Source organism: Aegilops tauschii, chromosome 5 (assembly GCF_002575655.3).
Source record: "Aegilops tauschii subsp. strangulata cultivar AL8/78 chromosome 5, Aet v6.0, whole genome shotgun sequence".
Taxonomy (NCBI): Eukaryota; Viridiplantae; Streptophyta; class Magnoliopsida; order Poales; family Poaceae; genus Aegilops; species Aegilops tauschii.
The window spans coordinates 559,995,656-560,139,834 of record NC_053039.3 but is presented as its reverse complement, the minus strand read 5'-3'; the positions used below and the strand labels follow the sequence as shown (position 1 = coordinate 560,139,834).

General features: G+C 47.0%; 5 protein-coding genes and 1 pseudogene across 6 annotated transcripts; 2 read left to right on the top strand and 4 right to left on the bottom strand.

Moving 5' to 3' along the window:
* The first annotated feature begins 62,767 nt into the window (after window positions 1–62,767).
* LOC109745742 (aspartyl protease family protein 2-like) lies at window positions 62,768–64,237 on the top strand. Its single transcript, XM_020304857.4, has one exon. It carries the CDS (start codon window positions 62,815–62,817, stop codon window positions 64,159–64,161), a length of 1,347 nt encoding a protein of 448 aa, XP_020160446.1. The 5' UTR covers window positions 62,768–62,814; the 3' UTR covers window positions 64,162–64,237.
* A 7,686-nt stretch (window positions 64,238–71,923) lies between these two features.
* LOC109745751 (uncharacterized) lies at window positions 71,924–74,523 on the top strand. The gene is made up of 3 exons (XM_020304867.4): window positions 71,924–73,204; window positions 73,309–73,455; window positions 73,988–74,523. The coding sequence occupies exons 1-3, from the start codon at window positions 72,296–72,298 to the stop codon at window positions 74,315–74,317; spliced, it is 1,386 nt and encodes a 461-aa protein (XP_020160456.1). The 5' UTR covers window positions 71,924–72,295; the 3' UTR covers window positions 74,318–74,523.
* Window positions 74,524–87,643: 13,120 nt separating this feature from the next.
* LOC109745756 (uncharacterized) lies at window positions 87,644–90,800 on the bottom strand. 2 transcript variants are annotated; one of them, XM_020304872.4, is made up of 5 exons: window positions 90,677–90,779; window positions 90,385–90,587; window positions 89,079–90,291; window positions 88,770–88,869; window positions 87,644–88,260 (listed from the first exon to the last, which is right to left on the bottom strand). In XM_020304872.4, exons 1-4 carry the CDS (start codon window positions 90,717–90,719, stop codon window positions 88,817–88,819), a joined length of 1,512 nt encoding a protein of 503 aa, XP_020160461.1. In that variant the 5' UTR covers window positions 90,720–90,779; the 3' UTR covers window positions 87,644–88,260; window positions 88,770–88,816. The 2 variants fall into 2 exon arrangements, with proteins under 2 accessions (XP_020160461.1, XP_020160460.1); XM_020304871.4 differs by having other exon boundaries at window positions 87,646–88,260; window positions 90,385–90,590; window positions 90,677–90,800.
* A 9,724-nt stretch (window positions 90,801–100,524) lies between these two features.
* LOC109745735 (ATP-dependent zinc metalloprotease FTSH 5, mitochondrial-like) lies at window positions 100,525–103,164 on the bottom strand (annotated as a pseudogene).
* Window positions 103,165–103,877: 713 nt separating this feature from the next.
* On the bottom strand, window positions 103,878–105,576 carry LOC109745759 (scopoletin glucosyltransferase-like). Its single transcript, XM_020304875.4, has one exon. The coding sequence runs from the start codon at window positions 105,487–105,489 to the stop codon at window positions 104,026–104,028; it is 1,464 nt and encodes a 487-aa protein (XP_020160464.1). The 5' UTR covers window positions 105,490–105,576; the 3' UTR covers window positions 103,878–104,025.
* Window positions 105,577–139,141: 33,565 nt separating this feature from the next.
* Window positions 139,142–140,532, bottom strand: LOC109745734 (uncharacterized). Its single transcript, XM_020304851.1, has 3 exons — window positions 140,019–140,532; window positions 139,436–139,909; window positions 139,142–139,194 (listed from the first exon to the last, which is right to left on the bottom strand). Exons 1-3 carry the CDS (start codon window positions 140,530–140,532, stop codon window positions 139,142–139,144), a joined length of 1,041 nt encoding a protein of 346 aa, XP_020160440.1.
* Between the last annotated feature and the right edge of the window lie 3,647 nt (window positions 140,533–144,179).

The window sequence follows — 144,179 nt, the reverse complement described above, 5'->3', positions numbered from 1 at the left end:
ACAGAACAACAATTGTTCTCTAACTTAAATGAATAACCGTATTGCAATAAACATGATCAAATCATATTCATGCTCAACGCAAACACCAAATAACACTTATTTAGTTTCAACACTAATCCCGAAAGTATAGGGAGTGTGCGATGATGATCATATCAATCTTGGAATTACTTCCAACACACATCGTCACCTCGCCTTTTACTAGTCTCTGTTTATTCTGCAACTCCCGTTTTCGAGTTACTACTCTTTAGCAACTGAACCAGTATCAATTACCGAGGGGTTGCTATAAACACTAGTAAAGTACACATCAATAATCTGTATATGCAATATACCTTTGTTCACTTTTACTAGGCGAGCAACGGACTTATTGGAAATAATACATACTGATGTATGCGGTCCGATTAGTGTTGATGCTCGCGGCGGGTAGTGCTATTTTCTGACCTTCACAGATGATTTGAGCAGATATGGGTATATCTACTTGATGAAACATAAGTCTAAAACATTTGAAAAGTTCAAAGAATTTCGGAGTGAAGTGGAAAAATCATCGTAACAAGAAAATAAAGTTTCTACGATCTAATCGTGGAGCTGAATATTTGAGTTATGAGTTTGGTCTTCATTTGAAACAATGCAAAATAGTTTCGCAACTCACGCCACCTGGAACACCACAGCGTAATGGTGTGTCCGAATGTCGTAACCGCACTATATTAGATATGGTGCGATCTATGATGTCTCTTACTGATTTACCGCCATCGTTTTGGGGTTATGCTTTAGAGACGGCCACATTCATGTTAAATAGGGCACCATCTAAATCCATTGAGACGACGCCGTATGAACTGTGGTTTGGCAAGAAACCCAAGTTGTCGTTTCTTAAAGTTTGGGGCTGCGATGCTTATGTGAAAAAGCTACAACCTGATAAGCTTGAACCCAAATCGGAGAAATGTGTCTATGTCATAGGATACCCAAAAGAAACTGTTGGGTACACGTTCTATCACAGATCCGAATGCAAGATATTCGTTGCTAAGAATGGATCCTTTCTAGAGAAGGAGTTTCTCTCGAAAGAAGTGAGTGGGAGGAAAGTAGAACTTGATGAGGTAATTGTACCTTCTCTTGAATTGGAAAGTAGTTCATCACAGGAATCAGTTCCAGTGATTCCTACACCAATTAGTGAGGAAGCTAATGATGATGATCATGAAACTTCTGATCAAGTTACTACTAAACCTCGTAGGTCAGCCAGAGTAAGATCCGCACTAGAGTGGTACGGTAATCCTGTTCTGGAGGTCATGTTACTTGACCATGACGAACCTACGAACTATGAGGAAGCGATGATGAGCCCAGATTCCACAAAACGGCTTGAGGCCATGAAATATGAGATGGGACCCATGTATGAGAACAAAGTGTGGACTTTGGTTGACTTGCCCGATGATCGGCAAGCCATAGAGAATAAATGGATCTTCAAGAAGAAGACTGACGCTGACGGTAATGTTACTGTCTACAAAGCTCGACTTGTTACGAGAGGTTATCGACAAGTTCAAGGAGTTGACTACGATGAGAACTTCTCACCTGTAGCGATGCTTAAGTCCGTTCGAATCATGTTAGCAATTGCCTCATTTTATGATTATGAAATTTGGCAAATGGATGTCAAAAGTGCATTCCTTAATGGATATCTTAAAGAAGAGTTGTATATGATGCAACCAGAAGGTTTTCTCGATCCAAAAGGTGCTAACAAATTGTGCAAGTTCCAGCGATCCATTTATGGACTGGTGCAAGCATCTCGGAGTTGGATTATACGCTTTGATAGTGTGATCAAAGCATATGGTTTTATACAGAATTTTGGAGAAGCCTGTATTTACAAGAAAGTGAGTGGGAGCTCTGTAGCATTTCTGATATTATATGTGGATGACATATTGTTGATCGGAAATGATACTGAATTTCTTGATAGCATAAAAGGCTACTTGAATAAGAATTTTTCAATGAAAGACCTCGGTGAAGCTGCTTATATATTGGGCATCAAGATCTATAGAGATAGATCAAGACGCTTAATTGGACTTTCACAAAGCACATACCTTGATAAAGTTTTGAAGAAGTTCAAAATGGATCAAGCAAAGAAAGGGTTCTTGCCTGTGTTACAAGGTGTGAAGTTGAGTCAGACTCAATGCCCGACCACTGCAGAAGATAGAAAGAAAATGAAAGTCATTCCCTATGCCTCAGCCATAGGTTCTATCATGTATGCAATTCTGTGTACCAGACCTGATGTGTCCCTTGCTATTAGTTTAGCAGGAGTGGATCACTGACAGCGGTCAAGAACATCCTGAAATACCTGAAAAGGACTAGGGATATGTTTCTCGTTTGTGGAGGTGACAAGGAGCTCGTCGTAAACGGTTACGTATTTATATTGAATGGTGGAGCTGTAAGTCAAAAACCGGATACGTATTTATATTGAATGGTGGAGCTGTAAGTTGGTGCAGTTCCAATTAGAGCGTCGTGGCGGGATCTACGTGTGAAGCGGAGTACATAGCTGCTTTGGAAGCAGCAAATGAAGGAGTCTGGATGAAGGAGTTCATATCCGATCTAGGTGTCATACCTAGTGCATCGGGTCCAATGAAAATCTTTTGTGACAATACTGGTGCAATTGCCTTGGCAAAGGAATCCAGATTTCACAAAAGAACCAAGCACATCAAGAGACGCTTCAATTTCATCCGCGATCAAGTCAAGGAGGGAGACATAGAGATTTGCAAGATACATACGGATCTGAATGTTGCAGACCCGTTGACTAAGCCTCTCTCACGAGAAAAACATGATCAACACCAAGACTCCATGGGTGTTACAATCATTACTGTGTAATCTAGATTATTGACTCTAGTGCAAGTGGGAGACTGAAGGAAATATGCCTTAGAGGCAATAATAAAGTTGTTATTTATATTTCCTTATATCATGATAAATGTTTATTATTCCTGCTAGAATTGTATTAACTGGAAACTTAGTACATGTGTGAATACATAGACAAACATAGTGTCACTACAGGAATTAGCTACTTTGCCGTCTGCCACGGCAGACGGCAAAGGCCTTTGCCGTCTGCCGCGGACGGCAAAAGGCTCCGGCAGAGTAGGCATCGGTAAAGAGCTTCTTTGCCGTCTGCTTTTTGAAGCGGACGGCAAAGGGGCCTTTGCTATCAGCGGCTGACGGCAAATAAGCTGACGGCAATAAATGCGCTGTTAGTCCGTTAGGCGGCTAACGGTAGCCTTTGCCGTCTGCCGCTGACGGCAAAGAGCATCCGGCCTTTGCCGTCCGCCGAATGACGTTAGCTGGACGTCACTGCGGGACAAGCCTTTGCCGTCTGTTGATGTAGGCAAATGTGGGCATTCTTTGCCGTCTGCCACTGTTGGCAAAGCCTTTGCCGTCCGCCGCTGTAGGCAAACTGACCAAATGGGTCAGCTCCCAGGGAGCACAGGTGGCCGCCGCGTGGCTTCTTTGCCGTCCGCGGCAGACGGCAAAGGAGCCTTTGCCATCAGCGGCTGACGGCAAAGGTGCCTCTCTTTTTTCTGTTTTTTTAATCTAGCAATTTTCACAGCAAATATATGACATATATATATATATATATTTCACATGGCTATTTAACAGCAAACATATGACATATCCAGCACATAAGTTTCATCGTGTATACATATATAGTTCCATCCATTCATACATAGCAAGTTGCACATACACATTGTTCCATCCATACAAAGTTTCATCAAGATAGCAAGTTCCATCATAGCAAGCTAGCTTCCGTGAAGTGAATGAAATCTGCAAAATGGCAAATAAGAAAGTTAGAAAAAGGTGACTAGAAGAAGAAGTATATGCCATTTATGAGCTAACTTAGGTGAAATGGATCATTTATGAGCTAACTTAGTTGAAATGGATCGTTTATGAGCTAACCTAGGTGAAATAGATCGTTTATGAGCTAACTTAGGTATAATGCATCATTTTAGAGCTAACCTAGGTAAGATGGGTCATTTTGGAGCTAACCTAGGTGAAATGGATCGTTTTTGAGCTAAGTTAGGTGAAATGGATCGTTTATGAGCTAACCTAGGTGAAATAGATCGTTTATGCGCTAACTTAGGTAAAATGCATCATTTTAGAGCTAACCTGGGTGTGATGGGTCATTTTGGAGCTAAACTAGGTAAAATGGATCGTTTGTGAGCTAACCTAGGTAAGATGGGTCATTTTAGAGCTAACTTGGGTAAATGCATCATTTTGGAGCTAACCTAGGTAAGATGGGTCATTTTGGAGCTAACCTAGGTAAAATGGGTCATTTTAGAGATAACATAGGTAAAATGGATCATTTTGGAGCTAGTCTAGGTAAAATGGGTCATTTTAGAGCTAACTTGGGTAAAATGGATCATTTATGAGCTAACTAAGGTAGAATGGGTCATTTTAGAGCTAACTTAGGTAAAATGGATTGTTTATGAGCTAACTAAGCTAATTATGCCATTTTTGACATAAGTAAGCTAAGTACATGTCATTATTGAGCAAACCTAGTTAACTAAGCATATTAGAGCTAACTTAGGTCATTTTGGAGGAAACATAGCTAAGTATAGATCGTTTTAGAGCTAACTTAGGTAAAATGGATGGTTTTGGAGGTCAGTAAGCTTATTAGGTCATTTTGGAGGAAAAGAAGCTAACTCTAGGTCATTGTGGTAAGCATATTGGAGGAAATAAGGCTAAGTCTAGGTCTTTATGCATTTGTTAAGCAAAACACTAGAGAAACTTACCATGATCATGGAGGTGTAGGAGCGGGCTGGCTCTTGCCGGTAGCTGGAGAAGGATCGTGCGATGCTTGTCTGGAGTTACGCTGCACCAAAGATCGTTTCCAATGTCTCGTTAGCATGATGACACTCGAATGTTAAGACTAGCAAGTAATGTCCATTAAAATTAAACTCACCGTGGTCCCAGGAGCAATCACTGGCATCGGTGGAGCAGTCTGACCGGTCTTCTCGCACACAGACTGCACATTTGGTTTTGACGACTCAGTCATACTAGTTAGTAATGAGACAAATACTACATGAATGTTTTGGCTAATCTACAGAAGAAACTTACCACAAGGAGCTCGTACATGGCCCTTGCCTACATGTCATTTCGTGCCCTCTCCTCCTCCAACATCGTTGTCGTCCTCTCCTCCAACTCCCGCTGCCTCTCCGCCGCCTCCGCCAGAAGTTTCTCCGTTCTATCTCTCTCACTCTGTATAGCAGCCTGCAACACCACTCCTCGTTACCATTTGTAATCATTGATGGAAGCACAAACAATGTAATGGAGAAAGATAGCTGAGTACGTATAACTAACCTTGATGGCGAGTTGGACTGGCCGTTCACGAGGCCTTATCTCAGGAGCGGAGCTCGACTGGCGCGCCTTGATCTCCGGGAGAGTGCTAGGACAACGGATAAGTCCATCTCCAATGGCTATGGAGCCATGGGACCTCCCGCCACCAGATATCATCACCAGCTCTGGATCAATGGGACCCTGGCTCGGGTTAAAGTCCTCCCCTTTCCTCGCCTTCCCCTCATCTCTATATTTCACAAGCTTGTCGTGGGAGGAGATGTTGGTGAAGTTGTTTGCATCATCGAGGTCAGACGGAGAGAATGCCTTGACTTTCTTGAAAGAGGCAGTGTGGGCCATGGCATACAGGTCGTACACCTCTGGCACCTTATCCGCCTTATTGTAGCGTGCCTGAAAGAGAGAAACAAAGTAAATTAGTAATTAAAGGGCTCAAGCTAGCATGATGAATGAATTGCATGAATCATGAAGCAAACCACATACCCAGTTCCGCCCGAACTGATATAAGTTGGAGCTGCCTTGATGGTGTGGCACACCTTCCATTTGGGCACGTTTGTCCTTGGCCGCGTTGTGGACGGCTAGCCATTCTTTTGAGCACCACTCATTGACCAACACCTCCCAACAATCCATCCGATCCGCACACCATCTCGAAGGCGCCTAAGTTAGCAAATAGAAACTTGAGCGCTACGGCTATGAATTACTAAATGAAGGAAGTAAGTACAAGGCCTTAAGAATTACCTTCATGTACTGCTCCTTACTCAGGAACTTATCGCGGCACGCCGGCTTGGGCTTCTTGATACCACGCAAGGCATAGTAGTCTCGAACAGTCTGCACCCGAGCCTCGTGCCGTAAGTTCTGTAGTAGGCGCTTGCAGACGTTCTCCATAACATTTGCCGCCTCCTCCTCGTATCCCTCCTCACACCTGTACAATGTCTGCAATCAAATGAGACAATATTGATTAGTACAATTAATAACCAGCTAGTTGAAGATTTTAAATGTGTAACGGAGAAATTACCCAGAACTTTCACGTCTGCCCTCGTGTCACACAAGACATCGTCGATAATCTCACCCGGCGGGGCCGGGGCAGCCAAGTAGTGCTCCCAGCTCAATCCAAGCTCTGGAAGCCGACCATCACCAGGCAACGTGACAAACCCCGGGAAGTTTTGCCGACAAAGAACTCCATGGATGGAGTTGGGCCGGCGAACACTATGATGGTGGTCCCAACCCCTACAGCATGACAATGCCAACGCATTAGATATTTGAAGAAACGTGAATGCAGAAGGTACAAAAAGATTAAATGCACTTACCTCTCCCCATCAGGGAAAATCAACCACCTCTGCTCGCGGGTCGCCGCCACGGACGGGAGCCGTGTACAACCACGCTGGTAGACGGTGCCCCCTCCTCCTCAATATCAGTCGGCTCCCCGCCATCATCAGCATGGCCACTCGGCCCCTCAGACTCATCCGGCCAGGTACCCCATCCAGACGTGTGCTCCTCCGGGGTCTCGTGGGCCGAAGGCCCATCGACCCGAGGCTCGTGGACCGGAGTCCGTGTAGCCTCCTCCTCGGACGAGTCCACCCTAGCAGGCACGTGCTCGGGTGAAACAGCTGGGGGTGGCGGCAAGGAAGGCGCATCCTTTCTCACATGCATGTATCTTCTCATAGGGCATCTTCAGTGCACGGAGGATTTTGTCAGACTGGTACAGGTTTGCAGGCATTACATGGCCTTTGGGTAGAAAGCGTCCAAATACTGACATCATTGCGTTGTAGCATTCTCTGCCCAAGTTGAACTGAGCCTTCAGAGCCATTACTTGTGAGATGGCATCCAACTGACAAAGCACAGTGTGCTCGTGGAGCGGACGTTTTGAAGACTCCAACATTTCATTGAAGGCCTTTGCAGATTCCTCCATCTCCTCGTCCGAATCCCGAGCATCATCGTAGTCTTGCACCATGTTTTCCATCCCGGTACCATGCTCGTCGATGCGACGACGATCCACCTCAGCTCGGTCACGTTGGGCAGACTCACCATGATATGTCCACACCGTATAATCGGGCGTAAAACCACTCTTCTGCTGGTGTTTGCCCATTTCAGCCTCTGTCCTCTTTTCCCAATTGCCGCACCGTAAACAGGGGCACCAGGTTTTCCTCTGGCCATTTGCAAATGCGGCTTGCACAAACCCCTTGGTTTTTGTGAACCATTCAGTGCTCCATTTGTTCTGACCAGTGTGACCGGTGTACATCCACGCACGATCACTCATCTTGACTTTCAGAGTTACTGGACACACAACAAATATATATATATATATATAATTCACCATGTATATATTCATCAGTTGATCTACTTTGTCAATTTTATTACGTCCATGCAACCTACACTCTAATAGGTAATGATAGGTCCTAATCCCACCCGAGTATGTGTAGATTGGGTTCATTTTCCCATGCTATGCTCCGGATCCGACGCAAAATTTCGGCAGCACCTCCCCGCTGTTCTCCTGATACACGTCTCTGCAATAAACAGAGAGGATGTGTACCCGGAGAACAACAGGGGAGGCACTGACGAAATTTATGCATCGGATCCGGAGCAAAGCCTATGGGAAAACGAACCCAATCTACACATACTCGGGATGTCCATGGATAGCGTTGGACAATTCGAAAGAATCACGGTTATAAATATGCAAATGCATGCATATTTATAACTACAACGCTTTCGAACAGGAGACACATATTGGTTACGCATACTGATGATTCAAGACAGATATATAGCTAGCTATCAAGTTTCATCGGCACGAACGCCGAAACAGAGCAAATAATTAAGGGGGGAGGAGGACATGTCATTTGTGCTCACCCACGAATGAAGGGGCAGAGCTCGTCAAACGCACGGGGAGGTCGTCGAACACCAAAACTCGCAGCGATGAAACAACTGCACATTTAAATCTACTCGATCAACACAATTATATATGATGTTTTTTATAACAAAATCGAAAAATATATGACCTAACTCATAATTCACAAATATATGACCCCGTCGGCCTCTGGAAGGCCAAAGAGCACCTTTTCGGGAGGTGTCGGGGGTCAGGGTCTCGTGTCGGTGTCGGGGTGCCGTGTCGGGGTCGGGGTGCAGTTTCGGGGTCGGGGTGTGGTGTCGGGGTCGGGGTGTGGTGTCGGGGTCGGGGTGTCGGGGTCAGGGTGTCAGGGGGTCGGGGTGTCAGGGTGTGGTGTCGGGGTCAGGGTGTCGGGGTCAGGGTGTCGGGGTCAGGGGGTCGGGGTGCTGTTTTGGGGTCGGGGTGTCGTGTCGGGGTCGGGGTGTCGGGGTGTGGTGTCGGGGTCGGGGTCAGGGGGTCCGCGGGTCGGGGTGTCGGGGTGTGGTGTCGGGGTCAGGGGGTCGGGGTGTCGGGGTGTCGTGTCGGGGTCGGGGTGTTGGGGTCAGGGGTCGGGGTGTTTCCTTCTATCCTTCTTCTTCTTTCCTTTCTTCTTCTTCTTCTTCTTCTTCTTTCCTTCTCTTCTTCTTCCCCTTCTACATATTCTTCTTTTCTTCTTCTTTTTTCATCTATTTTCTACTTCTTTTAATAATATAACTAATTATCTAAAACCCATGCACTAAATCTAACAATAACACATATCTAGCACTAAATCTAACACTAACACTAACACATATCTAGACCTAAATCTAACACAAACAATTAAACAACAAAAAAAGAAAAAACAGAAAAAAAATAACTCACCGGAGCTCGGGGTGTGGCGGTGGCGACGGGGGCGGCGGGCGGCAGGGTGGCGGTGGCGACGGGGGTGGCAGGGCTCCGGGGCAGTGGAGCTCAGGGGGAGCCGGCAGGGAGGCGGGGCCGATGGGGCCGCGGTGGCGCCGGGGTGGTGGGCGGGTGGTGGGGACGGCGGGGCGCCTGGGCAGTGGGACGGTCGGGCGGCGACGTGGTGGGGCGCCGAGGCGGCGGGATGGTGGGGCGACGGGGCGTCGGCGGGTGGGGGGCGGCGGGGTGGCGGGGCGACGGGGCAGGCTGCGGCGGGTGGCGGGGGCGGCGGCGGGTGCTGGGGGCGGCGGCGGGTGGGGGGGGGCGGCGCCGGGCGGCGGGGGGGGCGGCGGGGGGGGGGGTCGATCTGGTCGTGGAGAGAAACAGAGAGGAAGGGGGTGGGGGGCTCGGCCGTTAGTTAGGTTAGTGAAGTTACGTCTTTGCCATCCCCCGTGCTTTGTCGTCCGCTATTTTTCTCTCTTTGCCGTCCGCTAGCGGACGGCAAAGAGGGGAGCCGTTAAGTTTTATCTAATCAGCTCGTAAGTGGGGCCACCTCTCTCTTTGCCGTCAGCCAGCTGATGGCAAAATCCTTCTTTGCCATCAGCCAGTTCTTTGCCATCCGTTTTTCGTAAGCGGACGGCAAAGACCTTCTTTGCCGTCAGCTAGCAGACGGCAAAGAACTGGCAGACGGCAAATAACCTAATTCCAGTAGTGTGTCCCTAGTATGCCTCTACTAGACTAGCTCGTTAATCAAAGATGGTTAAGTTTTCTAGCCATAGACATGTGTTGTCATTTCATGAACGGGATCACATCATTAGAGAATGATGTGATGGACAAGACCCATCCGTTAGCTTAGCACTATGATCGTTTAGTTTATTGCTATTGCTTTCTTCATGACTTATACATGTTCCTATGACTATGAGATTATGCAACTCCTGAATACCGGAGGAACACTTACTGTGCTATCAAACGTCACAACATAACTGGTTGATTATAAAGATGCTCTAGAGGTGTCTCCGATGGTGTTTGTTGAGTTGGCATAGATCGAGAATAGGATTTGTCACTCCGATTGTCGGAGAGGTATCTCTGGGCCCTCTCGGTAATGCTCATCACTATAAGCCTTGCAAGCAATGTGACTAATGGTTTAGTTGCGGGATGATGCATTACGGAACGAGTAAAGAGACTTGGCGGTAACGATATTGAACTAGGTATGATGATACCGACGATCGAATCTCGGGCAAGTAAAATACCGATGACAAAGGGAACAATGTATGTTGTTATGCGGTTTGACTGACAAAGATCTTCGTAGAATATGTGGGAGCCAATATGAGCATCCAGGTTCCGCTATTGGTTATTGACCGGAGATGTGTCTCGGTCATGTCTACATAGTTCTCGAACCCGTAGGGTCCGCACGCTTAACGTTCGATGACGATTTGTATTATGAGTTATGTGATTTGATGTACCGAAGTTTGTTCGGAGTCTCGGATGAGATCACGGACATGACGAGGAGTCTCGAAATGGTCGAGAAATAAAGATTCATATATTGGAAGGTTACATTCGGACACCGGAATGGTTCGGGTCGTTTCGGATGAGTTTCGGAGTACCGGGGGGCACCCCAAAGGCACACAAAAGTTTCTCTTAGCCGTGTGCGGTGCCCCCTCCACAGAAACACAGCTCGGTCATATCGTTGTAGTGCTTAGGCGAAGCCCTGCGCCGGTAACTTCATCATCACCGTCACCACGCCGTCGTGCTGACGGAACTCTCCCTCGGCCTCAACTGGATCAAGAGTACGAGGGACGTCATCGAGCTGAACGTGTGCTGAACACGGAGGTGCCGTACGTTCGGTGCTAAGATCGGTCGAATTGTGAAGACGTACGACTACATCAACCGCATTGATAAACGCTTCCGCTTTCGGTCTACGACGGTACGTGCACACACTCTCCCCGCTCGTTGCTATGCTTCTCCTAGATAGATCTTGCGTGATCGTAGGAACTTTTTTAAAATACTACGTTCCCGAACAGTCAGAGCCCTGATGATAGACGAAGAGCGAGGTGTCCGAGCGGGTAGAGCGGAACCCAAGCTGGTGGAGAAACGTCGTGATGCGCTGGTACCAGGCGCGCGGAGCCTGCTTGAGTCCGTACAAGGACCGCGAAAGCAGGCACACGTGGTCGGGAAGCGCCGGGTCAATAAACCCGGTGGGCTACTAGCAGAAGACCTGCTCCTCAAGGTGACCATGGAGGAAGGCGTTGGAGACGTCCATCTGGTGCACCGGCCAACCCCGAGAGACTACTATTGGGGATCGTAGCAGAATTTTAAAATTTCCTACGTATCACCAAGATCCATCTATGGAGTATACTAGCAACGCGGGGAAAGGAGTGCATCTACATACCCTTGTAGATCGCGAGCGGAAGCGTTCAAGTGAACGGGGTTGATGGAGTCGTACTCGCCGTGATCCAAATCACCGATGACCGAGTGCCGAACGGACGGCACCTCCGCATTCAACACACGTACGGAGCAGCGACGTCTCCTCCTTCTTGATCCAGCAAGGGGGAAGGAGAGGTTGATGGAGATCCAGTAGGCCGACGGCGTGGTGGTGGAAGTAGCGGGGATCTCGGCAGGGCTTCGCCAAGCTTCTGCGAGAGGGAGAGGTGTTGCAGGGGGAGAGGGAGGCGCCAGGGGCTGTGGTCTTGCTGCCCTTCCTCCCCCCACTATATATAGCCCCCCTGGGAGGGGGGCGCCGGCCCTGGATCCCATCTACAAGGGGGGCGGCGGCCAGGGGGAAGCTTGCCCCCCAAGGCAAGTGGGGCGCCACCCACCCCTAGGGTTTCCAACCCTAGGCGCAGGGGGAGGCCCAAGGGGGGCGCCCCAGCCCACTAAGGGCTGGTTCCCTTCCCACTTCAGCCCATGGGGCCCTCCGGGATAGGTGGCCCCACCCGGTGGACCCCCGGGACCCTTCCAGTGGTCCCGGTACAATACCGAAAAATCCCGAACATTTTCCGGTGGCCAAAATAGGACTTCCCATATATAAATCTTTACCTCCGGACCATTCCGGAACTCCTCGTGACGTCCGGGATCTCATCCGGGACTCCGAACAACTTTCGGTTAACCGCATACTGATATCTCTACAACTCTAGCGTCACCGAACCTTAAGTGTTTAGACCCGACAGGTTCGGGAGACATGCAGACATGACCGAGACGCCTCTCCGGTCAATAACCAACAGCGGGATCTGGATACCCATGTTGGCTCCCACATGTTCCACGATGATCTCATCGGATGAACCACGATGTCGAGGATTCAATCAATCCCGTATACAATTCCCTTTGTCAATCGGTATATTACTTGCCCGAGATTCGATCGTCGGTATCCCAATACCTTGTTCACTCTCGTTAGCGGCAAGTCTCTTTACTCGTACCGTAATGCATGATCCCGTGGCTAACTCCTTAGTCACATTGAGCTCATTATGATGATGCATTACCGAGTGGGCCCAGAGATACCTCTCCGTCATACGGAGTGACAAATCCCAGTTTCGATCCGTGACAACCCAACAGATACTTTCGGAGATACCCGTAGTGCACCTTTATAGTCACCCAGTTACGTTGTGACGTTTGGCACACCCAAAGCACTCCTACGGCATCCGGGAGTTACACGATCTCATGGTCTAAGGAAAAGATACTTGACATTGGAAAAGCTCTAGCAAACGAACTACACGATCTTTTGTGCTATGCTTAGGTTTGGGTCTTGTCCATCACATCATTCTCCTAATGATGTGATCCCGTTATCAATGACATCCAATGTCCATAGTCAGGAAACCATGACTATTTGTTGATCAATGAGCTAGTCAACTAGAGGCTTACTAGTAGGGACACGTTGTGGTCTATGTATTCACACATGTATTACGACTTCCGGATAACACACTTATAGCATGAACAATAGACAATTATCATGAACAAAGAAATATAATAATAACCATTTTTTATTGCCTCTAGGGCATATTTCCAACAGTCTCCCACTTGCACTAGAGTCAATAATCTAGTTACATTGTGATGAATCGAACACCCATAGCGTTCTGGTGTTGATCATGTTTTGCTCTAGGGAGAGGTTTAGTCAACGGATCTGCTACATTCAGGTCCGTATGTACTTTACAAATATCTATGTCTCCATTCTGAACACTTTCACGAATGGAGTTGAAGCGACACTTGATATGCCTGGTCTTCCTGTGAAACCTGGGCTCCTTGGCAAGGGCAATAGCTCCAGTGTTGTCACAGAAGAGAGTCATCGGGCCCGACGCATTGGGAATCACCCCTAGGTCGGTAATGAACTCCTTTATCCAGACTGCTTCCTTTTGCTGCCTCCGAGGCTGCCATGTACTCCGCTTAACATGTAGATCCCGCGACGACGCTTTGCTTGCAACTGCACCAGCTTACTGCCCCTCCATTCAAAATATACACGTATCTGGTTTGTGACTTCGAGTCATCCAGATCTGTGTCGAAGCTAGCGTCGACGTAACCCTTTACGACGAGCTCTTCGTCACCTCCATAAACGAGAAACATACCCTTAGTCCTCTTCAGGTACTTCAGGATATTCTTGACCACTGTCCAGTGTTCCATGCCGGGATTACTTTGGTACCTTCGTACCAAACTTACGGCAAGGTTTACATCAGGTCTGGTACACAGCATGGCATACATAATAGACCCTATGGCCGAGGCATAGGGGATGACGCTCATCTTTTCTCTATCTTCTACCGTGGTCGGGCATTGAGCCGTGCTCAATTGCACACCTTGCAATATAGGCAAGAACCCCTTCTTGGACTGATCCATATTGAACTTCTTCAATATCTTGTCAAGGTACGTACTCTGTGAAAGACCAATGAGGCGTCTTGATCTATCTCTATAGATCTTGATGCCTAATATATAAGCAGCTTCTCCAAGGTCCTTCATTGAAAAACACTTATTCAAATAGGCCTTTATACTTTCCAAGAATTCTATATCATTTCCCATCAATAGTATGTCATCCACATATAATATGAGAAATGCTACAGAGCTCCCACTCACTTTCTTGTAAACACAGGCTTCTCCATAAGTCTGTGTAAACCCAAACGCTTTGATCATCTCATCAAAGCGAATGTTCCAACTCCGAGATGCTTGCACCAGCCCATAGATTGAGCGCTGGAGCTTGCATACTTTGTTAGCATTCTTAGGATCGACAAAACCTTCCGGCTGCATCATATACAATTCTTCCTTAAGGAAGCCGTTAAGGAATGCCGTTTTGACGTCCATTTGCCATATCTCATAATCATAGAATGCGGCAATTGCTAACATGATTCAGACGGACTTCAGCTTCGCTACGGGTGAGAAAGTCTCATCGTAGTCAACCCCTTGAACTTGTCGATAACCCTTAGCGACAAGTCGAGCCTTATAGATGGTCACATTACCATCCACGTCTGTCTTCTTCTTAAAGATCCATTTATTTTCTATGGCTCGCCGATCATCAGGCAAGTCAGTCAAAGTCCATACTTCGTTTTCATACATGGATCCTATCTCGGATTTCATGGCTTCTAGCCATTTGTCGGAATCCGGGCCCGCCATCGCTTCTTCATAGTTCGAAGGTTCACCGTTGTCTAACAACATGATTTCCAGGACAGGGTTGCCGTACCACTCTGGTGCGGAACGTGTCCTTGTGGACCTTCGAAGTTCAGCACTAACTTGATCCGAAGCTTCATGATCATCATCATTAACTTCCTCCCCAGTCGGTGTAGGCACCACAGGAATATCTTCCCGCGCTGCGCTACTTTCCGGTTCGGAAGGGGTGACTATCACCTCATCAAGTTCCACTTTCCTCCCACTTACTTCCTTCGAGAGAAACTCTTTCTCCAGAAAGGACCCGTTCTTGGCAACGAAGATCTTGCCTTCGGATCTGAGGTAGAAGGTATACCCAATAGTTTCCTTTGGGTATCCTATGAAGACGCATTTCTCCGACTTGGGTTCGAGCTTTTCAGGTTGAAGTTTCTTGACATAAGCATCGCATCCCCAAACTTTTAGAAACGACAGCTTAGGTTTCTTCCCAAACCATAATTCATACGGTGTCGTCTCAATGGATTTCGACGGAGCCCTATTTAAAGTGAATGCGGCAGTCTCTAAAGCATAGCCCCAAAATGAGAGCGGTAGATCGGTAAGAGACATCATAGATCGCACCATATCCAATAGAGTGCGATTACGACGTTCGGACACACAATTTCGCTGAGGTGTTCCAGGCGGCGTGAGTTGTGAAACGATTCCACATATCTTTAAGTGCGTACCAAATTCGTGACTTAAATATTCTCCACCATGATCTGATCGTAAGAACTTTATTTTCCTGTCACGTTGATTCTCAACCTCACTCTGAAATTCCTTGAACTTTTCAAAGGTTTCAGACTTGTGTTTCATTAGGTAGACATACCCATATCTACTTAAGTCATCAGTGAGAGTGAGAACATAACGATATCCTCCGCGAGCCTCAACACTCATTGGACCGCACACATCGGTATGTATGATTTCCAATAAATTGGTTGCTCGCTCCATTGTTCCGGAGAACGGAGTCTTGGTCATCTTACCCATGAGGCATGGTTCGCACGTGTCAAATGATTCGTAATCAAGAGACTCCAAAAGTCCATCTGCATGGAGCTTCTTCATGCGCTTGACACCAATGTGACCAAGGCGGCAGTGCCACAAGTATGTGGGACTATCGTTATCAACTTTACATCTTTTGGTATTCACACTATGAATATGTGTAACATCACGTTCGAGATTCATCAAGAATAAACCATTGACCAGCGGGGCATGACCATAAAACATATCTCTCAGATAAATAGAACAACCATTATTCTCGGATTTAAATGAGTAGCCATCTCGAATTAAACGAGATCCAGATACAATGTTCATGCTCAAAGCTGGCACTAAATAACAATTATTGAGGTTTAAAACTAATCCCGTAGGTAAATGCAGAGGCAGCGTGCCGACGGCGATCACATCGACCTTGGAACCATTCCCGACGCGCATCGTCACCTCGTCCTTCGCCAGTCTTCGCTTATTCCGCAGCTCCTGTTTTGAGTTACAAATATGAGCAACCGCACCGGTATCAAATACCCAGGAGCTACTACGAGTACTAGTAAGGTACACATCAATTACATGTATATCACATATACCTTTGGTGTTGCCGGCCTTCTTGTCCGCTAAGTATTTGGGGCAGTTCCGCTTCCAGTGACCACTTCCCTTGCAATAAAAGCACTCAGTCTCAGGCTTGGGTCCATTCTTGGACTTCTTCCCGGCAACTGGCTTACCGGGCGCGGCAACTCCCTTGCCGTCCTTCTTGAAGTTCTTCTTACCCTTGCCCTTCTTGAACTTAGTGGTTTTATTCACCATCAACACTTGATGTTCCTTTCTGATCTCCACCTCCGCTGATTTCAGCATTGAATATACCTCAGGAATGGTCTTTTCCATCCCTTGCATATTGAAGTTCATCACAAAGCTCTTGTAGCTCGCTGGAAGCGACTGAAGGATTCTGTCAATGACCGCGTCATCCGGGAGATTAACTCCTAGCTGAGACAAGCGGTTGTGTAACCCAGACATTCTCAGTATGTGCTCACTAACAGAACTATTTTCCTCCATTTTACAGCTGAAGAACTTGTCGGAGACTTCATATCTCTCGACCCGGGCATGAGCTTGGAAAACCATTTTCAGCTCTTCGAACATCTCATATGCTCCATGTTTCTCAAAACGCTTTTGGAGCCCCGGTTTTAAGCTGTAAAGCATGCCGCACTGAACGAGGGAGTAATCATCAGCACGTGATTGCCAAGCGTTCATAACGTCTTGTTTTCTGGGATGGGTGCTTCACCTAGCGGTGCTTCTAGGACATAATCTTTCTTGGCTGCTATGAGGATGATCCTCAGGTTCCGGACCCAGTCCGTATAGTTGCTGCCATCATCTTTCAGCTTGGTTTTCTCTAGGAACGCGTTGAAGTTGAGGACAACGTGGGCCATTTGATCTACAAGACATACTGTAAAGATTTTAGACTAAGTTCATGATAATTAAGTTCATCTAATCAAATTATTCAATGAACTCCCACCCAGATAGACATCCCTCTAGTCATCTAAGTGAAACATGATCCGAGTTAACTAGGCCGTGTCCGATCATCACGTGAGACGGACTAGTCAAGATCGGTGAACATCTCCATGTTGATCGTATCTTCTATACGACTCATGCTCGACCTTTCGGTCTTCCGTGTTCCGAGGCCATGTCTGTACATGCTAGGCTCGTCAAGTCAACCTAAGTGTATTGCGTGTGTTCCGAGGCCATGTCTGTACATGCTAGGCTCGTCAACACCCGTTGTATGCGAACGTTAGAATCTATCACACCCGATCATCACGTGGTGCTTCGAAACAACGAACCTTCGCAACGGTGCACAGTTAGGGGGAACACTTTCTTGAAATTATTATAAGGGATCATCTTACTTACTACCGTCGTTCTAAGCAAATAAGATGCAAAACATGATAAACATCACATGCAATCAAATAGTGACATGATATGGCCAATATCATTTTGCTCCTTTGATCTCCATCTTCGGGGCGCCATGATCATCTTCGTCACCGGCATGACACCATGATCTCCATCATCATGATCTCCATCATCGTGTCTTCATGAAGTTGTCACGCCAACGATTACTTCTACTTCTATGGCTAACGCGTTTAGCAATAAAGTAAAGTAATTTACATGGCGTTATTCAATGACACGCAGGTCATACAAAATAATAAAGACAACTCCTATGGCTCCAGCCGGTTGTCATACTCATCGACATGCAAGTCGTGATTCCTATTACAAGAATATGATCAATCTCATACATCACATATATCATTCATCACATCTTCTGGCCATATCACATCACAAGGCACATGCTGCAAAAACAAGTTAGACGTCCTCTAATTGTTGTTGCAAGTTTTTACGTGGCTTCTATAGGTTTCTAGCAAGAACGTTTCTTACCTACGTAAAACGACAACGTGATATGCCAATTTCTATTTACCCTCCATAAGGACCCTTTTCATCGAATCCGTTCCGACTAAAGTGGGAGAGACAGACACCCGCTAGCCACCTTATGCAACTAGTGCATGTCAGTCGGTGGAACCTGTCTCACGTAAGCGTACGTGTAAGGTCGGTCCGGGCCGCTTCATCCCACAATACCGCCGAAACAAGATAAGACTAGTAGTGGCAAGAAAAATTGACAACATCTACGCCCACAACTGCTTTGTGTTCTACTCGTGCATAGTAACTACGCATAGGCCTGGCTCATGATGCCACTGTTGGGGATCGTAGCAGAATTTTAAAATTTCCTACGTATCACCAAGATCCATCTATGGAGTATACTAGCAACGAGGGGAAAGGAGTGCATCTACATACCCTTGTAGATCGCGAGCGGAAGCGTTCAAGTGAACGGGGTTGATGGAGTCGTACTCGCCGTGATCCAAATCACCGATGACCGATTGCCGAACGGACGGCACCTCCGCGTTCAACACACGTACGGAGCAGCGACGTCTCCTCCTTCTTGATCCAGCAAGGGGGAAGGAGAGGTTGATGGAGATCCAGCAGGCCGACGGTGTGGTGGTGGAAGTAGCGGGGATCTCGGCAGGGCTTCGCCAAGCTTCTGCGAGAGGGAGAGGTGTTGCAGGGGGAGAGGGAGGCGCCAGGGGCTGTGGTCTTGCTGCCCTCCCTCCCCCCCACTATATATAGGCCCCCTGGGAGGGGGGCGCCGGCCCTGGATCCCATCTACAAGGGGGGGGGGGGCGGCGGCCAGGGGGGAAGCTTGCCCCCCAAGGCAAGTCGGCGCCACCCACCCCTAGGGTTTCCAACCCTAGGCGCAGGGGGAGGCCCAAGGGGGGCGCCCCAGCCCACTAAGGGCTGGTTCCCTTCCCACTTCAGCCCATGGGGCCCTCCGGGATAGGTGGCCCCACCCGGTGGACCCCCGGGACCCTTCCAGTGGTCCCGGTACAATACCGAAAAATCCCGAACATTTTCCGGTGGCCAAAATAGGACTTCCCATATATAAATCTTTACCTCCGGACCATTCCGGAACTCCTCGTGACGTCCGGGATCTCATCCGGGACTCCGAACAACTTTCGGTTAACCGCATACTGATATCTCTACAACTCTAGCGTCACCGAACCTTAAGTGTGTAGACCCTACGGGTTCGGGAGACATGCAGACATGACCGAGACGCCTCTCCGGTCAATAACCAACAGCGGGATCTGGATACCCATGTTGGCTCCCACATGTTCCACGATGATCTCATCGGATGAACCACATGTCGAGGATTCAATCAATCCCGTATACAATTCCCTTTGTCAATCGGTATGTTACTTGCCCGAGATTCGATCGTCGGTATCCCAATACCTTGTTCAATCTCGTTAGCGGCAAGTCTCTTTACTCGTACCGTAATGCATGATCCCGTGGCTAACTCCTTAGTCACATTGAGCTCATTATGATGATGCATTACCGAGTGGGCCCAGAGATACCTCTCCGTCATACGGAGTGACAAATCCCAGTCTCGATCCGTGCCAACCCAACAGATACTTTCGGAGATACCCGTAGTGCACCTTTATAGTCACCCAGTTACGTTGTGACGTTTGGCACACCCAAAGCACTCCTACGGTATCCGGGAGTTACACGATCTCATGGTCTAAGGAAAAGATACTTGACATTGGAAAAGCTCTAGCAAACGAACTACACGATCTTTTATGCTATGCTTAGGTTTGGGTCTTGTCCATCACATCATTCTCCTAATGATGTGATCCCGTTATCAATGACATCCAATGTCCATAGTCAGGAAACCATGACTATCTGTTGATCAACGAGCTAGTCAACTAGAGGCTTACTAGGGACACGTTGTGGTCTATGTATTCACACATGTATTACGATTTCCGGATAACACACTTATAGCATGAACAATAGACAATTATCATGAACAAAGAAATATAATAATAACCATTTATTATTGCCTCTAGGGCGTATTTCCAACAACTACAAGGTGGAGAACCGTGCGTATCGTGCCGGGCTTGACGACCGGAGCGAAGGTGCCGGTGAAGTCGATGCCAGCACGCTGTCGGAAGCCATGAACGACCCAGCGCTCTTTATAGCGATCAAGGGTACCATCGGGACGGAGCTTGTGTTTGAAGACCCACTTGCCGGTAATCACGTTGGCGTGCCGGGGACGGGGAACAACCTGCCACGTCCGATTGCGCAACATGGCGTCAAACTCCTCTTGCATCGCAGCCATCCAGAGCGGGTCACGAAGAGCGGCTCGAACGGGGGACGGCAACAGCGATGGCTCAGAGGTGGACGCCGCATGGATGTAGTCATTCGCGGCGTAGCGCGAGCTCGGGCGAAAAACGCCCGTACGGGCGCGGGTGACGGGGGGGGGGGGGGGGGGGGCGGGGACCGCGGGCGCCAACGTCGGGGGTGACGGGGGCGCCAGCGTCGCGGCTTTAGGAGGAGCCGCATGCGGGGGCACGCCTCAAAGCCAGGGCGGGCCAAGAGAGGCGCACGAGTGCCCTGGAAGAGGCGTTGAGGAGCCCCGTTCACCGGTGGCGGGAGGAACAGCCGGGGGTACCTGCTGAAACGGAAACACATGCTCATCAAAGTAAACGTGCCAGGAAGTGAAACACACGGTGGGAGACGGGATCGTAGCACCGATATCCCTTGGAGTTAGAGGGGTAGCCGATGAAGATGCAAGCGAAAGAATGAGGTGCGAGTTTGTGAGGATAGCAAAGGCACCCGAAAATACGCAAGCCATCATAATATGGGGGCGTACCGAACAGAAGATTGTGAGGTGCATAGTTCCACCGTGGGCGGCAGGGGCGAAGGTTAAGGAGAAGTGAAGCAGTAGCGAGTGCGTCCGGCTAGAAATGAGGTGGCACATTAGCATGGAACAGGAGCGTGCGAACGCAGTCGTTCAGAGTGCGAAGGACGCGTTCGGCTCGACCGTTCTGCTGTGAAGTATACGGGCATGTGAGACGAAAAACTATGCCAGGGTGCAACAGAAAAGTGCGGAAACGAAGGTTGTCGAACTCTTTTTCATTGTCAGTCTGAATAGCAAGGATGGGACGCCCAAACTACGTGCTGACATAGGAGTAAAAGGCCGTCAAAGTGGAGAGTGCATCCGACTTTCGTTGTAAAGGAAACGTCCACACATAGTGATAATAATCATCAAGGATAACTAGATAATGTAAATAGCCCAAATTACTAGGAACCGGAGAGGTCCGCACATCGCTATGAATCAACTGAAAAAGGAAAGAAGCTATGGTGGTGGAGTTATTAAACGGGAGGCGAACATGTTTGCGGACATGAGGCATGATAGGTGTGATCCTCTATCTTATTACAACTGAAACTGAAACTCCTAAGCATATCACGAAGTGTGACGGGGTTGGGATGACCCAAACGAGCGTGCCAGAGATCGACGCTAGCGGAGAGAGCAACCGGTGCGGTGGTGGAGCTGGACGGTGGATGCACCGGATAAAGCTCGTCGAGGCTGTCACAGCGGTGAAGTACCATCCTGGTTCGAGCGTCCTTGACACAAAAACCAAGCTCTTCAAATTCAACAGTAACATGATTCTCACGAGTTAAACAACGAACGGAAACAAGGTTCTTAATAAGATGAGGTGACACAAGTATGTTAGACAAAGTAATAGGCATGGAAGTCGAAGGAAAAGAAGTGTGCCCGACATGTGTAATAGGAAGCGTGGAACCGTCGCCGACAATGATGCGGCAGTCAGTGGTGACGGGATTGAAGGAGGCAAGATTACCAGGATGAGCAAACATGTGAGTCGTAGCCCCGGTGTCCACGTACCAATCACCGCCTCCAGTGTAGTTATTCGGCGTAGGCGCGATGTGCAGCGCGGCGAGGAGCGCCGGATCCCAAGGTGGCGGCAGCAGGGATGGCGGGGGTTGCGGCGGGGCCGCAGGGAGACTGTGGGTACCGCTCAGCTGCGGCGGTGGGTATCCTCCGTGCGGCTGCGGAGCCGCGTAGTACGCCTGGTGCGCCGGCGGGTGTGGCATGGGAAGGGTCGGTGCAGGAGCCCGTGGAACTGGCATGGTGTAGGCATGAACAACACCAGTCCACGGGTTATAGCCGGAGGCCCACGGAGGGGGCACCTGGAACTGCTGCTGCTGACGGGGTGGGCCGGTGCCCTGCGACTGTTGCTGCTGACCGCCGCGGCGGCCCCCACCGCACCGGCCCCCACGACGCCATTCGGCGGGAGGGGCGGGCGGCCCATAGGGCAGCGGAAGCAGCCCCGGCTGCTGGGGCGCCGGGTGGCGCGGCCGGAGCAGCGGGAGGCACCGAGGGCCCACCGCGGGTGGTGCCGGCGGCGAGAGTGGTGTGGATAGCCCGCGGCTTTACCTGCTTTATCTGCCGCTCCTCCAAGCGGAGGTACACAACGAACTTGGCGAAGGACGGATGGGGGATGAGGTCGAGGTTCGCTGCGGCGTTGCCAAAGTCCACGTTGAGCCCAGCGGTGAGCGTGCTGGGGAAGAGGCCATCATCGATCTTTGCGCCAATATCGTGGAGCTCGTCAGCGAGAGTCTTCAGGCGGCGACAATAGTCGTCAACGAAGGTGTTGTCCTCGTGACACCCAAAGAAGTCTTGCTGTAAGAAAACGCGACGCTGGAGCTGGTTGTCGGTGAAGAGCCCGTTCAGCTTGGTCCACACGGCGCAGGCATCGTCACCGTCCTGCACGACTGTCTGGAAGAGGTCCGGCGAGATGGTGAGGTAGAAACAGCGGATGATCGTGGTGTCGATGGTGGACCAGTCATGGAACTCGGGGACGAGGTTGGAGTCGACGGTGCCGTCCACGTGGTCGATGAGATGATGCTCCCCAAACACGAGGGAAAAATACGTCTTCCACGTGTAGTAGGAGGAGTCCGCCTGTGAGAGACGAACCGGTACCTGCTCGAAGATGTTGAGGTTGCGGATTTCGTTGACGTCGGGAGGGTTGGCGTCGGCGAACGGGTTGGAGTTGGTGGACGTGGAGGAGGTGACGGACGACATGGCGGGAACGGGACGGCGCGGGCGGCTCAGACGGCTGGGGTGGAGCGGCGGCAGCAGGCGACTCGGTGGGATCGCATGGCAGCAGTCGGCAGCAGGCGACTCGGTGGGCGGCGGAAGATGCGGCGCGGCAGGCTGGATCGGGCGAAGCGGGTGAGTAGGCGGCTGGATCAGGCGCGTCACGTGGCGGCTGGCGGCTGGAGTCAACGCGGCGGGCGAGGCGGGTAAGCAGGAGGCAGCGATCGACCGGGTTGGGAGCGAGCGGGCGGGTTGGTTGGGAGCGAGCGGGCGGGATCGCTGGCGTACATCATATATACGTGCATATGCACAAAAGCAATACATCGTGCAACTATACAAAGAACTAGGAGACGAACCCGATATACAATATGCACATAACACATATAATCCACAGATTGGGCAGGGACAAGGCCAGGGCGCATGCGGTAGGCGCCGTATGCATCGAGCCATCGATGTACGGGGACAGGGTTGCTTCTCCTGCCTGCTGGCCGTGCGTACCAGACGTACGCACGCACATAGGGAGACAAGACGGGCAAAGCACACGCACGCAGAATGCCGTAACCAAAGCTAGCGTTGTTTCCTATGCAACCAGCATCGACCAAACCTGTAGCAAATGGCCGGATCGTCTCCTCTGCCGTTTCTCGACGCTCGTGAGAGCTGTACGTCGAGCTACAGCCCTAACCTGTCAAGTCATTAGTTATACGACCTTGGCCTTTCTTCCCGGCATGTGGGTCAGGTCCATGAACAGGCTCGATCCTTCGTGGCGAAGGTAGATGGGCAGATACGCACACTGGTGCATGCCCTCTTTTGCACGGTGGATCGTCGCATGATCACGTACTGCAGTCACTGTTCATTCCAGTAACTTTGCTGCGTCCACTGTACTGTGTTTTGCCCTACATCATCGCGTCGTCTACGATGGGGCTCAGAAAAGATAAGAAAAAAAAAGTCGTCTAGCTGGAGCTCATTTTGACCTCGTATGATCGGACTGTCCTCAAATCCTTGTATTCATACGAAATATGTGGAAGACATGGGATATCCGGCATGTCCGGACAGCCCTCCAAATAGGATGTGACTCGTTTCTTTATTTCCCAGGAAGAAAGAACGGGGCGTTCTCGCGGCAGTTGCTAGGGATCGAAATTACATGGTATTTTCAAGCATAAGCCAAACAACGTCAGCGTATGAACAGAATATGTGGAAATACAGTCATTCTACCAAAATCTTTACACCTCGCAAGGGGTTTTTGATATGAGTGAGCTGTTGGAACATGTCCCTGAGAAGGTGACACCGGAGATGAATCAGCTGTTCGACCGGCCATTCGAAGCAAAGGAGGTGCAGGAAGCGCTTTTCCAAATGGCTCCATCCAAGGCGCCCGGAGTTGATGGATACAAAGCGGGATTCTTTCAAAGGCACTGGCAGCTTCTGAAGAATGATGTGATAGCTGCAGTGCTTGGTTTCTTAAATGGTGGGGATCTTCTTCTGGGTTTAAATGACACGTCTATTACTCTTATACCAAAGGTACGACACCCACAGATGATATCTCAATTTCGTCCTATTGCATTATGCCCGGTGCTGTATAATTAGCGGCTAAGGCGATTGCTAACCGCTTAAGATGCTATATGGACGATATTATCAGCGAGGAACAAAGCGCCTTTGTTCCTGGCCGCTTGATCACCGATAATGTTTTGGTTGCTTTTGAAAGTGTCCACACTTTGTGAAGAAGGAAGAAGGGAGGGAATACTGCATGTGCACTAAAGCTGGACATGATGAAAGCTTACGATCGCGTAGAGTGGCACTACCTCGAGGCCATTCTTCTTAGGCTCGGTTTCAGCAATGCACTTTTCAGGTTGATCATGAAATGTGTTACGTCGGTGCGCTTCTCGGTTCGAGTAAACGGAGAGCTCCAACCATATTTCACTCCATCGAGAGGCCTCAGGCAAGGATGTCCAGTTTCACCATTCTTATTTCTATTGTGTGCTGAAGGTTTTTCCTCTCTCCTGAAATATTATGGTGGTAACATTGACAGAGGCGTCAGAGTAAGCTTTCGATCGCCATGGGTCAGCCATCTTCTTTTTGCAGATGATTGCTTGATTTTTCTCAGTGCAGATGCAACCAGTGCACAGCGACTGAATCACATATTGCGGATATATGGGGATGCATCCGGACAGTGCGTGAATCGTGACAAAAGTGCCATCTACTTCAGCCCGAATACTCCACATACTATCAGGCAAGTTCTAAAAAACATTCTGGGGGTGAACGTTGAAGCTTTCAGCGAGATATACCTCGGCCTTCCCACTGCCGTGGGCAGAATCACTAGCAGGACCTTTGATCACATAGGTGATCGATCAAGAGGCAAGATGCAAGGCTGGTCTGAAAGGCTCTTTGCGTGCGCGGGGAGAGAAACACTCCTGAAATCCATAGTACAAGCAATCCCACGTTTAGTATGAGCTGTTTCCTTCTTACAAAGAAAGTGTGCAAAAGCTTGACTTCCAGTATGGCTAAATACTGGTGGAGTAGCTCGATTGATAGAAGATCCCTTCATTGGATATCATGGAAAAATCTCACTGTACCAAAATGCAAAGGAGGTATGGGATTTCGTGATTATCATCTGTTTAACTTGGCACTATTGGGGAAGCACGGGTGGAGATTCATGACCAATCCAGACTCATTATGTGCCAGAGTTTTGAAGGGGAGGTATTTCCCTGATAGTGATTTTATGCAGGCTCAAGTGCCACACTCTGCATCGGTTGTATGGCGTGCCATCATTGCCGGGCGGGAAGCTCTTGATGTGGGAGTGGTTCAGCGTGTTGGCGATGGCTCCACTATCAACGCCTGGACCGACAAATGGATCCCAACCACTGTCTCCCGGTCCCCGATACTCAAGCCAGTGAACACAAGTGTGGTAAGGGTGAGCGATCTGATTGATAACACCAACTGGACCTGGAGACGAGACTTAGTTCGAGGAACATTTACCACACCAGATGCCGATGCAATTCTGAATATACCACTTCGGCAAGGTGGAGGAGAGGACTTTCTTGCGTGGGCACATGAGAAATCTGGCAACTACACTGTGAAATCAGCGTACCGAGCCTTGATGAACCGCAACGAGCAACAAGCTCTAGGCGAAGGGCCCGGCACCGGAACTTTAGTGGATCAATCACACATGTGGAAGGCCCTTTGGTCTCTCAAAGTTGTCCCCAAGGTGCGTGTCTTCTGGTGGCGTGTCATGCGCGACATTCTACCTGACGAGAAGACGCTACACTATAGACATATTCGAGATGTCAGTTTATGCAAACTCTGTCAAGCACAAGTGTAGCGACCAGACCTCAAATGGTCTGCGCTGCTGTGCACCAGTGTCATCCCTGGATCAGTAATGCTGACACGCACAGTACAAATGGAGGATTTATAACAGAGTAGCAATCACACACTTATTACATCGAATATCTCCAAAGAGAATAAGTATGAAAAATATGGCTTAAGGCCATCTAAAACGATAACAGCGGAAGACTTGGAAGATAAGTGAGTCCATCAACTCCAGCGGCATCACTGAGTATAAGACCACGACCTAAGGCACCTTACTCGTCGTCTGAAAAGTCTGCAACATGAAATGTTGCAGCCCAAAAACGGGTCAGTACATGGAATATGCTGGCAATGTAACACATAGAGAAATAATGAACAGTAATAATACTATACTACATGCATATAAGGCTGGTGGAAAGCTCTATGGTTAAAGTTTTTGCGGAAAGCCAATTTTTCCCTACTGCAAAGGAATAAATTTTATTTAACTATCATGATGGTTGTTAAACATTGAGATGGTTGACAGCATCTCAATCCCAATTAGGTGTCATCAATAACCCAACAAAATTAATTAAAAGTAACATGGTGATGAGATTCACATGATAATCCAGGTACTAGATACTCAAATTGTCCATAACCGGGGACACGGCTAACCATGATTAGTTTGTACACTCTGCAGAGGTTTGTGCACTTTTCCCCACAAGACTCGATCGCCTCCGCTTGATTCTCGCACTACATGATGTTTGAGAAACGGATGATCGAGACACAGTCTTTCAGAAGTGTTTGCACCTTACGCATGGGTAGACAGTTACACCTACTTTCCCCTACATCTGCTAGTCTACCACTGTAAGAGTTCACACAACTTAGTCAACTATGCTAGAGCCCGTAATAGCTTGTGGCTGCACACGGAAGTTTCTAGTATGAATAATCTCATGATCCCTTTGAACCTGGGTGGCGGTCCAAAAGAAAAACAGGCAATCCTGGAATACCCAGGTACCTCAATCCACCCAGATGTGAGTTTTAGTTGCCACCTTAAGTAAACCATTATTAACAATCTCACATCTGTCATGAATATCACTCAAACCCAATCCACGTCTACGAGCATAGCATGGCAATATAATAGCAAACGTAGAAGTAACTCCCAAGGGTTTGATAAAAGAACAGGTAATAGGTACTACCTCAACTACTTCCCAATACCCACAATTTAATTAGATCCTAATCATGTAATGTTTGAGGAATAGATCTAATGCAATAAAAACTGGGTGTGGAAGGTATATGATCAAAGTGTTACTTGCCTTGCTGATGATCCGCGAAACCTAGCGATTCAAAGTAACAAGCGGCACACTCCGGGTACTCTATCGCAAACAAACAAGCAAACAATAAGTACTCATCTAATGCACAGGTAAAACTCGAATGAAAGATCCAACCAGAAAGTTCAACTTAAGAACTCCGGTTTGCAAAAAGAATCAACTCGAACGAAGCAACGAAAGTCAAACGGCGAAAGAAACAAACTTCGTTTACTAATATGGATCTAGGTCAAATTTTACAGTAGCAAAAACTTGTTTGAGTAGGTTAAACGGAAAGAGAATTTCGAGACGAAACTCTAGGCGCTTGAATCGCCTGATTCCGATAAACGACCGAAAAATTAAACAGAAACGAAGATTCGATCAGAAATCGAGATCTGAGATAATCGAGGAAAAATCCGATGAAAAAGAAAAACGGACGAACGGTTAAAGAACGGACGTTCGTTAACAGAGAAAATCCGACGAACGCGTTCGTTAAAACGAACGGGTCGGTGAACGTTCACAAAATAACAAAACCGAAGAAATAAACCGATCTAGGGTTTTTTTTAAACGAACGGTTTTTTTTAAAACAAAACCGGCTACGACGGCGAGGTATACCTCGTCGGGGCAGGGCTCCGGCGGGGCTCCGGCTGGCTCCGGCGAGGGCGGCGGGGTGCGGCGGGGCTCAGGGGGATCGGGGGTGGCGAGGGGCGGCTCCGGCGGCGGGGTTCGACGAGCGGCGGCGGCCTTCGGGCTCCGGCTCCGGCGGCGGGGTGCAGCGCGGCGGCGGGGTGAGAGGGAGGGGGCGGCGGGGTTTATAAAGAGGGGGGAGGGGTGCTTGGAGGAGGGGGCAAGGCGCGGCGGCGGGGTGTCCGTGGCGGACACGGCGGCGGCGTCCGGCTTGCTCGCGGAGGAGAACGCGGAGATGGGCCGGCGGCTCGGCTGGGCCTCAGCCCGGTCGGGCGCGGCGCGAATTTTTTTTTTAAACGTTCCGCCGAAAAATTCGTATAAAAATAAATAAAAATACAAACAAGATAAAACAAATTTTCCCCGTCTAGTTAGAATATTTAGAACAGGGTGAACATTTGTTTGACACAAAAAATAAATTTTTGAAAACATGCAATATTTTTTAATGCAATTAAAATTGCAAATAAAATCCGAATAAAATCCAATAAATGATTTTAACATTTTTCCTCCAATATTTCAATTGTTTTGGAGAAGTCATATTTTCTCCTCTCATTTATTTTTAATGAAATATTTTTCCGGAGAGAAAAATAATTAAAACCAAAATCCTCGTTTTATTATTTGATGAAAATCAAATATGAAAATTCGAGAAAATCCCCAACTCTCTCCGAGGGTCCTTGAGTTGCTTAGGATTTATCGAGGATTTGTCAAAATGCAATAGAAAATATGATATGCAATGATGATCTATGTATAACATTCTAAATTGAAAATTTGGGATGTTACAAACCTACCCCCCTTAAGATGAATCTCGCCCTCGAGATTCGGGTTGGCTAGAAAACAGGTGGGAGTGGTCCTTCCGTAGATCTTCCTCTCGCTCCCAGGTGGCTTCATCTTCCGTGTGGTGACTCCACTGGACTTTGCAAAACTTGATAACCTTACTGCGGGTAACTCGGCTGGCATACTCAAGAATCTTAATTGGTTTCTCCTCATAGGTCAAATCACTTTCCAGCTGAATCGCTTCCAGCGGCACAGTATCTCTCAGTGGTATCTCAGCCATCTCTGCGTGGCACTTCTTCAACTGGGAAACGTGAAATACATCATGAACTCCTGACAATCCTTCGGGCAATTCCAGCTTGTAGGCAACTTCTCCCATATGTTCCAAAACTCTGTATGGTCCGATAAAACGGGGCGCTAACTTTCCCTTAACTCCAAAGCGCTTCACTCCTCGAAGTGGTGATACTCGAAGATAAACTCTGTCTCCAACTTCGTGAACTGTCTCCTTTCATTTAGAATCAGCATAACTCTTCTGCCTGGACTGGGCTACCTTGAGCCTATCGCGAATTAACCTCACTTTATGTTCAGACTCCTTAATCAAATCTGGTCCAAACAACTGACGGTCTCCAACTTCGTCCCATAACAACGGTGTTCTACACCTCCTTCCGTACAAAGCTTCGAAAGGGGCCATCTTCAAACTGGTTTGATAACTGTTGTTATACGAAAACTCTGCATATGGCAAATTGCCGTCCCAACTAGATCCATAATCTAGTGCACAAGCTCTCAACATGTCCTCCAAAATCTGGTTGACTCTCTCGGTCTGTCCATCTGTCTGTGGGTGAAAAGTTGTACTAAATTCTAGCTTGGTTCCCAAAGTTTCATGTAACTGCTTCCAAAACTTCGAGGTAAATTGGGTTCCTCTGTCTGATACAATGGTCCTCGGAACTCCATGCAAACATACGATCCTGGTCATGTATATCTTTGCCAACTTAGCACTGGTGTAAGTGGTCTTCACTGGAATGAAATGAGCCACTTTTGTCAAACGGTCGACTACAACCCATATTGAGTCATAGCCTGAACGAGTCCTGGGTAATCCCGTGATAAAATCCATGCCTATTTTATCCCACTTCCATTCGGGTATCGGCAATGGTTGTAGCAATCCTGCTGGCTTCTGATGCTCTGCCTTCACTCTCTGACATACATCACAAACTGCTACATACTCTGCAATATCCTTCTTCATTCCGGTCCACCAGAAAGTATTCTTCAGATCCAAATACATCTTGGTATTTCCTGGGTGAATCGAGTACGGTGAATCATGGGCTTCTTGCAAAATCAACTTCCTGATCTCCGGGTCTTTTGGCACATAAACGCGGTCCTCAAACCATAAGGTATCGTGCTCGTCCTCACGAAATCCCTTGGCTTTCCTTTGCTCATCTTCTCCTTTATCTCTTCAATCTCCTTGCCTGTCTTCTGAGCTTCTCTGATCCTTTCCATCAAGGTAGACTGAATCTCCAGTGTCGCTAAATAGCCTCTTGGGACTATCTCCAAACATAGTTCGCGAAGGTCCTCGGCTAACTCCTGAGGTAACTCTCCTGTCATGAGGGTGTTGACATGACTCTTGCGGCTCAACGCGTCTGCTACTACGTTAGCCTTCCTGGGTGATAATGCAATCTCATATCATAATCCTTAATGAGCTCCAACCATCTCCTCTGTCTGAGATTTAACTCCTTCTGCGTGAAAATATACTTCAAACTCTTGTGATCCGTATACACCTCACAATGGTTTCCGATGAGAAAATGTCTCCATGTCTTCAACGCATGCACCACGGCTGCTAACTCCAAATCATGCGTAGCATAATTCTTCTCATGGGGTTTAAGTTGTCGTGAAGCATATGACACAACTCTTCCTTCCTGCATAAGCACTGCTCCAAGTCCTCGACGAGAAGCGTCGCAATAAACTTCATAGTCCTTGCGTTGATCTGGCAGAATCACCACTGGTGATGTAACCAATCGTTTCTTCAACTCTTGGAAACTAGCTTCACAATCCTCAGTCCAATTGAATTTGGTGTCCTTCTTCAATAGCTCAGTCATGGGCTTAGCAATCTTCGAGAAATTCTCGATGAATCTCCGGTAGTATCCTGCAAGTCCAAGAAAACTCCGGATTTCTCCAACTGTCGTGGGTGATTCCCAACTTGTCACTGTGTCAACCTTGGCAGGGTCTACTGCTATTCCTTCTCCAGAAATAACATGTCCAAGGAATCCAACTTCCTTCAGCCAAAATTCACATTTGCTGAACTTGGCATATAACTGATGTTCTCTGAGCTTCTCAAGTACCAATCGCAAATGCTCCTCATGCTCTTCCTCATTCTTGGAAAAGACTAAAATATCGTCAATGAACACCATGACGAACTTATCCAAAAACTCCATAAACACTTTGTTCATCAGGTTCATAAAATAGGCAGGTGCGTTAGTCAGACCAAATGACATAACGGTATACTCATACAATCCATATCTGGTGGCAAAAGCCGTCTTAGGTATATCCTGCTCTCGAATCTTTAACTGATGGTATCCTGATCGTAGATAGATCTTGGAAAATACTTTAGCTCCTTGTAGGCGGTCAAACAAATCATTGATCATCGGCAGTGGGTACTTGTTTTTGATGGTCACTTCATTCAATCCACGGTAATCAACAACCATCCTCAGCGATCCATCTTTCTTCTCCACTAGAAGTACTGGTGATCCCCAAGGTGACGAACTTGGGCGAATGTAGCCTTTATCCAGTAACTCCTTGATCTGCTTCTTAATTTCCTCCAAATCTTTTGCGGGCATCCTGTACGTTCTCTTAGATATTGGCCCTGTGCCTGGCAAAAGTTCAATCAAGAACTCAATGTCTCTATCCGATGGCATGCCTGGCAAATCTTCTGGAAATACATCCGGATAATCCTTCACCACTGGTACTTCCTCCTGTACAACTCCTGATAAGGAATTCACTTGAGTCCTCTTCGGCATATGCCGGGATACATACTTGATCCTTTTTCCTTCTGGGGTGGTAAGCAAAATCGTCTTGCTGGCACAATCGATGTTTCCTCCATACAACGATAGCCAATCCATTCCCAAAATCACATCCAAACCTTGCGACTCCAAAACTATTAGGTCTTAGGGGAAAACATGCCTACCAATGGCCAATGGCATCTGAAAACATCCTTGGCTTGCCATATACTCTGCTCCTGGCGAGGTTACTAACATAGGGGTTCTGAGAACTTTGGTGGACAGCTTAAACTTATTCACAAATCCCCTTGATATGTATGAATGCGATGCACCAGTATCGAAAAGAACGGTTGCAGTAAATGACTTAACCAGAAACTTACCTATTACTGCATCAGGCTGTGCTTCAACCTCCTCCACGCTCACGTGGTTCACGTGTCCTTTGTTGAACAGGTTCGGCTTCTTCCCAGAGCTTCCATTGCCATTTCCATTTTGGGCTTCAGGACATTCATTGGCATAATGTCCAGTCTTCTGGCATAAAGCAAGTGACTTGGCTCAGGTCCCTCTTGGCTGGGGTAGATGGGTTGGTGCGGTTCTGTCCGTTGCTTCCTCCATTCCCATTACCATTTTTAGAGCCATTATGGTTGTGCGAACTACCTCCTCCATGGGTATGCTGAAACTGTCCTCCCGGCTTCGGGGCAAAACGTGGTTTCTGTTGAGCTCCAGAGTTATACTTCCCTTGTCCATACTTCCTCTTACGGTTTTCAATCTGCTGTTGCTTCCCTTCAATCATGAGAGCTTTATCTACCAACTCCTGGTAGTTGTTGAAGGTTGCTACCATCAACTGCATACTCAGTTCATCATCCAGTCCTTCCAAAAATTTCTCCTGCTTGGCTGCATCTGTAGCAACGTCATCTGGTGCATAACGTGCTAATTTACTGAATTCCTCCACATACTCGCCTACGGTGCGTCCTCCTTGGCGTAGGTTGCGAAACTCACGCTTCTTCATAGCCATAGCTCCTGCTGAAACATGAGCTGTACGGAAAGCTTGCTGAAACTGGTCCCATGTGACAGTGTCAATAGGGTGCATGGCTGTATAATTCTCCCACCATGATGCTGCGGGTCCATCAAGCTGATGTGCGGCAAAACGCACTCTTTTAGCATCTGTGCATCCTGCAGTGGTCAACTCCCTTCCAACTTTGCGGAGCCAATCATCTGCAACAATCGGCTCGGTGCTACTGGAAAACACCGGCGGGTTTAGCCTTAAGAAACGGGCTAAGTGATCAACAGGTGGTGGTGGCGGTGGGTTGTTGTTGTTGTTGCCTTGGTTCTGCACTAACACTTGCATCAGGGCATTCTGTTGATGAATCAACTGGGTGATCTCTGGTGGGAAAACAAATCCGGGGTCGCGTCTCGGAGGCATCTAATGGTTTAGAAAATATGAGAGTTCAGAATAGAATGAGGTCTAGAGGAAAACACTACCCATATGCTCATGAGAAAAATACAATCAATATCACTCAATCAATTCAAACAAGGCATAACAATCGATCTAACTAGCGTTACAAAGTGCTTGAACTATACTATTAAATGGGGGAAAACTACTACTAATAGGGTGGTCTACTAGAAATTCTGATCAGTTGAAGACTCCATGATGTCTGCTCCAGCTTCATCAACAAAGTCATCTTCACTTGGTTCCGAGTCGGTGTCGTCGATGATGATGTAGTTATCCGGACAAGTGCATTCGTCATCCTTTGCTTTTGGCACTGGATTTCCCATGAATACTCCAATCTTCTTCTCCAGGTCGTCATTCTTCCCTACTAATGCGACGATTTCCTCCATATAATCCTCGCGTGTAGCCTTGAGTTCTTCCTCTAGCTCCTTGATCTTCGTCAATGCCTTCTTCAGTTCTTCCTTGTCCGTGCACATCTGGTTCTCCTGGCGACGGATATGTTGGTTTTGCTCCTGGATGAAAGCTGCAATTGATCCATCCTTCTTGGTTCTGATCATCTCCCATTGCGCGTCTCGGCGTCCATAAATCTGATAAATTGTATCCTTAAGCTCCCTGTGGTAGACTTCTCCAATGCGTCCCATAGCGATGTGGGCTGCCATGCTCTTCCCTAAACTCCAGGTTGGTGCTTCGAAAACCAATCTTATGGGTTCAGTAACTGGCACAAACGTCCTTCCTGGAATGTGAACTTGAATCTTCCAGCTCTCCTCTTCGGGTAATGTGGCGTTGTAGGTTCCGGTGATGCTTGGTATTCCTATGTTCAAGTACTTGGTGACTTCCTTCAAGTGTCGACCAAAAGGCGTGTCTTCATCTGGTTGCATGAACTTGCTCCTTGTATCCGCCATTCCTAAAAGAGTAGAAAGTGGAGAGGGGTCAGAAAAGAGAAGAGAGAAGTGTTCTAGGGCTTAAGCTTAGTGGTCGTGTCCTACAGTCAGCGTGTGCTCTGATACCACCTTTGTAGCGACCAGACCTCAAATGTTCTGTGCTGCTGTGCACCAGTGTCATCCCTGGCTCAGTAATGCTTGGAAGATAAGTGAATCCATCAACTCCAGCGGCATCACTGAGTATAAGACCACGACCTAAGGCACCTTACTCGTCGTCTGAAAAGTCTGCAACATGAAATGTTGCAGCCCGAAAACGGGTCAGCAGATGGAATATGCTGGCAATGTAACACATAGAGAAATAATGAACAGTAATAATACTATACTACATGCATATAAGGCTGGTGGAAAGCTCTATGGTTAAAGTTTTTGCGGAAAGCCAATTTTTCCCTACTGCAAAGGAATAAATTTTATTTAACTATCATGGTGGTTGTTAAACATTGAGATGGTTGACAGCATCTCAATCCCAATTAGGTGTCATCAATAACCCAACAAAATTAATTAAAAGTAACATGGTGATGAGATTCACATGATAATCCAGGTACTAGATACTCAAATTGTCCATAACCGGGGACACGGCTAACCATGATTAGTTTGTACACTCTGCAGAGGTTTGTGCACTTTTCCCCACAAGACTCGATCGCCTCCGCTTGATTCTCGCACTACATGATGTTTGAGAAACGGATGATCGAGACACAGTCTTTCAGAAGTGTTTGCACCTTACGTATGGATAGACAGTTACACCTACTTTCCCCTACATCTGCTAGTCTACCACTGTAAGAGTTCACACAACTTAGTCAACTATGCTAGAGCCCATAATAGCTTGTGGCTGCACACGGAAGTTTCTAGCATGAATAATCTCATGATCCCTTTGAACCTGGGTGGCGGTCCAAAAGAAAAACAGGCAATCCTGGAATACCCAGGTACCTCAATCCACCCAGATGTGAGTTTTAGTTGCCACCTTAAGTAAACCATTATTAACAATCTCACATCTGTCATGAATATCACTCAAACCCAATCCACGTCTACGAGCATAGCATGGCAATATAATAGCAAACGTAGAAGTAACTCCCAAGGGTTTGATAAAAGAACAGGTAATAGGTACTACCTCAACTACTTCCCAATACCCACAATTTAATTAGATCCTAATCATGCAAAGTTTGAGGAATAGATCTAATGCAATAAAAACTGGGTATGGAAGGTATATGATCAAAGTGTTACTTGCCTTGCTGATGATCCGCGAAACCTAGCGATTCGAAGTAACAAGCGGCACACTCCGGGTACTCTATCGTAAACAAACAAGCAAACAATAAGTACTCATCTAATGCACAGGTAAAACTCGAATGAAAGATCCAACCAGAAAGTTCAACTTAAGAACTCCGGTTTGCAAAAAGAATCAACTCGAACGAAGCAACGAAAGTCAAACGGCGAAAGAAACAAACTTCGTTTACTAATCTGGATCTAGGTCAAATTTTACAGTAGCAAAAACTTGTTTGAGTAGGTTAAACGGAAAGAGAATTTCGAGACGAAACTCTATGCGCTTGAATCGCCTGATTCCGATAAACGAGCGAAAAATTAAACAGAAACGAAGATTCGATCAGAAATCGAGATCTGAGATAATCGCGGAAAAATGCGATGAAAAAGAAAAACGGACGAACGGTTAAAGAACGGACGTTCGTTAACAAAGAAAATCCGACGAACGCGTTCGTTAAAACGAACGGGTCGGTGAACGTTCACAAAATAACAAAACCGAAGAAATAAACCGATCTAGGGTTTTTTTTTATTTTAAAACAAACGGTTTTTTTTTAAACAAAACCGGCAACGACAGCGAGGTATACCTCGTCGGGGCAGGGCTCCGCCGGGGCTCCGGCTGGCTCCGGCGAGGGCGGCGGGGTGCGGCGGGGCTCAGGGGGCTCGGGGGTGGCGAGGGGCGGCTCCGGCGCCGGGGTTCGGCGAGCGGCGGCGGCCTTCGGGCTCCGGCTCCGGCGGCGGGGTGCGGGGCGGTTGCGGGGCGGCGGCGGGGTGAGAGGGAGGGGGCGGCGGCGGGGTTTATAAAGAGGGGGGAGGGGTGCTTGGAGGAGGGGGCAAGGCGCGGCGGTGGGGTGTCCGTGGCGGACACGGCGGCGGCGTCCGGCGTGCTCGCGGAGGAGAACGCGGAAATGGGCCGGCGGCTCGGCTGGGCCTCGGCCCGGTCGGGCGCGGCACGATTTTTGTTTTTTTCCGCCAAAAAATTCGTAGAAAAATAAATAAAAATCCAAAAAATATAAATAAAAAATTTCCCGTCTAGTTAGAATATTTAGAACAGGGTGAACATTTATTTGGCACAAAAAATAAATTTTTGAAAACATGCAATATTTTTTAGTGCAATTAAAATTGCGAATAAAATCCAATAAATGATTTTAACATTTTTCCTCCAATATTTCAATTGTTTTGGAGAAGTCATATTTTCTCCTCTCATTTATTTTTAATGAAATATTTTTCCGGAGAGAAAAATAATTAAAACCAAAATCCTCGTTTTATTATTTGATGAAAATCAAATATGAAAATTCGAGAAAATCCCCAACTCTCTCCGAGGGTCCTTGAGTTGCTTAGGATTTATCGAGGATTTTTCAAAATGCAATAGAAAATATGATATGCAATGATGATCTATGTATAACATTCCAAATTGAAAATTTGGGATGTTACAACAAGAGGAAGACCTTGAAAACGCGCTAATCCATTGCTCGCATGCGAGACAGTTCTGGGACGAAGCTCGCCTTGTTCTGGACATCAAGCTGCCGAGACTGCACCCGTCTTCCTGGGCTGGCGATATTTTTTGTGGTCTATGTTCACCGACAAGGAACGAGCAACGATAATCACTATAATGTGGTCCATCTGGAGTTCTCGCAATAGATGGACGCATGACGGCGAGAAGTTTGATCCGGTGAACTCCATCAAACTCACTAGAGAGGCTTTGGCCTTACTTGACGTACCTAAACAGCAAGCTGCAATGCTACCGGGCCATGGCTGGTGGCCACCTGAACCGGATCAAGTGAAGATCAACACCGATGCAGCTATGCGGTTCACAGAGGAGAAGAGCGGAGTGGGGGGTGTCGCCCGCTCTCACACAGCATTGATGGGCGCCTGGTGCAAGCCCCATCTAGGGGTCACTGATCCCATGATCGCCGAGGCACTAGCCCTACGGGATGGAGTAATTTTCGTAAACCTGAGAGGCTATGCCAATGTGATAATGGAGACCGATAGTCTGGAGATTGTGAATCTCTGGAACACTCGTCGCAACAGTCGCTCTGTTGTGGCACCAGTTTTCTACGAAATTGATGAGCTAGCGGATAGTTTTCATTCTTTTGTAATTCAGCATGTTAGTAGATCCGCAAACGGTCCAGCACACTTGTGTGCCCAGCGTGCATGTAATGTGTCTGTAACCGAGAGCTGGCTCTCTGAGACTCCAAGTTTTCTGGTTAGTAGCCTAATGGCTGACTGCCCAGCGAACACTTTTGTTTGAATAAAAGCTCAGAAGTTCTATGCAAAAAAAAGGATCAAAATTACCTACGGACTGTAGATTTTTTTATTTATTTTTTAGAAAAGGAGGATGACCCCCGGCTTCTGCATCTGGGAGATGCATACGGCCACTTTATTGATTATTCTCGAGGATCTTACAAAGTATTACAACAATATGCCTGAATCCGCCGTCTTGGCATCATATGCCACTACTCCTATCCATATGATGAAGGGGCGCTAGCTGGGCCAAATACCCAGTCCACTCACCTAAGCCAATCATCAAAAGCCAGAAGCCCCAGCCGAGCCACATACTGGGTCTGGGGCATAAACTGGTATGACGCACTCACATGTGTCGTGGCCGTCATCTTCGGACTGTAGATGCTCTTAGATTTCACCGCACTCTCATCAGGATTTATTAGTTCGTTCCTGCGTACTAGGGTTGAATTTGGCTGGGTAAATGTCGTTTCCTACGGTTAATTTTAGCCCTAACTTTTCAGGTTGAAAACTAGTACAACCGTCCGGGTAAATTGAACCCCTTGGTATTTTGAACTAGATTTTAACCATCTATAGACTAATAAAATCTAAAATATATGCCATAAAAAATTATACTGTTGGATTTGGATTTGTATTTAAAGCAGCTTTTCAATAATATACTTTTTATGACATATAGTTTATATTTTGCTAGTTAAATTTATACGTCAAATTTTAGCTCAAAATAAGAGGGGGCTTAATAAATCCGGACGTAGGGAGTAACTAGGTGGGTCCGTAGGAGTACTCGATCTGGCCATAAGAATTTCCTGAATTCTTATTCGCGCAGCTGCGCTGGTTCGTCGTCTCGAGCGCACGCGCTACACGACAAGAGTTAGCGACCACCGCTTAGCTATCTTCCTCTTCAGGGGAAAAACATATGCCGATCCCCCTTTTCCTTGTCTCCGTCTAGTCCGATCAGTGATGAGGTGGCGAAGAAGGAAGGGCGTCTGCATCGATGCTCGGAGGTCGAGCGGGAGGTGTTGGACCGGAGGAGCCCGGCGTGCCCGTCGGCCGCGGAGACAGAGGAGCAGCGCCACGGTTTCCTAGCCTTTCGCAGAGACAATAACTGCCATCTTCCCCACCGTCTCTCTTCCTCATCTCGTCTCCCACCCTCTATTCCTTCCCTCACCAGGAGAGGGAGATCGACCACGACGACCAGGTCCAGATCTGCCATGGTTGCCGTCACTTGTACCCCAAGCTTTGCCACCCGCCTATGGAGGTGTTGGAAATATGCCCTAGAGGCAATAATAAAATGGTTATTATTGTATTTCCTTGTTCATGATAATTGTCTGTTGTTCATGCTATAATTGTATTAACTGGAAACTGTAATACATGTGTGAATACATAGACCACAACATGTCCCTAGTAAGCCTCTAGTTGACTAGCTCGTTGATCAATAGATGGTTATGGTTTCCTGACCATGGACATTGGATGTCATTGATAACGGGATCACATCATTAGGAGAATGATGTGATGGACAAGACCCAATCCTAAGCATAGCACAAGATCGTGTAGTTCGTTTGCTAGAGCTTTTCTAATGTCAAGTATCATTTCCTTAGACCATGAGATTGTGCAACTCCCGGATACCGTAGGAAAGCTTTGGGTGTACCAAACGGCACAACGTAACTGGGTGGCTATAAAGGTGCACTACAGGTATCTCCGAAAGTGTCTGTTGGGTTGGCACGAATCGAGACTGGGATTTGTCACTCCGTATGACGGAGAGGTATCTCTGGGCCCACTCGGTAATGCATCATCATAATGAGCTCAATGTGACTAAGGAGTTAGCCATGGGATCATGCGTTACGGTACGAGTAAAGTGACTTGCCAGTAACGAGATTGAACAAGGTATTGGGATACCGACGATTGAATCTCGGGCAAGTAACGTACCGATTGACAAAGGGAATTGTATACAGGATTGATTGAATCCTTGACATCGTGGTTTATCCGATGAGATCATCGTGGAACATGTGGGAGCCAACATGGGTATCCAGATCCCGCTATTGGTTATTGACCGGAGAGTCGTCTCGGTCATGTCTGCATGTCTCCCGAACCCGTAGGGTCTACACACTTAAGGTTCGGTGACGCTAGAGTTGTAGAGATATTAGTATGCGGTTAACCGAAAGTTGTTCGGAGTCCCGGATGAGATCCCGGACGTCACGAGGAGTTCCGGAATGGTCCGGAGGTAAAGATTTATATATGGGAAGTCCTATTTTGGCCACCGGAAAATGTTCGGGATTTTTCGGTATTGTACCGGGAAGGTTCTAGAAGGTTCCAAAGTGGGGCCCACCTGCATGGGGGACCCACATGAACGTGGGTAGGTCAAGGTGCACCAAGATCCCACCTTAGAAGGAATAAGATCATATCCCGAAGGGATAAGATCAAGATCCCTAAAAAGGGGGATAACAATCGGTGGGGAAGGGAAATGATGGGATTTCTTTCCCCCACCTTTGCCAATGCCCCAATGGACTTGGAGGGCAAGAAACCAGCCCCCTCCGTCCCTATATATAGTGGGGAGGCGCATGGGAGCAGCACCCCAAGCCCCTGGCGCCTCCCTCTCCCTCCCGTGACACCTCTCCCTCTCGCTGAGCTTGGCGAAGCCCTGCCGAGATCCCCGCTGCTTCCACCACCACGCCGTCGTGCTGCTGGATCTCCATCAACCTCTCCCTCCCCTTGCTGGATCAAGAAGGAGGAGACGTCTTCCCAACCGTACGTGTGTTGAACGCGGAGGTGCCGTCTGTTCGGCGCTCGGTCATCGGTGATTTGGATCACGAAGAGTACGACTCCATCAACCCCGTTCGATTGAACGCTTCCGCTCACGATCTACAAGGGTATGTAGATGCACTCTTCTCTCTGTCGTTGCTAGATGACTCCATAGATTGATCTTGGTGATACGTAGAAAATTTTAAATTTCTGCTACGTTCCCCAACAGGAGGTTCCTCTGCTCCGACCCCTAGTTCCATGAAGCAATATAAGGTACCCCGCCTCTCTCTCCCCCCCCCCCTCTATTCGCTTGGATTTGGCGGCCCTCACCTTGACTTCTCTCCCTATCCAGCACACATGACAGCGGATCCCTGCGACCATCCTTCTCGCCTAGGAAGGGGCAGATCCATCAGCAGCAGCCCAGGTTCCTCTCTCTTTCCTCATCCCTGCTCACTTCCTCAAATCACTGGTTAGGTTTGTGTGTTGCTGCTACATCCTCAAGTCTGAGTCCAGCTTGATAGATGTGTGTACTAGTTTCAGTTTCTCAAGTAGAAGAACAGGGTAGTGAGGAGAGCAGATTCGTTCATGTGTTGCTCAATTATTATGTACTAATTTCTCAACTAGATCAGGTCATGTGTTGCTCAAGTGCCCCTGACATGGGTTAGGTGGATGGCTCGATGGATTGACACATTTTTCTCTAGCAAAATGAACATGAGTAATTATTTTCTACTGATTAAGTCGATTGATAGAAGGCGTTCATACTTTTCGCACATAGTTGCCTGCAAAAATACCACAAGTTGGATAAACCTATGAGTGTGCTTTTTACTACTTTTAGGAAATGGAATCAGTGTTTTTACGGAGATTGTATTGATTGTTACCACCAAGATTGTTTTGTGCATTCTAGTTGCTTCACTTTTTAGCATGAGTTGTCTATAGTTGAAGTAAAGTTGCTTCAAATTTGCAACATGGAGTTGTTTTTTGGGAAAAGTCTATCAGGAACTGTGGTACCTGACTGTTCTTGTGCAAAAAAGAGCATCATCTGAATGCAGCTAGTTTTTTTGACTACTTTTAGGAAGTGAAATCAGTGTTTTTACTGGGAGATTATATTGATTTTACCACCAAGATTTTTTTGTGCATTCTAGTTGCTTCACTTTTTAGCATGAGTTGCCTACAATTGAAGTAAAGTTGCTTCAAATTTGCAACCTGGAGTTGTTTTTCGGGAAGTCTATCAGGGACTGTGGTACCCGGCTATTCTTGTGCACACAAAAAAGAAAATCATCTGAATGCAGTTAGTTTTCTCTACTACTTTTAGGAAATAAAATCAGTGTTATTGCATGGAGATTGTATTGATTTTTATCATGATGATTTTTTTGGCATTCTAGTTGCTTCAGTTTTTAGACAAGTGCTCTTCTTCCCCATCTCTCTCCGACGGCGATGAAGCGAGGGTTTCAGCGAGTTTGGTTGCGGTTTTCACCAGGATTCTTTATCGCGAGAGCCGACCATGGGCGCAAATTGGCGGCGACACAGAGTTAAACCCTGCGCCCACTTTTCCCCGTGTTCAATTCAATATTTTTGCTGGACGTTTTTGGGGATGACTCGGTTGTGCGGCCGCGGAACCGAACGGGGGCACGACGGAAACTTGTATTGACCCACGCGGCAGCCAAATCGAGACCAGCGGCTCGATGGTTTTTGTGGTCGGTGGGTGGGGTCCATGGTTGTTTGAACGGCATGCGGGTAGGGGTGGCTGTTATTCCTTTCTTAGCTACTGCGGCATTGTCACGGGGGTAGTGCATGAGGGGCACGGCGGTGGCGGGGTTTGCTTATTGATTTTTGCATGGGGAGAGATTTTTGTGCTGTGAGGAGGCTTGGGTAGGGGCAGGTCATGGTGGCGTCGCCGGAGCTAAGCACGAGCATGGCAGTGGTGGTGGCGACATACTTGTTGAGCAGACTGGAGTGAGAGACAAGGCGAGATAGTTGAAATACAAGAGTTATTGGCAATGCGGTATGAGTTGCTCTCAACTTAAGTAGCAGTTGCTCAGCTTTTTTAAGTAAGGAGGGAGTAGATAGGGAGGTTGAGGTGGGATGGTTTTGAGCCAGATGAACAAGGATGGATATTGAACTTTTTAGTGCTAGAGACCTGCTCCTAGTTGGATTAGAATAACTTCTCACTAGTCACCGGAGATTGATCGATTTGCCAAATAGCTCTGGTTAAGGCAACATGGGAGAAGTGTAACTACTCTGATGAAGCTATTTTCATGTATAGGCGTAGTGCCGAGCTATAAAGGAGCATCTCAACAAATGAGTTGTGTTTATGTAGCGCGTGGGGGGGGGGGGGGGTGGAACCAATGGCTTCTGTTTATGAACTTCTAACAATTTTGAGAATTTGCATAGGGTGGGTTAGGGGGTGTACAGTAGTTGCCCAAGTAGTTTATGCTAGTTGCTTAACTTTTTTGTATTTTTTCATTAATTATGTGTTTGCTTAGGGGGTATAGTTGTTGCCCAAGAAGCGTATGCTAGTTGCTTACTTTTTTTGTTTTGACGCTCATCATGTGTGTGTTTTTCTTTGTTTCCAGAATGGCACGCAAAAGAAAAAAGGGTCAATGATGCCAATGATGCGCGAGGTGAAATGGCAAAGCAACATGGGTTACATGTGGGTTTTGAGATACCTTTTTTTACACATATCACCCATGCTTCTTTTTGTTTGACATAATCTTATTTTTCAAAGAACCAGTTGGCGCCATGGATTAGCACTGCCGGACGCAAGCATGGCCGCACAAAGCAAAACTCAACCCGGGAGGTGGATGAAGTTGAAGGAGGAAGTGAGGTTAAACAGGCAAAGAAAGGTGCACATGAGGTAATTCTAAAAGTTCAAGCAGTAGGGAGTTGCATCATTTTTGATAGAGGGATTTGCTCAGTCGACTTAACTTTTTTGGAGAGAATAGGGGTGGTGATTGAATAATAGATGATTTTTAGGTGCCTAAACCCTACTCACCTCATCACACATCACATGTATTTTTTAGTTAAATGCCCCAAACAATCCCAAAACAGAGCACATCGGCTTTTTGCTGTCATTAAAAAAACGCAGTAGCAGATTAAGTTGGATCAAAACATATATGGTAATATGGAGTTGCTTAGTTCACATCAAAACTTGTCTAAGAATGTGTGGGACAGTAATATATATGGACGAGGGGAACACCAGTTGTTCTTCCGTGGGGCAAAAGTCTGGGAACTGTAATCTCATCAAGGCAGTTTCAAGAAGGACGGGATAAGGAAAATTTATGTGTAAGTTTTGCCCATAGAACAATGGCCTAGTTGGATATCACATTTTGTGTTTTAATAGTTGCCCATGAATCAGACTATGGTTGCCTGTGTTAGAGAATATAATTGCTTATTTTTGTTGTTGTTTTATTTTACAGCTTTTATTTCCCCTCTATCATTTCATATTTTGTGTATCCCCAAGTTATACATGATTGTAAGGTTAGTTGCATCAAACGAGACACAATCATGATAAGCCGCTGCGTAAGCTTTCTGTGTGCTGGACCATCCACACGAAATAAATTCTTACATATATATGAGAGCAAGATAGTTTGCTATGGGGGAGTTGCTTTTTTTGCAAGAACAAGTTTTTGCATTACATGAACATGCATTGGAAATTGGTAACTATCGGTAGGCAACCAGGCTTACAAAAAAGAGGCAACTATTGGAAGGATTAGGGGCAACTTTTGCAGAGTTTACAGGCAAGTTTATGGTATTTTTGGGCAACCTATAAGAGAAACAGATTGCACAACACATAGTCAGCAATAGGGGAAATTTTGTGTTCCATATTTTCTAGATTATTTACTGATTGTCAGATTTTGTTGCATTTTCTATACAGATGTTCTTTTTTTCTTCTTCAGCACATTTTTACACCAAACATCAATGCATTTTTATTTGCTTTCTCTTTTGCCACAGAGGTTATAGCGCGATGACTTCTTGAAGGCGTGGTGGAGAACCTAGTGGTGTGTGAAGTCTTTTCTTCAGTTCACTTTGTGTGTTAGGTTCCGTGTCATGAAAGAAAATAACAACCATGTGAACCTACGGCTAGTCCACTTCGATATTATGCGACCGTGTCCTTTTTTGTTTTCACTTGTGTATATAATGCACATATATATACGGTACTGCCACCTATGTGTGTGTGTGTGTGTTACTGCCACCTATATATTATGCCCTCTACTTGTTGTTTTTGTGGTTCTTTGTTTTTTGTAGAAGGGTTGCCTGATATTATTGCAAGGAGCTTATAGAGGCAGCATCCCCCTTCTTTATGCCCAACACTAGTTGCTTCAAATTTTAGCATGAGTTGTCTGAAATCACCGGAAAAGTTGGTGCATGTTTTTACTTCTGCACAGGGGATGCATTATATTTTTATTGCAAGGAACTTTCTTTGATATGGGCAGCAGTCCTTTTGATAATAGTTGCTTCAAGTTAAATACAGGTTGCCTGAAATCATAGGTAAAGTTGCCTCATGTGGTATAACTGTTTTGAAAACAATCCATGCATGCAAGAACTGTTTTTCTAGGTTTTCTACTTGGAGTAAATAGTTGCCTAGCTTTTTGCTAGCTTTCTTTTCAAGTTCTTACATGGAAATGTGTTGTGTTCCAACCACTTATCTATGTGTGGAAGGAGCCAAACCATGTTTTTACTAATCATCAACCTAATTTTTTGTTGTTCAAGTATTCCCAGTAATTAGAACAAGTGAAAGGGGGTGGAAGGGGTATGTAGGTTTTGACCTATTTTTTGTTGCAACTAGACTGACGAGTTTGAGGCGGGGAGAAGGCGCCATGATTGCAGATCTTTCTAGATCTGAAGGAGAGAGGATTGTGGAGAGGGTTTGGTGAGAACGGGAGGAAAAAGGACGATAGGATGGAGGATTTGGGGCTTAGTGGTGGTAACCGGAGAAAAGGAGGGGAGAGCGGGACCAGGTGGTTCGGGTGGGTGCGCTCTGTTCTTTCCTTTTTCTGTCGTATCCTCTGATTCCTTTCCTTTCTTTACCAAAACAGCAGGTATGCTCAATCTTGCAAACGAGCGCGCAAGCGCTCCGTAGCCACGTCTTTTTGTTTTCTTCGCACAAAAGCTTACCCAACACTTGATAGGTAGTTGCTAGAGATGTTGTCACGAGTTGCCCAGAGATCCACTCCCGAGAGCTGAACGAAGCAGAGCAAGAGCCGGGGGTGAAGCACCGCCCGTGCGTGAAGTCGTGGGTTCGGCCGGTGTTTCGCCTGCCAACCGTGTGTGAGATAAAGGGGGTTGGGACAAATAGAGTGTTTTGTGGATCGGGGGTTGGGGGTTGGGCCTTCGTGGCTTTTGGGGGAGTCGACAAACTGCGAGATGCACGGGGACGAGGTGGACTGATGTTGCATACGGAGGTCGAACAGGAGTTGGACGAGGGAAGAGCCCAACACACGATAGTTAGTTGCAAGAGAGAGTGGCGTGAGTTGCCTGGAGATCCGCTCCGCAAGTGTTGTGGTTTCTCCCAAAATTTGCCCAACGTATGATAGGTAGTTGCTGAGATGCTGGCATGAGTTGCCCAAAGATCCACTCAAGATAGCATATTGTGGATGACTCTCGGTTGCCTAAAGATGCACAAGTTGCCCAAAATCCACGCCTAATATAGTACGAAGTTGCCTATTGTCGATGCTCAGTTGCCTACTATGACTAATAAGTTGCCTGCCATTGCTAAACAGTTGGATATCATTGACTCTCATTTGCATGCTATCGATAATTAGTTGCCTACAATACCTTCAAAAGTTGATGTTGTTGCTAAGGATTGTCTACTTCTAAAGCTAAGATGCATATAGCGTACTAGAAATTAGTTGTATGGAAGTTAGGAATGCAACTTACAGGTGATGCTTTGGTAGTCATCGTAGCCAACTCAAAAAAACATCAGGATGATAGGTGGCCAGGATACATAGCCTAACCAAAAGTTGCGTATTGTAGTACACAAGTTGCCTCTCCGTGGCAACAAAGTTGCCTGACAAAAAAATAGTTCGTCGAAACTTACTTCATAGGTGACGCTGGGCAACTTGACGATCATGATAGCCAACTTTATAAGAGCATTGAGTTGATAGGTAGTCATGATAGACGACCTAGCAACAAAGTGCTTCATGTAGCACCAAAGTTGATGGGTCGTCATGGTAGGCAACTTACAGGGGATGCTACGCAATTTGGTACCCATTGTAGCCAACTCAAAAAAACATTGGGATGATAGGTCACCATGACACACATCGTAACTGAAAGTTGCTTACTGTAGTACAAAAGTTGCCTCTCTGTGGCACCCAAGTTGCCTGAGAAAAAAATAGTCGGATGTAACTTCATAGGTGACGCTAGGCAACTTGACGTTATGATAGCCAACTTTATAAAAGCATTGAGTTGACAGGTAATCATGCTAGGTAACATGGCAACAAGGTGGTTCATGTAGCACCAAAGTTAATAGGTAGTCACAGTAGCCAAATATCAACTATATAGTTGCCTAGAACTATGTATCCAGTTGCCCAATTCTATGAACAGCAACATTACCAAGACCATAATTTGGTTTATATGTATAGGTTTTAGATACCCTTTTCAATCAAGATTGTGTCATAGAGATGCATCAAGAGTTTCATCTCCTCAGGGTTGGATCCCTTGGTATGATCGTAAATATTAGGTGAATGATCATAGAGGAGGAGCAGTGTGGAGCTGGTCATGGGGACATAACTAAAACCACAAAGTGTTTTTAGGGGATTAAGTTTATTTGTGACCCCCTAAAAATGAACATGTGCATATTCTTTATACCTTTTTTAGATGTCATAGTTGCCTATAATTAACAAAAATGTTGCCTAAAACCATGTATCTAGTTGCCTACAATCAACCGTGCAGTTGTCTAAACCATGTATCTAGTTGCCCACAATCAACCATACAATTGTCTAAAACCATGTATCCAGTTTGCCCAATCCTCATGAACAGAAACATTACCAAGACCATAATTTGGCTAATATGTAAAGGCTTTAGATACTTTTCAAGTTTGTGTCATAGATATGAGTCAAGAATTTATCTCCTCGAGTATGATCGTAAATACTTGGCGAATAATCATAGAAGGGGAGCAGAGTGGAGTTGGTCATGGGGACGTAACTAAAACTGTTAAGTGTTTTTAGGGGATCAAATTTATTTATGAACCCACCAAAAATGAACATGTGTATGTTCTTTATCCCTTTTCAGGTGTCATTGTTGCCCACAATCAATCATGCTGTTGCCTAAAACCAAGTATCCAGTTGGCCACAGTCAATAAATATTTGTCCTAAAACCATGTATCCAGTTGCCCAATCCTCATCAACATAAACATTTACCAAGACCATTATTTGGTAAATATCTAAAGGTTTTAGATACCTGTAATTATGTTTGAGTCATAGAGGCGGAGTCAAGATTTTCCTCTCCCCGGGAATCCCTTGGTGTGACATTAGAGGGGAGCGGGTGTAACTGGTCAGGTTTCCTAGCTAGAAATCTGAGGCATATGACTATGTGTATGTGTGTGCACATGTGTGTTTTCTCCTCTGCTACTGTCTAGGTGTCCAAGAAGAACTGTGGAGTTCTTCATGCTTGGACTACACACGAGTTGCCTGGTGAGCTTTAGTCTTTTCTACACGTCGCCGCTTTATCTATATACCAAGTCAGACTAGGACTACACACGAGTTGTCTGATGAATGCATTGCAGTTGCACAAAAACACCCCAAAGGTTCTTGGTTTTTTTAAGTACAACTCAAGTGCATATAAGTCACATAGTTGTTTCTCTTTTCTACCCCCAATAGGCTCTGTTGGATGAACGTAGTCTTTTTCACATGTGTCTGCGTTTATCAATATTCGAAGTTGTTGTTGCCACCTCCTTGTTACAACAAAAATGGTTGGCTCAGTGGGTACAACGTCTCCTCCTTTACGCGTCATCTAGTTTTGGACGTCGTGTTTGCTCGGGAGCGGCGGAGAGGGCATCATCAGACAACGGTCGGAGTTTGACCGTTGGGTTAGCATCTCCATTTGTAGTGCAGACTCTTTGTCCATCACGGGGACCTTGACTAGGAGGGGCAGATTTTGCTCCTCTTTGTCGTCTGAGGAGACGTGATCCGACACGATGTCGGAGGGAGCAATGGACGTTGAGGGGCTTTGAGAACGCCCCCTCGTCGTTTGGTTTGGACGATTTCAGACACACTGACTTGTTCAAACAAATTAGGTGGCCGTCATTGGATGGTTAAAAGTGTCTAGAGAGGCCGATCCCGACATTTGGTGCGATTTGGTGATCCGCGTTGGAGTTGTCCTTATGATAAACGACTTAGAGGTGTAGCTAGTCAATTAGTAGTCATGGTAACCAACTTAGAAGGATCATCTGTTGATAGATAGTCATACTATGAGAAAAAAGGAGTTGCTTTCCTGTAACACTAAAGTTGCCTCTGTAGAACACAAAGTTGCTCCGAAAGAAAGTACGTCGAAACCTACTCATATGGGATCTAGTTTTGAAGAACTCGTTGCGAGAAACCTAACGGTGAAAACGGATATGAATTTTGACACTCGAATCAAAAGTTACAGCTTTTTAAAGTTTTTGATCCCTTAATAAATGCAGGTGAGATATATGACGTAAGCACATGGGACTTGGCGTTTTCCTTTTCTAGGTGTCCATGCAGGACGCGTGGGTGTTCTTTTCTTTTACAGGAGAGCGCTCGCTCCCGCGACTTGGCGCTCGGGTGCCGCCTAGTTGCGTCCTAAGAATTTTGAACAACCCCGCATCGATCCCATGTGGGCGACTTGTGATGCAACACGAACCATAGCCGCCGCCACAAAAATTCTTTTTTTCCTCTCCGCCACCGTCGAAGGACGCCGTAGCCGAAGGCATGTGGCCGACAGCGGCGGTGGAGACGTTCCTCGCAACGCAGGTGGCTCTCGGGCATGGCAGCGAGCTTCTCGTGGACAGCGGCAGCGGAGCGGCGGCATTAATGTTCTGATCCAACATGGACGGCTCTGGCTGACTGCTTCATAGGCGGCGTGGTGCTGGGCGCTTGGGCGTGGTGCAGAGGGCATGGGGTGGCGGTGGTTGTTCGCTGCGGCACAACATGCGGGCCGTCATGCTGCCTGCGCGGTAGGAGATGGTGGCATTGAGGTACGGATATCCTCGGTTGCTGCTCGTCGGGCGTGATGTGCCCGCGCTCTGGAAACACGACCGCAGATGTCGGCGGACACATTTAATTCATCTTTTGTGTTTTGAATTTGAAGTTGTCAACTAATCATGAAAATAAAAATACAAGTGAAACGTGTGCGAATATTCGTTTCCTCTAGCCCTGCTGTATTCTGTGATGCACTGTAATTTTCGTGGCCCTTTTGGAACAGTTTCCTGGCGCACGCTTGGTCCGTATTCAATGGGTGTTTATCCGTCTGCTAGACATTGGTACGAACGGAGAGCAGCCCTCTGTCTCATTTCTTTTTGGACTGACAGAGGAACCCGTATGAAACTTCCCGTGTCATGTTTCTCGTTCCTTGCTTCTCTGGCACGCCGGTCGCCGACGGCGATGCTAGAATGGGGGAATCTAATGGACGATGATTTTGTCTGTTTAGGTTGCCTGTCTGCGCGTCCGTGTCTGCTTTTTCGTATGGGTCGGCCGGTGCGTCTAACGGGACCAGACGCATTTTGAACATGTGTGAGTCAGCATTCAGTCGAACACCTGGTGGGCGAGCTCCTGCACTGCCTCGCACCGCCCCGTGCCTGCGAGCTCGCCTCTGTGCCGCATCTCGGCCGCGTCCCGCCCCATGGTTCGTCGCCCGCCGCAACTTGTCGTGCCACCGGTGCCTCGTGCGAGCTCGTCACACCTGCCGCGTCAGCTCACCGCGCCGACTAGCGCGCGCCACCGCTCGCCCCGCCCCCCGCGCGCCCCGCCACCGCTCGCCCCATAGCTCGCCTCCGGCCCGCAAACTCATCGTGCCCGCTAGCACGCGCCGCAACTCGCCCTGTCCCACACGAGCTCGCCCCACGGCTCCCCTCCACGCCCGCTCGTGCCCGCCTCGCGTCGCAGCTCACCCGGCCCCATGCGAGCTTGCCGCACAGCTCGCCTCCACGCTCGCGAGCTCGCCGCGCCCGCTTGCGTACGCTGCGCCCGATCGTTGCACGCCCCAGATCTCCATCCACGTCGATTTTGTCTGTTTAGGTTGCCTGTCTGCGCGTCCGTGTCTGCTTCTCCATATGGGCCGGCCGGTGCGTCAAACGGGACCGGACGTATTTTGAACATGTTTGAGTCGGCATTCGGTCGAACACCTGGTGGGTGAGCTCCTACGCTGCCTTCTCGGGAGCGACTAGACGTCAACCGACTGACCCTAATATTTGAGTCAGTCACTTTTTGCATGTTTATGATTTTTTGGGCCGTGACCATTGGCTGAGTAACCCCGCAGCCGTAAGAGCTGACGCATGCAACAACAATTCTCTTTCATGTTGTCGCGTCAATGCCTAAGCAACTTAATTGCTGTTTACAGACGCATGCATAGACGGAGACAACTCCATATATATACTCCCCATCGACGTATACATGTATGCAAACAAAAAAAGCAAATAAAATTTTGTGTCATTGGTATTACCCTTCAAGAAGAAAGAAAAAGAAATGACAAAATTTGCACACAATTTACACACAATTTGTGTTTTTTTATAACACGCAAAAATAAGCATATAATAGCGGTATCTTCGCAGAAAAGGAAAATTCGTAAGAAGGAATGAATTAGTTGCAACAGTATTACCATTAAAGAATAAAAGGAAATGAAATAAAGCCAAATCAAAATAACAAGCTTTTCCAATAATAAAGAAAAAAATAATAGTGCAATTTTCACAGTCTAGTATAGTATACACACATATTTTATAGTACTTGCATATATACTTACACACGGAAAAAAAAACCAAAAGAGAGGTTGTCTAAGAAATAATGAATTAGCGGCATTAGTATTCCCTTTTAAGAAGAAGAAAATAAAAAATGACAAAATTTACACGCAGTTTATACATAAATTGCACTTTTTATAATATGCAAGAATAAGCATATAATAGTGGAATGATATCGGTATCGCCTCTAATGAAAGAAAATGAAATAAAATAAAAGCAAAAACAAAATCAAAATAATGAAGTTTTCTATGGAAGAATGAAACCCTTTAAGAAGAAAGAAAATGAAAAAAAACTAAAACAAAAAGCGAAATAATAAAGTTTTCTAGGCAATAATGAACCCCTTTAAGAAAAAAGAAAAGGATAAAAAAATTGCACACAAGTTTGCACTGAAATTGCACTTTTACTAACATGCAAACAACGAACATATAATATTGCAATTTCACACTCTACTATAATTTATACACATGTTGTATAGTAGTTGTGTGTATACTTATTTAAACACACAAAAATATAACATGTTCTAAAAAAGAATGAAGTAGTGGCATTGATACCACCCTTTAATAAGAAAGGAATGAAAAAATATATCATGATAAAATTTGCACATAATTTACACATAAATTGCTCTTTTTATAGCTATGCAAGAACTAACATATATGAGTAGAATTTACATAAAAAAATAAGTTTCAAAGAAGGAATGAATTAGTGTCATTGGCATTACCCTTAAATAAAAGAGAGTGTGAAATAAAAACTTAAAACTAAAAATTCGTCAAGTTTAGTACAAAAATTGCGCCTTTTCTAATATGTAACAAGAAACATATAGTAGTGAATTTTCCATACTCTCATATAATGTATACATGTAGTACTCGTGTGCATATATTTACACACACTCAACATCCAAAAATACGCATAAAGAAAAATGAGAACTCTGCAAAAAAACAAAAAACAAAAGCTAAAACCCTCAAAAAATAACCAATAAAAGGAAAGAAAAAAGGAAAACGAAAAACACATAGAAACAAAAAAATAGAATAAAAAATAAAGCAAAAATACCCACAAAAGAAAGAATGAATATGTGGCATTGTTATTACCATTTAAGAACAAGAAGAATGGGAAAAATAATCTAAAACAAACACTGAAATTTTTTGCACGAAATATACATAAAAATTGCGATGTTTAAAAATATGCAAGATGAAGCATATAAAAGTGGAACATTTGCAAAAACAAAATCTAGAACAAATGAACAGTGGCATGGTATTAACCTTAAAGTAATGAAGTAAAGATAAACAATATCAAAATAATGATTTTTTCTGAAAAGAAATGAAATAGTGGCGTTGGTATTTCCTTTAAGAAGAGAGAATTTTTTAAAAAAATCTGGGCACAACTTTGCACCGAAATTGCACTTTATCATAATATGCAAAAATAATCATATAATCATAAAACTTTGGCACATATTATATGGTACTTGTATGTATATAATTACACTCAGCTAAAAACCCACAAAACAAAAAATAACCAATAGGAAAAAGGAAAAAGGAAAAAAAAGAAAACGCAACCCAGAAGAACAAAAAAAGAGCCCAAGAAGCAATTCGACTGACCGAAAATAGGGGTCAACCGATTCCATACAGCCCAAGCCAACAACAGAACTAAACAGAAAAAAAATGAAAACATCACAAATCTCAAAGCGCATCCAACGAACAAAAAATCGACTGACCATAAAATGAAAAGTCAGCTGACTGAAAAGTAGCTAAAGTGCTCCTTCTCACATCACAACGGCTGTTCATGGCGGTGGGGCATGACATCTGCCTCGCCGTGCACTTGAGCCTGGACATCACCATCATCGGCGCAATGCAGCAAATGGACACGCGCTTCGTCTACGATGTCAACGCAGGAAGGATCTACTTCGCCCCTGAGAATGCGTGCCATGCAGATGTCGACGGACACATTTAATTCATCTTTTGTGTTTTGAATTTGAAGTGGTCAACTAATCATCATGAAAATAAAAATATAAGTGAACATTCGTTTGTCAACTAATCTTCTGCTTACTAGTTTCCTTGGCTCAGATGCCCAGCTTGCCCGCTGTGACAGCAACGCAGATGCAGTTTGCAACTTTACCTTTGGACGCCCAGCTTATTCAGTCTGCAGGTGCTGTCCAAGAGGCATCAGTACCCAAAAAGCCTTGGTGTTCCAAATGCCAATCTGCTGGACACAAGGCGGACGACTGCGAGACGCAGCAATATTGCTTCATCTGTAACAAGACCAATCACCCGATGACCATGAGACAGTGCCCTGCCTTAAAGCTACCAAAGCCGGCGGCGATGCTATGTGGTTATGGAACTAAAACCATGGCGTTTTTTCAGATGCCTGATAATGTTTGTAGGGAGGATCTCTCACAGCAGGACTCACGGATAGCTTTGGTTTCGATTTCTGGTGGTTCACTTTCTGCCAATATTGTGGAGGTGGAGGTGGCTAAGATTGCTCAGGTTCAGCATGAGTGGAATTGGGAGGCGGTGCCACATGGGGAGGATGCATTTCTGATGTCGTTTCCTAGTGAGGAGGTTTTGCAGAGGGTGACCGGTTTTGCAGTTTTCCTCAAGTCACACAATGTCACCATCGAGTTCAAGCCTTGGAAGTCAGACGAGATACCACATCGTTTCGAGCTTATTCCTATTTGGGTACATGTGCACGGTGTGCCTCACGCTCTTCGTCATTTCTTGGGTCTTTGGGCGGTCGGCTCGGTTATTGGAGCTACTCTGGATGTCGATCTTCTATGTTTGCGTCGCAGAGGAATTGTTCGTATTCAGGTAGCGGTGCTGAACCTAGATGCTTTCAAGAGAAGCACAATTGATTCTCTTTCTTCTGACGTGGTCGTTCAGAGGAAGGGTTATGAGTTCCGGTACAGCCTGGAAAAAGAGGACTTTCGTGTTGATGCTGATTTTTTGCCTCGAGTATGGGAGCATGGGGATGATTCAGGAGGCGATAAGGGACATGAGAGGGATGACACAGTGGGGGGCAATGATACCAGTAAAAGGCCCAAACCCACTTCTTCATCATCCAACAACACCTCGGCCCCTCCTACCTCGGGCGGAGTGGTACCCATGCAGATAGCCATTGACGTCACACCGCCGAACCCTCATCGAGGCTTACCTGCCACAGCTGCTTCTTCGTCACTCATGGGGTCTTCTTCGTCGGTGCTGGCTACTTCGTCTAACATTGCTTCTCCGACGACGCTGGCGCCCCGGTCCTCGACGCCGCCATCACCGACTCACTGGTCGGCGCCGCCGCACCTCGACGACGGGGTCACATGCGTCCCATACCGGAGGGGATGGCAACCACGGTGGTGAATGTGAGCGCTCCATCGCCTACACCTGTCTCTCCGACTCGACGGGGAGTGATCTTCTCCCCGTCCATTCGTGCTAGCCAGGAGTCTGCCAGGGTGGAACTCCGCGCGTTATCATCTACACCTCCGTCACCAGGGGGGCGTCGGCTTCCGGTCCCGAGGAGGCTGAGGAGCAGCCCCTGCGATCTTCTTCTTCACCACCACAACAGTCTACTCCGCCTCTCGGAGTCGTCGGGACAGGCTCAGCGTCCGATATTACTCCTTCGCTGCTGAGGCGCAGCGGGCGTCATTACGTCGAGACTGACGGTTCAGTAGCCACCGACGAGGACTCTATGGTGAAGGCCATGCGTAGGACGGCTGTGCGCAACCTCGACTTCGAAGGTACACCCTCTCGCAAATCTTTTATGTCTTTTGATAAATCCAAAGTATCTTCAAATATCACTAGACTTGGAGTGTCACTAGGACGTAATGAGAAAGAGATAGACTTTTCGGTTAGGGCCCTTAAACAAGTGGAATTCGACCGGCTTACGGTTGCTCCGAAGTTGTCGAGCTTTGTTGACCCTCTCGTGTCAGATGAGGAGGATGAGGATGCTGATGCCAATCATGAAGGCAAGCTTCTCTCTCATTTGGTTAATGACACGACTGAAGTAGACTTTGACGATACTGTACGCGACACTATGCTTTGTGAGCTTGTCGCGTCGGTGCGTAAGAATAAGTCTAACTCAGGAAAGAAAAGAGGGCGCTCTTCTAAGAAGGCAAAGGTCTCTAAACAAAAAATTGGTTCAGCATGAGAGGCATGTTTTGGAATAGCAGAGGTCTAGGTGACTTGGCTAAACACAAACACATTGCCGATTGTGTAAAGGATCATGCGTTGGACTTCGTGGCTATCACTGAGGCGGGCAAACGTGACTTTCCAACACGTGATCTGGACCACTTCTCATGTGGTTTGGACTACGAATGGCACGTCTTACCGCCGACCGGGAGGTCTGGTGGAATATTGCTAGGTATTAACTCTACGTACTTGCAACTATTGTCCATGTCAAAGGGGGAGTATCATATCAAATTCCACCTTCAAAACAAGTCTGACAATTTCCTTTGGAGCCTGGTAGCTGTATATGGCGCCGCTCAAGAGGAGTTTAAGTCTGCATTTCTAAAAGAACTTGTTAATACCTATCGAGACAATCCCCACCCCATGTTAATCGGGGGGGATTTTAATATCCTTCGATATCAGCAGGAAAAAAACAATGACCGGTTTGATACAAGGTGGCCTTTCCTCTTTAATGCTGTTATCGACAGTCTGGATCTGAGGGAGATCATGATGTCTGGTCGTCAGTATACCTGGGCCAATAACCGATTGGTGCCAACCTTTGAAAAACTTGATCGGGTGCTAGTTACCACCGACTGGGAATATAAATATCCCCTAGCCTCGGTTCGGGCATTAGAAAGAATTGAGGCCTTATCGGATCACGCTCCATTGCTCACCGATTTTGGACAACCAATCCCGCTCTGACCGTCACCAATTTAAATTTGAATTGGGATGGCTCACTAGAGAGGGATTTCATGACCTGGTTAAGAAAGTGTGGGCACGCCCGCGGTAACACACCCATTCAACGATGGAATAATCGAATTCGCGCATTGCGTCGATTCCTTCGTGGATGGGCCAAGCATACTGCTGGCATCTACAAAAAAGAAAAACTGCGACTATCTACCTTAATTGATTCCCTTGATAAAATAGCGGAGGTGAGGCCTCTGTCTGCAGTTGAGATCGAGCAAAAAAGCAATCTAAACGAGCAGATAGCCCGCCTACTACGTGAGGAAGAGATTAAATGGTACCAACGTTGCAAGGCGGATTCGCTTGTGCAAGGTGATGATAATACGAAATACTTTCAAATGCTTGCCAATGGCAGACATAGAAAGAAACGCATATTCGCCCTTGACCAGGAGGAAGGCCGAATTGAGGGGGACGTACCACTTAGAACTTTTATTACTAAGTATTACAAAGAGCTTTTTGGACCTTCGGCTGAATCAAATTTTCAGCTGGATGAATCCATTACTCATGACATTCCTCAAGTTACGGAAGCGGAAAATGAATTCCTAACCTCCCCGTTCTCTGAGGAGGAAATTCGAACCGCGGTGTTTCAAATGGAACACAACAAGGCTCCGGGTCCGGATGGCTTTCCCGCAGAGTTCTATCAATGTTTTTGGGACGTCATTAAGGCAGACTTGGTTCAGTTGTTTAACCAACTGCATGCTGAAGACCTTGACATTTCTCGTTTAAACTTTGGGGAAATTATCCTATTGCCCAAGATGAAGGAGGCTAGTCGTATTCAACAATATCGTCCGATTTGCCTTCTGAATGTAAGTTTTAAAATCTTTACGAAGGTCGCAACTAATCGGTTGAACGGGGTGGCTGACCATGTCATGAAACCCACTCAAACAGCATTTATGCAAGGCCGCAACATATTAGATGGAGTGGTCGTCTTGCACGAAACTGTACATGAGCTTCACCGAAAAAAGTTGAATGGTGTCATTCTTAAAATAGATTTTGAAAAAGCCTACGATAAGGTTAAGTGGCCATTTCTGTTGCAAACTTTGCGCATGAAGGGGTTTTCACAAAAATGGTGTCGTTGGGTAGAGAGCTTTGTCTCTGGAGGCAGTGTGGCTATAAAAGTTAATGATGACGTTGGCAACTATTTTCAGACAAGGAAGGGGCTTCGCCAAGGGGACCCCGCTTCTCCTATTTTGTTTAACATTGTGGCCGACATGCTAGCTACCCTTGTTGAGCGGGCTAAGCTGGATGGTCAAATTAGTGGTGTCATTCCACACTTGGTAGAAGATGGTCTATCTATTCTACAATATGCGGATGACACTATTCTATTCATGGATCATGATCTAGATAAGGCAAGAAATCTCAAGTTGCTCTTATGTGCTTTTGAGGAACTTTCTGGTCTCAAAATTAATTTTCATAAGAGCGAACTTTTTTTGCTTTGGCGATGCTGCAGAATCAGCACCTGAGTATGCTGAGATTTTTGGATGCCAGCTCGGGCAGTTTCCGATTCGATGTCTGGGTATTCCCATACACTATCGGCGCTTAACTATCGCTGAGTGGAAACATGTGGAAGAGAGACTTGAGAAACGCTTAGCCAGTTGGAAGGCCAAGCTCTTGTCTTACGGGGGACGATTGATCTTGATCAATTCAGTTCTAAGCAACATGGTTTTATATATGTTGTCATTCTTCCACCTACCGAAAGGGGTTCTCCAGCGACTAGACTACTTTAGATCCAGATTTTTTTGGCAATGCGGTAACGAATCCAAGAAATGTCGACTGGCTAGGTGGAGCATATTATGCAGACCTAAAAGTCAAGGGGGGCTGGGAATCCAAGACCTTGAGATTAAACATTGCTCTTCTCAGCAAGTGGGTTTACAAACTACTCACTGAGAATGGAGTATGGCAGGAAATCATTCGCAACAAGTATGTGGGATCCAATGCCATTTCTCAAGTTCATTGGAAACCTGGGGATTCGCATTTCTGGAGTGGTGTGATGAAGGCCAAGGAATTCTTTTTCCAATTTGGGACCTTCTCAGTTAGGGACGGTTCTCAGGTTCGATTCTGGGAAGATATCTGGCTAGGGAATAACCCACTAATGGTGCAATATCCGAGCTTGTATAGGATTGTTAGACATAAATTCGTCACAATCAAACAAGTTTTAGGACAAGAAAACCCTGATATTTCTTTCCGTATGGACCTTTTTGGCCCTCGCTTGGCAGCATGGAATGAATTACTCACTCGCCTGGAGGACATTCAACTGTCAGGTGAGCCGGGCATTTTTCGATGGAACTTGCATCAGAATGGCAAATTTTCAGTAAAATCCATGTATGATGCAATGGTTCATTGTGATGTTCTAGTTGATAACAGGAAATTGTGGAAGCTCAAAATCCCTCTAAGAGTGAAGATTTTCCTCTGGTTTCTTAACAGAGGAGTCATCCTAACTAGAGACAATATGGCACGATGAAACTAGCATGGTTCCAAGACATGTGTCTTTTGCCAACACGACGAGTCTATTAAACACTTATTTTTTGAGTGCAAGTTCGCTCGGGCAGTTTGGGCCATAGTTCAAGTAGCTTTGAATCTATACCCACCACGTAGTGCACGGAACATGTTCGGCAACTGGTTGCGGGGTATTGATAAATAATTTTCTGCACATATTCTTGTGGGAGCGGCGGCCTTATGCTGGGCACTGTGGCTTACCAGGAATGATGTGATTTTTAATAACAAATGTGTCTCATCTCCTATGCAGGTTATTCATGTGTGTACACGATGGCTCCGTACTTGGTCTATCCTGCAGAGGCCGGAGGACAGAGACCTTTTTATGATGGCGTCTACATGGCTAGAGCATACGGCCAGGGAGGTTTTCTAACCCCATGGATGGCGGTGTGACCTACGGATAGGATCTGCCACTCCTTAGGCTGGACATGTTTTTTTGATTGGCATTGTATCAAATTATTTTTTGCTTTTAGGGTACTCTGGACTTTTTTGGCTGTGTGCATCTAGCTATGCAGAGGCCGGGCTTCTTTCGATGCGATTGTATCACCTCGATATATCTATTTAATGAAATGTCCTTTATCGAAAAAACTAGTTTCCTGGCTGCTCCGCCTCCGTTGTCAATAGTTGTTTGTCTCGTTCCTTTTTGGACCGACCTAGCAACCTTTATGAAAATTAAAAAAAGAATGAAAAACACGCGGCTGAAATAAACATAATTATATATAAATGGACAAATCGCTTCCCCCCACCCCCCAAACACGATTGTCTCCGGTTTGCGAGAGAAATCGTTTCCGAACAGCGTGGCCCGAACGGTTACGGGAGGTTTGCAGGTCCGTCTTGGAGATGCCCTTAATAAAGCTTCATGAGATTGCCCTAAAATAACTCCGTTACATTCAACCATTCACGGGCCCATCGTAAGACATGGCCGCGTACGAACTGAACATTTTTTGGCTAACAGTACACATAGCAAAAATGGTCGTGACACAGATCCCTACCCAATCTCCAGATTTCGGGAGTAATCGAGCTTGATAGCCAAACAGTGGTCGTGCATTATATTTCTCAAGTTTTGTAATCCATTGATGACTAATTACAAAGAGGTGAATTATATAAGCACGTGTAAACATGATGACAGGTAAGAACGCCACGAGGAGGCGGCTTGTTTTTCTTCTGGCTTCTTCATCCGGGGGATCCAAAGCATAAGGTCTTGTAGGATGTTCTTGAGGGTGGTGATGTCGTGGTCATTCTGCTGCCTGAAGGTCATCGCATTCCTAGAATCCCATATCTTCCACAGAATGATGAGCAACATTGAGTTCCAGATTCTGTGATCAGTGTCCGCGGGTATGTGGCAATCCCAAAGATCGTCGTGGCAGCCATTGGGAGTGATGCTAAGTCTGAGACATACACGCCTCGCTAGGGGGCAGTTGATGAAAATGTGTGTGATGTCTTCGCCGTCGAACCCGCATCTTAGGCATAGGGCGTCAGAAACAATATGCTTACGCAAGAGATTGGCTAAACAGTTTAGCCGACCACGAAATAGGAGCCATGCGAAAATCTTGACCCGATTGGGGGCTCGTGATGTCCAGATAGGCATGGAGTGGAGGTCCACCAAGTCCTCTCTCAGGGTGAGCTCGTATGCCGCTTTAGTGGAGAAAGGTAGGCCGCCAATGAGGAAGCGCTCATCTGGTTCCCGCGATGGCTGAAAGTCTTGCAACAAAGACAACAAAGACAACAACTCGGATGCAACATTAGAGGTTAGGCGAGTCCGCAGGAAAGATTCTAAACCTTGATTCAAAACAGCAGCCACGCGAGCAAGTGGGAGAATGGTGTGTGAGCATAGGTAGGGGAACAGTTCTGCAAGTGGTCTATGATGTAGCCAAGTATCTAGCCAAAAATATGTGTTGGTCCCCGAGTTGGTCAAAACAAAGGACATGGGATGTAGGAAGGGGAGTTGTTGGTTAATGGTTCTGCAGAGAAAGGGCTAGTTGCTTTGTGAGTTAATAAGAGCGTTGGGGTGTTGGAGAGCAAGCCAGTCAAGCCATGGTGTGCGTTGTGGTAGTAAAGCTTTGGCGGCAAACTTCATGAGGAGAGAGCGATTTTGTTGTGCCGGATTCTTCAGTCCTAGACCACCGAATTTCTTAGGTTTTCAAACATCTTTCCAACCAAATAGACAGTCAGCACCCGTGCATGTTTCTTCCGCAGCCCAAAAGAAAGCGCGGCAGGTCGAATCCAGAGTTGTGAGTACACTTTTCAGGATGAGAAAGACGGACATAAAGTAAACCAGGGTGGATTCAATTACTGTAGATAGGACAATTAGTCTATCGCTTTAGAGAGCAGTCAGGCGGCCAACCGGAGAGAAATTATTTGCATTTGTCGATGATAGGTAGAAATGCATTGGCGGGCAGGCGAGTAGGCGCTAGAGGGAGTCCTAGGTTGATCTGCAGGAAAGAGGAGACTGGACATTGTAGGGTGGATGCAATGAAGGAGGCAATGTCAGGCGTGACATGTAGGGTGGTTTTTGTGGTCGTGCATTTTTAATTTATTTTTACAAGTAAACTCAATTAAGCATCGGCACAACCAAAGGTGATCTTTGCACGTATACAGTTTCTATGGATCACTAAACATTTCTCAACTTGTAAAATTGATTTCCTCGAACAATAGGTTTTTGGCCTAATTAATCACAAATAGTTAAATTCTGCAACAAAATATTACTAGTATAATGTAGGGTGGGATACATTTATCGAGCAATATATATTGAGTTTGTCATAGATACACGGAATCCCCTATTTGACGGCGTTACATCAAATTACTGGGCAACAAACCCGGCCTTTGCATAACTAGAATGAAAAAAATATGCATCCATTGGGTAGGCCGGGTACACGTATGGAACGCACACACCCGGTCGCTGCATAATTAGAATGCACACAACGAACCCAACACACACACACGAAAACACACCAGCGACTAGTAAAGTCATAAGAGCAAAAGCTCTGCGTAGGCGTGAAAAAAGAAAAAGAAAAAGAAAACACCCCAAATCGATCCGATCAGCGATCGACAAACTACAATTAAGATCGTATCAGCACCAACCGTTGACACCACATTGATGATGAGGATTTTCCACACCAATGCCTTCAGGCTGAAAGCGACACTCAAGTGCCGCCGTCGCCGGATCCAACCACAAAGGCCAGAATAAAAGTTTTCACCTTGATGAAACAGTCAGAACTAAACCTGTGCATGGATAGCCCAGCCCGGAGGCCCGACCCCAAAAGCCCGGCATCCGGGCCAGGCCTGGGCTCCATTTTTTTTGCCTCTATCTATCACTCTTTCCGATTTGCACCATTAATTCAAGAATGGCATGAATTAATTTGTGTGTATTTCCTCCATAGGTATCTGCAAGGGATATGCATTTTTTGGCCCCTATCTATCACTCTTACTGATTTGCACCATTAATTCAAGAATGGCATGAATTGATTTGTGCGTATTTCCTCCATAGGGGTATCTGCAAGGGATATGCATTTTTTTTTTCTTTTTGCCTCTATCTATCACTCTTTCCGATTTGCAGCATTAATTCAAGAATGGCATGAATTAATGTGTGTATCTCCTCCGTAGATATCTGCAAGGGACATGCAAATCTGAGAAACGGATTCTCCCTTCGTACTAAATGCAGCAAACCCTCCCCTCCAATATATATACACGTCAAATCCGGGTTTGCGGAAAACCGAACTACTAAGCCATCAAGCGCCAACAAGCATCGCTGCAACAGAAATGTCCATGAGGTTCGCCGCGCGCGCTCTCCTCCTTCCTCTGGTGATTGCGGCGCTCCTCCACCCTGCCGATGTCGTCGCTGGCGGTGGCTTCAGCCTGCGGCTGGTACCCAGCCCCGGCTCGAACCGTAGCATCCACGTCGACGACGACGGCTTCGTGCACCTGAATGAGGACGCCGCCACCGCGCTTCGCCCCCCCATGCACACACAAATTGGGGGCAAGTACAGCGTCGTCACCAGCGTTGGGACGGGGGCCGGACGACGCACGTACGTCCTCGCGCTGGATATGACCAGCAGCAAACTGTGGATGCAGTGCAAGCCGGTCCAAAAGCCTTTCGCACAGCAGCCGCCGCCCTTCGAGCCTGCCAAGTCGCCGTCGTTCCGCCATGTACCGGGCAACAGCAGGTTCTGCTTGTCGCCCGCTCATGGGCATCGGCCCACAGTTCAAGACCCATGCAAGTTTCGTAGCATCGGACTTCACGGCATCGATGCGAGAGGCGTCCTGAGCAACGAGACCTTAGCCTTCGCGGCCGCCGGCCAGGAGGCGGAGGTTGCTGGCGTCGTCATTGGCTGCACGCACAGTAGCGAGGGCTTCGACTTCAACAGCCACGGAGTGCTCGCCGGGGTGCTCGGCCTGGGAAGGCAGGCCCCGTCGCTCATCTGGACGCTCGGCCAACACAGGCATGGTGCCGTGCAAGTGCATCGTTTCTCTTACTGCCTCCCTAGCCACGGCTCGCCGGACCATCACAGCTTCCTCCGGTTTGGCGACGACATCCCGCACACCCAACACATGGTGAGCACCAGGATCTTGTACATGAGCTTCACCACCAGCCGAGATTTCAGTGCCTACTTCGTCACCCTCGCGGGCGTCAGCGTCGGCGGGCGGCAGCTGCCGCATATCGGGGAGCTGTTCAAGCGCCACCTCCATGGTGGCAGGTGGACCGGCGGATGCGCGTTCGATGCTGGGACAGCGGCAATGGTGATGGTAGCGCCCGCTTACGAAAAGCTCAAGGACGCCGTGGTCGACCACCTCAAGCCGCTCCGGGTGTCAATTGTGTCGCGCGTCGAGTACCATCTCTGCTTCCGTGCGACGTCGCAGCTCTGGCAGCACCTGCCCACGGTGACGCTGCAGTTCGCCGAGGCTGAAGCGCGGCTCGTGCTGCCGCCACAACGGCTGTTCGTCGCAGTGGGCCACGACATCTGCCTCGCCGTAGTGCAGAGCAACGACATCACCATCATCGGCGCGATGCAGCAAGTGGACAAGCGCTTTGTCTACGACGTTAGAGCTGGTAGGATCTACTTCGCCCCTGAGAATGCATGCCATGCAGACGCCGGCCACCAGATTTAATTCAACTTTTGTTGTTTCAAATTGATGTTATCAACTGTTCAAGAAAATAAAGTAAGTTAAGAAAGATGTTTGATCTTGTTCTTACAGTGCCGTTTCTAACTTCTACTCCCCCGTTCCTAAATATAAGACTTTTGGATGGAGTACAAGATAAACTCAATTAAGTTCTTCGGACACGCTTACGCTGATGCCCCATCAGACTTTTTTTTTATCTCGGTGATTTTGTACTTGTTTGATGGCCATGATGCTTGCTTTATTGATAAAGCATGGCGAAAGCCTATTTTGACACAAAAGGTGGTCTTCGCAAGTATGTTGTTTCTACTGATCATAGCATGGCAAAGTTAGGAAAAAACAGAGGCCAAATTTATCCGGTCTTCTGATTTTTTTTAATTTGAAGTTTGCAACTGTCATGAAAAAAAGTACTATGATTGTGTCACATATTTGAAGTTGCCAATTCCAAAAAAGTTAGAAAAAAACCAGCTTCTGCTTGCTGTGCAATCGCTGCCATCGGGCATTGACTACGTTTTCCGACCCACCGAGCGGACATCCGGGCCGAGTTTGGGCTACACTGAGGAGACATCCTAGTTGGCGGTCGTTTCAACCACTAAAAAAACTTGGCGGTTGTTCTGGCCCTGGCCCACTACATAATTCATCTGTCAGTAGGCAGGTTACTCGCTCTAGTTTATTTCTTTATTTTTCTGCTCTCAACTGTTTTAGAATTTTACTATGTAATAAAAATATCATAAATTAGAAAAAAAAATATGAATTTGTAAAAATTTGTGTATATCAAAAGAAATCCATGAATATGAAATTTTCAAAAATTGTAAAATTTAATGAATTTGAAAAAAGTTCATAGATTTTGAAAACCAAATTTATGGATTTTGATAAAAGTTCATGGATTTGAATATATTCATGCATTTGATAAAAAGTTTGTGGATTCAAAAAAAATCATAGTTTTGAAAAAACTTCATGGGTTTGGGATAAAGGTTCATGAGTTAGACAAACATCACGAATAAAACATTGTAAATTTTAAAAAAGTTCACGCATTTGCGAAGTTTGCGCATTTTAAAAAGTTCATGAATTATTAAACAAAGTTCAATAATTTAAGAAAAAATTTCACAAAATTTTAAAAGGTTTAGAATTTGGGAAACTTCACGAATTTGAAAAAGGAATTGAATTTGTAAAAATGTTCACAAAGTTAGAAAAATGACTTTGAAAAGTTCAAGAATTTAAGAAAAAAGTTCACAAAATTGAAAAAGTTCATGATAAAAAAATCATGAAAAATAAAATTAAAATGAAGAACTAACGAAAAAGAAATAAGGAAAGGAAAAAGAGATTAGAAACTACCAAAAAGGACCAAAACTGGCCTAAAACGGACAGAAACAAAACAGAAAAGGGACCGACCAGTAAAATAACCAAGAAAACCAAACTACAGCTATAGTGTTAAATGGGTCGGCCTGGGTTGGTCATGGGGTATTCACCGCGTACGTATTCTAAATATACTAAACCTAGCTAGGATTCTTTTTTGTGACTATTTTGATTTTTTTTTTTGCAGCCAAAAACTAGCCGGTGCAAGGATACCACGATAATTAGTTGGGGAGTTGGCCCGGTACGTTCCCAACCGCGGAGCCCCCCCCCCCCCCCCCCCCCCAATCGACGATTCCGGTTGTCTCCGGATATGCGCACTCCTGGCGTGACGTCTGAGGTATCAGCTACTCCACCTTCCTGTTCTGATGCGGCAGTGGCGGACAAGGGGCTCAAGAAGAGGGCGCTAACGTACCAGGAAGCCATAGCGATGGCCGTTGCGGCGCACGGCGGCTCAGCTCCGTGGAGGACGGGGAGGAGGAGAAAAACTTGACGGAATGCAGCATCTGTCTGTCGGAGCTTGGGGGGAAGGAGAAGATTCTCCTCCTGTGGTCCTGCCGCGGTGTGGCCACAGTTCCATGTTGTGTGCATCGACGTCTGGGTTCTACGCAAAGCCAGTACTATTTTTGACCTGTAAGTTCAGGATGGTTTAGAAAAACAATTTCCTTGAAGAACACACTCCACATCAGGGGAAAAAGAGGGATCACAATCAAGATACTTCATCATATTCACCCTGAAAATTCATATTCAGTTTTCACCATATGCATTCGGTCCATTCAGAAGAGAAAGAGTGACATGCTTTTCTGCACCAATCAGCGGACACTACATGGCCATTGTATGAACAAACAAAAGAACTCTTGAAAGATTGTACAACTTGGATAATTATCACATAGTTTCATTACTTACCATTTGTAACTAAAAAGTCTCTCTCTCACGATGATCCGTCGAAGAACGACCTGGATGTAGCATGCAGTCAAATCTTGTTGATAAAACTATCTATGTCAAACAGACACTGCATACCTTCTTAGATTCAAAGAAAACATCAAAGGTAGGTATAGAAAATGATGTAGGGATATAATAAACGCCTGCTACCATTTTGTCTGCCTGATATGGCTGATGCGTGCTAAGGCACATTTTCAGTTAGTTTTATTCCCTCATGAAGGGCAGGCGGGGACAAAAGATAGAAGCTATTTTATCTAATTCGGGGTGACATATTTCCAACTTTGTTTAATGATTTCAAGACGTTGCAAAATTTGGAAGTTGGAACACCTTGGCTGATAGAGAAAAAGATGAGCTCAAATTTTGTGCCTCTGTTATCAAACTCGTTCGATGCCAACCAGGGAGAATTGGGACCTAATGATGCTACAACACCTCAGTCATATTCCAGATATCTGGTTTGCGTGGTAGGAGCCACGTACTGTTTGCGTTGTTCAGCTTCTCTAGACTATGCAAGACACAATAGAAGAACCTCCAAGGCTCCAAGCAAAGCTTCGATGGCGATCTTTGAAAAGGGAGCTGTTTAAAGTTGACTGCACATATCCTAACATCGGACAACTTCACCAATGGAACCAACCAGAATGTCCTGACTGTTTTCAAAGGTATACAACTTGTCATGTTCAATTGACCTTGACACCATGTTTCTGGGTTAATTCTGATTATTGCTGCCCGCGAGTTTAATATAGAAACATAAAAATGATAACTACTACACATGGTTTGCACTTCATGAAGAATATGCTGATTAGTAACTGGTGGTGGTACTACCTCCATTTGGGATAGTGCTTTTTGAGGGTTTCCGGTAAATGATAAAGAAACACTAATACATTGGAGTTAAAAAAATGGCCCGGCCCTCTCTACAGATCCTCTAAAAATGGGCTAGCCCGTAAAAAATTTATGGGAGGCCGCCTCTTGTATCCGCAATATATACCGGCGCACCGACGTTTTAGGGTTTGCATCCGCCTTTTTCCTTATCCTCCTCTGCCGCATTTCAACTTCTCCGGCAAGAAATCGCCTTCCCTTCGGCTTAGTTTTGCGGCGAGCATAGCCACCGAAACCGAGGGCCGATGGCATGTGTGGGTGGCGGTCGGGATGGTCGAGGGGGGCTCGGCGTCCGTGGCGACGAGCCGCCTCGCAAGCTGCAGCGGCGTGGGTGCAACCGTTGAGGGAGGAGTACAACCTCGCCTTCGTGTTCTCCAACTCCCTGATGAAGCACCACCTCGGTGTCGGCAAGTCTGGTGATGGTGATGACGAGTAGATGTAGTTTAAGTATGAATTATGTTTATGTGGCGCAGTATGAACTATGTTTAATTTCTGTTTTATTATGCTTGTATGAACTATGTTAGAACTATGTTATGTGACGCAGTATGAACTAAGGATGAACCGCGGTGATGTTTAGTGGCGTGAACTGCTAGTTTGAATATCACGCACCTACTCCGGTGATGTTTGCTGGATCTGTTCTGTCTTGGCATCCTCCATACCGCATAATTCGTTTACGGAATACCGTAAACGAAGTTTGCAGATGAGGGTTTACGTCATCTGCTAGAGATGCTCTAATATACACACACAGCGGACGAAGAGCCCACAGAACCGATGTAAAATCGGCCATGTGGCTAAAAGAAAAGCGGCGATCACATGGCGCATGATTAGAACCAATATGAATACGGAACACAACACACACACAACTCCCAATTACACGTGTCACGTTCATAGGGCAGTAAAAAAACTCATAGAATAAAAACCAAAAAAAGGACTCACACTAGAAAAAAGGATTGATGGTACGATTTGGTTTACCACCAACATCAGCCTTACCAAAAAATGGGCTCGCCCACGGGATTTGGCTGCCGTTTGGACTAGCACCGAAAAATTGGCTCGTCCACCCTACCTGGGATGCCCGCGTGTTATCTTGCCAATTCGTGGGCGCAGTAAGGGCATGGAAAACGCTCGCCAAATAAAAACGCTGCTATGCAAACGACACTGCATGCACATTGTTGCACGATGCCTCACATCCAGCTATCAGATGATAAATTGAAGTGCAGCTCATCCATCTGATTGTGGATCGTGCATAAATCATCCATGAAGTAGTTTCGGCCAAATAGTTGGCAGCCTGCTCTTGCCCGCTCTGTATGTGGGTCTCTTTTCGTTTTTGCTTAGTTTGGATGGATCAGTCCCGTGTAAGCTCCAGCCTAACATATGTTTGGCTACCGGACTTCTTTCCATCAGATTTTTTTACTATTGGGAAAATGTTCTCAAAACCACTACTAATACTCTTGCACGTTTATTTTTTGGCATATTATATTTAATTATTTTTTATGTTACAAAAAACTTATTTTTAATTGTCTCTTTCTTTGTTGGCTCAAGGTACATCCAAATTAAAATCAAATCAAGCACTAATCGATCCAAGTTACTCGTACAAAACATTTGGCAACTCAGCTAGTGGCAAACCAAATGAAGTCTTAGTGATTTTACCAAAATTTTGGTAAGTACATTGGCTGGTCATGCCAATTTTTTGGCTGGGCTAGTTGCGGCACAAACCAAACACACCCTGAGCTTTTTATGTCCCCTCCCCTCCCGAGCTCCTCATGTTCGCGTCTCTAACCCCGGTGCAACAGCCGAGAGGAATCAAGCACCGCACAAATCCAGTCCAGTCCAATGCACCCACAATCCAAGCAACCACCAAATCGAAGCTAACCATGCTTCCGAGCCACTAGCAGCACCACGCCAGAGGGCGAGTCGACAAGGAGGAGTTGGAGATGGCAGGAGTCGTATCCATCGATCTGGTGCAGTGGAGGTGCAACTCCCCGTCCGTCCAGATCGACGGACCACACGCCAGAGGTGGGAAGGCGAGCGCAGGAGGCTGCCGCCTAGAGCGCGTCTCCATCCACCGGCATGCAAATCTAGACGGTCAAGCACGACGCCCGCCGCGTTGAGACTAAACGTGTTGGGGAAAGATAGTTTTGATCAGGGGGACGCGATGGAGATAGTTGAACATATATTTTAGATCAAAGACGTTTACCGATGCATCTGGATATAGACGAATATGATGATCTTTTTTTTCAACTAAATATGATGATGTTTTGGATCTAGGGACATACTTCCTCCGTCTAGGTGTATAAGTCAACTTAGGTTGTGCACCGCAACCAAGGCGGAGTGGAAAACGAAAGAACTTAATGTCTTTTTGCTAATTAATAGCATTCCATGCAATGAACTAACCACTGCATGTCATGTTTGGTAGTCTCAAGTCATTGAAAGCATGCACGACCCACATCTCTTATTAGTTGATATGTCACGAAATAAGAAACGAGGAAGGAGTCAATGTATTATGCCTAAGGCTAGTTATAGTGGGGAGTAACTTAGACTAGTGTCATGCATATGACACTAGTCTTTGTTACTACCTTCATAGTGCAAAGTAACATACAAGTAGTATCATAGATGATAGCATTTATTACATTATAGACTCATTTTGCTTTGGGTTGCGTTATGTTACAGTAACATATTATGTTACTCCAAACACCTCTCTCCTCATTAACTGTATGCCACATAAGCAAACTTGTCTTGAAATGCGCTATGTTACTTACTAAGTTACTTCCACTATGACCAGCCTAAGTGTTTTGGGATTATTTGGTTTTTGTAAGGCGACTTACACACCTAAATGGAGGGAGTAGTAGATAACGGACGAAAGCCTGTTTCATGAAATTGATCCAAATGATCCAAGCCATCCAACCCACCTATATTCAATGTCTCACGCGGCTTCAATAATGTATCCATCACATAATAAATACTCCTTTTGTCCCGAAATAAGTGTTGCTAGCTTAGTACAACTTTGCAATGGATGGAGTAATTTGGTAACATGTTAATTTTATTAATATTAGTTTGGAAATTGCACTAAAAGCAATTAATTTTAGAATCAACATTAATTATGGTTAATTTTGTACAACCTCCATCTGGGCTTATTCGGCCCCCTTTTCTTTCGAGCCAGTCCATGAATTTAACTATTAAAATGTAAACTATATGTCACAAAAATTATACCATAGAAAACATCTTTGAAATACAAATTCAATAATAGACTTTTTATACCATATACTTTATATATTTTTACTCAAATACATTGTTAAAGTTGGGCTTAAAATACAATGAGGCCTAATAAACCCAGACAGAGGTAGTAAATAATATTACAACCAAACTTTTTTTGCACACAACACAGTCACAGACGCTCATACATACGCACGTACAGTCATCCCTATCAACGCATGCACACACACCCTATCTCTATGAGAACCTTCGAGAAACTGAGCCGATATATCATCTTGAGATTGACGAAATTACCACAGACACCTTTGTACTCGACGGGGACGTCTCCTCCCAATGAAAACACATCACTGGAATGTCTCACATAAAACTACAAAAATACAAGCACGGGTGTCAAGTCTTCGACTTGAACCGTAGTCAACTAGAGATACCACTGTCCTCCTAACCATCCAATCACAGGTTGGCTAAACTAGAGATGTACACCTACACGATAACTAGCCTGTGAAAATGAGAGGGGTTGATTCCACAAGAGAAAAAGGTTCCTTTTGTTGCGCAAAATCTAGCCCTCCAAGGAAGCCTTCCTTGCTTTGCATTTAACAGCAGAAGCCAAAAGGCTACCACCGGGAGTTACAGTGGCTAGACCTAAAGCTCCGTCGCGGGGATTTGCAAAAACCCACGTTGATGCAGGAATTTCTAGAGCCCATGCAAGGAGTGCATGGTGGCAGTGTGTCGAGATGAGGCGGTTAACTTCATGGGTAGCTCAGCCCTAGTTATCATTGGGGATATGGCGACAGTGGAAGCGATCGCTTGTCGGGATGGTTTATCCCTAGCACAAGATCTTATGCTCCATAATTTTATCATGGCCTTGGACTCAAAACAGATGGTGAGTGACATTGACAAAGGTAGCCATGGTTCTTACGGAGCTATTTTTAGCGAGATTAAGCTTAGATCTTTATTTTTAATTGTAAATTTACTTTTGAAGGTAGAGCTTCAAACACACAGATGCAGATAGGTTAGCTAAACTTTCTCACTCATTGGATCAGGTTCGGCATGTTTGGTTCTCCGAAACGCATTACCTGTTTTGTACCCCACATCATGTAGATTTTGAGCAATGAAACTTGGTTAACCGCAAAAAAATGCAGAAGCTAAAAAGGCTTCAGAGATATTACAGTTCGAATTACATCACGGACCTTAAATAAAAGAAAAATAGCAATCAGGTCCCAAAGATACACGTGTAGATAAACATCAACACGCGTCAAAAGCTTCCAGTCGAACTGCCACGACGACAAAGAGTGCCGACCACGCGTTTGGCCAGGAACCTCGTTGCCGACCACCACCGAGAGCATCGGCCATGCATGCTCGCCACCGGCAAAAACGACACCCGCCCAACTGCCTCCGAAGTTTTCTGTCTCCTCCCCTCCCGTGCTCCTCGCTTCTCTCACCCCAGCCCAGCAGCCGAGAGGAATCCAGTGCCGCACAAATACACTTCAATCCAATCCAATGCACCCATGATCCATGCAACCACCAAATCGAAGCTAACCATGCTTCTGAGCCACTAGCAGCACGCCAGCAGCACGCCGGAGGGGGAGTCGACGAGGAGGAGGAGGATCCATCGATCTGGCCGCGTGGTGGATGTGCCGCTCCCCGTGCAGTCCAGACCGACGGCCCGCACGCCGGGGGTGAGAAGCCGAGCTTAGGAGGCCGCCGCGCGCTCGACGCCTCTCCATCCATCGGCCTCCGAATCCCGACCATGGAATCGCCGCCGCTGAAGCTCAACGTCGGCCGAGGTGAGGACAGAATCAGCGCGCTCCCCGACGAACTCCTCCTCCGGACGCTCGAGCGCCTCGCCCTGCGCGACGCCGTCCGCGCCGGCGCAGTCTCAACGCGGTGGCGGCACCTCCCTCACCAGCTCTCGCTCGTGGCGCTCGGCATCCGCCACTTCCGCCGCGCCACGCTGGCCGAGACCATGGACGCGTTCGCGGCCGCTTTACTCTCCGTGTGCCCTCCGGCCGAGCGCCACTGCGAATGCCAGCGCAGCTATGCCATCAAGGACCTCCGCCTCTGCTTCTACCCTTCGGCCCCTCACCTGAGCTCCATCGGCCGCACCGTTGAGGACGTCCTCAGCTGCGGCAGGACCGAATCCCTCGAATTTCTGATATCCCTGCTGCCCGGGGAATACACTCCCTCGCAGCTCGCCGAGTTCGGGCAGCAATTGATGTCCTTCTCCAGGGCCTACCAGGATGCTTTCCGGTGCCTCACAAGGCTATCCCTCAAGGGCCTTGCTTTCGGGGACTCAGACCTCAACGACCTCATTAGAGCTTGCGATAAGCTCAAGTGCCTCACACTGAGATCCTGCAGACTAGTTCATCGCCACTCTGTCCTCAAGATTGACACACCGTTTTCTGGGCTCCAGGAGCTCGAGTTCATCCACTTTGTGTGCAGGAGGATCGAGCTCATCTCTGTCCCCAAGCTCAGTAAAGTGGACTGCCACTGGTCCTTGAAGAACCCTCCGGTTCGCTTCGGCTATGTTCCCGAGCTTTGCGAAGTCAGCCTCACTCGTCAGCCCAAGGTGTGGAAGGCGCCATTCCTGCTGAGCAAGTGCTTGTCAAGGAGTGCAACGAACTTGTCGAAATTGCATCTCAATTTTTACCACCAAATGGTAAAGCTAATTTCTTTGTCCCATATAAATTTCTTCTACGCACAAATCATATGTTCTTCTCTACCAATTTCAGTTGTATATTTGTGTTCCTTTTCTTCTTGCAGATTTGGATTCAGCCGGAACAACCGAACCAGCTCGCTGTTATATTCAGCAACCTAACGGATGTGGGGCTTTTCTGTATCTTTCCTGAGTGTGATCTGAGCTGGACCCTGTTTATCCTTGAAGCTGCACCTGCCCTGCAGAAGTTGCATGTAACTCTGTTACTCTACCTTCTTTTGTAATTTAATCGGATATGACTGTGTCTAGTATGACGGGTTTTCGAACAACCAGCTTTAACAATACACCAGCAAAGCTAATCTGATTTACAAACACTCACCAACTCTAATCTATCACAAATCTTACAAGTAGTGCATACAGGTCGCATAGTAATTGGGATATATGGAACACATGGATATTATTATTGTATATGAACTATAGTGAAATGCCAACGGTAGTTCTGATGCTCCATTTAAGATTTGCAGAGGGACAATGTCCATGCAAGACGGAAAAATATCATGTTAGATCGTACCTCATTTTAGAGTAACTGAAGCATATTCGCATGTCTTACTTGGCCTATGATTTAGTTCATGCAAGTTCGTCCAAACTTAGATACTAATATTGAGTATGTTGCTAATTTATAAATGGTAGATATATTTAATATCAATTGTTATTACATCGTCCTGTATGCGTTGGTGTCAAGTTTAATTAACACGCCGTATTTATTTTCTATGTCCTTGCATGAAGTTATCTCGAGCTCGACCATGCGCCAAAGTGTCCGAGGAAGGTGCGGAGAAGACGAACGTGGTGTGGGGACCATCCAATGGTTTCAAGCACTTCAACTTGAAATGGCTGGAGATTCAAGGGCTCGAGGAGGAAGGCAAGGTCACAAATTATATAAGGCTAGTCATGGAACGAGCTGTGGGGTTGAAGAAAATCGTGCTGCTTGGAGAACCCCCATGCGAGGACTGCACCGACTGTGAAATAAAATCCCAGGTGGATGAAGCAAGCAGACGTCGGGTTAAGGAGGAACTTGCCCATGAATCCTCCTCGTCCGTGGAGATAATAATGCGCTGAAAGATATGCTGAAGGAATGATGGGTCTCATAGCGCTCACAGGCTTTTGCACGCCTTCAGTCGTAATTTTAATTCTAGTTGTCAAAGGCCTTAGGATACTTGGTTCGTGTGAACCTCGCAATGTAGTAGCTGAATTATTTGTGTACTGCAATCTGGAATTCTGGATGCATGTTTCTCTCTTTGAATTTACCGAAAAATTGCCTGCCATGACTTGTTGTACTTGATTGGTGTGCACCTACTGCATGCTGTTTTGTATCTGCTGGGGGCATCACTGAAACTCTTGACTTGTTGAGGCTCTCCCTTTTCAGAAGGGAAAAGTCCAAAACAAACCCTGAACTTCTAGACGAAAGCCAAATCAAACCTTAAACTTTGAAGCCCTAAAATCAGCACACTGAATTCTCTGATTCCGGTCTATTTTAAACCTTGAGGGCTTTTCCAAACAGAAATTGTCCATGTGGCAGCTCAAATCCGAGATTGTCTGCTGCTCACTGGGCCGGCCCACCAGATAGGAAGCGAGTTTTTTTAACACGCGGCGTAAAAGTTCTTTCTTTTTCTTAACGCGTGATGTAATAATTTAAAATCAAAGATGACTTCCGTGCAGTCGAACTTAGGATCTGGCAGGGTTGACCTCATTCTGCTAGCCACTACACAAAACATAAGTAGAACCCAAGTGTTGAACTTTGGAAACATTCTTCAGGGGCAAAGAAGTATTGAAAACGTATTCTTTTCTGAAATCCCCAAACATTTTATAAAGTGGTAGCACTTTTTGAAAATTCTGAATAATTTTTAAGAACCAATATTTTTTTTAAAAACAATCAATTTTGAAAAAGCTAAAACATAAACATTTTTTTAAACCGGAACAAAATTTTCAAGTTCGAGCACTTTCTGAAACATAAACATTTTCTGAAACCTGAACAAAAAATTAAAGTCAGAACACTTTTTGAAACATAAACATTTTCTGAAACTGAACATAATTTTAAAGTGCGAAAGCTTTTTGAATATTTTAAAAATAGGAACAAATTTTGAAATCTGAAAAAAGGTGTGATAAAAAAAATTATGACATCTAAAAAATATCACGAGTTTTAAATAATGTACGGGCCATTTCAAACAAAGGTTTATACAATGTAAAATAATATTCGTGTGGTTCAAAAACAAATTCGTACATTCAAAAAAATGTAACGGTTCAAGAATGTTCACGAGTTTCAAAAATGTGTTCATGCGATTTTAAGAAAAAGTGTGTACAATGTAAAAAAAAGTGTTTGCGTGTTGTAAGAAAATGTGTCGTACCCTTAACAGAATATATACGTCACATGTGTTTGAAAAAGTGTATACAATTTTAAAATGTTGAACAATGAAAAGAATGTTCGTGTAGTTTTATAAAATGCTTATTGGCATTAAGAAAATGTAAAATGGCTATTTGGAATAATATTACCATGTATTAAGAATCTTTTTGAAAACATGTATTTTTTAGAATGTACGAAATGTATTTTAAAATGTCCAAGTTTATCAAAAAATATTTCATGTGTGCCTTAAAAATGTACATTGGGTGCTGAGTAAAATTAGACATGTGTGAATAAAACAGAAAAACTAGAGCAGAGCGCCGAGAGCGACTACGCTACTGGGCCGGCCCAGTTCAACAAATACCAGCTAAATCCTCTCAAGGTTCAAAATAGACCGGGATTAGAGAGTTTGGTGTGCTGATATCAGGGATTGGGAGTTCAAGGTTTGATTTAGCTTTCACCTAGAAATTCAAGGTTTGTTTTGGACTTTTTCCTTCTACTTAATGGTTTCGCCGCAGTTGCCTCCAGTCCGATCCCATCGGCTGATCAGATTGCTGCCCGAGGACGCAACAGCCACGGACCGCAGTGCCGTTCGTTGCTTCAATCAGGATTCAGGAACACCCCCACGCTTGGACTACCTATTATGCATGTTTTAATCTCCAAGAGCAAGGTTTTCTTTTCAATTTATGTTCTTGTATTTGAATGATCTACTCATCCGGTAATCCTTGCTATTCGAAACTAATTACATTTCATTTGATCACCTGCATTCTGTTAGGTTTTCTTCCTGAATCTTCATCATGACTACTAGAATTAGGAAGTATAATTCTGGTGCTGAAGAGCGTAAGAAGAAACAAAGACCGAAAGTTGAGGCTAAATCTCAAACTAGTGTACTTGATAGATACTTTGTGAGAGACTCTCAACTTGATTCTGAAAATCGAACTGCAGATGTTAATGTCAATGATGTTTGTGATGATAATGCTGTAGAGGTTGAACATGAGGTTAGTTTATTGCTTTACTACCCCATTACGTTTTTAGTATTGGTATTTGATATTTGCATAAATATTGTACAAAATAAAACAGACTTGAAATATGCCCTAGAGGCAATAATAAAGTTATTATTTATTTTCTTATATCATGATAAATGTTTATTATTCATGCTAGAATTGTATTAACCGGAAACATAATACATGTGTGAATACATAGACAAACAGAGTGTCACTAGTATGCCTCTACTTGACTAGCTCGTTAATCAAAGATGGTTATGTTTCCTAGCCATAGACATGAGTTGTCATTTGATTAACGGGATCACCTCATTAGGAGAATGACGTGATTGACTTGACCCATTCCGTTAGCTTAGCACCCGATCGTTTAGTATGTTGCTATTGCTTTCTTCATGACTTATACATGTTCCTATGACTATGAGATTATGCAACTCCCGTTTACCGGAGGAACACTTTGTGTGCTACCAAACGTCACAACGTAAATGGGTGATTATAAAGGTGCTCTACAGGTGTCTCCAAAGGTACTTGTTGGGTTGGCGTATTTCGAGATTAGGATTTGTCACTCCGATTGTCGGAGAGGTATCTCTGGGCCCACTCGGTAATGCACATCACTATAAGCCTTGCAAGCATTGTGACTAATAAGTTAGTTGCGGGATGATGTGTTACGGAACGAGTAAAGAGACTTGCCGGTAACGAGATTGAACTAGGTATCGAGATACCGACGATCGAATCTCGGGCAAGTAACATACCGATGACAAAGGGAACAACGTATGTTGTTATGCGGTCTGACCGATAAAGATCTTCGTAGAATATGTGGGAGCCAATATGGGCATCCAGGTCCCGCTATTGGTTATTGACCGGAGACGTGTCTCGGTCATGTCTACATAGTTCTCGAACCCGTGGGGTCCGCACGCTTAAAGTTACGATGACAGTTTTATTATGAGTTTATGTATGTTGATCTACCGAAGGAGTTCGGAGTCCCGGATGAGATCGGGGACATGACGAGGAGTCTCGAAATGGTCGAGATATAAAGATCGATATATTGGACGACTATATTCGGACTTCGGAAAGGTTCCGAGTGATTCGGGTATTTTTCGGAGTACCGGAGAGTTACGGGAATACGTATTGGGCCTTATTGGGCCATACGGGAAAGAAGGAAAAGGGCCTCAAGGGTGGCCGCACCCCTCCCCTTGGTCTGGTCCGAATTGGACTAGGGAAGGGGGACGCCCCCTTCCTTCCTTCTCTTTTTCCCTTCCTCTTTTCCTATTCCATATGGGAGGTGGAATCCTACTAGGACTAGGGAGTCCTAGTAGGACTCCACACTTGGTGCGCCCCCTCCTAGGGCCGGCCTCCTCCTCCCTTGCTCCTTTATATACGGGGGCAGGGGCACCCCATAGACACAACAATTGATCCTTGAGATCTCTTAGCCGTGTGCGGTGCCCCCCTCCACCATATTACACCTCGATAATACCGTTGCGGAGCTTAGGCGAAGCCCTGCGTCGGTGGAACATCATCATCGTCACCACGCCGTCGTGCTGACGAAACTCTCCCTCAACACTCGGCTGGATCGGAGTTCGAGGGACGTCATCGAGCTGAACGTGTGTAGAACTCAGAGGTGCCGTGCGTTCGGTACTTGATCGGTCGGATCGTGAAGACGTACGACTACATCAACCGCGTTGTGATAACGCTTCCGCTGTCGGTCTACGAGGGTACGTGGACAACACTCTCCCCTCTCGTTGCTATGCATCACCATGATCTTGCGTGTGCGTAGGAATTTTTTTGAAATTACTACGTTCCCCAACATGCTCCACGCACAGTAATTCAGAATTTTGGGCCCTGCATCTGTGCATTCATACTCATGTTGTGTCCAATGTAAGATTAATCAATCATTGATCGATGTAGTGGATACCGCAGAGCTAGCTCATTCCCTCAATTTCTCGAGAGTTGTGTGGGATACGTCCTACACGTACTTTCCCCCACTTTAGGGGACGCGAATGTTCTACTCCCGAGCTCAGTAAAATCAAAAAACATGAAAAGAAATTCAAAAAATTATGAATTTTTTGGTGTGTGAAACATTGACAAATGTTTGTTGGCTTGCAAAATTTCAACATCATATGACGTTCATGAAAATCGTGGAAAATAACAAAATTGATGCTCCAATTTGTTTGAAAATAACATTTTGGGGCATTGATTTTTTTTTTGCCATGATTTGCACGAATGTCATATGGTGACGAAATTTTGCAAGCCAACAAACATTTTGTCAATGTTTCACACAAAAAAAATTAGAGTTTTTATAAAGAAACAATTATTGTTAATTTTACTGTTTACCGAGCTCACATGAGCTCGGGCTTAGAACAACTACTTTAGGTCCTTTTCACAACGTCTCTTGGTCACACCCATGCATGCATGATAGTCCAAAACAGAAACTCATCAGCCACCTCCACTATGTGGTTGCTACTCCACCAGAGGAAATATTCTCGCGCGCGGCAAGAGGGCAAAACTGGCTCAACATATTGAAGCTCTCGCTCAATCTCATCGACAAAGACGGGAGGAGGAGAAGAAGAAGAACGACATCCGCCGCCTAGCCATCCTTCCTCCCTTCCCTTGCGTGCTGCCCATTTTCCTGCCGCCGCCTCGCCGTGCTTCGTCCAAGGTGCTCCACCCATTCCCCTGCCACCACCTCGTCGAAGATCCCCCTCCCCCCCGTGTCTCCAAAGAACCAACGGCGCTGGCTTTCACTGCAATCACCCACCGATCGAGCACACACCCCTACACTCTCAGGTTTGCCTCCCATGCTCTCAGTCCTCCCATTCTCACAACCCTACATCCCAGAACACCAATTCCTCCTCCACCTCCCGGGGCGAGCTCGAGCTGAAGGCCGACCGATGTTCCGCCCCCGTACTGATCTACACCAGTTCACCGATGCCTCCTTCCCCAACCTCACCTCGCTCAGGTATATTGCCGCCACCAGCCCTATCCCCAATCACCATGCCAAGACAATCCACATTAAATTCGGTTAGTATACTAGAAAACCAAATTTACTGTAACAGCGACAGAAACCAAAAATTTGGTTTTTTTTGTTTCAGTATCGTTTCGGTCTTTGGTTCGAAGAATTTTATGCCCACCCCTACCGTGTTGGGTGTCATCATCGACCCCACCTTCAGGCAGTTCTGCGTCGGCAAACACCAGGCAACCACCTGCCTGAGGTATGAGGTAGCATGAGGCCTGGAGTTAGCACGGGAGCGCTCTGCTGTGCCAATGCGTTGCTCCTGACCTAGAACTGGATGACATACGGGTTATGCCTTCTTGGATATACATAGATAAGAAAGACAAAATTTGACCATTTGGGGTCAATGATGAGCTATCTAACAAAACAATGATTAAAAGAAAGGTAAGTTCTGATTTGCAGAACAAAATACCAACACTAATACATTATGTGCAGGGGGCTATTGCCCCCCTCCTCCCTGCACACTTCATCACATTTGTATTTTATTTCAATGGAATGTTTTTTAGCTAGCTAGATCAAAAGCTAATCAAACGAAGTGAAGTATGATTTAGACCTTGAAGTTATAAGTCCCTCAAGAATGAACCCTCACCTCCGAATCCCAGAAATATGTACCCTGTCCTCTCTAATCCGGTTTGCTTTTAACCTTGCGGTTCTATCCAAACAGGGATTTCCTATGTGGCACAAAAAGGTCCGGGATGGCCGGAAGCACATGTGGATGGGTTCCATGTGTCAGCAGAAGATGGAAAGAAAAAACAAAGATAAATATATGGATTTCGGATTCCAACCGGAGATCAAGTGCATTGGCTGCAGTAGCTGCCAACCGCCCGTGATAACGATCATTAATGTTAAAAAATAATAGACATAGGTCTATATATTTTATATGTCTACTCCTTAAAAAAGCTAGTTGGTGGTGATGGTGTGCCTGCCTTTGTGCCATTTGGACCGTTGGAATCTAAGGATAAGAATGACCCGAGTTACTTAACTTGCATTTTAGCGAAAACACCCCGTGCATCCGATAAAATTTGTAGAAGGCCTCCGAAACAGAACACAAACACTCTGGTTTCTCCTCCTCTCGCGAAACAAACGTGTCTTCGAGAACGAGTTTGAAAAAATGAGTCTTCGAGGATCGCTCCCAAATTCCTCGCCTCAGGCTTCTCCACTCTCTGCCCCGGCGACCATCAGAGTTCAGTTGGGTGAGGGTTCCGCCTCTTGTACAGCCGTAGTTGGAGCTTGCAGTTAGGGTTTCAATAAATTGGATCTGGCTTTGATCTTACCCCAATATTTTTCCTTCTAGATCTTGCCTTCCATTCTGTCGGAGAGGGAGAACTGGTGGACCCCATTGGGAAGGATGGTTTGCCTTCCAGGCATGCCCTCCCGGCCAGGCCGCCTTTAGGAAGTCCAGGCTGCCGCTACCAAGGTCAATGAGCTGCGGGTGCTCCAGTCCGCTCTTCGCTCGCGCTGCGTGACCAATGACGGCAAATTTGACAATTTTGACCTGTGGATGAAATCATTTCACAAAATGAACTGCCTTTAAAAAAATTTCACTCAGCTGACCTTTTTTAGTGGCGCCCGACACGAAGGCGCCATACTACATTGTGCAACGCCTCACAGATAGGCGCTACACGCCTAGCCAACGTCGCACCCGTGTGATCCAAAAATTACTAAGTCAGTGTGCGGCGCCTGAGAGCTAGGCGCCACACTATACAGTGTAGCGCCTAGCCTCTAGGCGTTGCACTAGTGGTTGCTTCATTTGGTAGGCAACCACTAGTGTGGCGCCTAGCTCTTAGGCGCTGCACATCGACTTAGTAATTTTTAGGCAGTTCGGGGTGCGACGCTGGCCAGGCGTGTAGCGCCTATCTGTGAGGCGTTGCACAGTGTAGTGTGGCGCCTTCGTGTCGGGCGCCACTAAAAAGGGTCAGCTGAGTGAAATTTTTTTAGAAGCAGTTCATTTTGTGAAATGATTTCATTCACATATCAAAATTGTCAAATTTGCCTCCAATGACGGTGCCAATGCGTGTGCCGTCATCTGCTTACCGCCAGCCACGTCCCTTGCGCGCTCACGAACAAGAGCAACGTCCTCTGCCGTGCAGACGAGGACTATACTATATTTATTCCGACAAACACTTCAAGCTCTGAACTGTATATGTTACCGTGACAAGGCCGCCCAATCTCATTTTTTGGCTTCCTGCAGGGATACGCCATGTCATGCTGGTGGTAGCGCAATCACACCAACACAACATCCTCCGGTGCAGCCAAGTCTTTCCTAGATGACGATTGGCACACCGCTGCAGCTGTCTGTCTGCAATTCCGTCCGCCAAAGAGGTGTGCGCACATATATAACACATGCACGTCATACGAATATGGCTGGAAGCGTGCTTGATCACGTTGAGGCCGACTTGTGTTTATTTTCCCAGCAGCTAGACAAAGTATTATCACTGTGTGGGATGCCTAGCCATCAGTCGAGGCGGTGGCCCATAGACTTTCGTCCAAACCGGCCATATAAATATATTTTGGACTGTGCTTCACTATCTTCCCACACTCGCTTTCCACTGATTTTTTTTCTTCTCTCAAAAACCGTGGTAAATCGCTGGCGGGTTTTTCTGGTTTTTCACCGCATAATATGAAAATAAAATAAAAGTGCTTGAAAGAGGATTCAAACCTAGGTCTATGCAATACCTATTGAGCCTAATAACCAACTAAGCCACCTTTTGTTGTTGTCTATTGTAGATAAACAATGTTATTTGTACCTTTCTTATTTCTGCCATATCAGAAAAAAAAAATAAAGTTTGGCTTGGTAACTTTGGCATGACCAGCGTGATAACTATGGTATGAGCAACATGATAACTATACCATGATAAGGCTGATAACTACAGTACGAGAAGGTTAAGGCATGAGGAAGTATGGTAATTTAACACATAAATTACCGATGAAAATGTTTAAAAATTTTTTTTCCCTTGGATGAAAGATACCATGGTGTTTAAAATGTAAGATATTAGTTATCAAATCTGTGATGTATACATTATCATGCTTTTTACATAGAAATTACCGGGTGCATATTTTTCAACAAAAAAAATTCAGGTCAAAAAATTATATTAACAAGCTATTTACATATAAATTACCGGGGTTGCCCCCCCCCCACCCCTCGCCACAATCGCCACATTTACCAGGGTCGGGTACATAAATTATCAAGTCTGCGATGTGTGAGTTATCATGTTATTTGCATAAGAGTTATCGTGGTATGATTCAACAACTCCTCCCACCCTATCCCCGCCGATAAAGTTATCAGGATTGGGTACATAATTTATCATTTCTACGATGTGTGACTTATCATGTTATTTGCATAGAAATTACCGTGGTATGTTTCAATGACTCACCCCCAACCCCAACCCCACCGACAGTTACCAGGACCGGGTACATAATTTAATGTCTATGATGTGTGAGTTATCATATTATTTGCATAGAAGTTATCGTGGTATGTTTGTTTCAACGACTCCCCCACTCCGGCCCCTCCGACAAAGTTACCAGGACTGGTACATAATTTATCATGTTTACGATGTGTGAGTTATCATGTTATTTGCATAGAAGTTACCGTCGTACGTTTCAACAACACCCCACCCCGACCCCTCCGACAAAGTTATCAGGTCTACCATGTATGAGTTATCATATTATTTGCACAGAAGTTACCGTGGCATGTTTCAGCGACTTGCCCCACCCCATCCTCGCCGACCAAGTTATCAGGACCGGGGTACATAAGTTATCAGGTCCGCCATGTTTGAGTTATCATGTTATTTGCACAGAAGTGACCATGGCATGTTTCAGCGACTTGCCCCACCCCCATCCTCGCCGACCAAGTTATCAAGACCGGGGTACATAAGTTATCAGGTCAGCCATGTTTGAGTTATCATGTTATTTGCACAGAAGTTACCGTGGTATGTTTCAACAACTCCCCACCCCCACCCTCGCCGACAAAGTTTTTAGGACTGGGGTACATAAGTTATCAGGTCTATGAATTTTGAGTTACCATGTTATTTACATGAAAGTTAACGGAGGATATTTCATCACCCCCCCCCCCCCGGTCGGTAAAGTTAGCAGGAACGGGGTACCTAAGCGCGGAAAAAATCAAACACTAAATTAACTCGTTTTTATGCATACGTAGTAGAGGAGACATGTTAAATAGCCCATTTACTTTCTTTTGTTCAAGAAAGGGATCGTAGGTTAGGTGGTAGGCTAGTTGAGTTGGCTCACTATGGTGCAAGGATCGAATCCTCTCTTGTTCACACCAATTTTTGCGTGAAAAAATCTCGAACGAAAAAAGATCTGGAGAGGGGAAAATGGATCGGGAGGAGAGCAAGAAAATCGGATCTAGCAAACAAAAGGATCTGGAGAGGGAAAAAATGATAAATTATGTTCGCCATATCTGCACTATAGATGGAGGGTTGCACTATAGCAGTGGCCTACTCGCGGTAATCAAGTATCTACAAAATTAGCCCACCTCCAAACATAAACATGCGGCTGGCCACTAGTACAAAACAGGCCTTTCGTCACAGGGCAATATTCACATTAGTCCCGGTTCAGTCACGAACCGGGACTAATGTGAGCATTTGTCCCGGTTCGTGCGGCTAAGGCATTAGTCTCGGTTCACCTGGGCCCTTTAGTCTGGGTTGGTGCCACGAATCTGGACTAAAGGGTGTGATGTCCATTAGTACCGGTTGGACAACCGGTACTAATGGGCTTTGAGGCATTAGTACCGGTTCATGGCACGAACCGGTACTAAAGGGCCCATCAAACTCTACCCCCCTTGACCGCCTTTTCAGTTTAAAAAAACAAAAGAAAATGATGGAAATGTCAAAAAAATAAAATAAAATAAGTTTCCCATGTGATATGTGGTGTAGTTGTTGGGAAAATTAACAAATATAAATTTCGACTTTATTTGCAAAATCTCTCCAGAATTTCTTAAAATGGGCATAACTTTTGCATACGAACTCGGATGAAAAAGTTTTTTATATGAAAAATCATCTACTCGAAAAGTTACATCCGAATTTAACGGGGCTTTTAAGATCTGGAGAGGCAAAAAAATTCAAAAAAATTCAAATTGTGGTCAAACTGTGGTCAAACAATGGTCAAACTAATTATTCTAGAATATTAGTGTTACTAAATAATTATTTCAGTTTTTTTGAATTTTGGTCAAATCTGGTCAAACAGTGGTCAAACAATGGTCAAACTAATTATTCCAGAAATATTAGTGTTACTAAATAATTATTGTTTTTAATAGTTTCAAACTCAAACAGTGAAATGTGTCACTTCATGCTCAAGCTAAATTCCTGAGGGTTAATAGAATTGACATCTTACTATTGTCAGGAAAACAACAAGTGCAGACTTGAAAACAAGGGAGAATAGAACCCGGAAGTTAAGCGTGCTCAGGCTGGAGTAGTGAGAGGATGGGTGATGATGAGGGGTTAGAGGATAAATTGAGCAGTGATGAGGGGTGGTGATTAGAGATTAGAGGTTAAAATAATTCAGAAATTTGAAAATCAAAAAAAAATTAAAAAAAATCGCAATTTTTTTTTTTTAAAAAATATCATCAAAATTCAGGCTGCGTCACCAACCGGGACTAAAGGTGAAGCTCCAGGCTGCGTCCACGTGGACGGCCTTTAGTCCCGGTTCGTGTAAGAACCGGGACTAAAGGGGGGAGGCATTAGTAACGATCCTTTAGTCCCGGTTCAAAAACCGGGACTAAAGGCCCTTACCAACCGGGACAAAAGCCCCCTTTTCTACTAGTGGGCTGAGATGGTCACCGGGTATAGTCAAAGTCGATGACGGAAGCGTGCATGCCTGTCGCTAACCACCAGTCGGCAGGTACTTAGCTTTCTCGATATATTTTACATATCACACATGTTCCATGTGGTATATGAATTGCCTCAACTGTCACACCCCTCCACATGATAAGTGTGGCATATGCTCAAAATGTCTTCTTAATAAGGTGCCCAAATTATCCTCCATTGGGCTGTATGAATATATGACAGCTAAAATTAGTACTATACAATTAATTGAGAAAATAATTAGTACAATTAATCAGAAACAATGAATGCCAATTAATCAGATAATTAAACCTTCACTATACAAGGACCCATTGGCATATCATGTGCTCTCAAATATGGAGATACATGCCCCTTAACTTCTTTTTCGATAAAGGGTGTTCTCTATTGACTCATAGCATAGCATCAAGGGATACAAATATAATGAGTACACACCTGACCTCTGCATAATTAGGATGCACATAGCCAACACACACACACACACACAAGATCACGCCGACAAAGAGCAAAGTCATATAAGACCAAAGCTATGCCTAGGCGGATGGAAAAGGAAAAAAAGAAGCAATGAGAACGGCGATTGACGATGAACAACAGTGACCAAGCGCGCCAACAAAAATTTGACAACACAAGGAGTACGAGAAGGGTTCTCCAAAAAATGTGCCTCCCGAAAGGGAACGACATAGGAGCGACGCCGTCGCTGGATCCAACCATGGAAGGTCGGATCTTGGGTTTTCACCCTGAAGATCCAATCCTAGCAAACTCCGAGCAATTCCATCATCATGGTTACTAGGCAATAATGTCGTCATTTGCCAGGCATAACCAACTAGGTCCAGACTAGAGTTTTCACCCCAGAGCTCAAGAGTGGTTACTCGAGAAGTACCACCCAATCAAAGTCAAATTATGTTGTCTCGTCCACTTGCCTCCATCCCAATAGTCGCATATGCGCACGGTCCCCATGACAAGCGATGACCATGTTTGCATAGGTTGGCTGACGAGACTCTACAAGAGCCACTCGCGCAACTCGAAGAAGTCTTTGACGGGGAGGACAGATTGCTGCATTGCCAAATCCAGAGTTTAGGACACTTCGGAGGCCGTGCACCATCCTCACAAGTGGCAGCCAAGACTGATCTGCATGAGACAACAACACTGCTCTCTTCCACTAGCTCCATTGTCCTCACTTGTTGGCGCAGATCATACAGTTTGAAGCTTCTCAGGTGACTACTGTCCGGCCGATGATGAGCAGTATGTTGGCCAGAATTATGTTGCCACCCGACTTTGCGCCCGAGCCAGAGCAAAAGACCACCATGACCGCGCTTCCTAGTGAAGACGTGGGCGACAGCCGCGACAACTGCGCATGGCCACCGCCTCAACCTCCACTCCATGGCGGGGAAGAGAGGATCAGTTCCCGCGCTCTTCCCAAGGAATTAACAGCGCACCGAGTGGCTACTTCGATTGAAATATGGTGTGCCCATGAATGATGGGCTGGTGGCGGCAAGCAGCATAGTGCCGATCTGGCCATGGCCACCTACAGCCATCCTTCCTTCGGATCCATCACAGCATCCGGCCGCTGCCTGCACCTCGCCACATGCCCACATGCCGCCCAACCTTCCAGGAGGAAGGAACGCCACCGCCGTCGTCAGCCACGCGGGCGAGCCAGACGGCGCCAACCGGCGGCGGCGAGGAGAGAACCCAAGGAAAACTGCCGGAGAAAACGGATCTAGTCGCCGCCCGAGCGGACGACGCGGGGGCAGTTAATTCTTTCCATCTCGAGAGGTTTTTCCTGCCCCCTAACTTCTTAAACACAAGATGAAGGCTACACCAAATTTTACTCCTAGGAGGAAAGACACCGTGATTCCCCTCTCCGCCAACGGCCGCCGGAACGGTGGGCAATGGGGAGGCAAATCCACAGGCTTGCCGGTAAAGCCTGGAGAGGAGAGTTTGCCCTAGTTGCTTAGGATTAGGGAAGGAAAACATGCGGAAACATGGTTAAATCCATTTGTAATTAGCCCTAGGAACTGATTTCCTATTTATGTTGGTAGCTTAGCATCAGAAATTTAGCGGAACAAACACATATATAGCTGAACTGAACCTGAATGCAGTTAATTAGCCGGCAATAATATTAACACCTGATCTTGTATATAAATTGCATAAAGTGGACATGTAGCTTTGGTTTGATAATGGTTCAAACAGAAGTTGGACGAAAACTCTCAGGCTAAAAGCCTGAAACATTACTTCTCTCTTACAGAAAGACATCGTGTGGTTCACAAGTCTGAATCCTCAAGAATATCTGAAGATTTTTGCTTCCTACTCTACTCTGTGCCGGCAAGAAACATATATCCTTCTAAAGCTAGAATTAATCAGTAGTACTTCCCAGGTATGGCGAATAGCAGCTGCCATACTGTCATGCCATCACGCTAGCAGAGTTCAACTTAACGCATGACACAACATGTGGCCTTAGTACCAAAAGAAAAGAGAGAACAGAATGTCACTTTTTTTTACGGGGGATCATAGCACACAAGCCATAGAAATATCTGAAGAAAAACCTAACGGGTTGGTTAAGCATGAATGTGCTAGGAAGCATTATTAAAGATACAAATGGGCAATACTTCAGAGGATGACGCACATTACTACATTTTACAAAGCACCATTGCAGTTGGTCAACGACTACAGAGATCATTGGAGACAACAACAGCATGTGATTAATTCCACGCGTCTTGAGGGCAAGCGACGCATTAGTCAAGGAGTAGAAGTTTGTCGACAGCCACATTGAGCCCTCGACATATTACTGCCCCGCCAGCATGAGAAAGTCGTTCCTGCATCACGGCAACCAAGAACAGAACCTGCACAGAAAGCAGTCTCATGAGCGGAGCTGGTTTCGGCTACCATGAGGGGCTAAAATACAGACAAAACAATACCCGCAAGTTCAAGCAGCACTAGCAAAACAGTTTCTACAAGTTAAACTTGTTCTTTCGTCTCTTTGTTCTTCTGAATAAAGAAAAAAAAAACATGTAAAACAATCATGAGCAACATTTGATTTCTAGTTATACTATTGGCTCAACATGATTAGTAGCCAGTTGATTTCATATATGTGAAGATTGAACTGAAACCTAACTGATTTTTCTCATTGTGTTTTCTCATGCAGACTCTAGCTCATATGACTGCGCACCTCCAGGAGGAAGTGTTTCATCGATCCAAGTGAAAAGACGAATAAGGTCAAACTAGGCCACATTATTCTATCTTTTAGCTGTATTGTGCGCAGCACTGCAGTTTCTTCACCACTGCAAAGAATATCGATCGATTGCTTGCAAACAAAACAATAGAAACATAGTAACAGAGGATGTCATATCACCTCTTCAACCAACAAAGCGTGTCAATAGACATAATATCACAATCATCTCAACTGATGTTCAGCAGTTCGGCTTGATCATCTCCACCACCAGTGGTGATTCCTGCGAGAAGAATGAGTCAACAAACCAATGGGAATTGTGGGCAATAAACAACTGAAGAGCTTTTGCTGCAAGATTATGAACAGTTAAGGAATCACATGTAGCACAAAATTAAATAACTCATCAAGAGATTGTACACCATATGCACCATCGAGACAGATATAGTTTGGGAGGTTAAAGTAAACTATGCAACATCAAAACAATGGAAATACCTGGAGTGTAGAAACTTGTGTAAGGAAAACCTGACCGGCAGGCCCCTTTCCGTGGCACTTCCTCGATCCGCATGGACCTGAGGTGTATCATGTACATGCGCATGCCATGGTTCACATAAATGAAGATCACATGAGCATCTTCAGCATAGGCTGCTGGCTCCACTGGCACAATACACGCTGCCAGTATTTCCGGCGCAATAAGCTTCTCCAGATCAATGACCCTACAACGTGTCCACGATACTGCCCCATCAATGCTAGCTACTACCCTTGACCACAAATGGAGACTAAATCCATCAACTCCGGCCAAACCAAGAAGTCCATCCTCTGCTGGCATGATGATAATCTTAGAGTAGCTATATGGCACGGCCTCAACTAAATCCAAGCTATTTTTATCCAAATCAAATCCAATGATCCCACCATGATTCAACAGGTAGTAGAGTGTGTTTCCAACCAGAGCCGTCTGCTCTGCATAAACATATGAATTTTGTGTGTGAATTGAAGTGATCTCACCCCAAATGCCGGTCTCGGAAGAGTAGAGCCAGGCGGAGGTGATGGAATCTGTGTAGTCACTCCTCAGGAACGCCACAAGGAACGGGCACGAATGACAGTCGTGGTCGGCATGGCCAGCGGCGCAGAGAACCGTGCCGCTGCACCTTAACTGCCCGTGACAGGCCTGCGTGGGGAGTGTCACGAAGCGCTTGTGGCCGGTCATGAGGTCCCAGACAAGGAGCGTCCCCGTGCGCAGGTTGTCCACGAGGGCACGGCCGCGGCGGCAGTCGAGCACCCACCAGTCCCTGTGGGACATGGTGGAGGTGGAGAGCGTGAAGCCGTCGGAGGTGGGGGCGAAGAGGGGTGTGCGTGTCTCGTTGGTGAAGAAGCCGAGGATGGGAGGCGTCTTGCCGTGGAACTCACTGAAGCGGCGGAGGAAACGGGCATCATGGATGAGGCCGCGCCAGTGCTTGGAGACAAAGGAGGCGCAGAAGAGGTGAATGGGCTCCGGTGGGAGGCGGAGGAAGATCTCCATGAGCATGTCGTCCAGTGGGAGCGGAGGAGGCGGATCGATGGCGAGCTCGTCCATGGGTGCCGGGGGCGGAAGTGTGTCCGCGGGTGGGTGGGAGGTCAACGGTTTCATCCGGTTTCTTGTTACTCCCTTGTAGTAGTAACATCGGTCAAGGTTGTGTGTGGAAGGCGAAGCGGTGGTGAGCTGTGGATCCTGCAGAGTGGAGCAGATCAAGTTAAGTAGCTAGAACAAGCATGGAGATTGGGGATCGGAAGAAGAACAAGCGGATCGAGATATATTGTGTACTCGCACTCGTCGGAAGGCCTCGTCGATCTCATCATTGGTGAGGCCCTTGTTCTGGAGGAAGGAATGGCGGTAGACGACAGTAGAGCCCCTGACCTCGGGGTGGGAGAGGAACTTGACGGCATTCTGGACGTAGTCCTCTCTCGCCGGCTGTGGCGGCGCCTCCAAGGCCAGCTGCTTCTCACCGCCGCCGGCATCTGGTGTTGCTGCTGCTACCAAGTTCCAGGCAGGCTTGGTCAGCAATCGAATTGGCTTGGGAATCGATGGGAGAGAGAGACAGAGACAGATGACAGACCTTGCGGCGGTGGCGGCGGTTGCGATGTCTGATCGGAGTCCATCCCCTTTGCCCTGCCCCGGTGAGACGAGAGTCCTTTTGAGCTTGCTTGAGAATGAGATAATATCTAATAGTAGTATATAATACGTAAACATATCTACAGATACGCTTGTTTAGAAGCTGCAGCATTGACTTGCCTGCATGATTGCCAATTTGCACCGACTACTCAAATGATGATAGAGTATTATATATACACAACTGCACTATTGAGCGCGCATCACAAAATCGAAAATAATAAAAGAAGCAAAGATAGTGTGCAGGCTGACGAGAGCTAGCTATTCGTCTTGTTTGACCATCTCTCACGCCCTCCATCTCCATGTGGCTTTTAATCCATTTCGTTATACAAATCAAGACCCCACACGCGTGAACACGATGGGCCTGATAAAACACGGGTGTGTTCAGTCACCAGCTGACAAGCCCAACGGAAACTTTGAGCCCATCTTGGTAACAACAAAATCAAAAAGTGTTAGAAGGGATTGGTGGAATCATATATTGCTTGAGCCTTGTAGGCATATATATATACGAGTACATGATCTTTTTGAAGTACAAGACAAGCTAGAATACTTCCTAGTCTATCCCACAGGCGGAGGACACGGTAGGGCGAGGTGGGGCGCTCGCCCTACCTTGATTTTTCGGAATTTTTACTAGGTATACGTATATACATCGATCGATTCATCTGATCGCTAATAATAACCGTCAAACGTTTTGTTGGGCTGTGATATAACACGGACACCTTATTGGGCCGGCCCTAACCAACCTCACCATCCCACAGGCTGACAGGCGCACGTACAGCCTCACTCAATCGATCGATCCAGCCGTCCAAGCCTCCACGCCCTGGCTCGATCTAGTCATCCACGAGAGAAAAGACAACCCTAGCGGCGCGCCTGGGTGGCAGCAAGCAGCAGCGAGGCCGCGAGCGCGAGGGGATCGACGGCCAGCAGCACCGAGCACGGGGGGCGGCGCCGTGGCGGCGCCGCGGCGGCCAGCAGGAGCTCCTAGCGCGTGTGGGGGCGGGGGCCACTTCCTGGTGGCTACGAGCTTGCGCGAGGTCGATGGTCAGCAGGAGGGCGCGCCGTTCCCGGCGCCGGCGGCCAGTCGGAGCACGCGTGACTGTGTGAGGGCCAGTTTCCGGCTGCCAGAAAGTGAAGATGGACAGGAAGGGGAAAGGAATGGCAAAGAAGAAGGGCATAGGTATTTTTCTCTAAATTTTAGGATAGGAAGGGCCAAGAGGATAGAATGCAGTGATTAATTGCAGTTTTTATGTGATGAAATTGCAGATTTGAAGAGATACTTTGAGGTACTTGGTGGTAGTCGCAGCAGCTCCAACTCCAATCCAAGTACAAGGGAAAGTGGCAATGCTGCGGGCCAATCTGTTCATCAAAGTCAAGTGAATACTGCGGAAACAGAGAATGCAAATTCCTTGCCCTCTCAACAAGTGGAAGAACAGATTCCAGATTCCGTCGAAGCCATGGTCGAGGAGAATGTTGAGGTTCTAGGAGATGAAGGTATAACCGTTTTTTCAGTGGATTACATAAAGGATGATCCAGGACTTCGCATTCCACTTGATAGATTTAGCCCCAATATTAGAGATGATGTTAGATTTGCTTACATAGAGATGGGTCCAGCTCAACCAATGTGTCCCAATTTTCCACCAAATAAAGATGAAAGATGCTTTCGAGCAGCATGGTATAAGGATTTTGAATGGTTGGAATATAGTGTTTCCAAGAAAAAAGCTTACTGTAACTATTGTTTTCTTTTTAAACATGACCGAATGGATGATAAATTTGGTTATGAGGTTTTCTCCAAATTGGGGTATGAGAATTGGAAAAATGCAGTAGCAGCATTCCGTAAGCATGTCGGTGGGGCAACTAGCATCCACAATATGTCAAAGACAGCACATGAAGATTTCAAAGATCAAAGGGCAAGTTTGAAAACTAAAGTAACAACTTACAACAAAGAGTCACTAGTCAAGTATGAAACTCGTGTGGATACATCTTTGGGCATTGTAAGTTATCTAGCATTGCAAGGTGAACCATTCCGTGGGCATGATGAGTCCACTTCCTCTTTGAACAAGGGGAATTTTTTAGAGTTACTTGATTGGGTCAAAGAAAGGTGCCCGGAAGTTAAACTTGCATTTGATGAGCTATGTCCTAAAAATGCCAAAATGACTTCAGGAACCATGCAAAAAGAACTTGCTAAATATTGTGCAATGGCGGTCACCAAAGCAATCAAAGAAGAGATGGATGGTTGTCTTTTCACTGTTCTTATTGATGAGTGCCGTGATATTTCAGTGAAAGAGCAAATGGCTGTGGTTGTCAGGTACATGTTTAAGTATTTTAATTACTTCTGTATTTATTTAGTTTTGTTCAATCTAAAGTAGTAGAGTGGGTGAACTCATTGTAAGTTTTCCCTATAGGTTCTTAAGTAAAAAAAGGAGAGACCATTGAAAGATTTTTGGGTATCAAGCATGTCCCAGATACAACATCAGCATCTTTGAAGAAGGCTCTGTTGGAGGTTTTTGGTAAACATGGTTTGCTTATTGCAAAATTGCGAGGGCAAGGGTATGATGGTGCATCTAATATGAGAGGAGAATTCAACGGCCTTCAAAAGTTAATCCGTGATGAGAATCCATATGCTTTCTATATTCACTGCTTTGCCCACCAACTACAATTGGTAGTTGTTGCTGTTTCGAGATGTTGCAAGGGCGTTGAGGATTTTTTTGAGTATGTGACCATGATTGTCAATGTAAGTGGTTCATCTTGCAGGAGGAAGGATAAATTGCTTGATAAGCAAAAGCAGATCCTTTTGGATAAGATTGAGAGGGGTGAGATGCCCACGGGAAGAGGGAAAAATCAAGCAACCTCATTGGTCAGACCTGGAGATACACGTTGGGGCTCTCATTACACAACTTTATCCCGCATTGAATCAATGTGGGATGCAGTGATAGAAGTTTTGGGCATTGTTGAGGAGGATGTGCGTGTTCCATGTAGGGCAGGAGGTTTGGTTCATCAAATGGAGACTTTCAGCTTCGTGTTCATCCTAAAGATGATGTTAAAAATCCTTCGTATGACAAATGATCTATCTCTTCTATTGCAAAAGAAGGATCAAAATGTTGTTCAGGTATGTGATAGACAGATGGAGTATGTTATATGTATCTAGTTTGCTTGATATGTTTTGTTCATGTAAGTAGAGTTGCATCTAAACTCACAAATTATATCATTTCAGGCTATGTCATTGGTTACGGATGTGAGAACACGTTTGATCAATTGGAGAAATGATGGTTGGGAGACACTCTTGGAAGATGTCAAAGCATTCTGCACCAAAAATGAAATTCCTATACCAAGTATGGATGACACCTTCACAAAATGGGGGAAATCAAGAAAAGGTGGAAGAAACAATGTCACTGCTGATCATTTTTTCCGTGTGGACACCTTCTATGTTGCTATAGACTCCATCACCACGGAGTTTGATCATCGTTTTAATGAGGTATCTTCAGAGCTCCTCCAGAACTTCTCTTGTCTTGACCCAAGAGACTCCTTTTCTAGGTTCAATATCAGTAAGCTTGCTCGACTCACAGAGATTTATCATGAGGATTTCTCTAGTTATGACCGTGAGCATATACAAGATCATCTTGAGCTATTCATTATTCATATGAGAAGAATTGAAGATTTTAGAGATTGTCATGATATTGCAAGCCTAGCTAAAAAGATGGTTGAACTTGAAAGGCACATCATGTTTCCCACGGTTTATCGCCTCATTGAGCTGGCATTGCTACTACCGGTAGCAACAGCAACAGTTGAAAGGGCTTTTTCAGCAATGAAAATCATCAAGACCGAGTTGCGCAGCAAGATATCCGATGGCTGGCTTAATGACTTGATGGTGTGTTACATTGAGCGAGGGATATTCAAAAGTCTTGATCTTGGTAAAATTAAGAAAGATTTTTCACAAGAAGGGTAGGGCACTACCGTTGCCTGGGTCTTCTACGCGCCATTAAAACTTGCCTGGGTATGTTTTAGGTTGTTCGTCTATTTAAAGTATGTTTGCATTTTCGTTTTACTTGGCTATTATGTTTAGGATTATATGAAAATATTGGTGTGCACTGTTGGTTGGTATTCTTTATGTTGGTTGTGCAAATTTTTTTTTTTGGCTTAAGAGTTCGCCCCACCTCAAAAAAGTTTCGTCCTCCGCCACTGGTCTATCCTATGTTTCCAATCTAATCACGATACTCAACATCCTCCCCCGATGACAACGGTAGCGATACAGACGGTGAGACTAGAGAAGAATCCGAAGGTAAACCGACAGACCCCCCCTCCCAGTCGTAACGGTCGATGCATCACGGAAGTTGTGGCTGAGCGAAAATCGACGAGATTACTTAAGCAAGGCGGTAGCCCTTTGTGCCGATGTCGAGGTAGCCGAGAGCCTAGGATGATGTAGTCGTGGTCGAGGTAGTCGTGCGAGAGACGCCATGGTCGATGTCAAGTTGGGGTAGCCGGTGTCGAGGAAGTCGCCGTGGACCTAGAAGAAGAGCGGCGGCAGCAGCCGCTAGGTTAGGAGCGCGGCGGCGGTGGTCGAAGTAGGCGAGGAAGAACCCAACAGCGTGACGAAGACCGACGCGGACAGTGGCGTTCCGGCACCTAGGGAGGCGGCGCGGTGCATGCCACACAGAAGTCGACGCTCATGGACGGCGAAGTAGACCGCGTGCCACGGCGCTATGGCCCGAAGGGGCAACGCAGCGACAGAGCGCAGGTCGGGGCGACGGCGGGGAGGACCTCGGGGCAGCGAGGCTCAAATAATATAATCAATCTATTCCACCAATCCTTTCGAACATGGTATCAGAGTCAAGAGATCTTGAGTTCAAGACCCGGCTGGCGAAATTAAATTGCAACTCACTTTCGGTCCATGTTTAGGAGGGTGCCTGGTCTCTTCCATCTGATCGGTCTGATGAGTGAACTGGTTAGGTGCATAAGCTTGCAACCAAGAGGTTCAGGGTTCAAAACTCAATAAATACAATAATTTCCAGTGCAATAAACTTCTTGAGATCTATGACCCTTTGATATGTCCATGTTACCACCCCGTCAATGCTCAACACCTTTGACCATAGAAGGAGATTGAATCCTCGACTCCGGCCATACCAAGCCATCCATCCTCTGTTGGCATGATGACAATACATCTTTGGTAACTGCAACACGCTTCATTCAGAAGCCTTTCAGTTAGACCAAAACTATGATTGTCCAAGTCAAACTCGATGATTTCATCGCTATCCAACACCCAGTAGAGTGTGTTTCCAACCAGAGCCGACGGCTTTGGCCCAACAAATGAGTCTCAATGAGAAGCCTCACAAAATTGGTTTAGTGGCTCATGATCAACCATGACGAAACATGCTACTATCTGAAGTCAAATGGTGCAGTACCTTAAATGAAGAATTCTCTCGAAAACAAAGAAACACCACATGTCTTCAAGAATATCTGAAAATTTGGTCTTTTGCACTGCATAGTGAAAGCACAGGAAGCTATAATTTTAATTTGCTAATTTATTTTGTATCATCACTTCCTTTGTAAAAGAACTTGGTGAATTCAGCACAATGTTGTTCAGGGCACATATATATGAACCACTTCAGGCAACGGGACTTGAACGGGCCCTTCTAACAACAAATATTTCACGCCTTCATGGTGATGTAAATTTGACAAAGCACCATTGCAGTTCATTAACATGTATACAAATCAAGATAGCATACAATGATTATTTCGGCCACGAGTTAACATCACATTTAGCGGATAGTTGATGCGCACATAGGACAGAATCTGCATCAGTATACGTTCAAACTGCATTCTGTATAGCACTAAAAGATAATAGAAAGAATACTGATAATGTTGATCCGTTACTCTACAAATATATGCACATGTACTAAAAGATAATACTAATGTTGCATCACCTCTTGAACGAACAATGGGTGATAGCAGTTATGACATCACAATCATCTCAAGTGCCATTCACAATTGAGCTTGATCATCTCCAGCACCAGTGGTGATTCCTATGATAAGAACGAGTCGATAAACAAATCAGCAGCGGGACGATGTAGGTAGCAATTATAATCTGTTGAGTGCAAAGTTTGAAATTTGAATGGCCGGCTCATCATTCAGTAAGCAATTCTTTCAAAAGAAGTTCCATGAAAATGTCGTCTGTGACTGTAATGCACAATATATGGCTCGTATATTTGAAAGCATTTACAAAGCAGATACACTTTGGAAGATTAAGTGAACTTTGTGATAGCAGAAATAATGGGAGTACCTGCAGGAGTGTAGAAACTTGCGTAAGGATAAACATATACGTAGGGCACCTTGGCCGACGCCTTCCTCAATCTGCATGGACTTGAGATGGATCATGTAGATGCTACAATACACACCAATGAAAATAACATCAGCATCTTCAGCATAGCCGATCAGCTTCATTAGAACCGTAGGTGCCGCCGCTACTACTTCTGTTGCAAGAAGTCTCTCCAGATCAACGACCCTATGATGTGTCCATGATACCACCCCATCAGTGCTAGTTACCCTTGACCACAGATGGAGCTTGAATTCATCAAGTCCGGCAAGACCAAAAAGTCCATCTTTTGTTTGCATGATGATAGTCTCCTCGCTAAATGGCACATCCTCAATTTGATCCAACCTATGGTTATCCAAATCAAACACAATAATGCTACTGTGACTCAACAAGTAGAGGTTGTTTCCAACCAGAGCTGGTGGCCGGAACTGAACTAACGAATATGGTGAATAAATTGCAAAAAACCACCATATTTGGGGACGCGAAATCAAAAAACCACCACCTTTCATTTTTTTTTTTTGTAAAATACCGCCACTTTTGTGCTAACAGTTTGCAAAAAACGTTGATTGCTCGATCAGTCCCGTTTGAGGGCAAACCTGACGCCCAGGGCCCGCTGTCAGGTGCCACGTGGCCTGTGCGCACACGGCGCCCGTCAAGCGCCGTTAGACGGCGAGAGACAAACTGGTCGAACCCAACCGGGTCGGCCATTCCCCACTCCTCGCCTGTCGGACCCTGCCGCTCCCGCCCCGCCGTCGCCCCTCCCCCCCGCCACCGCCGCCGACGGCGACCGCAGCAGCCATGGTTTCCTGGAACGACGGCGAGACTAGTGACTCGTCTATTTCTCTCCCCTCATACGAATCGGAGCCCTACGTGAGTTTTCCTCTCTGTCAGTTAGGGTTAGGGTTCTTCCCGAATTCAAGTTTGATTTCACCGATTTGATTTTGTATTTGACTGGCACGTTCTTCTCTGCTGCTAATAATGTAGATACCACGGACCACTGTGGATCCCAAATGGTGTGGCATTGTTTCTGGAGGCCCGATCTGCAGTCATAAGACGCCGGTGGAGAGGGGAGTTGCATTTCAAAGCATCCACACCGGCCGTAGGTTTTTGGGGTGTTCGGAGCAGGTTAGTAATTGTGATCCTTGTGAATGGTTAGTAGTGTTAGGTGGTCAGTGTTCATGGAGTACAATAGTGATTATGTATACAACTCTGTTTTGCCTTCTACTCCTTACTGTTAGCAGTAGATGTTAACTGAAGAATTAGGATTGTTAACTGAAGCAATAGATGTTACAAGTGGTTTATTTAAAAAAAATATGAATGGTCAAATCCTGAGTAATTATGTTTAATTGGCATGGTTTCTAGCTGCTTGTAGCAAGTAGGGCTGATAATCACGGTGCGTCCGCCGCCTCCGTTGCATGGCAAGCAAGTGCAAGCACATATTTCAACCACAACGGTGTTGTTGAGAATCTTGGCGGCGAACAACTACTATGATGTGGCGTGGCTTAGTTTTTTTTTCCGGAAAACTTTCAATCTATTCATCTTCAATCATGGTAGTACAACGAACACTAGAAATAATAAAAATTACATCCAGATCTGTAGACCAACTAGCGACGATTACAAGCACTGAAGCAAGCCGAAGGCGCGCCGCTGTCATCGCCCCTCCCTCGCCGGAGCCGGGCAAACCTTGTTGTAGTAGACAGTCGGGAAGTTGTCGTGCTAAGGCCCCATAGAACCAACGTACCAGAACAGCAACCGCCGCGGATGAAGAGTGTAGATCAAAAGGATCCAACCTGAAGACACACGAACGAAGACGAACGACGAACAGATCCGAACAAATCCACCAAAGACAGATCCGCCGGAGACACACCTCCACACACCCACCGATGATGCTAAACGCATCACCGGAACGGGGGCTAGACGGGAAGACCTTTATTCCATCTTCAGGGAGCCGCCGCCGTCTCGCCTTCCTGAGCAGGACACAAACCCTAACAAAGTTCGAAAAAAGATCTAAAAACGGAGCCCTCCCACCGGCAAGGGCCGAGATCCACTCCGCCTCCATGGCCTTGAGGCCACTGGAGACGGGACGGACCGGCGCCGGCGGGAGGCAAAGAACACTCGGGTGACAGGTATAGTTACAAACACATGATACGTTTTGTGCTCCTTGTGCTCAGTCACAGATATCCTACTAGTATGTTGCGGTACTTTCATGTCTAAGATCCAAAAGCAGGAGTAGTTTACTGAATCAAAACACAATAACGCAAAAAAAAATAGCACTCTCTTCAGACCAGAGAAACAAAAGCCATGTTTTTTTTAGAAATGGAGGAGGACCTCCGGCCTTTACATCTGGACGATGCATGCAGCCATTTTATTAAATATTCACATAAGACCTTACAAAGTCATACAACATTAAGACTAAAGCCACCGTCTAGGCAATATCTGCCGCTACTCCTATCCAGTTGATGTAGGGATGCTGATAGTCTGGGCCTAATACCAAACAGACCTCGCAGCCAAACCTAACATCTATGACCTAAGGTCCCAACCAGGACGCCTACCGGGTATGGGGCACCCACCAGTCCAGCGCACTCTTCAACCCGGACGCCTGCCGGGTATGAGGCCCGCAGCCACCTGTCACCAATCCATCTTCAGAGTTGTAATGTTGCATCTACCGTGCCAGGTCTCTCTGCCATCGACGCCTCCATGACGCCAGACAACGTCGTCCTCCTGCGCGAGTCCATCCTCTCACATCGGACGCCGAATCTGCACTGCGTCACGCCGTCGAGATCCGTCGCCATCAATGTATAGGATGAAGCACCGCTCCACCTAAGATGCGGTCCACTGGTCCCCCGAGCCCGTGCACACCTCCAAGAACGACGTCCCCAAGGGGGGAACGACATAAGAACGACGCCGTCTTCCGATCAACTGATCTAGGGTTTCCCCCGGAGGTAGCAGACAGTGACCTTGAAACTCTCCTCAGCGATGCCTTCAAGAAGGGAATGTCGCTAAATAGCGCCGCCACGCCGGCTTTGGCAGTAAGCCGAAAGCAAGTTTTCACCCGGATCTGTTTGAAGGACCTCCATCAAGCATCTCGTGCACGGATCGCCGCCATGTCTGCCAGGGACTGGACGATGGATCCAGGCCGCCGCCGCCCGACCTGCCACGGCACCACCGCGGTGCCTAAGCCGCCGCCACAGGTGCTCCTCGGCCGCGGGGAGAGAACGCGTCTGCGCTGTCGTTGCCGTCACACTCGCCGCCGGGCGCCCGCTGCTCCTTGCCACCGGTGCACCGCCGATCCATGAGCCGCCGCCGCCGATAGGAGATCGCCACCACCGCGCGAGGGGGAGGGCCCCGCCGCCGCCGTCACTGGCCAGGCAACGCCGGCGTGGCCCCGGGCGGCGGTAGGAGGAGGGAGAGAGGAGCGGAGGCCTAGGGCCGGCGCGGTAGATCGCCCCCCGTGTCGCCAGCAACAAAAGCCATGTATGATAAAAAAAAGGAATATTCTTAGGACAAGACTGTTTTGCCTTTCACCTTTTAGGGTGAAGGAGGCGTTTCCTGATTCTGCTGACTATTGTTAAGACCGTTTAATTGCCTATATACTAGTTTGTTGATCTGGTCCCCTGTGAGAGTTTCATGCTCAAGGAGGGCGTCGGCTAGCACATGAAGCTCCTTGCTGTGCGTCGTGCGAATCGTTTTCGCATTCTTGTAAGCCTTGTCCAATAGCTGCTTCACTTCCTCATCGACATGGGACGTCTGCAGCCCCCTCATGGCCGTCCTCTTCACACAGCTGCCACCATCGTCATCGTAGGAAACAAGGTCGACCTGCCCGCCCATGCCATACCTGGTGACCATGTCTATTGCCAGCTGCGTCGCCTGGCTTAGATCAGAGGAGGCAGCAGCGGTCACCTCGCTCTCTCCAAATACAAGCTCCTCGGCCACCCGGCGTCCCATGAGGACTTCCAATCTCGCCAGCATTTGCTTCCTCGTTTCTTTATACGCATCTTCTTCCTCTGGCAGGTGTGTCACCATGCCAAGAGCATCTCCCCTGGGAACAATGGTGGCCTTGTGGATAGGTCGAGCGCCATCCGTGTGGATGGTAACAAGGGCATGCCCTCCCTCACGGTACGCGGTAAGCTTCCTGCAGTTATCTGGTATCACTGCTGACTTGCGTTCACTTCCCATCATGATCCTGTCCTTGGCATACTCAATGTGATGCATCATAACAACTTCCGCCCCATCCTTGGCTGCCTTGAGAGCAGCGTCATTCACCAGGTTCGAGAGGTCTGCACCAGAGAATCCAGGTGTACCCCTTGCAATGGTCATCAGATCCACATCCTTGCTGGCTTGGACCTACAATACAATCATGGAGAAAGGGTGAGAGTCTTGCATTGGAGATGGCAAAGACGCCTTATATTTTGGGACGGGGTGGTAGTATGTACTTTTGACATATAAGCCTCGAGGATCTGCCGTCTGCCCTCGACATCTGGAATTGGGACATGAATTTGACGGCCAAGACGCCCAGGCCTGAGCAGGCCTTTATCAAGTGACTGAGGGAAGTTGGTCGCCGCGATCACAATGACCCTATCATTTTGCTTGAAGCCATCCATCTCAGAAAGCGGCTGGTTCACGGTTTGCCTGTGACACGTTGGATCTTCCGGATTTCTACGGCCTCCAATGGCATCAATCTCGTCGATAAATATTATGCAAGGAGATTTTGCTTCTTTGCTTCACCGAAGAGCTCCCTCACTCTCTTAGCCCCAACACCCACATACATCTCCTCGAAATCACTTCCACTGCATGCAAAGAATGGGACGCCAGCTTCCCCAGCCACAGCCCTTGCCAACATTGTCTTCCCTGTGCCAGGTGGGCCCACAAGCGGAACACCCTTTGGAAGCTTGCCACCAAGGCGCGTGAAACGCTGAAAATTAAGTATGCTAGGTTAACAACTCTTGTCAGCATTAAGAAAAAAAGAGAATTGAATTGTAGCCCATGCATGCCGTTTTGTTAGTTGATGATCTTACCTTGGGATCTCGTAGATAGTGAACAATGCCCTCATGCTCAGCTTTGGCTTCGTCAACCCCCTTGACATCACTGAATTTCGTGCCCGAATTTGGGGCCACTTCATTCACGCCGTCAAAACTACATTTTGAATCATCACAGTCATCCTCTTCTAGTCTTCTTCCTCTTCTAAATCATCGCTGTCAGAATCTTCGTCATCTTCTTCTTCCTCCAGATCATCATGGTCGCAATCGTCATCTTCTTCTTCTTTAAGATCATCAGGGTCACAATCTTCATCTTCTTCCAAACCAACAAGGCCTTGCTCGTTCAACCTGTCAAGCCTAGTCATGCCAGCATAGATTACAAGGCCAGTGGCTGCGACGGCCCGAAAGGTACGCCAAAGCTCCTTGCTGAACTGGCCTTTCTCCGCTGCAACCACATTCTAAATTAGCAGTGCGTGGAGAATTCATCCACACGAAGAAGACAAGTCGTGGAACAAATCGCGTGTCGTTTATGCATGGGGTAGAAAATAGCGATTGGTCGGTAAAGGAAAAGGGCGGCTACCTCGAGCTTGGGTTTCGAGACTGACAAGGGCCTTGATGTACTCAGAGAGAGCCGGAGTGGAGTTCTGGCTTTTGAAGGCCTGCACAACTCTCTCTCTGGATCGGTGCTAGAAGTAGCCCCAGAGTGCAGGCCCCGCGCGTTGTGACGGACAGAGCTCGACTGGCATCTCGTTGTGACGGACGCTACCTGCATTAAACATAGTTATGTTAGTTCCTCTCCTCCATGGCAACAGTTAAAAATCAAAGAGGTCTAGGAGTATGAGGTATGACTGAAAACATTACATATATACCTGTGCTAATAGTTGCATTTGCTGCAGGTTCCCTGGAAGAAGTGTAGATCACGTGTGCCGATCTATCCTTAGCAAGATGCCTTGCAGCCTGTGACACAAGCACACACAAAGATCGATCATGGCTACTGGAGTCAATCTGGTGTGGCATATAGGAGTATCAATCTAGAGAGCCTCCTCGATCGTCCTGCACCCAAGATCTGCCGAAACCATGCTGATGCTGGGAAAAACACAAGGGAAGGAAAAGAAAAGGAAGGACCTTGGAGAGGGCGAGGCGGCAGGCCATGGTGGGGTGACAGCCTGACAGGGCGCGCTGTTGCTGGAGAAAGATGTGTATGTCGTCTAGCTGAACCCTTACTCGCCGTCGCCCGAAGAATACCAAGACTCAACGAGAGAAAATAAGGAAAGCTTTCCACCGAATTGCTCCCAAGAGATTATATCCCTCACGATCTCAACTCCAGATTCCAGGTTCAATTAAGTACTATTCCTTCTTCTTTTTTCTATGTACGTTGGTTTTGTACCTCTATCTTTTATGTTTGCGTTTTTTCTTTTGGAAATACAGTACTCCCTCTGTTTTTATTTAGTATGCGTATTAGTTTTGGTCAAAGTCAAACTTTGACAAAGTTTATAAACAAAAATATTAACACATACAATAACAAATCAATATCATTAGATTCATTGTTGAATGTACTTTCCCATCGTATAGATTTGTTATGGTAAATGTTTATATTATTTCTATCAACTTGGTCAAATTTTACGAAATTTGACTTCAGTCAAATCTAACATGCAGATACAATAAAAACGGATCCTTGAAGTGTATCCAAGGTCCTCAAACTATTCCGAAGGTGTCATATAGGTCCTCAAACTATGAAAAGTGGCATACAGGTCCTCAAAAATCCTTGAAGTGTAATAAATGTCTATATATGTGACACCTCTGAAATAGTTCAAGGACCTACGTGATTCCTTTGAAATAGTTCGAGGACAAGGATGACGCACATATTGCACTTTAAGGATTTGGATGACGATTTTTCATAGTTTAAGAACCTACATGACACATCTGAAATAGTTGGAGAGCCTATGACAAGAGGAGACCTGCGATCAATATCGATCAGTTGGCCGGATGCCTTCTCCAACCTTCACGGCACCCCTACGCCGTCCTACGGGCCATCAGCTCGTCCATCAGACTTCCGACGTCATTGTACGAAGATCCACCGTTCTCTACCGCGCACCTTGCCTTCATGCCGAGGTCCTTGACCTTCTCTCGTATCGCGTCGCCCTCCTCGCTGTCGCCCATCAATCTAACAATGGATTCAGCGATCGCCTCACCCATCACCTCCCCAGAAGCCGCGTAGTCCTTGCCGCCGGTGATGCTGACACCCACTCCAAGCACGTCCACGACGAGCTGCTCGTTGTGGAGCTGATCTGCATACCGTGGCCATGTGACCATCGGCACACCGGTGCTCACGGCCTCCAGCGTCGAGTTCCAACCGCAGTGCGTCAAGAACCCACCGAGGGCGGGGTGGTCCAGGATGAGCAACTGCGGCGCCCAGCCTCGGATGATGAAGCCCCGGTCGCCGCGCGCCATCAGCTCGGCGAAGCCTTCAGGCATCCACTCTGAAGAGTCTGGGGCTTGGCCTGCGGCGCCGATCACCCACACGAAATCCACGCCTGAGAGGGCGAGGCCGCGGGCGAGCTGGTGCAGCTCCGCCGGCGAGGAACTAGTTAGCGTGCCGAAGGAGACGTACACCACCGAGCCGGCAGGCTTCGTGTCCAGCCACCGTAGGCAGCTGTCCGCATCCGGCGAGAGCGCGTCCGTGCCCCTCCCAGCCATGTCCTTGCTGGCGAGCGCAACGGGCCCGACGAGCCACGCTCGGCTGCCGAGCGTCCTGTGATAGTGCTCGACGTAGTCTGGCTCCAGCCCGTGGAAGCTGTTGAACACCTCGCCGAAGCTCCGCTGGTCGGCGGCGTTGATGCTCTGGAAGAGCGCCCAGTGGCCAGGCCGCTTCGCGGGGTCGATCATCATTTGGCTCCGCCTCAGCTCGACGCGGTGCGGCAGCCCCGGCAGCAGAACGAGAGCATCGGGGTCGTCGGGGACGGTCTCCAGCGGGTTATTGCGCAGCATGCTTTCGGTGCAGGACCGCGCCAACATGCTGGTACCGAGGAACGCTAGGCGGGGGACGCCGTGCTCCGCCGCGGCGTCCGCCGACCAGTGCCAAAAGCTGTCGGACACCACGGCGTCGGGGCGGTTGTCGGCCAAGAACCGCTCGAAGGGCTCCCGGAGCAGCTGCGCCGCTTCGAAAAACCTTTCGCGGTCGACGTCGGACGTAAGGGCCATGCCGTTCTCCACGCCCGGCGGGAGGCCCCCAATGTCAGGGAAAGGCACGACGGAGATGTCGATCGCTGGGCAGCCGGTGGCACGGGACGCGTCGTTGGCACGGTCGACGGTCGAGCGGATGATGGCAGCGTTGACTGGCGTGGTGAGGATGGTGCACCTGATGCCGTGGGCGGCGAAGACCGCGGCCATGTCGGCGATCGGTATGAGGTGGCCGGGGGCGAGGAACGGGAAGAAGAGGATGTGCAGCGGCGGCTGCTGCTCGCCTTTGACAGCCATGGCTGGCTAGCTGCGTGTCTGGCTTGCCGGCACGGAGCAGGAGCAATCAGCGTATTTAAAAAGGGCAAGTTGTTTGTGACTTTGGTGATCTCCGTCCTCGAGAGTCCACTTTCCTCTAGTTATTAAGAGGCTTGATTCTGACTTTGATGCCGTTTTCAACTTTTTCGATGCCTTCACATGCAAGAGTTTGGAAACTTTTTTTTCTTGAAAAAGGGACTCCACGGCCTCTGCATCAGAACGATGTATACGGCCAACTTATTAAAAAGATAAATATGTTCAACAAGGTCTTAGAGTCTCAAAACGAAAATAAAGGAGAGCTCACAAAGAGCCAAAAGGGCCAAAAACAAATTGGTCATGAAAAGCCACAACCGGCTGGCATAAGAGAGACAGGTAAACTAATTGCTTATCCTATTACATGACCGCCATCCAAACCGGCTGAAAATATCCCGTGCTACCATCTCCCAGCGAGTAGATCCAGTAACCAAACGCTCCCTGGCCTCCGTCGGAATGAGTAGCGACCACATACGAATCAACGCAGTGGCTTGAAAAATAACCTGCAAAAAATAAATATTTGTTGTTCTGTTAAAGACCAAATCATTTCTGCAGTTCCAGACTGCCCACAATAAAGCACAAACTCCTACTCGAATATGTCTCGCTGTTTCGGGCTCTATCCCGTTAAGCCACGTTCCAAATAACGTGTTGACAGAACTCGGTGGAGTAATATTAAATGCAATATGGACTGTCCGCCATAAGACTTTTGCTAACGGGCAATCAAGAAAAAGGTGTTTGATGGTTTCATCCCGATCACAGAAACTACACCTAGTAGATCCTGTCCAATTACGTCTTACCAAATTTTTCTTGGTTAATATTACTTGTTTATGGACAAACCACATAAACACTTTGATTTTCAAAGGAACTTTAACAGCCCAGACATGTTTGGAACTAGGAATCGAGCTTGAATTGATAACATCAACATACATTGATTTAACAGTAAACTCTCCAGACCTAGTAAGCTTCCAGCATAATTTATCCGGTTGTTGAGTTAGCTGAACCTGCATCAGTCTACTTACTAGATGGAGCCATTCTTCCCAACGATTGCCAATTAGCTTCCTTCTGAACTGAATATTAAGGGGGTTGGATTGAAGTACCGTTGCAACGAACGCCTCACGTCGTTGAACAATACGATACAGAGATGGGTATTGAATGGCAAGGGGGGTCTCTCCGAGCCAAGTATCCTCCCAAAATCGTGTACTAGCACCGTTGCCAATAATAAACTTTGTCCTATTAAACAAGCTTAATTTGACTTTCATAAGCCCTTTACAAAAAGGTGATTCAGTCGGGCTTGCTGTCACCTGTGACAAAGTTTTGGAGTGAAGATACTTGCTACGGAGGATCTGCGCCCAAGTGGCATCAGTCTCAATCGATAACTTCCACAGCCACTTGCTGAGAAGACATCTGTTCTTGACCTCAAGATTCTCAATACCAAGACCCCCTTGGTCTTTCGGTCAAGAGATGACATCCCATTTGGCGAGTCGGTAATTTCTTTTTAATTCATCGCTCTGCCAGAAAAATCGTGATCGATAGAAGTCCAGTCTTTTCCTAACTCCAACTGGGACTTCGAAGAACGACAATAGAAACATAGGCATACTCGTGAGAACCGAATTAATCAGGATTAATCGGCCTCCGTACGACATGAGCTTGCCCTTCCAGCAACTCAGTTTCTTTTCAAATCGGTCCTCGATGCACTTCCATTCTCTGTTTGTCAGCTTACGATGGTGGATTGGCATACCTAAGTACGTAAAAGGTAAAGTCCCCAATTCGCACGCAACCAATTGCCTATACGCCTCTTGTTCGTCATTGGCTCTACCAAAGCAGAACAATTCGCTTTTGTGAAAGTTAATCTTTAACCCGGTCAATTGTGCAAATAAGCATAACACCAGCTTCATATTTCTCGCTTTGGCCAAGTCATGCTCCATAAAGATGATCGTATCATCGGCGTACTGAAGGATAGACACACCTCCATCAACTAGATGAGGTATCAAGCCACCCACCTGACCAGCCTCCTTAGCCCTTCCTATCAAAATTGCCAACATATCAACTACAATGTTGAACAGGATAGGAGACATCGGATCCCCTTGTCTCAGGCCCTTATGTGTCTGAAAATAATGACCTATGTCGTCATTCACTTTAATTCCAACACTCCCTTTTTGCGTGAACGATTCTACCTGGCGTCGCCAGGCTTCATCAAAACCTTTCATACGCAAGGCCTGTTGAAGGAATGGCCATTTGACTTTATCGTACGCTTTCTCGAAATCCACCTTAAAAACAACTCCATCTAATTTTTTAGTGTGAATTTCGTGGAGCGTTTCATGAAGGACCACCACCCCTTCTAGGATGTTTCTGTCCGGCATGAAAGCAGTTTGGGAATGCTGCACCACAGAATGCGCAATCTGTGTGAGCCTATTAGCCCCAACCTTGGTGAAAATTTTGAAACTAACATTGAGGAGGCAGATCGGCCTAAATTGCTCAATTCTCACAGCTTCCCTTTTCTTAGGAAGCAGTGTTATTGTTCCAAAATTTAAATGAAATAACTGAAGCTGTCCAGAGAATAGATCATGGAACATTGGTAACAAATCCCCCTTAATAATATGCCAACACTTTTTATAGAACTCCGTCGGAAATCCATCCGGCCCTGGAGCCTTATTGTTCTTCATCTGCGCAATAGCTTCAAACACCTCTATCTCCGAGAACGGGGCAATCGAAATATCATTTTCATCAGAAGTGAGTTGAGGCACATCCTCAATCCTGGACTCATCTAGGGAGATAGAACTATCCTCCGGAGGTCCAAACAATTGCTTATAGTATTCGGTTATGTATAGTTTGAGGTTATCCTGTCCTAAAATAGTTCCTTCATCTTGTTCAAGCTGAAAGATTCTCTTCTTTCTGTGCTTGCCATTAGCAATCAAGTGAAAGAATTGAGTGTTCGCGTCCCCCTGGACAACTTTGCGGACCGTAGCACGCAACGCCCACTTTAATTCCTCCTCACGGAGAAGCTCTTTCAACGTCATCTCCGCTTCAAGTTTAGCATGAAGCTCCGTGGCTTGCAAAATCGTGGATTCGGCTTTTAAATCTAGGGACTGAATAAGTGAAAGGAGCCATTCCTTTTCAAATTTATAAATCCCACTAAGGTGCTTAGCCCACCCACGTAAGAAACTTCTCAAATGCCTGATCTTATTCTGCCAGCGCTCAACAGAAGTCCTACCTCCTGCATCCTTAGCCCATTCCCTGGCTATCAGATCCAAGAAGCCTTCCCGTTCAAACCATGCCAGCTCGAATGAAAAGGAATTTTTGTTTCCTACGTGGTTTGGCTCACCCGAGTCAAGAGTTTGGAAACTTGTCTCAGTCTCACTTATTTGAGTGTGATCTAGTTAAAAATTGAAAACAAGGTAAATTGCAACTCTTCGTAAGCCATGGACTTTGCTCAATCAACTATTGTCTTCTTGTTGGAAATATGCCCTAGAGGCAATAATAAATTGGTTATTATTATATTTCCTTGTTCATGATAATCGTTTATTATCCATGCTAGAATTGTATTGAAAGGAAACTCAGATACATGTGTGGATACATAGACAACACCATGTCCCTAGTAAGCCTCTAGTTGACTAGCTCGTTGATCAATAGATGGTTACGGTTTCCTGACCATGGACATTGGATGTCGTTGATAACGGGATCACATCATTAGGAGAATGATGTGATGGACAAGACCCAATCCTAAGCCTAGCACAAGATCGTGTAGTTCGTTTGCTAAGAGCTTTTCTAATGTCAAGTATCATTTCCTTAGACCATGAGATTGTGCAACTCCCGGATACCGTAGGAATGCTACCAAACGTCACAACGTAACTGGGTGGCTATAAAGGTGCACTACAGGTATCTCCGAAAGTGTCTGTTGGGTTGGCACGAATCGAGACCGGGATTTGTCACTCAGTGTAAACGGAGAGGTATCTCTGGGCCCACTCGGTAGGACATCATCATAATGTGCACAATGTGACCAAGGAGTTGATCATGGGATGATGTGTTACGGAACGAGTAAAGAGACTTGCCGGTAACGAGATTGAACAAGGTATCGGGATACCGACGATCGAATCTCGGGCAAGTACCATACCGGCAGACAAAGGGAATTTTATACGGGATTGATTGAATCCTCGACATCGTGGTTCATCCGATGAGATCATCGAGGAGCATGTGGGAGCCAACATGGGTATCCAGATCCCGCTGTTGGTTATTTACCGGAGAACGTCTCGGTCATGTTTGCATGGTTCCCGAACCCGTAGGGTCTACACAATTAAGGTTCGGTGACGCTATAGGGTTGTAGAGATATTAGTATGCGGTAACCCGAAAGTTGTTCGGAGTCCCTGATGAGATCCCGGACGTCACGAGGAGTTCCGGAATGGTCCAGAGGTAAAGATTTATATATGGGAAGTCTTGTTTTGGTCGCCGGAAAAGTTTCGCGCATTATCGGTATTGTACCGGGAGTGCCGAAAGGGGTCCGGGGGTCCACCAAGGGGTCCACATGCCCCGGGGGGGCCACATGGGCTGTGGGGTATGCGCCTTGGCCTATATGGGTGTAACACCCTGGGAATCATGCTACAGTAACCCCCGTGATTAAGCTAATCATGTGCTAAACAGGGCTAGATCACATTTGAACCACACCCTTGTCAAGCTCCTAGTTCAAACTTCAAATATAATTAAAGTGGAAAATAAAAGTTTTCAAAAATTCAAACAGAAATGTTCAGTGGGTTCTAAATAATACACTGGTAATTATGGTGGAGAAAACACATTTTTATAAAATGTCTAAATACTTTTAAATGAAATAAAACAGAAAAGGAAATAAACAAAAAAGAGAAAACAGAAAACAAAACAGAAAAAGAAAGCAAAAGGAAAAAGGCCCGCTCCCCCCCCACTGGAACCGCGGCCCAAACCCCCCCCGGCCCAAGCTGGGCCGCCACCCGCAGCCGCGCCCCGGCCCAGCCCACCCCCCCGCCCCGCGTCCCCTTCCTGTTCCCCCGACCGGGTCGGAACAGGGGAGCGTCGCCGCCGAACCCCCTCGCCGGCGGTGAACCCCGCGAGAGGATAAGGGCGCCAGCGGCCCCGCTCCCTCGGGCCTCTCTCCCACTCACCCCGCTCGCTCCCTCGGCCTCTGCGCCTCTCCCCCGGGTCCGCGCCGCTCCCCTCTTCCCCACGCCCGACGCGCTCGCCGCCGTTCACCTTGTTCACGTGGCCACCGTGCCCCACTCGCCTCCTCGCCGTGTCGTACGACGTCGCCGCCCTCGACTACACCCCCTCCGCCTCTCCGTCGAAGCTCAGAGCCACTGCAACCGCCTCCCCGAGCTCGCCTTCAACCTCGGACGCCGGCGACCCCCTTCTTCCCCGGCGACGACCTGCTGCTACTAAGCCACCCACGGGCCTTTCTTGCGCCGCGCGGTGAGCTCCTCTACCTCCTCCCCCTCTCCGCTAGCTCGCTCGCGCTCCGTAGCGGCTCCCCCACGAGCGCCCGAACGCGCTGCCGCCTGCGCTCGTCGCCGGCGTGCCTCCGGTGACCAAATGGCCACGGGCCAGCGCCCGTTGCCTTCGCCTCCTAACGCACGACCCACCTAGCCTCTCTGTTCGCTCGCTAGCATGCTGCGTCGCCCTTTCCTCTGGCGTCCGACTCTGGTCGTCCGCCGACGAGCTCGCCGCGCTCGATTCCGGTCACCCCTGCCGCCACAACCACCACCGTTGGACGCGGCGCAGCCGTAGCTTTCGAACGCGACCGAAAAGTCCCTGAACGGTGCCCTGTACGTGGATTCCGGCGAGGTCCCGAGCGCCTCCGCCGTGTTTTCGGTCGCCGACGTTGCTCCGGCGCCGGCCACCGACGTGGCACACCTGGGGCCACCCCCTGGGTCACTGCCAGTGGCCCCCACGGGCCCCAGTTGACTGGGTTGACCCAGTCAACTGCTGACTGGGCAGGCCCAGTCACTGACATGCGGGCCCCGCCGCAAAAATTAAAAAAAGAAAAGAAAAAGAAAATGTTTTATAAATAAAAATAATTAGTTTAGCTAAACACTCACTGACATGTGGGGCCCATCCCTCTAATTATACTGTTAGTTTAGTTTAACTAAATGTTAGACTAACAGAGGCTGACATGTGGGTCCCACTGGACCCACCTGTCTGGTTTGACTGGTCAGCCGACCAGTTGACCTGCTGACGTCAGCATTACCTCATGCTGACGTCATAATTCATTTTTCTGAATATAAATAATTCCAGAAATTCAAATAAACTTTGAAAATTCATATCTTTTAAACCGTAACTCGGATGAAAATGTTTTCTATATGAAAGTTGCTCAGAACGACGAGACGAATCCGAATACGCAGTCCGTTCGTCCACCACACCTCCCTAACCTATCGAACTAGCAACTTTCCCCCTCCGGTCCGTCTGTCCGAAAACGCGAAACATCAGGAATACCTCCCGGGTGTTCCCCCCCTTCACCGGTACCACCTACTGTCGCGTTAGGACACCCCTAGCACCGCTCACTGTCATGTCATGCATCGTCATGCTTATGTTTGCATTGTATTTACTGTTTCTTCCCCCCCTTCTCTCCGGTAGACTACGAGACCGACACTGCTGCTGCCCAGTTCGACTCCGGAGTCGACGACCCCTCCTACTTGCCAGAGCAATCAGGCAAGCCCCCCCCCCTTGATCACCAGATATCGCCTACTCTACTCTCTACTACTTGCATTAGTGTAGTGTAGCATGTTACTACTTTCGATATCCTATTCTGATGCATAGCCTATCCTTGCTACTACTGTTGTTACCTTTACCTGCAATCCTATCTGCTTAGTCTAGGATGCTAGATTTCCATCAGTGGCCCTACATTCTTGTCCGTCTGCTGTGCTATACTATCGGGCCGTGATCACCTGGGCGGTGATCACGGGCATATACTTATATACTATATACATGACACATGTGGTGACTAAAGTCGGGTCGGCTCGTAGGAGTACCCGCAAGTGGATCTTTGTGGCGGAGCGACAGGGCAGGTTGAGACCGCCTAGGTAAGAGGTGGGCCTGGCCCTGCTCGGCGTTCGCGGATACTTAACACGCTTAACGAGATCTTGGTATTTGATCTGAGTCTGGCCATTTGGTCTATACGCACTAACCATCTACGTGGGAGTAGTTATGGGTATCCCGACGTCGTGGTATCAGCCGAAGCTCTTTTGACGTCAGCGACTGAGTGGCGCGCGCCGTGTTGGACCGCTTTGACGTAACCGCCGTGATCGTGTGGGTTGCTAGGTCTGCTCGCGGCCGCGTTCGCAACGTGCAGGTGTGCATAGGGCGATGGGCCCAGACCCCTGCGCGCATAGGTTTAGACCGGCGTGCTGACCTCTCTGTTGAGCCTAGGTGGGGCTGCGACGTGTTGATCTTACGAGGCCGGGCATGACCCAGAAAAGTGTGTCCGGCCAATTGGGATCGAGCGTGTTGGGTTATGTGGTGCACCCCTGCAGGGAAGTTTATCTATTCGAATAGCCGTGTCCCTCGGTAAAAGGACGACCCGGAGTTGTACCTTGAGCTTATGACAACTAGAACTGGATACTGAATAAAATACACCCTTCCAAGTGCCAGATACAACCCGGTGATCGCTCTCTAACAGGGTGACGAGGAGGGGACCGCCGGGTAGGATTATGCTATGCGATGCTACTTGGAGGACTTCAATCTACTCTCTTCTACATGCTGCAAGATGGAGATGTCCAGAAGCTTAGTCTTCGACAGGACTAGCTATCCCCCTCTTATTCCGGCATTCTGCAGTTCAGTCCACTGATATGCCTCTTCACACATATACCCATGCATATGTAGTATAGCTCCTTGCTTGCGAGTACTTTGGATGAGTACTCACGGTTGCTTCTCTCCCTCTTTTTCCCCCTTTCCTTTCTATCTGGTTGTCGCAACCAGATGTTGGAGCCCAGGAGCCAGACGCCACCGTCGACGACGACTCCCACGGCACTGGAGGTGCCTACTACTACGTGCAGGCCGCTGACGACGACCAGGAGTAGTTAGGAGGTCCCAGGCAGGAGGCCTTGCCTTTTCGATCGTTGCTACTTTTGTGCTAGCCTTCTTAGGGCAAACTTGTTTAACTTATGTCTGTACTCAGATATTGTTGCTTCCGCTGACTAGTCTATGATCGAGCACTTGTATTCGAGCCCTCGAGGCCCCTGGCTTGTATTATGATGCTTGTATGACTTATTTATGTTTTAGAGTTGTGTTGTGATATCTTCCCGTGAGTCCCTGATCTTGGTAGTACACATTTGCGTGCATGATTAGTGTACGGTCAAATCGGGGGCGTCACAAGTTGGTATCAGAGCCGACTGCCTGTAGGAACCCCCCTTCCACACTCCTTGGCCGAAGTCGAGTCTAGTCATTGCAAAACTTTTACTAACATGACTGTGCGGCTTACGGGCCCACGTCGCCATTGGGTGGTACTAGTATCTTTTACTCCTCGACCTTTACTCTGGGACTCTGAACTCTCTTCTACTCGGGTTAAACGAATTTACTAACTCTAACACTAGGATCCCGTGACCGCGTTCACCCCTAAGATGGATAAGCCATAGTTGTTTCTTAGAATAGTATTTTGATCAATTCACACACTGTCATTTGACTCCTTTGAAACGTCTTTGCTTTCAGATGGAACCCACGAGGCAGGTTGTTCGCCACACGATGGCCATTGGTGCCTCGGGATCACCTGCGGTGCTAGCTGAGATGATGACCTATCTGGGTTATCGCTGGCACCCTGAGTACACCGTCTACGAGGAGTACCAGGACTTTAACCAGGAGCAGTACCGTGCCATCGTCCACCTCTACTCTCGGGAGTACGACTCCACTACTGTGATGCACACCGCACATGGTGTTGGTGTGACCATCGATATGGCTGTCCACGATGCAGCCTATGCTGCTCTGACACGTCTTCGTGGAGAGTATCGGGAGTTGGACACCTCCCCTTTCAGGCACATTGCTACCGCCTCTGATGTTGGTGCAGAGGGATACTATACTGCTGCCTACTCCACTGTCACCCGAGAGCCCTTCTACCATCAGCACCTGGTTCTGCATGCTGATGGGCTGGATCGAGCTAACCGAGCTCTTCGCCACGAGATGTACACCACCCGTCAGCACCTTTACCGTGCTCTGACGCTGCTGCACCCCTTTGTCCGGTCTGGACAGGTACCGCGTTCTGCGATCTACCCAGCCAGGACCGTGATGCCCCACGGTGTCGGTTGGCCAGAGGTGGGAGGCTACTCTCCCGCACTTGGTCCTCTTCTGCCACCTGAGCGTCGGGCTCTACACCTGAGTATCCGCGGCCCCCAGTCTGCTGACGTGGAGAGCTATCCGTTGCCTCACTACCAGCTGTCGGGCTACGATTACCTCCACAGTACCTCTTGGGACTGATGTAGGCTTGTTTGTAGTGTTAAAGGCATTCGCCGCGAGCTTGTGTGCCGCCTATGATGTTTTAGTCTATGTACTGAACTCTGTGTACTGAACTCTATGCATGACCCCTTTTGTAAGCTATGCCGACTACTATGTAGTAGCTATCGTGCTCCTTTCATTATGCATGTTTCATCATGAATGATTCTTGTCATTGCCAATTTTCTCAATGCTGAACTACCCCTGTTATATATTAGCAGGATGGTTAGACCAGGTGGTCGTGGTCGTGGTGGCGATGCCCCACCACCACCTGAGTACATGGCTGGTATGATCCAACAGTTTGAACTGAACCGCCAATTCATGGAAAATATGATGGCTCAGTTTCCTCGCCCCAATATGAACCAGCAGCCAGCCCAAGTGACTCTTCAAGATTTCATACGCCTCAACCCAACCATCTACCGCAGCTCAACTCAGCCTTTGGATGCTGATGACTGGCTCCGTGACATCACCTATGAGATGGAGTCTGCTGATGTAGCCCCTGCCAGCTATGTCAATTTTGCTTCCTTCTTCTTGAAGGGACCCGCAGCTCAATGGTGGGACAGCCACAGGCGTACTCTACCAGCTGGAACAATCATCACCTGGCCAGACTTCCAAGCTGCTTTCCGTGCCCGCTTCATTCCTCAGGGAGTCATGGACCGGAAGAAGCGTGAGTTCCGCAACCTCACCCAAGGCAACAAAACTGTCGAAGCTTATCAGCGGGAGTTTCTGGACTTGTCCCGCTATGCTGAAGAAGACATTGCAACTGATGCACGCAGACAGGAGAAGTTCCGTGATGGCCTTCAAGCTGACATCAAGCTCGCACTTCTAGTGCATGACTTTGCCGATTTCGCCACCTTGGTGAATAAGGCCATCAATGTCGAGACTGGTCTGCAGGAATACCAGAGCTCTCAGAGGCGCAACCGTGACACGGGCTCATCTTCGGGCTCGCCCTCACAGAAGCGTAAGATATGGATCCCGAACAGCATGTATCGTCCAAATGCACCTGCTCCCAGGAAATCTTATGCTGCACCGCGTCTGCCTCCTCCACCATCTAGGCAGTCAAAGCTACCAACTCCCCCACCTGGGGCTCCTGTTCCCACTCCCGATAATGGTCTGTGCTTCAAGTGTGGTCAACCGGGTCACTTTGCCAGGAACTGCTATCAGAACCAGAATCAACTGGCCCTTCCAGCAGCTAGCCGTGGTAACAACCAGCCCCGCAACAACAATGCTAAGTCTTATGGTCGTGCTCATGCCAACCACGTTGATCTCAGCGAAGCTCAAGACCAGCCTGCTACTGTGATGGGTACACTCCTCGTAAATTCAGTACCAGCATCCGTTTTATTTGATACAGGAGCATCCCATTCATTCATATCAGCAGAATTTGCATTCCTGCATGGCATTAATTACGAAGAGATAAACACTCCGATAGTGGTACACACCCCTGCGGGCCAATGTCAAACCACTATGGTTAGTCACGATGTTACTGTTGAAATTGAAGGACTGGAATTTCTTGTCTCTCCCATCGTGCTGAAGTCCTGTAGCATTGATCTCATTCTGGGAATGAATTGGTTAAAAGCGCATACTGCTTCAATCGTTTGCCCCACTAAGACCGTCCATCTGCTACACCCTTCAGATGAGATAGTTACTTACCAAGCCCATCTGGTGCAAAATGCCGAGGCAAGGCTCTATGCATTGAATGCATTGAACGCTGCACCACTCGAGGGCATTGAAAACATTCCCGTCGTGCGTGAATTCCTCGACGTCTTCCCTGAAGAACTTCCGGGGATTCCCCCTGCTAGAGCTGTCGAATTCATCATCGACTTGAAACCAGGCACCACTCCTATAGCCAAGCGACCCTACAAAATGCCGCCGCATGAACTCCTTGAGCTTAAGGAGGAAATCGACAAGTCTCTTCGCAAAGGATTCATTCGCCCAAGTTGCTCTCCTTGGGGAGCACCTTCTCTCTTTGTCAAGAAGAAGGATGGGACAAACCGGTTAGTTCAAGACTACCGTCCTATAAACCAAGCTACCATTCAGAATAAATACCCTCTTCCTCGGATCAATGATCTGTATGATCAACTGGCGGGTTCGTCAGTGTTCTCTAAGCTCGACTTGAGGTTGGGCTACCACCAGATCCGTGTTTGCGAAGAGGATATCCCAAAGACCGCCTTCGTGACTCGCTATGGTTCATACGAGTACACCGTCATGTCTTTCGGTTTAACCAATGCTCCAGCCACCTTCTCTCGTCTGATGAACTACATATTCATGGATTACCTCGACAAGTTCGTCGTGGTTTATCTGGATGATATCCTGATATTCTCCAAGAACGAAGAAGAACATGCTGAACATCTTCGACTTGTGCTGGAAAAGCTACGAGAACATCAACTATATGCCAAGTTCTCCAAATGTGAATTCTGGCTACCCGAAGTAACCTATCTTGGGCATGTCATCTCTAAGGATGGTATTGCCGTCAACCCTGAACGAGTTCAGGCTATTCTTGATTGGACTCCTCCCAAGAACGTTAAGCAAGTCAGAAGTTTTCTCGGTCTCGCCAGCTATTGCCGTCGATTTGTCGAGAACTTCTCTAAGATCGCCAGGCCTCTGACTAACCTGTTGCATAAGGGCGTCAAGTTCCAATGGACAGACAAATGTCAGGAAAGTTTCCAAGCACTCAAAGACAAGTTGACTTCTGCTCCAGTTCTAGCTCCACCTGATACTAAGAAGGACTTTGTCATTTACTGCGACACTTCCCGTCAAGGATTAGGCTGTGTCCTAATGCAAGACCGCAAAGTGATTGCTTATGCCTCTCGACAATTGCGCCCTCACGAAGAGAACTACCCAGTTCACGACCTCGAACTTGCTGCCGTCATTCATGCGCTGAAGCAGTGGCGACATTACCTTCTCGGCAATCGTTGCGAGATCTTCACTGACCACCAAAGTCTGAAGTATCTGTTTACTCAGCCAGATCTGAACCTCCGTCAACAGAGATGGATGGAGCTTGTTGCAGACTTTGACTTGGGTATTTCCTATACGCCAGGCAAGGCTAATGTAATGGCTGATGCCTTGAGCCGCAAGTCTTACTGCAACCACCTTCAGGTTCACAAAGTTCAGCCCTCGCTTGTTGAGGAATTCAGGAAGCTGAACCTCCATATTGTTCCTCCGGGTGCACTCGCTCCCCCTCCTAAACAATTTGGCAAGGTGAACCTCCACGTTGTTACCCAGGGTTCCCTCAATACCCTAGTTGCTAAACCAGATCTCGAGGACAGCATCAAAAGGCTACAGAAGTATGACTCTGAAGCCTACAAGATTAAGCGCTACCTCGCAGAAGGAAGGCCCTCATTCTTCACCATTTCTGAAGATGGCGCCCTATACTTCAAGGGCCGCCTAGTGGTGCCATGTGCAGAGAAAAACCTGGATATGACACAGGAAGTTATGAAAGAAGCTCATGATACGCCTCTAAGTATCCATCCGGGTAGTACAAAGATGTACCAAGATATCCGCCAGAGATTCTGGTGGACTAATATGAAGCAAGACATTGCTCGTTATGTTGCTGAGTGTGACGTTTGCCGTCGCATCAAAGCAGAACATCAAAGGCCTGCTGGAACTCTGCAACCTATCTCTATTCCTGAATGGAAATGGGACCATGTTGAGATGGACTTCGTCACTGGATTTCCCAAATCGCAGAAAGGTAATGATGCTATTCTTGTCGTCATTGACCGGCTTTCCAAAGTTGCACATTTCCTGGCAGTCAAAGAAACGATCACTGCTAGCCAGTTGGCAACGCTCTATATGTCCAGGATTGTTTCACTCCACGGTATTCCATTGGTTATCAGCTCAGACTGTGGTAGCTTATTCACTTCAAGATTCTGGGCAAGTTTCCAAGAAGTGTCTGTTGGGTTGGCACGAATCGAGACCGGGATTTGTCACTCAGTGTAAACGGAGAGGTATCTCTGGGCCCACTCGGTAGGACATCATCATAATGTGCACAATGTGACCAAGGAGTTGATCATGGGATGATGTGTTACGGAACGAGTAAAGAGACTTGCCGGTAACGAGATTGAACAAGGTATCGGGATACCGACGATCGAATCTCGGGCAAGTACCATACCGGCAGACAAAGGGAATTTTATACGGGATTGATTGAATCCTCGACATCGTGGTTCATCCGATGAGATCATCGAGGAGCATGTGGGAGCCAACATGGGTATCCAGATCCCGCTGTTGGTTATTGACCGGAGAACGTCTCGGTCATGTTTGCATGGTTCCCGAACCCGTAGGGTCTACACAATTAAGGTTCGGTGACGCTATAGGGTTGTAGAGATATTAGTATGCGGTAACCCGAAAGTTGTTCGGAGTCCCTGATGAGATCCCGGACGTCACGAGGAGTTCCGGAATGGTCCAGAGGTAAAGATTTATATATGGGAAGTCTTGTTTTGGTCGCCGGAAAAGTTTCGCGCATTATCGGTATTGTACCGGGAGTGCCGAAAGGGGTCCGGGGGTCCACCAAGGGGTCCACATGCCCCGGGGGGGCCACATGGGCTGTGGGGTATGCGCCTTGGCCTATATGGGTGTAACACCCTGGGAATCATGCTACAGTAACCCCCTGTGATTAAGCTAATCATGTGCTAAACAGGGCTAGATCACATTTGAACCACACCCTTGTCAAGCTCCTAGTTCAAACTTTAAATATAATTAAAGTGGAAAATAAAAGTTTTCAAAAATTCAAACAGAAATGTTCAGTGGGTTCTAAATAATACACTGGTAATTATGGTGGAGAAAACACATTTTTATAAAATGTCTAAATACTTTTAAATGAAATAAAACAGAAAAGGAAATAAACAAAAAAGAGAAAACAGAAAACAAAACAGAAAAAGAAAGCAAAAGGAAAAAGGCCCGCTCCCCCCCACTGGAACCGCGGCCCAAACCCCCCCCCCGGCCCAAGCTGGGCCGCCACCCGCAGCCGCGCCCCGGCCCAGCCCACCCCCCGCCCCGCGTCCCCTTCCTGTTCCCCCGACCGGGTCGGAACAGGGGAGCGTCGCCGCCGAACCCCCTCGCCGGCGGTGAACCCCGCGAGAGGATAAGGGCGCCAGCGGCCCCGCTCCCTCGGGCCTCTCTCCCACTCACCCCGCTCGCTCCCTCGGCCTCTACGCCTCTCCCCCGGGTCCGCGCCGCTCCCCTCTTCCCCACGCCCGACGCGCTCGCCGCCGTTCACCTTGTTCACGTGGCCACCGTGCCCCACTCGCCTCCTCGCCGTGTCGTACGACGTCGCCGCCCTCGACTACACCCCCTCCGCCTCTCCGTCGAAGCTCAGAGCCACTGCAACCGCCTCCCCGAGCTCGCCTTCAACCTCGGACGCCGGCGACCCCCTTCTTCCCCGGCGACGACCTGCTGCTACTAAGCCACCCACGGGCCTTTCTTGCGCCGCGCGGTGAGCTCCTCTACCTCCTCCCCCTCTCCGCTAGCTCGCTCGCGCTCCGTAGCGGCTCCCCCACGAGCGCCCGAACGCGCTGCCGCCTGCGCTCGTCGCCGGCGTGCCTCCGGTGACCAAATGGCCACGGGCCAGCGCCCGTTGCCTTCGCCTCCTAACGCACGACCCACCTAGCCTCTCCGTTCGCTCGCTAGCATGCTGCGTCGCCCTTTCCTCTGGCGTCCGACTCCGGTCGTCCGCCGACGAGCTCGCCGCGCTCGATTCCGGTCACCCCTGCCGCCACAACCACCACCGTTGGACGCGGCGCAGCCGTAGCTTTCGAACGCGACCGAAAAGTCCCTGAACGGTGCCCTGTACGTGGATTCCGGCGAGGTCCCGAGCGCCTCCGCCGTGTTTTCGGTCGCCGACGTTGCTCCGGCGCCGGCCACCGACGTGGCACACCTGGGGCCACCCCCTGGGTCACTGCCAGTGGCCCCCACGGGCCCCAGTTGACTGGGTTGACCCAGTCAACTGCTGACTGGGCAGGCCCAGTCACTGACATGCGGGCCCCGCCGCAAAAATTAAAAAAAGAAAAGAAAAAGAAAATGTTTTATAAATAAAAATAATTAGTTTAGCTAAACACTCACTGACATGTGGGGCCCATCCCTCTAATTATACTGTTAGTTTAGTTTAACTAAATGTTAGACTAACAGAGGCTGACATGTGGGTCCCACTGGACCCACCTGTCTGGTTTGACTGGTCAGCCGACCAGTTGACCTGCTGACGTCAGCATTACCTCATGCTGACGTCATAATTCATTTTTCTGAATATAAATAATTCCAGAAATTCAAATAAACTTTGAAAATTCATATCTTTTAAACCGTAACTCGGATGAAAATGTTTTCTATATGAAAGTTGCTCAGAACGACGAGACGAATCCGAATACGCAGTCCGTTCGTCCACCACACCTCCCTAACCTATCGAACTAGCAACTTTCCCCCTCCGGTCCGTCTGTCCGAAAACGCGAAACATCGGGAATACCTCCCGGGTGTTCCCCCCCTTCACCGGTACCACCTACTGTCGCGTTAGGACACCCCTAGCACCGCTCACTGTCATGTCACGCATCGTCATGCTTATGTTTGCATTGTATTTACTGTTTCTTCCCCCCCTTCTCTCCGGTAGACTACGAGACCGACACTGCTGCTGCCCAGTTCGACTACGGAGTCGACGACCCCTCCTACTTGCCAGAGCAATCAGGCAAGCCCCCCCCCCTTGATCACCAGATATCGCCTACTCTACTCTCTACTACTTGCATTAGTGTAGGGTAGCATGTTACTACTTTCGATATCCTATTCTGATGCATAGCCTATCCTTGCTACTACTGTTGTTACCTTTACCTGCAATCCTATCTGCTTAGTCTAGGATGCTAGATTTCCATCAGTGGCCCTACATTCTTGTCCGTCTGCTGTGCTATACTATCGGGCCGTGATCACCTGGGCGGTGATCACGGGCATATACTTATATACTATATACATGACACATGTGGTGACTAAAGTCGGGTCGGCTCGTAGGAGTACCCGCAAGTGGATCTTTGTGGCGGAGCGACAGGGCAGGTTGAGACCGCCTAGGTAAGAGGTGGGCCTGGCCCTGGTCGGCGTTCGCGGATACTTAACACGCTTAACGAGATCTTGGTATTTGATCTGAGTCTGGCCATTTGGTCTATACGCACTAACCATCTACGTGGGAGTAGTTATGGGTATCCCGACGTCGTGGTATCAGCCGAAGCTCTTTTGACGTCAGCGACTGAGTGGCGCGCGCCGTGTTGGACCGCTTTGACGTAACCGCCGTGATCGTGTGGGTTGCTAGGTCTGCTCGCGGCCGCGTTCGCAACGTGTAGGTGTGCATAGGGCGATGGGCCCAGACCCCTGCGCGCATAGGTTTAGACCGGCGTGCTGACCTCTCTGTTGAGCCTAGGTGGGGCTGCGACGTGTTGATCTTACGAGGCCGGGCATGACCCAGAAAAGTGTGTCCGGCCAATTGGGATCGAGCGTGTTGGGTTATGTGGTGCACCCCTGCAGGGAAGTTTATCTATTCGAATAGCCGTGTCCCTCGGTAAAAGGACGACCCGGAGTTGTACCTTGAGCTTATGACAACTAGAACTGGATACTGAATAAAATACACCCTTCCAAGTGCCAGATACAACCCGGTGATCGCTCTCTAACAGGGTGACGAGGAGGGGACCGCCGGGTAGGATTATGCTATGCGATGCTACTTGGAGGACTTCAATCTACTCTCTTCTACATGCTGCAAGATGGAGATGTCCAGAAGCTTAGTCTTCGACAGGACTAGCTATCCCCCTCTTATTCCGGCATTCTGCAGTTCAGTCCACTGATATGCCTCTTCACACATATACCCATGCATATGTAGTGTAGCTCCTTGCTTGCGAGTACTTTGGATGAGTACTCACGGTTGCTTCTCTCCCTCTTTTTCCCCCTTTCCTTTCTATCTGGTTGTCGCAACCAGATGTTGGAGCCCAGGAGCCAGACGCCACCGTCGACGACGACTCCCACGGCACTGGAGGTGCCTACTACTACGTGTAGGCCGCTGACGACGACCAGGAGTAGTTAGGAGGTCCCAGGCAGGAGGCCTTGCCTTTTCGATCGTTGCTACTTTTGTGCTAGCCTTCTTAAGGCAAACTTGTTTAACTTATGTCTGTACTCAGATATTGTTGCTTCTGCTGACTAGTCTATGATCGAGCACTTGTATTCGAGCCCTCGAGGCCCCTGGCTTGTATTATGATGCTTGTATGACTTATTTATGTTTTAGAGTTGTGTTGTGATATCTTCCCGTGAGTCCCTGATCTTGGTCGTACACATTTGCGTGCATGATTAGTGTACGGTCAAATCGGGGGCGTCACAATGGGCCAAGGGAACCAGCCCCAAGAGGCCCATGCGCCAAGAGATAAGATAAAGGGAGAGGCCTAAAGGGGGAAGGCACCTCCGAGGTGCCTTGGGGAGGATGGACTCCTCCCTGGCCGCACCCTTCCTTGGAGGAAGGGCCAAGGCTGCGCCCCCCCTCTCCCTTGGCCCTATATATAGTGGGGGAGGGAGGGCAGCAATACCTAAGCCCTGGCGCCTCCCTCTCCCTCCCGTGACACATCTCCCTCCTCCCGCAGCACTTGGCGAAGCCCTGTTGGAATCCCGCTACTTCCACCACCACGCCGTCGTGCTGCTGGATCTCCATCAACCTCTCCTCCCCCCTTGCTGGATCAAGGAGGAGGAGACGTCGCTGCTCCGTACGTGTGTTGAACGCGGAGGTGCCGTCCGTTCGGCGCTAGGATCATCGGTGATTTGGATCACGACGAGTACGACTCCATCAACCCCGTTCTCTTGAACGCTTGCGCTCGCGGTCTACAAGGGTATGTAGATGCACTCCTTCCCTCTCGTTGCTAGTAAACTCCATAGATTGATATTGGTGATGCGTAGAAAATTTTGAATTTCTGCTACATAACCCAACAATGGCATCATGATCTAGGTCTATGCGTAGTTTCTATGCACGAGTAGAACACAAAGTAGTTGTGGGCGTCGATTTTGTCAATTTACTTGCCGTTACTAGTCTTATCTTGATTCGGCGGCATCGTGGGATGAAGCGGCCCGGGCCGACCTTACACGTACTCTTACGTGAGACAGGTTCCACCGACTGACATGCACTAGTTGCATAAGGTGGCTAGCGGGTGTCTGTCTCTCCCACTTTACTCGGATCGGATTCGATGAAAAGGGTCCTTATGAAGGGTAAATAGAAATTGGCATATCACGTTGTGGCTTTTGCGTAGGTAAGAAACGTTCTTGCTAGAAACCCATAGCAGCCACGTAAAACATGCAACAACAATTAGAGGACGTCTAACTTGTTTTTGCAGGGTATGCTATGTGATGTGATATGGCCAAAAGGATGTGATGAATGATATATGTGATGTATGAGATTGATCATGTTCTTGTAATAGGAATCACGACTTGCATGTCGATGAGTATGACAACCGGCAGGAGCCATAGGAGTTGTCTTAATTTATTGTATGACCTGCGTGTCAATAAAAAAAACGCCATGTAATTACTTTACTTTATTGCTAACCGTTAGCCATAGTAGTAGAAGTAATAGTTGGCGAGACAACTTCATGAAGACACAATGATGGAGATCATGGTGTCATGCCGGTGACGAAGGTGATCATGCCGCGCCTCGAAGATGGAGATCAAAAGGCGCAAGATGATATTGGCCATATCACGTCACTTTATGATTTGCAAGTGATGTTTATCATGTTTACATCTTATTTGCTTAGAACGACGGTAGCATAAATAAGATGATCCCTCACTAAAATTTCAAGAGACGTGTTCCCCCTAACTGTGCACCGTTGCGAAGGTTCGTTGTTTCGAAGCACCACGTGATGATCGGGTGTGATAGATTCTAATGTTCGAATACAACGGGTGTTGACGAGCCTAGCATGTACAGACATGGCCTCGGAACACATGCGAAACACTTAGGTTGACTTGACGAGCCTAGCATGTACAGACATGGCCTCGGAACACAAGAGACCGAAAGGTCGAACATGAGTCGTATAGTAGATACGATCAACATGGAGATGTTCACCGATGATGACTAGTCCGTCTAACGTGATGATCGAACACGGCCTAGTTTGACTCGGATCATGTATCACTTAGATGACTAGAGGGATGTCCATCTGAGTGGGAGTTCATTAAATAATCAGATGAACTTAATTATCATAAACATAGTCAAAGGTCTTTGCAAATTATGTCATAGCTTACGCTTTAGTTCTACTGTTTAAGATATGTTCCTAGAGAAAATTTAGTTGAAAGTTGGTAGTAGCAATTATGCGGACTGGGTCCGTAAACTGAGGATTGTCCTCATTGCTGCACAGAAGGCTTATGTCCTTAATGCACCGCTCGGTGTGCTGAACCTCAGCGTCGTCTGTAGCTGTTGCGGAACATCTGACATACACGTTTTGATGACTACGTGATAGTTCAGTGCGTAATGCTAACGGTTTAGACTTGTGGCACCAAAGACGTTTTGAAACGTCGCAGAACATATGAGATGTTCCGAAGACTGAAATTGGGATTTCAGACTAGTGCCCACGTCAAGAGGTATGAGACCTCTGACAAGTTTCTTAAGCCTGCAAACTAAGGGAGAAAAGCTCAATCGTTGAGCATGTGCTCAGATTGTCTGAGTGCCACAATCCTTGAATCGGGTGGGAGTTAATCTTCCAGATGAGATAGTGATGGTTCTCCATAGTCACTGCCACCAAGCTATTAGAGCTTCGTGATGAACTATAACATATCAGGGATAGATATGATGATCCTTGAGCTATTCGCGATGTTTGACACCGCAAAAGTAGAAATCAAATAGGAGCATCAATTGTTGATGGTTAATAAAACCACTAGTTTCAAGAAGGGCAAGGGCAAAAGGGATACTTCATGAAATAGCAAATCATTTGCTGCTCTAGTGAAGAATCCCAAGGTTAAACCCAAACCCGAGACTAAGTGCTCCTGTAATGAGGGGAACGGTCACTGAAGCAGGACTACCCTAGATACTTGGTAGATGAGAAGGTAGGCAAGGTCGACAGAAGTATATTGGATATACATTATATGAATGTGTACTTTACTAGTACTCCTAGCAGCACCAGGGTATTAGATACCGGTTCGGTTGCTAAGTGTTAGTAACTCGAAATAAAAGCTGCGGAATAAACGGAGACTAGCTAAAGGTGAGATGACGATATGTGTTGGAAGTGTTTCCAAGGTTGATGTGATCAAGCATCGCATGCTCCCTCTACCATCGAGATTGGTGTTAAACCTAAATAATTGTTATTTGGTGTTTGCGTTGAGCATAATTGGATTATGTTTATCGCAATAGGGTTGTTCATTTAAGGAGAATAATGGTTACTCTGTTTATTTGAATAATACCTTCAATGGTCTTGCACCTAAAATGAATCTCGATCGCAGTGATACACATGTTCGTGCCAAAAGATATAAAATAGTAATGATAGTACCACATACTTGTGGCACTGCCATTTGAGTCATATTGGTATAGAACGCATGAAGAGGCTCCATGTAGATGGATCTTTGGACTCACTCGTTTTGAAAGATTGAGACATGCGAACCATGTCTATTGGTATATATATGCATGAAGAAACTCCATGCAGATGGATCGTTTGGACTCACTTGATTTTGAATCACGTGAGACATGCAAATCATACCACATGGGCAAGATGACTGAAAGGCCTCGTTTTCAGTAAGATGGAACAAGAGAGCAACTTGTTGGAAGTAATACATTTGATGTGTGCAGTCCAATGAGTGCTGAGGCACGCAGTGGATAAAGATATGTTCTTACTTCACAGATGATTTGAGTAGATGCTAAGAATGTTTACTTGATGAAACACAAGTCTGAATTATTGAAAGGTTCAAGTAATTTCAGAGTGAAGTTGAAGATCGTCGTGACAAGAGGATAAAATGTCTATGATATGATCATAGAGATATCTGAGTTACGAGTTTGGAACACAATTAAGACATTGTGGAAAGTGTCTCACAATTAATACCGCCTGTAACACCACAGTGTGATGGTGTGTCCGAACATCATAACTGCACCCTATTGGATATGGTGCATACCATGATGTCTCTTATCGAATTACCACTATCGTTTATGGGTTAGGCATTAGAGACAACCGCATTCACTTTAAAAAGGGCACCACACAATTCCGTTGAGACGACACCATTTAGAGAAACCTAAGTTGTCGTTTCTTAAAAGTTTGGGGCTGCGATGCTGATGTGAAAAAGTTTCAGGCTGATAAGCTCGAACCCAAAGCGGATAAATGCATCTTCATAAGAATACCCAAAACAGTTGGGTATACCTCCTATTTCAGATCTGGAAGCAAAAGTAATTGCTTCTAGAAACGGTTCCTTTCTCGAGGAAAAGTTTCTCTCGAAAGAATTGAGTGGGTGGATGGTGGAGACTTGATGAGGTTGTTGAACCGTCACTTCAACTAGTGTGTAGCAGGGCACAAGAAGTTGTTCCTGTGGCACCTACACCAATTGAAGTGGAAGCTTATGATAGTGATCATGAAACTTCGGATCAAGTCACTACCAAACCTCGTAGGTCGACAAGGATATATACTACTCCTGAGTGGTATGGTAATCCTGTCTTAGATATCATGTTGTTGGACAATACTGAACCTACGAGCTATGGAGAAGCGATGGTGGGCCCATATTCCGACAAATGGTTAGAAGCCATGAAATCCGAGATAGGATCCATGTATCAGAACAAAGCATGGACTTTGGTGAACTTGCCCGATGATCGGCAAGCCATTGAGATAAATGGATCTTTAAGAAGAAGACGGACGTGGACGGTAATGTTACCGTCTATGAAGCTTGACTTGTGGCAAAGAGTATTTTCACAAGTTCAAGGAGTTGACTACGATGAGATTTTCTCATCCGTAGCGATGCTTAAGTCCGTCGGAATCATGTTAGCATTAGCTGCATTTATGAAATCTGGCAGATGGATGTCAAAACAAGTTTCCTTACCAGTTTTCGTAAGGGAAGGTTGTATGTGATACAATCAGAAAGGTTTTGTCGATCCTAAGGATGCTAAAAGGTATGCTAGCTCCAGCGATCCTTCCATGGACTAGAGCAAGCATGTCGGAGTCAGAATATACGCTTTGATGGAGTGATCAAAGTTTTTGGGTTTATACAAAGTTTGTTAGAAACTTGTATTTATAATAAAGTGAGTGGGAGCGCTACAACATTTCTGATAAGTATATGTGAATCCGAAATGATGTAAAATTTCTGGAAAGCATAAAGGGTTGTTTGAAAGGAGTTTTTCAAAGGAAGACCTGGATAAAGCTGCTTACATATTGGGCATCAAGATCTATAGAGATAGATCAAGACGCCTGATGATACTTTCAAAGAACGCACACCTTGACATGATTTTGAAAGAGTTCAAAATAGATCAGCAAAGAAGGAGTTCTTGGCTGTGTTACAAGGTGTGAGTATTGAGTAAGACTCAAGACCTGACCACAGCAGAAGAGAGAGAAAGGACGAAGGTCGTCCCCTATGCTTTAGACGTAGGCTCTACAGTATGCTGTGCTGTGTACCGCACATGAAGTGTGCCTTGCCATGAGTTGGTCAAGGGGTACAATAGTGATCCGGGATTGGATCACATGACAGCGGTCGAACTTATCCTTAGTATCTAGTGGACTAAGGAATTTTCTCGATTATGGAGGTGAAAAGGAGTTCGTCGTAAAGGGTTACGTCGATGCGAACTTTGACACTAATCCGGGTGACTCTGAGTAGTAAACCGGATTCGTATAGTAGAGCATTTATTTGAAATGGCTCCAAGTAGCGCGTGGTAGCATCCACAAGATGACATAGATATTCGTAAAGCACAGACGGATCTGAAAGGTTCAGACTCGTTGACTAATAACCTCTCTCACAAGCATAACATGATCAAACCAGAACTCATTGAGTGTTAATCACATAGTGATGTGAACTAGATTGTTGACTCTAGTAAACTCTTTAGATGTTGGTCACATGGTGATGTGACCTGTGACTGTTAATCACATGGTGATTTGAACTAGATTATTGACTCTAGTGCAAGTGGGAGACTGTTGGAAATATGCCCTAGAGGCAATAATAAATTGGTTATTATTATATTTCCTTGTTCATGATAATCGTTTATTATCCATGCTAGAATTGTATTGAAAGGAAACTCAGATACATGTGTGGATACATAGACAACACCATGTCCCTAGTAAGCCTCTAGTGGACTAGCTCGTTGATCAATAGATGGTTACGGTTTCCTGACCATGGACATTGGATGTCGTTGATAATGGGATCACATCATTAGGAGAATGATGTGATGGACAAGACCCAATCCTAAGCCTAGCACAAGATCGTGTAGTTCGTTTGCTAAGAGCTTTTCTAATGTCAAGTATCATTTCCTTAGACCATGAGATTGTGCAACTCCCGGATACCGTAGGAATGCTTTGGGTGTACCAAACGTCACAACGTAACTGGGTGGCTATAAAGGTGCACTACAGGTATCTCCGAAAGTGTCTGTCGGGTTGGCACGAATCGAGACTGGGATTTGTCACTCCGTGTAAACGGAGAGGTATCTCTGGGCCCACTCGGTAGGACATCATCATAATGTGCACAATGTGACCAAGGAGTTGATCACGGGATGATGTGTTACGGAACGAGTAAAGAGACTTGCCGGTAACGAGATTGAACAAGGTATCGGGATACCGACGATCAAATCTCGGGCAAGTACCATACCGGTAGACAAAGGGAATTGTATACGGGATTGATTGAATCCTCGACATCGTGGTTCATCCGATGAGATCATCGAGGAGCATGTGGGAGCCAACATGGGTATCCAGATCCCGCTGTTGGTTATTGACCGGAGAACGTCTCGGTCATGTCTACATGGTTCCCGAACCCATAGGGTCTACACACTTAAGGTTCGGTGACGCTAGGGTTGTAGAGATATTAGTATGCGGTAACCCGAAAGTTGTTCGGAGTCCCGGATGAGATCCCGGACGTCACGAGGAGTTCCGGAATGGTCCAGAGGTAAAGATTTATATATGGGAAGTCTTGTTTTGGTCGCCGGAAAAGTTTCGCGCATTACCGGTATTGTACCGGGAGTGCCGAAAGGGGTCCGGGGGTCCACCAAGGGGTCCACATGCCCCGGGGGCCACATGGGATGTGGGGTGTGCGCCTTGGCCTATATGGGCTAAGGGAACCAGCCCCAAGAGGCCCATGCGCCAAGAGATAAGATAAAGGGAGAGTCCTAAAGGGGGAAGGCACCTCCGAGGTGCCTTGGGGAGGATGGACTCCTCCCTGGCCGCACCCTTCCTTGGAGGAAGGGCCAAGGCTGCCCCCCCTCTCCCTTGGCCCTATATATAGTGGGGGGGGGAGGGAGGGCAGCAATACCTAAGCCCTGGCGCCTCCCTCTCCCTCCCGTGACACATCTCCCTCCTCCCGCAGTGCTTGGCGAAGCCCTGTTGGAATCCCGCTACTTCCACCACCACGCCGTCGTGCTGCTGGATCTCCATCAACCTCTCCCTCCCCCTTGCTGGATCAAGGAGGAGGAGACGTTGCTGCTCCGTACGTGTGTTGAACGCGGAGGTGCCGTCCGTTCGGCGCTAGGATCATCGGTGATTTGGATCACGACGAGTACGACTCCATCAACCCCGTTCTCTTGAACGCTTCCGCTCGCGATCTACAAGGGTATGTAGATGCACTCCTTCCCTCTCGTTGCTAGTAAACTCCATAGATTGATCTTGGTGATGCGTAGAAAAATTTGAATATCTGCTACGTTACCCAACACTTGTTCCTGATCTTTATGGAATTATTAAGTATATTTAGAAAATACGCTGTAGAACAATGCATGGTTTGAAAAACTAAATTAGTGCAAGGTCACTGTCTGGTTGCACAACACCTTCGCCAACAGATACGTCAAATTAAAACACCATCCAATTCGTCATCTAGACAGGTCATGTCCTAAGGAGCTATTGGAGTGACCCCGCGTCCCCCGCATTGCCCTTCTCTGGCGACACCGGGAAGCCTTAGCCGCCACATAGCTGGAAGGCCCTCCTCCGCCCGCTACTGCTACTCCGGGCCAGCCGGCAAAGCCGCGCCGCGCCCCGTGATGGTGGCGGTAGGGCGGATCCGTCCCTCATGCCAGGATGCTCCAAGTAAAAAACCGCATCTCATGAATAACTGGTGAATGGAAATCAAGACCAGAGCTACTTGTATGCAAAGCTGGACTAGGACTGATAGCAGAGTCTCAATTAGCTTCATGTTGCTAAAGTTGAAATCGAGGGCAACTGGGAGTGATAATTTCGTACTCACCATAGCATTTATCACCTCCAGGGGGGGATCCCCATGTACCTTTTCATCAAACGAGTGTGGTTTGCACTTTCAGTGAGATTTCGATGAATTTCATTAATTTTAGCAGTCGCTGAAATAATTACCTTTCGGCCAAACTATTTCAGAAATTTCAGTAGTACACATGAATTCAAATAATTTTAAAAAATGATTTAAAAAAGTTCCAATATTTAAATGACTTCAGATGAATATTTTAGCCTTTGCCGAAATGCAAACTGAAATCACTGAAATTCACCAAATTTTGGTGATTTCGGTTGTTGCTGAAACTTTTCTGAATTGCACCATAGAAATTCAAAACCTGCTAGTAATGTCGTAGTCAAACAAGGCTAGAAGGGAAAACCCATCTCTGAATTGCACAACAGTACAGGAGTAAGACCGCAAGCTCTTGTAGTTCTGAGGAGTTCTCTGCTCACATATGTGAACAGTAGCAACACGAATTTTATTAGATTGCACCATATCCGATGTTTGGTACGTTCTACCAGAATCAACTTCAAAGTAGTCTCCCAATTGATGATAAGCCTTGGTTGATACAAAATGTTGACACTCACAAGTTTCTGAAGGTTCAGTACTGGGCATCTGTAGTGTCATAGTTCTGAAATTGGTAGGCATTCATATGCCTTCCAGTTGCTGCACCATATAGCAGGAATGAGATTGCGTGGCCTTGTAATTTTCTTGCTCTGCATGGATGTTCAACCCTATCTGGTACTCGATCCGGTGGACCCGAAGATTGGTGCTGTGAACCTAGAAGAAAATAATTGGTGTTGTGAACCGGTGGACCCAAAGATAGGTGTTCTTTATTCTTCGTTGCCGTGACGCAGAAATACCCGTGATGATGTTCTCTGTGTTGTCGACTATGGTCGTGGGAGGCGAGTGTGTCACAACTCACAACTGAGCTGAGCATAGAGGGGTTTGCGTCCTACACGCGGTGAGCATTCGAGCTGTCGTGTCCCTGGAGACGACAGAGACGACACCGTGGGCCACCCCACCCATCACTCGGGTGGAGTTGTAGGAACGAGGACCTCAGCAGTAGAGGGAGTTCTGGTGCCGATGGAGGCCGTTGGCTGCACAGGGGTGAGGTGCTCGACCGCTTGGTGGATGGAGTCGACCGCGGGCTCGAGGTGGACGGCGGTAGTGGTGTCATGGACCTCGTCAACGCTGTCAATGGTGACGACCTGGGTTGAGGACTCTGTCGAACTGGTGACGGGCACCATCGCAATGCAGACCGGCCGGGCTGCATCATGGGTGACGGTGGGGATCTCCTGGGCATGGGTGCTGAAGGAGAAGGAAGGCATTGGGGACGACCTCAGGGACGGTGGTGTCGCTGGAGGAGGTCGCCATCAGAAGCCACGACCACAAAACGCGCCGCCTGCAGGGTGGGATCTCCCATGATGAACTTGGAGAGGAGTGCTTCCTGCTGCTCGAGCTGCCTGTCCCAGACGTCATAGCGCGCCATAGTCTGCGCATAGAGCTTGTCCAGGTAGTCCTTCACCTCAGGATTATGCATGGTGGAGGAAGGTACCAAAAGAAAGAACATGATGCGATTTCTGAACAAAGCATAACACCTTGTCAGAAAATGAAAACCTAAGGGGTTCTACACGAATGTGCTACATCGCATTATTGAAGGCACAAATGGCCAACCAAAGGGCAATAAAACTTGAACAGAACAGGCTCTTCTCATCAACAACAATTCACAAGATAGAGATTACTCAACATCAATAGAGATTACTCAAGACGACATCACACGATTAATTTCTGCCGTTTTGCAAGTTAATGACACAACTATCAAGGAGTAGTAGTTTGTTTACAGCCACATTGACCGCTCCACATTTTAAGGCATCACGAACCAAAGATTGAACATCCAGCATGAGTAACTTGTGTCTGCGTCACAGCAACAAAGAAGGAAGAACAGAACCTGCAGCAAACAACCTCATCAGCGGAGATGATTTTGGATACTCATGAGAGAGGAAATACAGCGAAAACAATATCTGCAAGTTCAAACAGCACTAGGAAAACGGTTTCTACCAGTTAAATTTGTTCTCTCGTCTCTTTGCACATCTCAACAGAGAAAGAACACTGTATTGCCAAGATTATCAGTCATGGGCAACATTTGATTTCTAGTAATACTTTTGGCTCAAGATGAAAAAAGGGCAGCCCCAGTGCATGTAGCTCCCGCTTGCGCAGGGTCTGGGGAAGGGTCCGACCACTTTGGGTTTATTGTACGCAGCCTTTCCCTACATTTCTGCAAGAGGCTGTTTCCAGGACTTGAACCCGTGACCTCATGGTCACAAGGCAGCAGCTTTACCCGTGACCTCATTTCCAGGACTTTTGGCTCAAGATGATGAGTAAAAAAAGTTGAGATTTACTGAACCCACACAATTGGAACATGAGATCATATTCGAAGGATTGAATTGAAACCTTCCCAGTCATTGTGTTTTATCATATGCAAACTCCAGCCCATGACTGATGCAACTATAAAGCAAAAGGATATTGAAAAAACGATATAAAATTTTCTTGCATAATTAACTGCATTGTGGTAGCACATCAGCATAATGAACTATGAACTGTGCAGATCCAGGAGTAAGTGTTTCACAGCTCCAAGAGAAAATATGAATATGATCAAAGTTGGCGATTAAGTAATTTTCTTTACTTTTGCAGAATATCAATCCGTTGACTGCAAAGAAAACAATACACATTGTAAACAAGATGTCATATCACGTCTTTAACCAACAAAGCGTGTCAGCAGATGTAATAGCCACAATCATCTCAACTGCTGCTCAACAGTTCAACCTGATCATTTCGACCACCAAGGGCAATTCCTATGAGAAGAATGAGTCAATAAACTAGTGACAGTTGTGGGCAAGGACAAAATATTAGCTTTTGCTACAAGGAACAACTAACAAATGACATGTATTGCAAAATCTAAATAATTCATAAAGACAGTGCACACCATCTACCTCAAAATGATGGATACAGTGCTCGGTACTTTACCTCACCATGAAGCATTTTTAGAATTGTTTTGGTATGAGCCCATTCGTTATTAGAAGTCCAGCAAAAGACCAGCGCGTTAATTTATATTTAAGCTTTTTATGCACATGAGAGTGAAGGAATACCAGAATGAACACATTTCACTACACTGCAGAACAAAGAATGCGTACTAGATAATTAAGAAACCAAGTAACCACTAACCACTCTAAATCATAAGTTCTCAACATAACACAAAGCTCAAGAATTGAGAAGGCAACATCCATAGTCCAGACATTAGAGTTTAGTTGCTTAAACTGAAAGAGACAATAGTTCAGCATTGACTCGTTGATTGGTTGTTATATATTATGCAACAAAAACAAAAGGTGGGCTATTGGTCACTTTGGTTCCTTAATTTATCAACTCTCATGGGTCAGCAAGATTACATTATCTAATACCAGAACAAGGCAACAAGGACAATACAACTATGAATTGGTGCCAGGATACAACCATATTGTTCCTCAATAGTATGTTTAGTTCTGTAATGGTTATTTTACCGCTCTCGCGTGAATGACTTGTTGGTAAATTGGTGCAACAGTGATAAGAAAAACAAATGAATGAGCAAATCCTACTAGAACAAGAGACAACAGGAGGAGGATGCGGGAATCAATAATCAGTATAGTGCGGAGTATTAAGGTCTCGTTATTTAATAAGCCGTTCCTTAAAAAGAAGTTCCATGAAAACTTGTCATCTGTAATACGACTGTGGCTCCCATATTTGAAAGCATCTAAAAGGCATATGAAAATTTGAATATTAAAGTAAATTAAACTACGCGGCACTACATATAATGGCGATACCTGGAGAGTAGAAACTTGTGTAAGGAAAAATGTATACACAGTTCCTTTGCTCTGTGACCTCCTCGATCTTCATGGACTTGAGATGGATCATGTAGACACTAGGATACACATCAATGAATCTCACATTAGCGTCTTCAGCATAGCCAGCGGGTGCCGGTACTCCCGGCGCAAGGGACTTCTCCAGGTCAATGATCCTGCAACGTGTCCATGATTCCACTCCATGAATCCTAGCTTCCCTTGACCACAAGTGGAGCTTGAACCCATCAACTCCGGCACAACCAAGAAGTCCATCTTCTGTTGGCATGATGATGATAGCTTGCTTGTAGCTATATGGCACCTCCTCAATTAAATCCAATCTATACTTATCCAAATCAAACCCAATGATACCATTGTTGCCCAGTAGCCAGTAGAGCGTGTTTCCAACCAGAGCCGGCGGATTGCCCCCAACTAATGAATTCGGTACATGAATCGAAGTGATCTCACCCCATACGCCGGTCTCGGACGAGTAGACGCAGGTGGAGGTGATGAAATCAACCGGGCTGCTGAACACGAGCACCACCAGGAACGGACACGCATGCTAGTCATTGTGGCCAGCCGCGCAGAGAACCGCCGCATTGTACTCAAGGCTCGTCTGATAGGCCTGCTCGAGCTGCGGCAGGTAGCGTTGGTCGCCGGTCACAAGGTCCCACACGAGGAGCTCCCCGGCGAGACGGCTTTCCAGGAGGGCGTGACCGTGGCGGCAGTCCAGGGCCCACCAGTCGTCGTGGGACATCTTGGCAGCCGTGGAGACCGCGAAGGTGCCGCCGGTGGGGACGAAGAACGGAGGCCCCGGAAAGTTGAAGAAGCCGAGGATAGGAGGCGTGCCCCCGTGGAACTCGCGGAAGCGACGGAGGAAGCTGACATCGTGGACGAGGACACGCCAGTGCTTGGAGACGAGGGAGGCGCGGAAGAGGTAGATCGGCTCAGGAGGGAAGCGCAGGAGGATCTCCAGAAGAAGGTCGTCCGGGGGAAGCGGGAGATGAAGCGGCGGCGGCGGCGGGCCCGGCAAGTCGATGGCGAGCTCGTCCATGTCGCTTGGGAGTTGGGGGAAAAAGGATCATGCAGACAGTTTTTGTTTGATTTTTTATCCCACGTGAGACACAAAGTTTATGTGTTTTTGTGAAATCCACCTTAAAGTTTTACCTTATACTAGAAACAAAAGGTTTCGAACTTATCCAGTCCTCCCCGATCCATCCACTCGAGTCCTAACTCTGTTTGCTATTCTTCGAAAAATCCAAAACTTCACTTTTTTTGTCGACCCTCCTCTTCATTCTGGCCATTGATCCACTGCACTGCTTGCTCGAGGCGGCGGCGCACATAGACATCCTTAGGCTGTTGCTAGAGAAGGAAATCAAGTTACGGGCGAGCCTTTACGCCGTCGGCCCGGCCCTGAGATTTTGGGAGCCCGGGGCAAGACAACACAGAGGGGCCCTAAATCCACATAATCGGGGGACCGGGGCGGCCGCCACCCTGCCCCCCTCAGGGCCGGCATATGTTTATGTGGATTTAGGGGCCCTATGTGTTGTCTTGCCCCGAGCCCCCAAAATCTCAGGGCCGGCCCTGAGTGATGCCTCCGGCCTCCACATGAACCCGACAAAGTCATCTATGGTGCGGATAAGGTGCATTGACGTCGATCTCAATAACGTGCTCGAAATTTTTAGTGGAAAGATGGTGAACTTCCCCATCGAGTACTTAGGTTTACACATCACCCTCAATAGGACTAGGATTGTGTACCTGGAGTGTTCATCCTTGATAGGATTAGGGCGAGGCTCGTCGGTCCGAAGGGTCGTCTTATGCCGCCGTTTGACGGCGGGTGCTGATTGGTGTGTCCTCTCTGCCATTCCAGCCTTTGTGCTCATACTAATTGCTCAGAAAATAATAATTCAAAGACATCAGCAAGGTACAACTACAATTCCTTTGGGTGCGAGACAACGAGCTCACTGGCACAAGATGCAAAGCAAATTCGCAAACAGTCTCCTCGCGCGGTGGATCGAGGCGTCCTCGGCATCCTCGACCTGCTGCGCTTCAGCCGTGTGTTGCGGTTGCGATGGTTGTGGCTAGCCTAGAAGCACTCTGATATGCACCTAGGTGGGTATTGGCACGCTCTGCGATGGCATGGATCGAGCGGTCTTCGCCTATGCAACTAATGTGACGACTGGCAACAGAGCCACTTCAATATTCTGACACTGCTCGTGTGACGAGCACGTTGGCTCAGGGCGGGGTGGCGCGTTGAGGAAGCGCAGGGGCGGCGCGGTTCTACGCGTGGAGGCGTGTTGCGGGTATCTTACTCGGGACACGGGCGTGTAGTGAGGTCGGGCACGGATCTGCGCGAAGCGGGTGTCCTAAGCATGCGGCGGGGCGCAGGCAACACAAATCTGTTGCGTTGGCGCTGCGGGAAGGGCGCTTTTAGGCACTTCAAGAGGTCGCGCGATGGTGCTTCTGCACGATTGTTTTGGCAGGGCGTGTCAAGGGCCCGGGGCGAGGAGCAAGGACAACTACATGCTGCTGGGGCTCCAGATTTGGTCCCGGCGGGCGCTCTGTGGCATGTGTGGTGCCCGTCGACGCGCCTGTTGTATGGCTGCGGCCCGGAACCATGGTGGGTCCAGGCTTCGGGCAGCATTCCTCTGTTCTTTTGTCGGCATGGTGCTTGGCAGGTCACGACGGCTTGCGCCATGTCCGGTGGTCGTGCACCCGGTCAGCCACTGCTGGGTCTGGCACCTCATGCTGGTTGCCTTTGCTGGTTGCCGGTGATGTTTGACTTTGCTACACTATGGCATAGCTTCGGTGATGTTTGACTTTGCTGGTTGCCGGTGTGATTTTTGTGTGTGTTGGTGTTGATTATGTGCATCCTAACTATGTAGATGCCAGGTGTGTGCTTATTATTTGTGTGTCACTTGATACTTCATTTTGAGCTAATAAAATTCATCCTTTATCGAAAAATATTGAAGGTAGTAAGTGCCATACTGTAGTGCCATCATATTTAGCTTAACGTAACTCGCATGCACACAAGTCATATTGGAAAAGCAAGAACATAGATAGGTCAGGCATCATACTACAGGATCATCTAATTACAATCACAGAACTAGGTACAAATGGACCAGGTCACTCAAAGTTGAACGTGCTTTTCTCAACAACAATATTTCACTGTAATATGTCATGTATATATATACGAGCAATGACAACTACAGGTAAAGGACAGAGGATATATAATTAAGGCTCACGAGATCGACATCAGTGCAGGAAACATATACGTTATGTATACATGACGAACAATATTTCACTGTAATATGTCATGTATACATATATATACGTTATTTGCATCCTATAATATAAATACCAGGCTCACGAGAAGTACAGGAAACATTTATTTTAAAGTCATATTTTTGTCTCAAGATGAGATTATGATCAAGTTGAGATTTATCGAACCCACACGATGGGATCCTGATAGCACATATGGAGGATTAAAAGTGTGAGACCTTCCAGTCATACGTTTTCTCTAATGCAGGCTTCAGGTCGTGATTAATATGCTATATAGCAAAAGTATATAGTGAAGAAACGACATAAAACTGACGGACGATAAATCATAAATTACATCGTTAGCAGGCAGCACATCATCACAATGAAGTGTGCAGATCAAGGAAGAAGTGGTTCACACTTGTCAGTTAGTCAGTTACAAACTTTCAAGAGTGGACAGGGAGATAGCCATCTAAGGCAAGAGAAACAAAAACTAAAGACTTCTCTGTCCAAATATTGTAGTTGAGAAATAATAGGAATAGGGGCCAAATGCGCATGCTGTTTGAGGTTCAAACTGCATCATGTATAGCACTTCAGCATCTTTACCAATGCAAAAAATATTGATCCGTTCAAGTGCAAACATATATGCATGTGTACTAAAAGATAATGTTACATCAGCTCTTCAACTAACAAGACGGGATAATAGATATGACAACACAATTATCTCAAGTGCCGTTCAACAGTTCAGCTTGATCTTCTCCAGCTCCACCGGTGATTCCTGTGAGAAGAATGAGTCGATAAACAAATCAGCAGCAGGCAGACCCGGGAATCAATAATCTGTTGAGTGCAGAGTATGGATGACTAATCAAGTCATCATTCAGTAAGCAGTTATTTCAAAAGAAGTTCCATGAAAACTTCATATGTAATGTACTATGGCTCGTATATGTGAAACCATCTACAAGGCAGATGCAGTTTGGAAGATTAAGTGAACTCCTCCGTTGCAGAAGTAATGGCGGTACCTGGCGTGTAGAAACTTGTGTAAGGAAAAATATGTGTGTAGGGTCCTTTGTCAGAGACTTCCGTAATCTGCATGGACTTGAGACGGATCATGTAGGTGCCAGGATCAACATAAATGAAGATCACATCAGCATCTTCAGCATAGCCAACTGGCTCCACTGGAAGCATACATGCCGCCACTACTTCTGCCGCAAGAAGCTTCTCCAGATCAACAACTCTGCGACGTGTCCATGTTACCGCCCCATCAATGCTAGCTACCCTTGACCAGAAATGAAGACTGAATCCATCAACTCCAGCACAACCAAGTTCATCCTCTGCCGACACGAGGATAGTTTGATAGTAGACATGTGGAACCTTCTCAACTAAATCAAAGCTATGCTTATCCAGATCAAACCCGACGATGTGATGGTTGGCCAAAAGCCAGTAGAGCGTGTTTCCAACCAGAGGCGGCCTCGGCTCTCCCCTAACATATGAATCTGGTATACGAGATGAAGTGATCTCACCCCAGACACCCCAGACACGGGTCTCAGACGAGTAGACGCAGGCGAAGGTGATCAAATCTCTCAACCTAGTGCACACGAGCACCATGCATGAGGAACGGGCGCGAGTGACAGTCATTATGGTCGGCGTGGTCAGCTGCACAGAGAACCACGGCATTGCATTGAAAGTCCCCCGGACAGGGCAGCGTGGGGAGTGGCAGGTAGTGCTCTTCGGTGGTCATGGGGTCCCAGACGAGGAGCGTACTGGATCGTCTGCAGTGCAGCAGGGCGCGGCCGTGGCGGCAGTCGAGGACCGACCTGCCGACGTCGGACATCGTGGGAGTAGAGACCGCGAAGCCGCCGGAGGTAGGGAGGAACAGTGGAGGCCCTCCATGCTTTCTTAAGAATCCGATAACCGGAGGAGTCCCGCCGTGGAAGTCGCGGAAGCGGCGGAGGAAGCCAGCGTCGTGGACCAGGCCGCGCCAGTGCTTGGAGACGAAGGAGGCGCGGAAGAGATAGATCGGCTCCGGCGGGAGGCGCAGGAGTATCTCCAGGAGGAGATCGTCCGGGAGGAGCGGCGCGGCGGCGGCGGCCGCTGGTGAGCTCGTCCGTGAGTCCATGGGTTTTGGGGGTTGGGCGGAAAACGTGTCAGAAAATAATTCGGCCCCGGTTTACACGAGACCCGGGTATATTCCTAAATTAAGTTAGGATTCTGCCCAAGCACCACACGTGGTATTTATACCAATCTCAAAGCATCCTCCCAATAAACATTAATTTATTTATTTTAGTAAATGCTAAGTACAATTCACGATAAATCAGCAAGCTATGCAACAACGCCCCCCCCCCCCCCCCCCCTAACATCTTTTTTTAGAACCCCCCCCCCCTCCCCTTTTTATGTACTCTTATCCTATATATATGAATTCGAATGATATGCAAGCCATTGTGTATTCGCGAAAAATAACATCAGTTTAAATCCAGAATTGACGCTAAAGTTCACCGACGTATTACATAAGTTCTTTTTTTTGCTTTTTTTAATTATTATTTGATGAGGGGTAGATTTGTTTTTTTAGAATCGAGGGGTAGATTTGTTGGTTGGTAGATTGACATGCAAAATACGCGTGTTTACATGAAAAAGGGTTCTCCGCCCATCAAATGTACTCCCTCCGTCTTAAAATAAGTGACTCAAAGTATAAAGTTAGTAGAAAGTTACTTTGAGTCTACTTTGAGTCACTTATTTTACGGGGAGTAATAGTGATGTAATTCCATTGCATATCTATGTAAATACATTCATCCATATCGTAAATCAGGCCAAATCTAGGCCATCCATCGACTCACTCTATCATGCACCATCATGGCAATAAGGTGGGCTCACGAGTGAGAGCAAAGTCCACACTACATCCACTCGGTTTAAGATTCAATTCTCAATTTCAAAACCGTTTGTCACATATTTTGAATTAACCACCTGTTTAGGAATTAACCATACGCCTGATTTTGACTTACTAGAAAAAACAAACCTTCTATCCCATCTCTCACTCTCTTCGCGCTGACTGTTGACCAAGCACTGTCACATCACCTTTTTTTTACCTCTCCTTACATGTGGGCCTACCTAGAAAAAAAACTTCCCTCTCATCTCTCGCTCTCTCCGCGTTGACTATTGTTCCTTTCCTCGCTGCACTCCTCCTCTCCGCTGGAATTCACTAATAGCTCATGCTCACCCGACCTCCAACCTCCTTCATACTCGTGCGGTTGCTCGTCCACCGCCGACCGACCTCCTCCCCACCAGAATCTGCTGAGAGCTCACTGTCACCCGACCTCCCACCCAACCATCCAAGGTTTTGGGCACCGCCTGGAAAACTCGGATACCGAGCGGTATCCGTGTTTCTCGCCGTCCCACGGGAAAGAAGTGTGCCGAGCAAAAATTCTGATTTTTTTTGAATTTAAACGCTCAAGATGTGCTAAAATACTATACCATATCAGTAGTGTAGCCGTTCATGATTGTGTCCTGGTGGTTGTTGGGGAACGTAGTAATTTCAAAAAATTTCCTACGCACACGCAAGATCATGGTGATGCATAACAACGAGAGGGGAGAGTGTTGTCCACGTACCCTCGTAGACCGACAGCGGAAGCGTTATCACAACGCGGTTGATGTAGTCGTACGTCTTCACGATCCGACCGATCAAGTACCGAACGCACGGCACCTCCGAGTTCTACACACGTTCAGCTCGATGACGTCCCTCGAACTCCGATCCAGCCGAGTGTTGAGGGAGAGTTTCGTCAGCACGACGGCGTGGTGACGATGATGATGTTCCACCGACGCAGGGCTTCGCCTAAGCTCCGCAACGGTATTATCGAGGTGTAATTTGGTGGAGGGGGGCACCGCACACGGCTAAGAGATCTCAAGGATCAATTGTTGTGTCTCTGGGGTGCCCCCCTGCCCCCGTATATAAAGGAGCAAGGGGGAGGCAGCCGGCCAAGGGGAGAGGCGCGCCATAGGGGGGAGTCCTACTCCCACCGGGAGTAGGACTCCTCCTTTCCTTGTGGGAGTAGGAGAAGGGAAGGGGGAAGGAGAAAGAAGGAAGGGTGTGCCCCCCTTCCCTAGTCCAATTCGGACCAGACCATGGGGAGGGGTGCGGCCACCTTTTGAGGCCTTTCTCTCCTTTCCCGTATGGCCCATTATGGCCCAATACGAATTCCCGTAACTCTCCGGTACTCCGAAAAATACCCGAATCACTCGAAACCTTTCCGAAGTCCGAATATAGTCGTCCAATATATCGATCTTTACGTCTTGACCATTTCGAGACTCCTCGTCATATCCCCGATCTCATCCGGGACTCCGAACTCCTTCGGTACATCAAAACTCAATAAAATTGTCATCGTAACGTTAAGCGTGCGGACCCTATGGGTTCGAGAACTGTGTAGACATGACCGAGACACGTCTCCGGTCAATAACCAATAGCGGGACCTGGATGCCCATATTGGCTCCCACATATTCTACGAAGATCTTTATCGGTCAGACCGCATAACAACATACGTTGTTCCCTTTGTCACCGGTATGTTACTTGCCCGAGATTTGATCATCGGTATCTCGATACCTAGTTCAATCTCGTTACCGGCAAGTCTCTTTACTCGTCCCGTAACACATCATCCCGCAACTAACTCATTAGTCACAATGCTTGCAAGGCTTATAGTGATGTGCATTACCGAGTGGGCCCAGAGATACCTCTCCGACAATTGGAGTGACAAATCCTAATCTCGAAATACGCCAACCCAACAAGTACCTTTGGAGACACCTGTAGAGCACCTTTATAATCACCCATTTACGTTGTGACGTTTGGTAGCACACAAAGTGTTCCTCCGGTAAACGGGAGTTGCATAATCTCATAGTCATAGGAACATGTATAAGTCATGAAGAAAGCAATAGCAACATACTAAACGATCGAGTGCTAAGCTAACGGAATGGGTCAAGTCAATCACGTCATTCTCCTAATGAGGTGATCTCGTTAATCAAATGACAACTCATGTCTATGGCTAGGAAACATAACCATCTTTGATTAACGAGCTAGTCAAGTAGAGGCATACTAGTGACACTCTGTTTGTCTATGTATTCACACATGTATTATGTTTCCGGTTAATACAATTCTAGCATGAATAATAAACATTTATCATGATATAAGGAAATATATAATACTTTATTATTGCCTCTAGGGCATATTTCCTTCAGTGGTAACTATCTACTCCCCGCATCGAGAGGTAGCACGTTCGATTCATCTTCGTTGTAACCTCTTTTTGTTTATTTTTAGAATATACGTACATGAAAAAATTAAGCACCCAACAATGGGTATACACGACGTAGCACTGAGCTGGTAGCACTCTCCTGGTTGATAGCTGTTCAAGTTTTATCTATATCTAGTTCAAAAATATTGAATTCAATATTCAATTATAAACCCCATCCGAAATTTGTTTCGTATTTCTCGGTAACCGTGGTAACCGAGAATCTCGCCTGCCCACAATAATTTTTTTTGGCAGCACTACGCGTCGGCTAGCAGATCTTTTTAAAAGATCCGCCGCCTCGCGAACCACTAGATTCAACGCCCTCAGATTTAGCTCCTAGTTTTGCAACAAGAATGATGTTGTGCTTCCGATGTTCGGAACAGAGTTCAGTTGCAGAACTTTTGCAACAAAGGTCTTGTTGTAAATTTTTTTTATGCAACAAAGCTAATGTTGCAGAATTTTTTTTGGGCAGTGCTACGCGTTCGCCGGCTGATTT

What these genes read in the sequence shown, in the direction of transcription:
- LOC109745734 (XM_020304851.1), bottom strand. Translation starts at nt 140,532, where the DNA reads ATGGACTCACGGACGAGCTCACCAGCGGCCGCCGCCGCCGCGCCGCTC. An exon ending in GCGCCCGTTCCTCATGCATG is followed by an intron (nt 139,910 to 140,018) that starts GTGCTCGTGTGC and finishes CTCGTATACCAG; the next exon opens with ATTCATATGTTAGGGGAGAG. An exon ending in CACAAGTTTCTACACGCCAG is followed by an intron (nt 139,195 to 139,435) that starts GTACCGCCATTA and finishes TTCTTCTCACAG; the next exon opens with GAATCACCGGTGGAGCTGGA.
- LOC109745751 (XM_020304867.4), top strand. Translation starts at nt 72,296, where the DNA reads ATGGAATCGCCGCCGCTGAAGCTCAACGTCGGCCGAGGTGAGGACAGA. An exon ending in TCAATTTTTACCACCAAATG is followed by an intron (nt 73,205 to 73,308) that starts GTAAAGCTAATT and finishes TTCTTCTTGCAG; the next exon opens with ATTTGGATTCAGCCGGAACA. An exon ending in CTGCCCTGCAGAAGTTGCAT is followed by an intron (nt 73,456 to 73,987) that starts GTAACTCTGTTA and finishes CCTTGCATGAAG; the next exon opens with TTATCTCGAGCTCGACCATG.
- LOC109745756 (XM_020304871.4), bottom strand. Translation starts at nt 90,719, where the DNA reads ATGGACTCCGATCAGACATCGCAACCGCCGCCACCGCCGCAAG. An exon ending in ACCGCCGCCACCGCCGCAAG is followed by an intron (nt 90,591 to 90,676) that starts GTCTGTCATCTG and finishes ACTTGGTAGCAG; the next exon opens with CAGCAACACCAGATGCCGGC. An exon ending in AGGCCTTCCGACGAGTGCGA is followed by an intron (nt 90,292 to 90,384) that starts GTACACAATATA and finishes TCCACTCTGCAG; the next exon opens with GATCCACAGCTCACCACCGC.
- LOC109745759 (XM_020304875.4), bottom strand. Translation starts at nt 105,489, where the DNA reads ATGGCTGTCAAAGGCGAGCAGCAGCCGCCGCTGCACATCCTCTTCTTC.
- LOC109745742 (XM_020304857.4), top strand. Translation starts at nt 62,815, where the DNA reads ATGTCCATGAGGTTCGCCGCGCGCGCTCTCCTCCTTCCTCTGGTGATT.